Source organism: Siniperca chuatsi, linkage group LG11, assembly GCF_020085105.1.
Source record: "Siniperca chuatsi isolate FFG_IHB_CAS linkage group LG11, ASM2008510v1, whole genome shotgun sequence".
Taxonomy (NCBI): Eukaryota; Metazoa; Chordata; class Actinopteri; order Centrarchiformes; family Sinipercidae; genus Siniperca; species Siniperca chuatsi.
Genome location: NC_058052.1, coordinates 245,068 through 367,123, shown reverse-complemented (window position 1 = coordinate 367,123; position 122,056 = coordinate 245,068). Strand labels below are relative to the sequence as shown.

General features: G+C 43.1%; 3 protein-coding genes across 5 annotated transcripts; 2 read left to right on the top strand and 1 right to left on the bottom strand.

Moving 5' to 3' along the window:
• The first annotated feature begins 6,430 nt into the window (after positions 1 to 6,430).
• Positions 6,431 to 16,012, top strand: aprt (adenine phosphoribosyltransferase). 2 transcript variants are annotated; one of them, XM_044213013.1, is made up of 5 exons: positions 6,431 to 6,663; positions 8,083 to 8,186; positions 12,120 to 12,253; positions 12,882 to 12,960; positions 15,446 to 16,012. In XM_044213013.1, the coding sequence occupies exons 1-5, from the start codon at positions 6,446 to 6,448 to the stop codon at positions 15,583 to 15,585; spliced, it is 675 nt and encodes a 224-aa protein (XP_044068948.1). In that variant the 5' UTR covers positions 6,431 to 6,445; the 3' UTR covers positions 15,586 to 16,012. The 2 variants fall into 2 exon arrangements, with proteins under 2 accessions (XP_044068948.1, XP_044068949.1); XM_044213014.1 differs by lacking the exon at positions 15,446 to 16,012 and adding an exon at positions 13,300 to 14,451.
• Positions 16,013 to 20,445: 4,433 nt separating this feature from the next.
• Positions 20,446 to 26,093, bottom strand: cdt1 (chromatin licensing and DNA replication factor 1). 2 transcript variants are annotated; one of them, XM_044213009.1, is made up of 10 exons: positions 25,310 to 25,955; positions 24,939 to 25,073; positions 23,799 to 24,109; positions 23,475 to 23,669; positions 22,604 to 22,749; positions 22,279 to 22,379; positions 21,917 to 22,105; positions 21,620 to 21,775; positions 21,255 to 21,456; positions 20,446 to 21,090 (listed from the first exon to the last, which is right to left on the bottom strand). In XM_044213009.1, the coding sequence occupies exons 1-10, from the start codon at positions 25,754 to 25,756 to the stop codon at positions 20,927 to 20,929; spliced, it is 2,046 nt and encodes a 681-aa protein (XP_044068944.1). In that variant the 5' UTR covers positions 25,757 to 25,955; the 3' UTR covers positions 20,446 to 20,926. The 2 variants fall into 2 exon arrangements, with proteins under 2 accessions (XP_044068944.1, XP_044068945.1); XM_044213010.1 differs by lacking the exon at positions 24,939 to 25,073 and having other exon boundaries at positions 25,310 to 26,093.
• Positions 26,094 to 27,774: 1,681 nt separating this feature from the next.
• On the top strand, positions 27,775 to 121,820 carry piezo1 (piezo-type mechanosensitive ion channel component 1). Its single transcript, XM_044213011.1, is given in 57 exon segments — positions 27,775 to 27,912; positions 45,175 to 45,270; positions 54,692 to 54,857; positions 55,321 to 55,462; positions 58,122 to 58,350; positions 60,570 to 60,783; positions 67,712 to 67,883; positions 68,574 to 68,644; positions 68,767 to 68,899; positions 70,250 to 70,322; positions 72,635 to 72,738; positions 73,249 to 73,328; positions 73,510 to 73,690; positions 74,490 to 74,595; positions 75,877 to 76,058; positions 76,229 to 76,377; positions 76,818 to 76,976; positions 78,630 to 78,736; positions 79,176 to 79,202; positions 79,346 to 79,512; positions 80,297 to 80,473; positions 82,920 to 83,045; positions 83,380 to 83,580; positions 83,776 to 83,980; positions 85,068 to 85,172; positions 86,271 to 86,427; positions 87,186 to 87,429; positions 91,649 to 91,745; positions 92,083 to 92,248; positions 93,203 to 93,292; positions 94,993 to 95,075; positions 95,969 to 96,037; positions 96,196 to 96,290; positions 96,652 to 96,796; positions 97,381 to 97,452; positions 98,368 to 98,540; positions 98,634 to 98,743; positions 99,229 to 99,405; positions 99,660 to 99,918; positions 101,089 to 101,277; positions 104,283 to 104,420; positions 104,574 to 104,835; positions 106,472 to 106,603; positions 108,668 to 108,675; positions 108,678 to 108,815; positions 109,952 to 110,104; positions 110,534 to 110,595; positions 110,794 to 110,952; positions 111,185 to 111,332; positions 112,794 to 112,982; positions 113,238 to 113,330; positions 114,302 to 114,474; positions 115,352 to 115,474; positions 115,567 to 115,646; positions 116,238 to 116,427; positions 118,705 to 118,846; positions 119,133 to 121,820. Coding segments are annotated over 57 exon segments (7,881 nt in total). The 5' UTR covers positions 27,775 to 27,848; the 3' UTR covers positions 119,262 to 121,820.
• The last annotated feature ends 236 nt before the right edge of the window (positions 121,821 to 122,056 follow it).

Below are 122,056 nucleotides of genomic sequence, written 5' to 3'. Positions count from 1 at the left end.
TGTGTCTTGCGGGGTTGGCCATGCTCAATGCTGCGCCTGGCACCTCGTTGTTGGGCAGTGAAACATAGCGTCTGGCGGTGTCACTGGCCAATGAATGTGTAAGGTTTATATTTGTGTAGCTTTTCACATGGGGGTTTTGTTTTGACACGCACTGTTTAGAGCACTCTGGTGGTGGGGGTGTCTCATTCGAATACCAGGATCAGGGATCTTGGGTAGTACTTGAAGAGCAGCATCTGCTCAGTCTCGAGACAATAGAGAACGTTCGGTTACATTGTAACCTTGGTTCTCTGAGTGAAGAGACTATCTCTCCAGGGCAAGGCCATTCGGGAACCGTTCCAACCAGTGGTAATCAGTACTGTAGATACATGCACACCTGGGCCTTAAGGACCCGCGCATGGGCCACGTACTGGTGTGTCTTAAAGAGGTAGCCACATCAACTGCCCTGATGGGGTCAGTCCCTCATATATATGGAATATGTAACTGTGTAGGGATGGGAATCGAGACCGGTTCGCTTAGTTTCTGGGACGTGCGGTTCAAAAGTTACAGGCCAAAACATAAGCTGTGTTGTTATAGCGCCACCACCTGGCCAAATTCAACACTGCACCCCCACTGCTCCTCAGCGATACACCCCACACGTTGCGATGAGCGGTTGTCGAAAAATCAAAGGGCGTGCGTGCAGAGATTCCTTGCTTTAAGGTTGGAGCTATTATTATTATTAATTAAGTGTTCAGTTCATCCGGGAGAGATGGAGACATGATGCAGGTTTTCCTTCTGTAGTGCCTGACCACGTCCGTCGGACCCCGGTGTGTGGTGCTGGAGCCCCTACCAGTGTCCCCCGGTTTGTTCTACACCTGGACTTCAGTCTGGAGCTGGCAAGTGAACACACTCACCTTCCACTCTGTGGCCACGCTGCTTTGGATGTTGCAGTGAAAGCTATGCCAAAGCCATGCAGCAGGGTAACATTTCTGCATACGCAAAGGTATTTTACTGGTTCAGACGTGTTGGATTTCGAATAGTATGGCAGTAGTAAAATGTCCCATATGAGCTACATTCCCTCTTTATTCAGATTAGAATCAAAAGGAAACTACCTGTTTCCACAGAATAGTTTCATTTCAGTATGACAGGAGACAACTTCAGGGTGTCACTCACACAATAACAGGACACAAAATGAAAGCCCTCTAAAATGTCCTATAAATGCTGGGTTCCCTCTGAATTCAGATGGATATTAAAAGGAAACTTCCCTTTTCTACATACCGAATCCACTTCAGAATGAAAACAGACTACCACAGTTTGTCGCTCAATATCACGATAGTCTGATGTCTGATTTAAGTGGAAGACCTGTTTGCATCCAGAGACAACAGGAGAACGGCCGGTTTCATGGGGACCTTCTGAGTCATTCATGTCGCTGGAAACTCCTTGTGTCATTTTACAGCTTGGATGTGGATGCTGGCAGGCTGGCCTCTTTTGGGGAACGGGGCTGGGTGCCACTACACAACAGACAACATATTTACTGTGTCTCCCAAACTACCAGGAAACTACAGGTCCGCTGGACCGCTGCTATTTTAAATCAAAGCATTTTCTGTTAATGACTCGTTTCTTACACTGCACTGTAACTTTTACTCTCCTGTTTTATCTTGTTTTCATTTCTCTTTAAATCTTTTTAAGTGTATTTAAATGTCTTTTTACATTGCCCTATGTTGCTTTTATGTTTTATGTAAAGCACTTTGAGTTGCCCTGTTGTTGAAATGTGCTATACAAGTAAACTTGCCTTGCTTTGTGTCCCTGTGCCAGCGGGCCCGTCTCGGCCCGGTCAGGCAGATGTCTTATGTCCTCGTCAGCTGGCCTAGCAGGGGACAGGCCATGTGAGCGGCCTCTATCCTTTCACACCCAACCTTTGTGTCTTGCGGGGTTGGCCATGCTCAATGCTGCGCCTGGCACCTCGTTGTTGGGCAGTGAAACATAGCGTCTGGCGGTGTCACTGGCCAATGAATGTGTAAGGTTTATATTTGTGTAGCTTTTCACATGGGGGTTTTGTTTTGACACGCACTGTTTAGAGCACTCTGGTGGTGGGGGTGTCTCATTCGAATACCAGGATCAGGGATCTTGGGTAGTACTTGAAGAGCAGCATCTGCTCAGTCTCGAGACAATAGAGAACGTTTGGTTACATTGTAACCTTGGTTCTCTGAGTGAAGAGACTATCTCTCCAGGGCAAGGCCATTCGGGAACCGTTCCAACCAGTGGTAATCAGTACTGTAGATACATGCACACCTGGGCCTTAAGGACCAGCGCATGGGCCACGTACTGGTGTGTCTTAAAGAGGAAGCCACATCAACTGTCCCGATGGGGTCAGTCCCTCATATATATGGAATATGTAACTGTGTAGGGATGGGAATCGAGACCCGGTTCCAGTTGAGAACTGGTTCCAAATTGTCTGATCCATCGGAATCATATGTCTCTGAGCTGAGCAATTCCTTTAATCGATGCCGGCATGCCGGTTGCGCTACTTTCACTCCTTTCCTCTGCTCTTTGTGTTTCACCGAGGGCAGGGCTGAGCACACACACACACACACACACACACACACACACACACACACACACACAGCGCAGCAGAGCAGAGAAAGGTGAAGTGAACATTACTTGAGTTGAACGATAACTCGTTACATTACATGTTACGTAACGCTGAAATTGAGCTGCAGTGTTCTGTCGGGAGATGCAGTGACTTAAACCAACGTTGAGTAAGGAAAAGTATAAGTACTATTTGTTAAGCCACGACTGGGGGAAAAGTCTGCTAGCTGCTAGGCTGACATCTGCAGTGTAAAATGCACACTACACTGTTCGGACTCAGAGATAATGAAACTGTTGCGTTGATGCTGAAAACCTGTGTAGGCCTACTTTTTTCCTCCACAGAAAATTGATTGGGAATCAATAAGGGAACTGATAAAGAATCGAACCAATAAGCAGAATCGATAAGCATTGGTATCAATGAAATGTTAGCAATTCCCATCCCTTTAACTGTGTGGAGAGATAGTCTCGATATGATAGAGGACACAACGTATACAGTATAAGTTTCATTTTGAAATTGAACATCAGAGTGTCCTGATATTGTCAGAGTGACAGAGTGAGGTGGTCTGCAATCCAGCTAAAGGAAAATATAGAAACGGAATATCAAAAATCAGTAACTTTTCCCGGCTTAGTCCAGAGATGTTCTGTACCAAATTTGGTAATGATTGCTCAAAATTTGTAAGAGGAGTAACGAAAAAACAGATGTGGACAAAATTCATAATGGTGGAAAATCAAGCAAAAAGCAAATGGGCGTGACTTGTGTGGGTAGATGCATCCGGACCAGCAGAATTTAGTTTCTGAGACGTACGGTTCAAAAGTTACAGGCCAAAACATAAACTGTGTTGTTATAGCGCCACCACCTGGCCAAATTCAACACTGCACCCCCACTGCTCCTCAGCGATACACCCCACACGTTGTGATGAACGGTTGTCGAGAAAATCAAAGGACGTACGTACAGAGATTCCTTGCTTTATGGTTAGACTATTATTATTATTAATTAAGTGTTCAGTTCATCCGGGAGAGATGGAGACATGATGCAGGTTTTCCTTCTGTAGTGCCTGACCACGTCCCGTCCGGACCCCGGTGTGTGGTGCTGGAGCCCTACCAGTGTCCCCGGATTGTTCTACACCTGGACTTCAGTCTGGAGCTGGCGTGGTGAACACACTCACCTTCCACTCTGTGGCCACGCTGCTTTGGATGTTGCAGTGAAAGAAATGCCAAAGCCATGCAGCAGGGTAACATTTCACACGCGCAAAGGTATTTTACTGGTTCAGACGTGTTGGATTTCGATATGTCACAATAAGTAAACCTTCTTTTAATGATACGAAGGAATATAGTAGAAGGAACAAGCTGATTTATCTATCATTTTACAACACATGGTTGTACTACGAAATGCTACGCACAGAGCACAGCAGATCGTCTAATTCAGTTTATATTAAAAGAGGGGAACATATCTAACAAAATAAAGTGATATATTCAGCTATTATACACCGGACAATGAGTCTGTGTTTGGTGGAATGTAAACAGCAGACAGAGACAGTCTCCATCTTCACTTAAAAACCTTGACATTGTGAGACAGTGTCTGTCCGCTTTGCCTGCGTTTGAGCACCAGGCATGATCGCTGGAAACACCTCCTCCTCCTCCTCCTCCTCCTCCTCCTCCTGCCGGCGTCCTGCGCTCCTTCAGCTGGGAACACGGGCCGCCCGTCGAGTGCTTGTTCCGGGATGTTGATGGAGCAGGTCTCTGTAAAGATGTGGGCACAACGGTCTCTGATTCCTGTTGTTTGACCAGACTGAGTCCCATTTTCTCCAGACCGGACATTAGCCGGGAGCAGGGCCAGCATGACTCCTGTCCCGGCTCTCTCCCCTCTCCTCCTGGGGGATCACAGCAGCGCTGGGTGGGTCGTCTCAAGGTCCGCCGCTCTTTCATCCAAACCCCGGCTTCCTTTTCCGATGACGACGATGATGTCTATCACGTGTAATACCTGATCCAGCTGTAAAGAAACACAAGAATGTAGTGCGGGGTTGGAGGAGCTGCCGGCCCTGCGTCTACATGCGCAGCCGTTGCCATGTTGAGACAATATTATATGAATATAATAATAATGATAATGTTTAATAAACTTTAATTATAAAAGTTCAACAGTGCTTTACGTGGTTGAACCAGGATTAAAACGTTTCAGGACTGAAATGAAGCAAATAAAATACCCAGCAATAATAGATAACGACAGCAACAATAATAATAAAACGGATACGTGATTTAAAATATATGACTGACTACTATCTATCAGTTAGAAGCTGAAATTGATATTTCTGAAATCAGCTATGTCACTCCAGGTAATATTGTGTTAAGCTGTCCTAAATGAATTAATAATAATATATGATAATAATTAATAATGTGACACACAGTAACTTATGTGAGTTGTGGCTACAAAAGTGACTTAGCCTACTGACCCACTGCAGCTCTGCATCACCCTGCTGATGCTCTGTATATATCATTTTATAAATAATGTGACTCAGAGGTGGGAAGCAAATCTGTCCTCACAGTCCGCTGGCTGTCCTTCAGTGTGTGTGCTGTTTGACCTCAGCACTGGCTCTGGGAATGGGAAACACACAAAGAGCCGAGACCGAGCCTCACAACACTGTTCCAGCCATGATTTCAATTCAGTTCAACTCACTTTTATTTATACAGCCCCAATTCATAACAGACGTTATCTCACTGCACTTTTCCTATAGAGCAGGTCTAGACCGAACTCTTTGTAATATTAATTACAGAGACCCAACAGATCCCACCATGAGCAAGCATTTGGCCACAGCGGCAAGGAAAAACTTCCTTTAAGAGGCAGAAACCTCGAGCAGAACCAGACTCAGTGGGGGCGGATAGTCGGATAATAAGGTATTATGAGATCTTTAAGATATGATGGTGCCTGACCATTAAGAGCTTTGTAGGTGAGGAGAAGGATTTTAAATTCTGTTCTGGATTTTACAGGGAGCCAGTGCAGGGAAGCTAATATTGGAGAAATATGATCTCTTTTCCTAGTTTTTGTCAGTACACGTGCCGCAGCATTCTGGATCAACTGGAGAGTCTTAGGACTTATTCAGCAGCCGGGTTTAAGAATTGACAACCTAGAAGTAACAAATGCATGCACAAATTTTTCAGCATCATTTTGAGACAGGATGTGCCTGATTTTTGCCTGATGTTACGTAGGTGAAAGAAGGCAGTCCTTGAAGTTTGTTTCATGTGGGAGATAAAGGATGAATCCTGATCAAAGAGAGAGCTCCTCTCAGGTGTTTCTGCTGTCAGGAATATGGACATGTTGCTGCAGGATGTAGAGGAGGCAGGAGATGTGGGAAGGATGACTGTAATGTGGAGAAAGAGCAAGCAAAGTGCCTGCACTGTGAGGGAAACCACTATACGGGAGCAGCACAGTGCCCAAAAAGAATTAAGGAAGTAAAAATGAATAAGATCAGAGCAGAAAAGGGATCGTCACACGCTGAAGCTGCTAAGAGAATGGAGAGGAACGGTGAAACGGTGGCAGTGCAACAGGAAAAGGAGCAGAAAGGAAGTGGAGATGATCAGAGCATCAGTATGGACAAGAAACGATTTCTGGCATTTATTGCCATGGTTACAAACTGTGCTGCTGAAATAAAGGGGAAGTGGGAAAGGATTAATATGGTGCTTGCCGCTGCAAGAAGGTTCCTGAATGTTGTGGACACATCTGGAGAAGATCCAGATGTTACTGAAAGAAGGAGAAGCACCAACTCGGACAGCTGGGTCTGGGTTGTAGAGTGGACTGTGGCATGGGAGCACTTTGGGTGCACACTGTAAATACTCTACACTGTGAAGCTGTTACAATCCAGCAGGTGGCGGTAATGCACACTTATGGATGCCAACCGCCATAAAACTCAACAGAAGAAGAAGATGCCGAGCAGCAGCAGAAGCAGAAGCAGAAGAAGAAGTAGCAGAAGAAGAAGCAGAAGAAGAAGAAGAAGCAGAAGTGTTCAGAGGAGTCAGAATGGCAGCAGACCAGGAGTCAAAACTGCAGCTGGTTCACAGACACGTCCGAGCTTTTCCAGACTTCCCGCAGAAAGGCATCCTGTTCAGGTCAGACGCTCACTACTCCCAGTTTAACCGCGCGCCGCCTTCAAGGCTCTTTGTCCAGGTTTAAAGCTTCACCTGCGTGAGGCGACGGCTCACGTGACCGCAGCCGGGGTCTTCCCTCTGTGCGTAAGGCAGCGCGGGAAGAGCTCAGCTCGCGGTCCGCGCGCGTCAGGTGAGGAGGGAGCCTCGAGCGCCGGAACGGATGCAGTCTTGTCGGACGCCGTCGCCCTGGAAACGGCCCACAGACGGTGGTGCGGAATTAAAACACAAAGAAGGACTTTGGTGTTGCCAAAAAGTCAAAGTATTATAAAGTATTACGCTGAGTCTCACAGGAGCACAGTCTGTGATGGCAGCCGAGGCCTGCGGCTAAAAGCTACAGGAAGTTAAAGGCTCAGTTGGGAAATACTGCACTGTGTTCTCACAGCTCAAAGAAATAACAGAAATGTTCCTTTCTACAACCTTTCATACTCAGCCGCCCCCCTTTAGCAGTAGCTCTACTACAGAGACGTGTGTGTGTGTGTGTGTGTGTGTGTGTGTGTGCGTGAGGCAGCCAGGAGTCCGGAATCACCGCGTCCACAGTCCAGCCACAGGTTGTAACGCCTGGACAGCCGGTTAGACTGTGGGCTGCAGCCGAGAGTGGATTAGATTCTACTACTGAAACAAACACGCATGGTAAGCGGTGGCTCAGCCCTTTCAGTCTGGCAGAGCTCCTTCCCACTTGGACTCGGACTTACCGTAACTACTGCGTCGTGTGCAGCGTGGAGCATTATTACTCAACATATTCAAAAAAGGATTACAGTGGCAAGTTTAAGGGAAGTGACATTTCCAGAGCTGGGGGGGCTGTGTTCTGGCCGGACATGCAGGCAGTGGATGTCTGTATATACACGGCTCACAGTCATGTCACTTTCTAGATTAAGGCCTCTGTTTAGTGCTGAAATGATTAGTTCATTAGTTCTTCAATAATCTGTTATAAACTGTTGTTCAAGTCATTCATTGCAGAAAACAGTACCAAGCACTGTGAGGATGTGCTGCTTTTCTCTCTCATATTATTTCATGTCTCTGGGACAGTTGGTCGGACTAAACAGACTTCTGAAGACGTTTTTAGACTAAAGGATTAATTGATTAATTACAGGAAATAATTGCTGGTGAGTCCATTATAAAAACAGTTGCAGCCCCACTTCACTTTATGGTGGACACTGTGAGTGAATCATTACCATGACACATACATGTAATTCATTTCATATTTTAGTGACTAGTGGCTTAATTAGGTGTGCAGGTGGGTAAATACATCAAATATGTACGAAGCAGAAGTTCATTAACAGCTTACATCTCGAGGAAATGTGCTCTCCCAATATAAATGTATTTTAAATGCTATTGATTAAAATGACTAATGGATACTCCTGTGATGCGTGTGTCCTGCAGAGATATCTGTCCCATCCTGAAGGAGCCGGCCGCTCTGACGGCAGTCGTCGACCTGTTTGAAGAACACGTGAGGAAGAATCACCAGCAGGTCGATCTGATCGTAGGTAAGAAAAGCAAAGCAGCTGTTACTGTAAACCAGCATTAGTTCAGGCTGTTTCTTCAGGCGTGCTCAGACCCAGAGCAGGACCAGCGCAGGACCAGCGTACAAACCCACAATCTGCACTGAGACAAAGGCAGACCCACTTTATACAGTATGGAATCATATCCCAAAGGGCCATTGCTCGGTTACAGCTTTATGTAATGACGGCCTCTCAGGTGCTCAGTCTCTCGGGCGCGGTGTGAGGCGGGGCGGCCCTGCGAGTCCTTTGCTGGTCGCCGTGGCAATAGGACCTTTACTGTAGCGTGTGCTATTCTTGCTAAAGAAGACATTGAAGGTTTGCTCCTCTATGGGCACAAATAAAAATTAAATATGAATGCAGATGATATGCTGTTAACCCTCAACAAGCCTGCATCATCTCCACCAGCTGTGTAACTTACACTCGATTCTTTTGGTAAGATATCTGGCTAAGAGATGAGCTGGAGAAAGCGCAAAGCCATACTGGACTATATTCAAATGATAACGTAAACTTGAAAATAGCATTATAATTTTCCACATGTCTATGTATTATTTGAGTAAAAATGAAAATGCAGTAATTCAATTTTCATTTTCATTTCCACATACGTTCTGTGACCATCCCACTTATGTTTCCACCCTCTAGCATCTTTGTGACAATATTATATGATTTATACTGATCGTTACATTTTCCTGCTCCATCGCAAAGAATCCCAAAAGGATTAGGTATTGATCGGTGAACAAACTGATACAAACATTTGGCTGCCTGATTCTTCTTCTTCTTTGAATTCATTTTTAATTGGTGAAACAGAGTGTGACACAAACATAACAGACATAATGGACATACAGACAGTAACCAAGCAGCTGCAATGATTACTTTGCGTAATGTGGGCTCTGTGGACAGTTTTAGATTGTATAAGTTGCAAATTTGTATTAGTGGTCCTGGAGAAGAGGTTTTGGCTGATTTGAACCCAGAAATCAGGGCTGGGACAGAGAGCCAAGTCCTTTTCTCATTTTGTAGTTGGGATTGTTGAATCGGAGATGGGATTGTTGAACGTCGGAGATGGATCTGAGTTTTCATATAATCTCGTCACTTAGCTTGGAAGCTTGTAGTGTGCTGTTGGTTTTGTTGATTTTGGATTGTGTCTGCATGGTGTTAGTGAGGACTTAGAGATTTTATTGGTTTTCCTCCAGGCTGTCAGAGTTGAGGAAATTGTATTATTCTTACAGTAAGTCAGTTTCTTGACTGATAGCGGTAGCAGAGGAAGGTCTGCTAGTGATTTGGTTCTAATTCTAGCCATGGGTTATTGTAGTTATGCTTTTGGGTCCATTTGAATAAATATTGTAGTTGATTTGGCAAGAAGTAGTAGAGAGTGATTTTGCGTTTTGTAATGTTGAAAGGGGGTGGTGGGAATCGTTGAAAACAAATCGCCCAAAGAGAGTTAGTGGAAGCTTTGTCCAGCGTTTGTAGCCATCTTCTGTTGTTTTTAGCAAACGGGTGTGATTGAGGCATCCTTGTCTGGTTCCCTGATGAAGGGTGAAGCTCGGCGAGGTGACCCCCTTTGTGATTGTTGTGGCCCTAGGTGACGTGTAGTGTTCTCAGCCAGGCCTGCGCAGGGCGCTAAATGGGAAGGTCCAGTTTACTTTATCGAATGCTTTTTCAGCACGTAATGACACAGTGATGGTTTTGTTTTTGTTGTGATATATTGGTACGTGGACTGTACTTGTATAGTGCCTGTCTAGTCTTCTGACCACTCAAAGCTTCACACACTACATATTTTGGGGTTCAGTGTCTTGCCCAAGGACACTTGGACATGTGGACTGAGGGAAATATATGTGTATATATTGATTAAGTTAAAAAGCCTACGGATGTTATCTGGAGCATGTGTGTTTTTGATGAAGCCTGTCTCTTCTCTGGTCGCAGGTGTTCTGGTAATCATTTTGAAGTGTGTGTTGATTAGTGAGAGAGGCCGGTAGCTGGAACGGTGGGTTGTGTCTTTATTGGGTTTCAACAGAAGAGTGATCACAGCGGTGTTCATGTGCATGGGTATAGTCGAGGTAGCTTTAGTGTCTGCAGTTACTGTAAGATGGTGGTGATAAAATATCCAGGAAGTGTTTACAGAATTCAGCCGGAAGCCCGTGTGGTCCAGGTGATTTATTATGTGCATTTTATTCAGGGCTGTACTGAGTTCTTCAGAGGTTGGGGTGCATCTAAAGTGTGTGCTTGTTCTGCAGGTACTGTTGGTTAGTCCAGATTGGTTAGAACTGTATCTGTTTCTGATTGGTTGGGTTCGTGATCCGAGGAGTATAGGTTGCTGTAAAATTTGTGAAAAACTTTATTCATATAGATCCTGTAGATTGACTTGATTTATTTCAGTATTGAAAGTTTTCATATTTGATATGGTTTTACCTGTCAGTATTGCTTTGCTTTTAGGATCTCCTAAAAGTGATGCATTGAAGCGCCATCTTGCACGAGGCTTAGCATGTGCTTGGGTGTTGCTGATGGGGGAGCGGGGCGTGATCGCTGGTCATGATTGAATGAAGAGTATTTTCTAGGATGTGTTGGGTGAGTGAGGATTTATGAAGGGAGGAAAAGGGTTTCTCATTGTCCAACTATCGCCAAGTCCACAGTCGTCCAGCTGGTGTTTTATTATGTCAGTGGAGTGCCGGAGGTACTTGAGGTCAGTTGTGGTTGATAACAGCATTGAAGTCTATTATGATATTTGTTGAGTCGCTTAATAAGGAGGAAAGGCTGTGAAATGGATGGCTCATGGTTGGCTCTGTGACTGTTGTGTGGTTAATAGATGCATTAATGATAAACCTGATCAATAATACATGTGATGTGGACAAGTGGAGCGTTTTAATTTACTCAAACTGAAACAGCTCTTTGTTTACTGTTGGATGTTGCTGAAAATATTTGATTGAATTTGAGATATTGTAGTTCTGAGTTTAAGTGTTTCTTGTATGAAACATATCAGCCTTGAATTTGATAAGATGACTGACTGTAATCCTTTTAGAGTGCGGATGCCAAGTACATCCCATGTTGCGTGTTCAGTCTGTCTTATTGTGAGTGGGGGCAAAGGTGAAGTAGATGGGTGTGTGTGTGTGTGTGTGTGTGTGTGTTTGGAGCTGTCCATATTAACTGACTGAGACTGACTAAACATATAACATACACTCCAACGTACATACATGCGGCTGGACATAAAAGTGAGTGGTGAAGACACAGAACAGCAACAAACCATGATGATGCACCCAATGCCTACTGCTCCACCCAGCTTGCATGGGAACGGGATCTGAAGACCTCCTTAAGTAGTACAGACGACAGCCATTAAGTCCTCTAAATGTGTAAGACATAAGGTCAAAGACATGGTTAGAAACCTCATGGAAACACAGTATCATCCCATCAGTTGTTCTGCTTGTCTCACCCTCTCTTCCTTATTGTGTCCTTATCTGTTTGTAGTATTTTGTCTTGTAAGTAAATAAGTAAATGCAGTGAAGTCAATTTTAAGTCAAAAAAGTATTCGTCCCCCTTGTACTTGAACTTTGTTACTGTTTTCTAGAACAGCGAACCACTGATCAACAAAGACAGTAGCGTAATGTCAGTGTAAAAATGTTTTTCCAGACTGAAGTTAGTTAAAACCTTCCCAGTATTATATCCCATGTACGTCCTGTGACACACCTAAATCATCTCTGCTGCAGCCAGCTGAATAGGCTGCATGGACATTACAAATGCACCGGGACCCGGAAGGTCCAACATGTCTCGAGGACAAAGGGACAGGTTAGGTTATGGAAACGTACCAGTTAGGGGAGAGCCTCATGACTGTGCACCTGTACATTCAGTATTTAGACTACTTAACTATATCCTGCCCTAATGTGTCTAACGCATATTTAGCTGGTAGCACCTTTTTCTGTTGTCTGTGTGCAGGTTTAGATGCTCGTGGCTTCCTGTTTGGGCCTCTGCTCGCCCAGCGGCTGGGTGTTGGCTTCGTCCTGGTCAGAAAGAAAGGCAAGCTGCCTGGAACCACTGTGTCTGTGGCTTATGATTTGGAGTATGGGAAGGTAAAGAACACAAACACACAAATGCTAAGGAGTTTGTTTAAAGTAATGCTTTGGACTACTCTGGATTTGTTGGCCTCGCTGTTCTAGTCGTTTACATTGTAGGTAGAAGGGTAACTGGGGAATACAGACATCCACAGATGAAAGTATTAATTGACAAAAATTTTTACACAAAGCCACAATGTCTTGTACTTACATGTTCATCAAACAACATACAGCACCATGCGTTTCACAGTTGTTGGACAGCCTCCTGGCACACAGAAATCGAACTGATTAGATCTTTTTACGGGAAGATGAGCTAAAAGTCCTCTGGCCTGACCAATAAGGAGAGTGTGTGAGGCTGGCTCACACTGGTCACCTTCTGCAGCCTCCACAAGGGCTTTGCAAGTATGACATAACACCAGACTGAACATGTGTACATGTATTCCTTCTGGACAAGCTTCCTCCTATGTGCTGCCCCCCCCCCCCCAGAACAATAAACATGTGCACCACTGAGCCACAAATACAGGATACGACGTTGTTGCTGCTTCAACTCCTCGTCGCTGTGCTGTTGTGGTGTCACCTGAGTCCTGAGCAGTTTCCGTCTCTGCTGCTGAGAAGCATTATGCTGCTTCTGCTTGTCTTCCTCCAGGCAGAGGCAGAGATCCAGGAGGATGCGGTGGCTCCAGGACAGAGGGTTCTGCTCATTGACGACCTTCTGGCTACTGGAGGTGAGAACCCGGTTAGATCTGCTTTGTAACCATCATGTTCACTGGAGTCAGTCTGACTGGGGAACTTCAGGTACATGGTAGATAGGCTGTACTTCACACTACATATTCACACACATTCACACACTGATGGCAGGTGCCAACTGCTCATCAGAACAAAGAAACGAATCATTTACACACACACGCTCACGCACCGAAGGCACCGCCTTCAGTGTCTTGCCCGAGGACACTTGGACATGTGGGCTGGGGGAAGCTGGGATCGAAAACACATAAAAAGGAAACGAAAATGGTAAAAGTATTTCTCCTTACCGACACTTAATCCTTCTGCTTTTATTTCACAAGGAGAGAATCCTGCTGACACTGTGGATTTTCGTTGGCTGTCAGCAGACAACACAGCATCAGTGGCGGAGCCGTGGGGTGACCAGTGGTGGCCATGGCCACCATAGGCTAAAGTCTGGCCACCCCACACAAAACCATATTTTCTTGTGCTGAAGCATTTCCCTGCTGCCACAGCTCCACTGGAGACCCTTCTCAGCAGCGCACCCACCTGGTTGTCCTGCCCCCCCGCCTCCTCTGCGTTCAACTGACTCGCTGCTGTAGTCTGAGGGGAAATCAAACACATGCTGTTGTTGAGTCACTCCTGGCAGTGTAATTACCAGAAAGACATCTTATTGAATTTGACGTTTCTGGTTTCATGAATGGATCTACAGTGAAAGACGGGTTCAAGCTTGCTGGACAAAAAATAGCTATTGGCTTTTCAGATGGCTGGGAGCCCAGCGCTGAGCGAGCTCCGACCCCCTGCTGAGCCTCCTGTGTCTGTTTCTTCTGCCAACACCTCCCCGTGATCAATAAAACCCATGCACCTCCTTGTGTCGGAGTAGTTTCTTTGCCCAGACAATAGCAATTGACACTAATGTTGGTGACAGATTGCATTTCCTGTGGCTGCTTCACAATAAAAGCCACCCGGTGTTTTGCCAGTGGAATGCTTTTAATGTGAAGGAAACGTTTAATGGCGCAGTCAGACTGAAATCCGTCTGGTGAAATGTATTCACGTGGTGTGGCTAAAAGCAGGGGGGACAGGAAACCGCGGGAGTAGGGTTAGAACTGGGGGAGTTAGCATGGCTAGTGTGCTAACAGCAGTCCATAAATGTCGTAATGTAAATTCGCAACAGGAAGCGAATACGTCCCGCCCCGTTCCACTTAGAAATGAATGGGAAGCAGATTTCGGTCTGAAAATCTGTTGGATGAAAGTAAGAACAGGAACAGAGAAACCAAACTCCAAACAGCACAGATTCAGGTACAAGCTACAGAAGTAGTGACAGCTGCTAATCGTAATATTAGTAGATAAATAAAATGGCTGCACTGTTTCGCAGTTACTGCCTGCACAGCCACGAGACTATCAGCGGTCTGTTAGATTTGTTTTAGATTTGTAGATTTACCTTTTGGCCATGAGCAAACATCATAATCTAATCTCTGTACAGCGCCATGCCACTCTGAAAAAACTGAACACGATGCTCCTTTCTGTGCGACCCCAAAGTGAGGACATGGAAAATGTCTGGCTCCACCACTGGGTAGCATTCACCTGTAAAGTCTCTTGAATTGGCCGCACTTTCTGAGTTGCATTCGTTAAAAGCTTCAGGCGAGTTCAGCCTCTGAATTCAGTCTCAGATTCATTCCCCTAAAGTGTGTTGATCGTATGTAGAAATGACAGTACACCTGAATGATCTTAATGGGAACATATAACGCTGTCTACTGTTAAATGGTTGACTCGTGGCACTCGGAAAGGGGTGCATTCACACTGACCTAAACAAAGTGGGATGTGTATAAACGCTGGTACTGCTGTGGAGCCCGGGTCAAGCCACTGGAGCATAGACTTTTTAAAATGTTGAATCAAAAATGAATGAAAACTATTATAAACTGATTAATTAAAAATACATTTAAATGATTCGTTAATAAAGTCTAAACTCTTTTTTACATTTGCAGTTAATGATTCTATTTCCTTATTCTGTCTTTAAATGATGAATTAATAATTCAATTTTGAAATGGATTTGCAAAATGAATTTGCTTATTTGTTATTCCATTTACTAATGTGTCTGCCTGTCAGCTCCATCTCCCAGTTCAGTTTTCGCCTGCTTGAACGTTTCGGAAGCGCTTTTAAATACGCTCTCTTCACCTTCAAGACGTGTAAGCGGTGTAAAATCAAATCCAGCCACAGAGAAGCAGTGGGAGCTCCGATTGGCCAGCTGTAATGTGTTGATGGGGGTCGTGTTGTCTCAGCCAATTTCATTTAGTTACGCTGAAGGTAACGTCAGAATGTTTTTCCCTACCTGTTTCACGCCTTCAGTGAGAGCTGACCAGAGCATCTTCGGGTCATGGAGGCTCTTTGACTTTGTAATGTCAAGCCATTGAGAAAGTGATTCCTTGGGCCACAGTAGGAACCATCTTGTATTTTGAAAGTGACCTTCGGATGTGTGTGTGTTTGTTGCAGGGACATTGCACGCAGCCTGTGAGCTGATGAGGAAGCAGCAGGCCCAGATTCTGGGCTGCATGGTGGTCATCGAGCTCAAAGAGCTGAACGGCATCGACAGACTCAAACCACACAGTGTGTTCTCCCTGGTGCAGTACTGAGGACCGCCGCCGCCACACTGGAAACAAGTCAAACACTGCTTTTACAACCAGTCAGGTGCTTCCCAGTGTCGCCAGCAGCAAACAAGAAACTTCTTCAGCTCACACACACTTTTACGGTGTTTGTCATGTCAGTGGAGGGTGGATGGGCGGAGTGATATTAGTTGGAAACTTTTTCCTGAAAGAATCAGTTTAATTTAAAGAATAGGAATGTGTTTCTGAGACTCGAGGCCTTAAGCCATGCTATGCTATCCATGTGACGCTACAGCTAACGAGCATCTAACTAGCTGTGGCATGTTATGCTGGCTAATAAACACCAAAATGCATGAATATTTAATAAAAATGTTAATTGTAGCTTACTTGTTACTTAGCTTTATATTAACTTTCAATACATTAACAAGCCAAATTAAAGTGAAGTACCTACCTGTGACCACTGTTCTCTTTATTAATGCAGGTTTCCTGTGTTCAGCACTTTACTGCATCATGTATTTGAACCACAAACATGTTAATATAATAAATCTATACAGGAAATTACACTCCCAGACTGATATTGTTGCTGTTACAAAGGCTGTACTCCATATGTCTTTATACATTACAGACCAGACAAATGGATATCAACTACCACAACAATACATCAAGTATTTTGAAAAAAGAAATACCACATTCTTCTTCTTACAAATGAAATGTATTAGCAATTCAATACACTGACCAGAGCAAACTTTAGATTTCCAGCTGTGGCTTAGAGGTAGAGCTGGTCGCCCCGGCTCCCTCCAGCCCGCATGTTGCAACACGGCAGTGGATGGCCGCCCCCCGAGTCTGGTTCTGCTCAAGGTTTCTGCCTCTTAAAGGAAGTTTTTCCTTGCCACTGTGGCCAAGTGCTTGCTCATGGTGGGATCTGTTGGGTCTCTGTAAATACTATTATTAAGAGTTCAGTCTAGACCTGCTCTATAGGAAAAGTGCAATGAGAGAACGTCTGTTATGAATTGGCGCTATATAAATAAAATTGAATTGAATGTTGAAGTGTCCTTGGGCAAGATACTGAACCCCAAATTGTGTGTGTGAGTGTGTGTATGAATCGTTTCTTTGCTCTGATGAGCAGTTGGTGAATGACGTAGTGGAAAGTGCTTTGAGTGGTCGGAAAACTAGAACTATACAAGTTAACCATTGCTGTGTAACTGACATTACTGAGCCAGTCTACTGACTTTGTGAATCATCTCCACTTGTGCTACATGTTACAGCACATTTTAACATTTACATTACATTTATTTAGCTGACACTTCTATCCAAAGCAACTTACAATAAGTGCTACATTTAGAAACAATGAGAAAGAAAGAGTTTGTTTTTGTTGTTATTTATGGGCTGAGTCTTCAGTCTGAACGGTCGAGTCTTCAGTTGTTCAGTCTGAACGGGCGAGTCTTCAGTCTGAACGGGCGAGTCTTCAGTCGTTCAGTCTGAACGGTCGAGTCTGCAGTCTGAACGGGCGAGTCTGCAGTCTGAACGGTCGAGTCTTCAGTCGTTCAGTCTGAACGGGCGAGTCTTCAGTCTGAACGGGCGAGTCTTCAGTCGTTCAGTCTGAACGGTCGAGTCTGCAGTCTGAACGGGCAAGTCTGCAGTCTGAACGGTCGAGTCTTCAGTCGTTCAGTCTGAACGGGCGAGTCTTCAGTCTGAACGGGCGAGTCTGCAGTCTGAACGGGCGAGTCTTCAGTCGTTCAGTCTGAACGGTCGAGTCTGCAGTCTGAACGGGCGAGTCTTCAGTCGTTCAGTCTGAGCGGTCGAGTCTGCAGTCTGAACGGGCGAAGTCTTCAGTCGTTCAGTCTGAACGGGCGCGAGTCTTCAGTCTGAACGGGCGAGTCTTCAGTCGCTCAGTCTGAACGGTCGAGTCTGCAGTCTGAACGGGCGAGTCTGCAGTCTGAGCGGTCGAGTCTTCAGTCGTTCAGTCTGATCGGGCGAAGTCTTCAGTCTGAACGGGCGAGTCTTCAGTCTGAACGGGCGAGTCTTCAGTCTGAACGGGCGAAGTCTTCTTCAGTCTGAACGGGCGAGTCTTCAGTCGTTCAGTCTGAGCGGTCGAGTCTGCAGTCTGAGCGGGCGAGTCTGCAGTCTGAACGGGCGAGTCTTCAGTCGTTCAGTCTGAACGGGCGAGTCTTCAGTCTGAACGGGCGAGTCTGCAGTCTGAACGGGCGAGTCTTCAGTCGTTCAGTCTGAGCGGGCGAGTCTTCAGTCTGAACGGGCGAGTCTTCAGTCGCTTCAGTCTGAACGGGCGAGTCTTCAGTCGTTCAGTCTGAACGGGCGAAGTCTGCAGTCTGAACGGTCGAGTCTTCAGTCTGAACGGGCGAGTCTTCAGTCGTTCAGTCTGAACGGGCGAGTCTTCAGTCTGAACGGGCGAGTCTGCAGTCTGAACGGTCGAGTCTTCAGTCGTTCAGTCTGAACGGGCCAGTCTTCAGTCTGAACGGGCGAGTCTTCAGTCGTTCAGTCTGAACGGGCGAGTCTTCAGTCGTTCAGTCTGAACGGGCGAGTCTGCAGTCTGAACGGGCGAGTCTTCAGTCTGAACGGGCGAGTCTTCAGTCGTTCAGTCTGAACGGGCGAGTCTGCAGTCTGAACGGTCGAGTCTTCAGTCTGAACGGGCGAGTCTTCAGTCGTTCAGTCTGAACGGGCGAGTCTTCAGTCCTGCAGTCTGAACGGGCGAGTCTTCAGTCGTTCAGTCTGAACGGGCGAGTCTGCAGTCTGAACGGGCGAGTCTTCAGTCTGAACGGGCGAGTCTGCAGTCTGAATGGGCGAGTCTTCAGTCGTTCAGTCTGAACGGGTGAGTCTGCAAACTGCGACAGAAGATGTGTAGAGTTTCTGCTGTCCTGATGTCGATGGTGAGCTCTTTCCACCATTGTGGGCTCCACATTCATCTGACTGCTGTAGCTTGTAGTTCTTTTACAGATGAATAGTTTTCTAGCCAGGCTAGTGGCTCTGGAGGAGACCTTGAATATGGTACAGATACAGATGGTGCTAGAGGAAAAGTCAGGGGATCATGAAAGTCATTATCATACATTGTCTGGGGACCATGAATGTCTACAAACTTTCATAACAATCCATCCATCCAACAGTGGTGGAGATATTTCAGTGTGGATCAAAGTGATGGACCAACCCCCCTTTATAAGTTGCCTTTCATATATAACTAATCATGTGGAGTGACCATATCCTTATGTTTTATTGAATGGGTTTATGGTTAGAATAGTGCAACAATTTAGTATTGCACATCCATAAAGTTGGAGAACTTGTGGGAGACAAAAAAAAAAAAAATAGAGTACACACAATCACTGTCAAAGCAGCAGGAATAACCTGACTTTCAGTCTCTAGTGTGGGTCAAGCTACTAAAACACTGAATCCTACATTGCCCATAATGCAACCCAATAGTGTCTTTTCATTAGACCATCCCTGCCTGAGAAACAGCGACATCTTTCGAACTCCACACTTCTAGTTTGTAAAGTCTCCAAGCCCGAGCGGAAATAACCCTGATGACTTCACTATGACATCATCAGGGTTATTTAAATGTATTAATACGTTATAGATAAGCAATAAGCCATTAATAAAAACTAGTATGCTAATATATGCCGTCCTCCAGCAGAACTTACTTCATCCTTTCAGTGAGCTCTGAAGGGACAGTTCACCCCAAAATCAAAACTACATATTCCTCCTCTCACCTGTGGAGCTGTTCATCCATCTGGATAGTTTTGGTGTGAGCTGCTGAGTGCTGGAGATGTCGGCCGTGGAGATGTCTGCATTGTTTGAATATAATGGGACTATATGGTACTCGGCTTCTGGAGCTCAAAGCACCAAAAAACTACATTTGAAAAATGCAACGTCTTTCTAGGTGGATAAAAAGCACTACGGGTAAGAGGAAAAATATGAATTTTTGATTTTGGGGTGAACTGTCCCTTTAAATTCATCAGGAAGACTGCGCCAATGGAAAGCTTCACCACTGACCTCCTGGAAAAGAGCTACGCTACATCCCGACCCAGAATATTATCAACTTCTGAACATGTACAGTGCAGTCTTGATTAAAACAAATGCCCCGAGTAACAACGTACTGCAGTAAACACGCTCGTTGTTAGTGTTTCTCTTTATAATAAGCCATCAGGTGTGTAGTCAGAAATGTTAGTACTAGTTAGTGAGTACTTCCTGTGTCACCTGGTGGTGTACTCTCACCTGTGTTAAAGAACAGGGGTCTGTTTACCTATTAGAGAAATGTTAGATCCACAACCACAAATTAACCTGACAAACTTGTCTGTTTTTTTTAAACTTCCAGCTGAGCTTTGGGGTCCCATGGTGTGCCCCCATCCAGCTGACATGATGTCTGCACAACCAGCAGGACTTGATAATGAAAAAGCATGTGGACAACTAGGGCTGGGTATCTTTATACCAGCGCCAATAACAGAATGTGACATTTGTCAATGCTATGTCTGAAATAATATTAAAGTGAGCAAGGTTTCCTCATTGGATTAAGTAAGGAAATATCTGACTGAGTTAAGACTGAAGAATCTGACCCAGTGCAGTGCCAGCGTTGGCTGTGCGACCTCCACATTGCGGTCAGTGCTCTGGACCGAACAGCCAACCCATGTGCACGTTCCTTTGTCTTGAAAAGGATATTGGTTTGATTGATATGGCATAGAGACACCCTGTTCTGTGGTGGAGGCAGAAACCTCACCACTAAACCTTCCACTAGCGACACATTTTTCCTTACTACCACTTTACCAGACGCCTTCCGTTCTCTTGACAGATGGTTTACCATCACTTTCACATAGTTAATGCAATCACTGATTTACAGATTGTTATATTTAATAAATTGAAGTCACAAAAGAATTGGAGGCAGTGGGGTCTGACAAATGCTTTTTCATTTCTTAAACATTATCAGACAGTGACCTTTAACAATATAAACATTCATCAGTTCTACACTGTAGAAAACTGATCCCTAAAAAGACTGGAGCAGACCTGTACACACCAATATTACACTTTCATGGAGAAAACTAAACACCACAGCATCAGTCACTGTAACAGAAGTGTGATTAAAAACAACCTGTTTACAACACAGGGGGGGTCTCGTCAGTCCCATCTGGCCCCAGGGTTTTGGGACGCTCTGTGACGAATTTCACACCGACAGCGTAGAGCGCAGGGCACACCACAACACACCGGCTCTAAAACGTCAGACTTGTGTCTGTTGCCAACAAACCAGTGAAATTCACTAAAAAAAAAAAAAAAAAAAAGATGGCACTTGAAAGCAGCTAGCCGTCAGTCTGCTAGCTGCTCAGACAGCAAGGACCTGAGAAAGGCCGCCACATCACGCAGTCACTCAAGTCTCTCAGAGTCTCTCCTCCTCTCGGAGTCTGCTGCTCAGTTTGTCCACAACAATGCTGAGCTCCATGTTCTTGTTCAACTTCAGGTAGAAGTCCTTCCTGATTGGATGAATAGTCAGCCAATCAGCAGCCACTTCTGCCAGCAGACGGATGTGTTTCTCCATTTCACCTGTTCGTTAGAGCGGAGGAACAGCCAATCAGATAACAGTTCTTTTCTGAAAGCTATAAGCGGCTAACTAGCTGAATAAATAGCATGGAGGTTGGTTCTCGGCTACTCCCACAACACAACATTCCCACCCAGCTTTGCTGTTATCTCCTGTCGCTGGAACCAACCTGTGCTGAGAGCAGACCTGTAGCTGGCCACCATCCTGTTACAGGCCACTTCCATTGTCAGAGCAGGTTTCTTCTCTGCAACAAAAACGTTGCGGAGAATCCTGGCCAGCTCGGGGAGCCGCGACATCATCAGCAGGCACTCCTCCTGGGTGGGGTTTCGAGTCATGGCTGCCTGGAGCTTCTGGGCCTCCTTTGCCCGAATCTGAAACACCAACAAACCACCAAAACAACACGAGAAATCACAACGTGCTTTTCTGATGGAGCAAAGGCTAATTCAAGCATGCTAATATACCCATGAAGCACAGCCAAGTCCGTACTGCCCACCCCAGCACTAATAAACCGCCCCCGCCTCCTGGTGTACCTACCCTGTCCAGCAGGGACTGGGACACTCCTTTCAGGGCAGTTGGGACCTGAGCTGCAGGGGCAGCTGACGGAGCGGACGCTGGGGGGGCCGTTGGCCCTTTACTCTCCGCAGCTTTATCTTCGGTCTTCAGAGCCAGAGAAACCAGAGCCTTCTCCATCTGACTTAGACAGAACTTATATACTGAATACAGTAGGCATTATAAAAGAAACACGACTTTTCAACTTGTCCGTATTCATCTAAAATACAATAAAATGACGTTGACAGCCAGCATGCGACCACTTTAAAATGAGCACAGTACCTTGGGCGTGATGAGTGAGCGGGCCTTGTCCAGCACCTCCTGAGCTGTGGCCAGTCTCTCAGTATGAGGAGGCTGGGGGAGGGAGCTAGTCTGGACGGCTGGCACAGTGTCCACATTGAAGCGAGGGTGCCAGCGGGTCAGCTTGTCTTCTGGAACAGACACCAGAGGAACCAACGAGGACAGGAAGACCTGCAGACAGAGACGTGGTTTGAAAAGAAAGGAAGACACCAAAACGCAGTAATACTGGAGCAGCCGCTGACCTTTTAATTCAACTTCATTTCTACAGCGCCAGTTCAGAACCGAAGCTCTCAGTGCACCTTTCCTGTAGAGCAGCTCCAGGCCCAACTCTTTATACTCTTTACCTTGTGGTGCTGTTTGACGATGGAGACCAGGTTCAGGTGGAAGACGCGTCTCCTCTCCAGGAGACGAGAGGCTGACAGGACAGGACGAGTTTCATTCTGGTCTGAGGAGGACAACCAGGTAAACACACACACACACACACACACACACACGGGTAAATCAATGAACACATGATAGCAGGACACATTATCATTAGCACCTATACCTGCAATTAGACCCACAGCTTACATTCATCCCTCCCATTTAGAGAGGTGTGGTTGATTAAAGGTCAACTGGTCCAAGCTGTAAGAGACCTTAAAATAAACCCAGAAGAAAGGGAGTTCTAACCAGAGAGGATGACGGGCTCCACGGTGAGCTGGTAGCTGCCCTTCTTAACGCTGCTGTTGAAGGTTGGGATGTTCTTCTCCTGTCTAAATGTGTAGGCTTCAGGAAACACTGTCTTTATCTGCCCCACGTGGCTCTCCTCAAACCGCCTGCAAGAGGGACAAAGAAAAGAGGGTTAACATTAGCTTCTGCAGCCTGACAGCCAGCCCCACCCTCCAGCATGGCGTCTCATCCAGAAACAGCTGGAAAACCAAAGACAAAAAGTGTAGACGGCTGTTCTGTGTGGTGATGAAGTACACTACGGTGCTGAGGGGAGTTTAAACTGACATGACAACAGCAGTTTTTACTGCACATAGATGAGGAACAGCATGTGTTGCAGGTGCTGCCCGAGTATCAAAGAGCCACTGAATGGAAAGAGTTAAGCTAGGAAAAGCTTCCGTCTAACGTGGTCAGCAGAAACATTTAACAGTGTGTTGTTTTCATAGCCACACTTTCTAATCTTTACAAGCAGCTGTGGCTTTAGTAGTAGAGCGGGTCGTCCTCCAATCGGAAGGTCGGCGGTTCGATCCCAGCTTCCCCCGGCCCACAATAAAACCCCAAACTGCTCCCGAGGGCTGTGTGTGTGTGTGTGAATGAGGTAGCTTCTTTACTGATGAGTGCCATCAGTGTGTGAATGTGATTTGTAGTGTGAAGCGCTCTACAAGTCCAGTCCATTTACACAGAAACGTCAGTGAAGTCAACACATTTCTGAAGACACTTCTGCACAACTGAGCTAGGAAGCAATACACCACTGAATGCTTACTGCTCGTGACTTACATGCCAACCCTAAAAGAAACACTCATCCTCATTTAAGTCCAAGCAGCCTTCCACCTACTTGTGCATCATGTCCTGAACTCCCTGTTTGATCTTGGCGAAGGTAGCTGTCTCACAGCGGTTGTACAGCATGGAGACCACAGTGTCCATACTCCTGAACATCTCAGCCAGCACCTTGTACTGGTATGGCAGGGAGAGGCCCGGGGGGGCCGCCTGGGCGAGGGTGTGGTACCGCTGGTATGCTGGTTGCTCAGTACTGAGGGACAAGAGAGGGAAAAACACTTTGGCTTCTGATTTGGACTTAGCAGGACCTACTGTGCCACCGGCACCGTACAGCTTGGTATTGCCTGAAAGCTTTTGGCTCCATGTCTGTGTACAAGCTCACCTGTCCTGGCTTCGTGTCCCACCCTGCTTGCTCTCCTCGGCCTCTCTCTCCTCCTTCCTCCTCTGAGCTTTAGCTGCGAGCTCACTGGCTCGCGCTACAGTGAACCTGAGGGACTTAGCATCAGAGGTGGGGGACGTGGTGGTTTTGGAGACAGGCGGGGTAGTACTGTTAGGTGCTGAACCAGGGGGAGAGGCGAAAGAGGACGACGTGGAAACGGAAGCAGAGGAAGCAGCGCTGGTTATTTCCTCTGCCTGTTTCTTGATCCTCTGAAGGCGAGACTTCAGGGTTGCAATGCCTTCTTTGCACAGAGCCTGAAAAAAATTTAATAAAAAAAAGGAGGATTGCCATGCTGATGAATTCACGACTTTAAAGATGGCAATATTCTAGATTTTGCTTGTCAACTAATCCCATGTGCAGAGCCAAACCATCGTGAACGTTTCTGCTAACAGGTGTGTGTGTGTGTGTGTGTGTGTGTATCACAGCTGATGGATCTTCTTCCTCCACTGTTGTCCAGAAACTGTTAAAACACATCCGCTCTGCTGCACCTTCATCACCATGAACACACACACTGCAGTTTATTCTGCCTCAGCCCCACACACACCGTCCTGCTGCCCCAAACACTCACTACAGCACCACATGTGGATTCATCCCCAATAAATGCACCATTTCCTAAAAACTACCAGCTGTTTCAGAAATAGCTGGGCCTTTTTGAAAAATTAAGCTATATATTTGTGAGCAACAGAGAGTTGGTTTGGGTTTTTCTTGGGATTTGTTAAAGTGAAAAATATAAAACAACACTTGACGTGTCATCTGAATTAAGTCCACTATCCAGAGCCATGTCCCACCGTCTCCTCACACCACTGTCGGCCCACACACACGCTAGTGCAGCACCATCTGGATGGCCCGAGCCACACTGCACCATGAGCACGACAGTGTGTGGACAAACGCATCATTAGTGACCTGATAGACACAGCTACTCTGCGGGAGGCCTCTCCCTTCTCCACACCGGGCTAAGATCTCCAAGCGATGCTTTAACTTCATCACAGTATGGCCAGAAACGTTGAGGCGTTGCAGGTGACAACACCCTACTTTTGCACTTCCAAGTTACACTAGTGAGGCGTGCTGCTCAGTCGGTGTCACCTTGCTGGCCTGTCCTCCAGGGCTCCTGCTGTTGACTTGGTTCTCAGGGCTGAGTGCAGACACGGCGGCTGCTGCAGCTGGGGGCCGCTGGGCCCCCTCCCTGGGCGGGGGCTGGGTCTGGGGCTGGGCTGAAGCCTGGACAGACATAGCAACAGCGTGGAATTAGCTCCACCGTTACACACGTGCACTGTGATATGATTGTATGTAATTATTATTATTGTTGTTGTTGTTAAGTGTCGCAGGCTGGCAAACTGTTTTCTGGTTGCCATCTTTGTTTGGGTCAAAGCATGCAGAGTGTGTGTGGGGGTGATAATAAGACATTTCTCTCCAAGATGGAGGCGTCTGTCAGAACAGAACCAGAACAACTTTACCTGTGGTGTGTCTTGAGGGAGGACCAGTTTCTTCCTGGCCTTCTTCGTCGTTGCTGCCGCTGCAGCGTTAGCGTTAGCGTCTCTAACGGCCTCCACTTGCCGCCTCTTCTTGGCCGTGCTGTGGTCGGCGGTGGCTGAAAACACGGCCGCCCCGAGGTCAAACTCTGTGTCAGCCGAGGTCCGCGTTGGTGTCCGGGGACTGGAGGGGGAATCTTTCGCGGTGCTGCTGATGGCAGACTGTCCATCGTTTAGCCCCACTGCCTCGTCGATAACCCGGACAAACTCTTCATGGACGGAGGAGGAACAAAAGAAAGCGCCTTTGTTTTTAGAGGCTCTTGAGCGCGAGCTGGGAGCCGCAGTGCTGCTGCGCCGCTTGGCTCGTTTCACCGGACCGGCGACGCCTTTCTTTCTCTGGGAGAAGAAATCAGTGACTCGAGCCTGAGACATGTTGCTCCTGCCTGAGGTGGACACGGGGAGCGCACTGTGGGGAAACTGCACGACTCTGCCGTGAAGCTAGTAGAAGCAGAGTCCATCAACAACAGCTCTCCGGAAATAGCCCCGCTTCACAGGAAGAAGAAAAGAACTTTCGCGCGACTCCAGCAAAGCCACGCCCCTGTCACGTCACAGGAAGTGCGTTGCGTCCACACAGAAGAGACTTGTTGCGATCGTTTCTTCGAAAACACGCGTTTGAAGGCGGCTCTTTGTCGTAGAGCAACAAAGCCTACATCCCGGGTCGCGCCGTGCTCTCTGCCAGTCCCCGCAGTCCTCGCTGTGGGGACATACAGAGAGTGGACGCAGCCTGCTGTCGCAGTCACGTGAACGCAGTCACGTGAACGACTCTCTGCAGACTGGCTGCACATTAAAACGTTGACGTCATTATAGTTTAGCATACTCGGAGCTAATGTTAATTTAAAGTATCTCAGAATTCAATCAATCAATCAAACTTTATTTCTACAGCACCTTCCAACAACCGAAGCTGAACCGAAGTGCTGTACAACATTAAAAACAAGATAAAATATAATAATGATAATAATAACAGTACAAACAGGTCAGCAGAGCACGGCACAACATTAAGATACAGAGAAGTGTCGCAGGGCCGCTAAGTGTTAAAGCTCTTCTAAATGAGTGGGGTTTCTGCTGCTGAGTCGGTGTAATAACTAGGCAGTCTAGAAGGACATGCTGACCCTTTGGACAGTCACCACTGCCCTCACACCTCATGATCAATGGCTGCTGCAGTCTCTCCACTGACACACAGCTGATCTCTTCTGATTCTATTTATTTCCCCTCACCACTGCCTTTCTGCTGTGTCCGTGGCTCCGCTCGGCTGGAATGGAGGGCCAGGCTAAAGAAAGCTTATTAAAAGTTGTTATTTTCTCTTTCTTAGCTGATTTTACTTTGATATAGCTGACCTTCGCAGCCCTAGCATTCAGTGGTTTGGTGTAGCAGGCTGATTACCTGGATCCCCCACACCAGTCATTAACACAGCGTGAGCCCTTGCTACTGCAGTAAGGGGGAGTGACAGGGTTGCTCCACACAGGTTGCTGTAGCAGCCTGCTCCACACACCATGGGGCCATCAGAAGGGATTCTTCTGCGTAATTGAGATGGGAGTGGGGCAGTGGTTCCCCTTGAAAAGCTCTGAGGGCTCACCACACGATTAAAGGAATACGAAGGAAACAGACGTATCTCCATATTCTGGGTATTTTCTCTAACTTCTGCCTGTCTTGTAAGGTACTGTGTACTGTCTTCCCCCAGGACCCCCAAAGTCCTTCAGATAAAGCCTCCAGGAGGGACCGTGTGTCTGGTTGGACTGCGCGCTCCTGTCATGGGGGATTTGCTGGGTCTCTGTAAATAACATTAGAAAGAGTAGGGTCCAGACCTGGTCCAGAGGACAAGTGCAACGAGACAGCTTCTGTCATGAGGTGTGTACATTAAGAAAGATCCACGCTAACGGGCTCACAAGTCAGACGAAACGTGGCTCCGTGCGTTCACAGTGCGCGTGTGGACGCTAGGGGGCGCCCCTGCACACCGTGCCCCTTGCTCCGTCTCAGTCGGGGCAGACAGTGTGTTGCGGCTTCAGAGCCCTACTTGCAGCTCTGGGTTGACGTGGTGCCGTCAGAAAGGCCCCTCTGTGAACAGGCACACAGTTTGAAGCCCGTGCCAACACAGCTCCAGTACGGAGCACGTGACTGTTTTTGGATGAGCCGGACTCGGAGGGCCATAATGCGGCGGCTCGTGGAGAATAGCTCCTCTATGAACGCCCTTCACACACACTTGCCTGTGAATCACATTTTCCACCTCCAGCTCTGTAAGTTCGGGCTGCGCCGAGGCCAGGCAGCGCGCTGCTGAGCGCCACACACACAGCTCCGGGAAACTTCACTTCGGCCTGGAAGACTTTCCACGCAAGTTCTTTGGAGTTTCTGGTGGGCGACCAGGAGCGAACACCGGAGGAAGGAATGTTAGATCAGCCGGCCCCGGCGGAGCCGTGTCGGTAGTTACTGATACGCGGCGGCGGCGGGGGGCGAGCCCCGCGGCTCTGACATGGATCTCCAGGTGGTTGTGTGGCTGTTCTACTGCTTTCTGCTGCCCACCGCGCTGTTAACAGGTAGGCTAACTCACTGCTGCACAACAACAGCGAAACGCGTGTCACAACAAAGTTTCACACTCCCAAAGGATCAGCGTCCAGCTGCGCACAAGCAACGCACTGGGGGGCAACTGCTGGGGGGGGGCGACCGTCTGTCCGCCCGCCTCAGCCCTTCTCCAGCCTTCCGCACTACCTGTAGCTAACTCGGTGTTTTCTAATCAAATCTCAGTCCTGTTGGGGAGAGGCCTGGCGTCGCGTCCCGTGGGGAAGCTGCGCGTCTCCGTGCCAAAAGTGACTGTGAAGCCTGTGAGACTGCACGAGGCTTTCGTGTAAAGCCCTGTACCCAGAACAAATGGCCCGGCCGCTGGCCGCCCGGCTGCCCGGCTGCCCGGCCGCTGGCCGCCCGGCTGCCCGGCTGCCCGGCCGCTGCTCTCTGCACTGCAGTCAGTGTTCTCAGCTTGTTGCTTGGAGGGGTTTCATCCTGAACATGGTCATCAGTCAGGGCAACAGGGCTCTGCTGTCTGTGCCCCCCCAGTCACACACACCAGGGTCAGCACTCCATCTATTTATTTATTCATCAGGGCTGTTGGTTACTGGACACTGAGTCCCTCTCTGCTGCACGAGCTTCGAGCTGCTGCACCTTTCTTCAGGTGAAGAAAGCCTCCCTGAAGATCCTCATCACTAGCCGGACAGCACGCGCCCTGTAACCTGGGGAGAGACCATAGGGAAAGGGGGTGTGTGGCCTTTGAGGTGTGGTCTATGCCATCATGAGAAGAATATGTTTGACTCATAATATAAAATGATCAGAACTACATATTGTAAGAAATAAGAGTAATACAATTTAAAACAAAGTATAAATCACGTGCCCCACCAGCTGAGTGGGCATGACGCCACTGCAGGGCAGTAACAAGACCACTTCCTCCATGCTTTGGTCTTGCCCTCCCATATGTGAAGTTGCTGTTTGTAACCTACAGTGATGGCATTGCATGAAGAGGGCCAGAATGTCAGTACGTCTTTTATAAATGATTCCAGTGGTCTACCAGGAAAAGGCTGTCTAGGATGCAGGGAGCGGATGCTTTCAGAAGCACTGAGGGAGAGGGGCAGCGTGGGGCTGCGCTGTGAGGAAAAGGAGCGGCCGGCGGCGATTTGTAAGAACAGCTAACAAAGAACAAGTGATGTAGTCCCAAAGACAAACAAAGACGAAGTGGTGGGTTGTGTAAGTATCGGTCCTTGCTGAAAAGCAGTGAGCACTGACACACCCAGCGGGGGTGGAGGTGGTGCTGAGCAATCCTGTTCACTGGAAGTGAACAGGACACGCTGCAAGTCATTCTCAGTGTGACAGCTTTTGGTTTAGCGCTGTGTTTGGCCACTTTTGAATAACTGCTGGGTATATTGCAGAGGTGTGGACAAATCTGATGACTTGATGATTTTGTAGACTCGACTTGCAACTTGGACTTTAACACCAGTGACTCACGACTTCACTTGGGTTTGAGTCTTCTGAGCCCAAAGATTAAAAGCTATGTTATTTAAAAAGTGTGCCACGAATCAACTTAATACAACAAGACGGGACAGAAACATCCAACAGTGCTTCTGTTGTGCTGCTGGGTAATAGTGTCGTATGCTAGGGAGCGCCTTGGTAGCCCAGGGGTTACAGCGCAGTGCTGCAGGCTTCAGGGCCGCAGGCTGCAGGGCCTCAGGCTGCAGGGCCTCAGGCTTCAGGGCAACAGGCTTCAGGGCCACAGGCTTCAGGGCCTCAGGCTGCAGGGCCTCAGGCTGCAGGGCAACAGGCTTCAGGGCCACAGGCTTCAGGGCCTCAGGCTGCAGGGCCGCAGGCTGCAGGGCAACAGGGCCTCAGGCTGCAGGGCCTCAGGCTGCAGGGCCTCAGGCTGCAGGGCCTCAGGCTTCAGGGCCTCAGGCTGCAGGGCCTCAGGCTGCAGGGCCTCAGGCTGCAGAGCCTCAGGCTTCAGGGCCTCAGGCTGCAGGGCCTCAGGCTGCAGGGCCTCAGGCTTCAGGGCAACAGGCTGCAGGGCAACAGGCTGCAGGGCCTCAGGCTGCAGGGCCTCAGGCTGCAGGGCAACAGGCTTCAGGGCCACAGGCTTCAGGGCCTCAGGCTGCAGGGCCGCAGGCTGCAGGGCAACAGGGCCTCAGGCTGCAGGGCCTCAGGCTGCAGAGCCTCAGGCTGCAGGGCCTCAGGCTGCAGGGCCTCAGGCTTCAGGGCCTCAGGCTTCAGGGCCACAGGCTGCAGGGCCTCAGGCTGCAGGGCCGCAGGCTGCAGGGCTTCAGGGCCACAGGCTGCAGGGCCTCAGGCTGCAGGTCTTCAGGGCCGCAGGGCCACACAGTCACAACCTTTGTTGCATGTCATGCCCCCCCTTTCTCTGTCTGCCTCTTCACAATAAAGGCAAAAGAAAGATAGCGCTGTGTGCTGTGAACGTGCAAATTCAGCACTACTTTTTTATGATTAAATTCAGTCACACTTGTTTCAAATTTTAAAAAGCATGCATGAGTAAATAGTGTAAATTGAATGTAGTTGTACTTTTGTTAGAATGGCATTACATTTGGTGAAGAGCGCGCTCAAACTCGGGATCGTTTCCCAGTGGTCTGACTGGTCAGTAGCCGGGCTGTTTCACGTCTTGGGTCCGGTCCTCGGAGCTGCTCGGAGCAGGTCGGCTGCGATATGCAGCATAGCTTACAGTGGGTAAAAGTAAGCCAGCCCAAACATAGCTGGCTAACCGGCTAATCTCACTCTGATACCAGGCTCAAATCTCATAAATCACACACACACACACACACAGATTTCCATTGAAAATACAGGCAGTTTAAGCTGTTTTGGGTTTGTCTTTATCTCTGTACTCATTTTTGAAAAATCAGTTTTAATATGACATAATCTGTCTGTAGGGAGCATATTGGTGGTGGTTTTTGTAATGAAATGTTCCATATTTTGTGTGTATGTGTGGGTGACAGAGAGAAGGCGAAGAGAGCGAGTGTGTGTGTGTGTGTGTCTCCTGACAGGATGTCACCAGCTAGAACAGTGTTTCTGTCAACAGTTCACATGAGTTTTTACTGAGTCATAGGAAGTGAAACATACCAATAAGGTTGCCAAGACATTGCCCCCCCACACACGCACGCAGTGTCGGTGTGTTGTGTGGATTAAACTGCTGCTCGGGATGCTTTGTCTTTCAGAGACTATTTGTTGCTGTCTGTTGATAAACCTGAATATTCTACTTGAATGAGATGAGACACATTGTGTTGTTGTTGCTTAATGCTTTCTATAAAAGGAGAACATTCTGATTGGCATCGACCCATATTTCTATCTTTCCATCCCTCCATCATCAGTCCATCCACCCATTTTCCATACCTGCTCATCCTGATTGCGGGGCTAAAGCCTATCCCAGCATGCATTTGCATATGTGTCGCTCCATAAACAGCTGTATGCATCAGTGGCTGTGTTTCCACACTTGCTTCGCATGTAACCAGACAGCTGTGAACTCAGCTGATCTGTCGGTGGCTGCCAGGACGACAGGTCCAGCACCAAGCCTGCAGAGTCTCCAGTGGGAACAAGGACTGGATCGGAACAACAGGGAACTCATCCAGATGTTTGCTGTACGGGAGGTGGCACAGTGGCCGTGGGAGACACTGGGTGGAGACACTGGGTGGAGACACTGGGTTGCTTGGGCCCAAGGGCAAAGGTCTGGTCTTAGAAGACCTCAGAAGTTTCTTTTTCCAAAGAAGAAAGAAAAAAGACAGTAGCATTACAGACACTGTGCTCACTGCTGTGCCATTAAGGCACCAACCCAGCACCACCCTGCTGTACTGCTGTACTGCCTAACTGTGACTCCACGGAGGATTCTGTAGGTACACCTTTGTCCCCTCTGTGTGTTGTTTCGGAGAGGAGGTTGCAGTAGTTCTGTCTGCAGATCTTTGCAGGTAGCTGGTTAGATGAGAGTGAGAGGAAACCCCACGTGCCTCCCTTTGTGTTGGACCACGTGTCCCTTATGCAGTGAGTAAGTTCTTCTGACATGTCTGCTTGTGGCGCCACATGTGCTGCTTGGGAACGGTGTAATGTGTAGGACAACACTGACTGCCTGGGAATATCTTTTGAAAGAATGCTGCTGATCCCACAGCCTGTGACTTTAATTGTGTATATAGAGTAGCCAGCGTGCCGGTTGATTTACGTGCTGTACTCTAGTGACGCTGAGTGGGACGGAACTGTTTTGGCTGCCAGTGAAAGCAGAGATGTTCGGACTGACTGACAGATGAAGGCAGCCCGTGTGGTATTTAGCAGTCCCCTTTGTCAGCATGAGGATGCAGATGCGGTGAAATTGATTTCATGAAGCAGAGGCTTGTGGATTTTGGTTTCACTTTTTTTCTCTGCAGAGTTTAGTTGTTTAGTTTTGGAGCAGCTGAATGGAGAGTATAGCCATCAGTTTACACTGTAACCTTTATTTCACTACATCTTCAACATGTTGCAGGTTTTACGGAGTCTCCTGGACATTTCTTACATACATTACAGTGTTAGTGCGTGGCTTTGCAAGTGAGATGCCGCCATAGCAGTGACGCACTGATGTCATATACTGGATTGGTGTCGGTGCTGATGTTGCGCAATGAAACAGATCAGGTATCAGCCAAAGACGACCGGTCCTCGTTATCCTGTTTCTTAGTCAGTGCTGTTATAAAACAGCTTCGTAAGGCTTGTAGAACAACCCAGTTAAAATGTGCACACGCTTCAGAAGAATGTTAGTGTGTGAGCTACTTATAGTTCCGAAGTGCTGCGTAGCTACAGCTACACAGAAGAATGATCCACACAGTGAGCTCTGCAGATGTTAAACTGAAAAAGACCTTACTGGATCTTTAGCCCTCGTATTAAAAACCAAAACGAGCCTGTTTGAGAGAGGTTTGTGGTGTGTGTGTGTGTGTGTGTGTGTGTGTGAGTGTTGCTAAGCCAGTGAGTCAGAGACATTCTACACCAGAGCAGTTTAACAGGACTTCGTGGCTCAGTGAGAAATACTCGGAGTGTGTGTGAGCTGTGGGGAAAGGCAGGGATCTGATCATCTGTGGCAGAGTTTGGGCTTTTGTCTCGCCATCATCAGCACAATGAGCTGCAGCTCCTCTGACTGTATTTCATAATGATGTTAAACTCCACAACCTTTGCTTGACTTTGCACAGCTAAGTCAGATTTTCCTAAGTGCTGGCTTCTTTTTCCTCCTCTGTTTTAATGGTGAAAACGTGCTGTTGCATGTCTGAGCCAACGTGCTGAGAGCGGGGCATGTTTGGAGAGTTCAGAGCCAGGACAGTGTCTGCTCCAAGGCTCTGGCTGGCCTGTCTGTAATGGAGCATTAACTCATGGAATATCTGACCACAAATGTGGCTTTCTGGGAAGTGTAGATGTGATGTAAACATATGTAAACCAGGACAAACGTTGTTTCATTACACAGGGGGCTAGGTGAACAATCATCAGGGATTTCTCTCAGAAGTCATTCAAAATCTCGACATCTGTAGCGAACATAAACTCCTTTGGTAAAGAATGTCATCTATTGTAGTGCGTTCCACATTTCCACCTGATTGGTTGCCAAACACTTTGGCTGCTTGGGCCAGTCTGACAGCTGACAGTTAGCACAGATTCTGAACTGCGTGGATCGGCGTCCTGTTTCAGAATGTCTCTGACGTGTGAAATGCACGGAAAGCTCGGACCCAAGTCAAATGCTAGCGAAAGTATTAGCTTAATGCTGGAGCTTTGTCCCGAAGCAAGTTTTAGCACATTTTATCTGAACATACTACTTACTGGCTTGTAGTTTGACAGTGGTAATGGACTGGCGGTGTGTGCAAAGTCTGCAGTGATGAGACTGAAAAGATGGAGCTGATTAAGAATAAAGAAGGGTGTGGGTTGTCCCTCTCATCACAACAGAACTTCATCTGTAAAATTCACCTGCCTTTAGACGAACAAATCAGATTCAGCTGGCACAACAATCTCCACTCAAGGCTCACTTACTTGCTTCTTGAGCATTCAACCCTATCACATGATCCTTATGAGCACATTGAATTTGCTCAGTTGCCATGGAACTGTATGTGTAATATGGTTGAAAGCTCCAGAACAAGCGAGTGGGTGGACCTTGAGTTCTTCTTTTCTTTAGGGGCTCATTTAGCCGATTCCATTTATGTGTGCATGAAAAAATAACTAAGGTAACATGAAATGTCTTGTTGTATATGCCTGTTATATTTTGGTAACGTGAAAGCAGCAGGAGATGAATGCTGTTATTTAGCAGAACACTGCTAAATGTACGTACACTGTACGTGTTTCTCACACACACACACACACACACACACACACACACACACACACACACCAGCCCGCCCACTAAACTGAAAACCTGTTCCGACTGCAGCTCAGCCCATCAATAACAACACAAAAACCAACTCTTTCTCTTATAGCTTCTAAATGCAGCACTTGAAGCAGTTCAGCACATTTGATGATATTGGACTTGCATGATCATTTTCGGCTTGGATCCACATGGTCGACATGCACTTACTGTAAGTCGCTTTGATTAAGTCATGAAACGTTTCCCATACCAGTGGGGTTGCTAACTAGTATCGGTGAGCCGAGTGGAACCAGATATACAGTGATGGTGGCCGGACTACTGAGCGGCCCGTGGCATTCAGACGAAGTTGCCTATCAAGCCAGTGTGGCCAGCCACAGTAGTTTAACCTGAACAGATCCAGTGTAGAAATGAGGCGGGGTCACGCTGCCGAGCGTCTGCTCTTTGCTTGGCTGAGAGTAGAGTTACAGGCGAGAATGTCAGATTTCTGACGGCACGGCCGGATACCCACTGCAGGGCCTAGTGAAAGGTCAAAACATCATCTATCATGGATAGCAGGCGTCCCTGGGGAAAGCACAACCGCACACAGTAACAGCTAGTTTAACTGCGTGAAGATAAGCTTTAGCCCCCTCCATCCCAGGACCTCCTCCAAAGCAGAGGACTCATGACGTACACTATGTTTCCCACTGACTGTCAGACTGGATGAAGTGTCAGTGAGTTGTGATCTGCAGTAAAGGTCTTCGTGCCTCTAAAACGTTGGACAGAATTTGCCATGGAAAGCCTATCCATAAATGAACTTTTAAAGAAAGAGCAATCTGAAAGGGACTGGAGCACAGTCAGGGTCAGAATGCACATCAGAGGAAAATCAGACCTAATCCAAAATTCAGTGGACCTGAACAGACCCAAACGCAGACTAACAGGCAGGCAGGTTTCCATGACCAGCCATATATTTGGTCCTTTAGTGACAGTTGGCTGCAAATGTACACATTTTCCCTTCAGCGTTTGGAATTTTTAGTTGCTCCAGCAGCTGCTGTCAGATTTCTGTCACTGGCTCCCGTAATCATCACGTACATGTGTGGCGTGTTTGTTTTTACTGTCATGGAAGCCGTGGAAATGAACAGCGGGGCCCGGTGGGAACGCTGCAGCTAGCTCAGTGTTAACATGTACACACAGTGGACCAAAGATTTTAACATCGGCATCAGCGTGTGTGCGTGTGTGTGAGAGAGAGAGAAAGAGTGTAAACTATAAATGTCTGTTTGGCCATTTTCTTTCCACAAAAACAGGAAAGCTGGTCCCCCCCCCCCACACACACACAATGTTCCATTCTAGAAAAGCTGTGTTGGACAGCGCCTTCATCACATGTAGCTTCACTGCTCTCACTTTTGATGAGTTCCACAGCAGACCTTTTGGTTTTTCCTCTGTGAGGTGTGGAATAAAACCCAGATGGGCACGTTGGATATGATCTCTGACACGGCTGCTGTTATTTTACCAGCATGGTTCAGAGTAGATTTCAACATGCCTGGGCACTGTCCCGGGTATTTTCATCAGAAAAGTCAAGGACTAGAGGAATGTGAAATCCACATTTTCCAGCCAGTTCACAGCGTATCATGCTTTCATCTCGTTAAGTCTAATCTTCTCTGCAGGATTTAGGGTAGTTAAGGGCACACCTTCTGCAGCTCAACAACACATGAAGCGCACAGCCCTGAACACAGCCCCACCAGACAGCCTCACCCTCAGGCAGAGAACTTGGAAATGTACTCAACTAAAAGCAGAAATTCACATTTTTTCCAGTTTGCCTGTGTGTGTGTATGTGTGTGTGTGTGTTTGTGTATATATATTTATATATACACATAATATGAACAGGGGGGCTAATTGTAGTGACCAATAATTATATATATACATATATATAAAAATAAATAAATAAATATAATATAATTATTGGTCACTACAATTAGCCCCCCTGTTCCTTGTTTCCTTGTTCAAACGTGTCACTCTCAGCCAGCCAAGCTGAGTGGGAATCTTCGTCCTGGCATCCTGGCAGTCATGGCGGTTTGTTGCTGGGCTTTTGTCCGGGTGTCGTGTTGTGGTCTGTTGTTTCCCCTTGGTTTTGCTTCCTGTAGTGCTGCCCTCTGTGGCTGCGGTCTGAGCTTAATTTAGGTTAACGTTAATGGTTTGGTTAGGGCTCAGGTAGGGTTCAAGTTACAGTAAGGAAACACTGTGGACTTTGTCCCTCATCTTTTACAGTGTAGTCATGCTAGGAAGGTATCTCCACACAGCAGGATGATTACAGTGACTGATAACTCCTTCAGTGTGGCCTTTAACTGTGGCCCTGTTACAATCGCTGACCAACTAGTGTAACAGTCAGTTTACCTGATGTCAGTTAGTTTTAGGTAATGGCAGAAAGCTCCGCTACCTAAAGCAAACCGTTGCCATGGAGTAAAAGGTCTCAGAATCGGAATCAGAAATCCGTTATTGATCCCCGAGGGGAAAGTCTTTGTTACAGCTGCTCGCTGTCACGTCAGTGCACACAGGAAGAGAAGCACTGAGCAAATCTCTTTCTTACTGGTGCATCTTAGTGTTAAATAAGTGGCCATAACTTCTTGATACATGTTGATTCGGAGAACACAGATTAGTGCCATGGCTTATATTTTTGCCTTTGTGCAGTCCTCGTCTTTGCCCATTTTAAATCACTCCTCAAAACACACTTGTACAAAGCTGCTTTTACTTCTAAACGCACTACCCACATTGAAATGAATGGGCGGACTGGCGTTTTGGTGTGGACGTGTAATGGTCGAATAGCCCTGGAACAGTATAAAGCCCAGCACCCGGCAGCTCGACAGGCTGGTGGAGAGGGATGTGACTGCTTCTGCTCCGATTACAGACGGGGAGACGGCAACCACTGACCCACTCTCTCTCTCTCTGTCACACACACACACACACTCACACACACTCACACAGCGTTTCCAGTCTCCATACAGTAGCAGTGACAGTGTTCCAGTGAGGGAAACAAGGAAAGTGGAACGTATGTGGACTAGCAGCTATATAAACCATGTCAGCTGGTCACAAAATAACTCGACTGGACCGGTGCAGAAAACAAGTTCAAACGCAGCGAGCCTGAATGCAGCATGACTTTGGTCTGAGCGTGGTTTGTAAGGCAGGGAGACTTTGAGCTCTCAAGGCTGGTTAAATCTTAACATAGCATCCCTGCTGGGCTGGACTGCACTGACTTTCTATAATAATGTCGCTGGAGCTTCACCTGGTGCACATTTAGAAACTGTCCACCAAAACTGCTAGTTGACGAAGGCCTTTAGTTTGATGGCAGTGCGGCTCAACTTCTTTCACGGGCACAAATGGTTGTTGACAGTGGCATTATGGGTAAATCAGTCTTTAAAGGACTGAGAAGGCAGGGCTTATTAATGATGAGCTGTGTCCAGCAGTTTAAGCTAGACCCGTCATGAGCCTTTATTTCAGCTGAAGATAATGCTGAAGAGAGAGGCGGCAGGGGTTTACTTCAGTTCATCAAAGTTCTCAAAGCTGTTGAGATCCTGGTCAACAGCCTGACGTCGGCAGTCTCATCCACTTTCACAGACAACAATTCCGCCTCCCTGCTGTGATCATCTCATTTGGCACTGGGATTTCTCATCTCCGGTCCTTTCTGGAGGTTCTGGAATCCATCAGAAAGGAAGGCTCCCCCTCTCTTGGTAGAAAATGCCAACAGTTCGTTCATCACATGTCTGGCACACAGAATGAAAAGCTTTTTTGTTCTGTAGTTGAGCTCGTGTCCTCCACCTGGTTGACGTAAACCATGCCAGGTGTCCATCAGCTTGCCCTCTGCCAACCACCGGAATGCCTGGACCGTTGCCAGCTGCACGTTACAGTGGTTGGTGGTGGGGGAGGGAAGGGGGGCTGACCCACAGGTTGTACCTGTTTTTACTCGCGTATTGTTTAGAGCAACAAAACATTTTCCTGCTTTGCATCATGGGGAAGGGGGGCATAGAACCCAGTGCCCCCCAATAGATGGTGCCAGTGGCTGTACCTAAGAACAGCCTCACAGAGCTGCTAGCGTGGCTGAAGCCTCTCCCAGTGCTTTCAGACAGCCAGCGGTAGCTGCATGAAGTGACGGAAACAACACACGGTGTGATTTTACTGGCAGCTGAGCCTGTGAATACATCCCGAGCTGAGCTCCTGGAGTTATACACCTCTTCAGCAGCAGTGCACAAACACATCAGTGAAGAGAAACGGCCTTGGAGCAACATCTCCAAACTTTGATTATCCGGTCTGGATCAACAAACAATGTTTATGATATTTGCCAAACTTGCTATGTTAATCGTGCCATATTGCTCTATTAAGCTCCAACCTTCTGTTTAGCTGTGATGAGATTCTAGTAGGTGGAGAGTGGCATCCTGTGTGGTTACAAACCAGGTATTCTGTCGTTCAGTGTGGAGGGCTTGTTGGGATAAAAGCACAAGGATGCGTGTGCGTGTGTGTGTGTGTGTGTGTGTGTGTTACATGGATGTGATCTGTTCAGATGCTAGCCATCTGTTTGGGAGGAGTGTTGTTCCAGCTGTGTTTTCTTACCGGTGTGTGTGTGTGTGTGTGTGTGTGTGTGTAGGGTTGTATAAAGGGAAATTCGGCTTCCTATTAATAGGTAACTAAATGTAAACACACACATCCAGTGATACCGTGTGTCTGATGCTGAGTGTGGAGTGGACATCTGTTACAGTCTCAGGCTGTAAAGTGACAATGCTTGTGAACTGAAAAGGTATCAACTCAAAAACAGAGAACTCATGAAGTGATTTGATCAAAGTCATGTGAATTGATAGTGACTAGATATTTGCAGTTATGATTTAATTAAACCAAAACCAGTTTCTTTCATCTTTTAAGGTGGATTTAACAAGTGATCACAGTTGAAGTAATGAAAATGAATAAGAGTTAAACCACCAGACTGTCTGAATCAATCAAATCATTCTTCACAGCTTTTAAATCACGTGCAATTTAAATATTTAAGATTCCCATTCACTTTGTGAGTCACTAGAAATGCCATGTTGTCGTAGCACGGCAGAGCGGGAGTTATTCGTGCCATTCTCAGAGAGTTGTAGTCAGTGACAATCACATCAGAGTCTCTTTGTCTTAGTTTGTATAGAACTCCTGGCGTGTTTTTGATCCTCCCTGCTAACACGTCTGCTCCTTTAACTGTGTATTCTTCCTAGAAACTAGACCGAAGCAAACACGTCATCTGACAGTGATTTCAACATCACTTTGTATGACTCTGCTGCCTGTGTGGAAACTTGTTTCATGTGGACCGGGGAGGGAGCAGAGGCCAAGAAAAAAACCGCAAAAGGAGAGCGAACCACATTTATGTCATAGATATTGCAATCTTTGCAACATCAATTCATTGTTGTATGTCGCACAAATGCTATCAGACTGATACGGATCATTTTCTTTTTGTGTTTACTGGTGGCGGTTTCCTTCACTACGTTAGATGATGTTCCTGGGATTTGTCGGAAACACCCTCTAGTCTCATCCCTAAGGGCTCGTACCACCTCTGGGAGCAAGCTTCCCTCTGCGATGGTTGGTTCGATATCTGTCTGGATGTGGAGTCCCGCAGTATCTTAGCCTGATGCGCCATATGGTGACCAGATTGTCTAGTTCTTAGGTTATTTCTCTCAGTGAATGGCGCCTGTCATTTTCCCCAGGTATGAAGTGTCCTTGAACAGTTTGCATGCTGGGTCGCTCTGATGCGACCTCTAAATGTAATCATGTAGTACTGGTATTAGTGCTGGAGTAGTGCTATATACAGTAGAGTAGACCTTTAATGTTCCTCAGGTGTTGGTTAATGGACAGCGGTCAGGGAATCAAACAACAGTAAATACACAGGTTAATAATGAAACTTCACTGTTATCATCACGCAGAAACCAGTGGTCCACCCTGTTACAGGCCAAATGCCATCTAGTTTAAATATACCTCGTATACCTGTAGGGAGGCCAAACCTCCATCGTGAAGGGTGCAGGCTCTCTCTGTGTAAAGGCTGCTGTCCCTCCAGGAAGATGAGCTTAGCTTCCTCTGACTTGATACCATAGCCTGTGTATAAAGATGGCCGACGCGTCTCCTCTTCCTCCCACTGTACTAAATAAAGTGCGCTGGTGACGTCAGTTGGAGCCAGCGTCTGCGCAGTAGTGATCGGGGTTGGAGCCGCGATATCGAGGTCCCGCCCACACACCCGGCCGACCCAATCTCGAGCCGGCCTCAGCTGTCAATCATGACGTGAAACCCCGTTTTTATAGCCTCAAATAACTAATTAGAAAAATTAACTCTCTGGTGAGAGGACGAAAGGATTATGCTTCTGGAGGAAGTTTGATCCGCAAATAACACCAAACAGTGAACAACAAATGTGGGAGGAAATTGTGATGAAAATGTATTCAAGAAGTTAGGTGAAGAGCTCCATCCAAGAGGTCCAAAAAAATACGACACCTTGTCTGTTCTGGCCAATTGATTGCAGATGCCTCATTCATTTTTTTATGTAGAGTAATTGTGCATAAAAATGTCATGTTCAAGTTTGTTCAGTGCGCAGCACGATGTCAGCTCAGGAGACTATTAAGGAGTATTTAGCAGAAAATGACCTCAACAGAGGGAATATGCTGAAAGAAAGAGAAACAGGCAGAGATCTGAGCACTGGAATGGAGTGTCGCAACATCTCTTGCCACAGCCTGCCAGTAAAGAGAGATGTGAAAAAACAAATCAAACCATGGCAGCTGTTGCATCAGACGCTGAACAAAAAGAAATACTCACTGCCAGAATATTAGACATGCAGAGGAAACACAGCAGGACAGACAGAGCGGAGTGCTGCAGAGAGATAGCTGCTGTGGTTACTCAACAGTGTTATCATGTCTGTCCACAGACACCTTTTTGGGTGTGTTCGATGATTAACTGGGCAATTCCTCAACACTCAGCTTGTTCTGTATATGGGGACTGATATTGTAGTTGTGGACAATAATGAGCTGCTCTGACAATCATAGTTTTATTAAGCACCGAGTGTAAATAAGAGCCGTAGCGACGTAACGTTAGCTAAGCTGTGAAAATCAACGTTGGTGCGACATTGAGTGACTAGCTAACGTCGCTAACGGTTATCGAAGACTGAGGTGAATATCAAAATGATAAAAACACTATATACAAAAACTGGTAACAGTAGATACTATGACAATATGTACAAAGCTAAGTGTGAAAAGTGAAGTAAGTAACTTAAGGATGAAAAAGCACTGTGAGGTGATCACTAAGGTTGGAGGCGAAGGTAACGTTACTGTAGAGTTGACAGGAAGTTAACAGACGTCGTAAAACGGATATACGTCACACTACGATGTGCAAGTAGAGAATAATGGATTTACTAAGTGTGAAGAGGAGGAAACTACAGAACAGGGGTTAATATGTGTGGGTTAATAAGTGTCCAACTACTAGTGAATTACCTCACTTTAGAATGGGAACATATTCTGAGTTAGAAAGACTTAATTTAGAGTTATTTGGACACTATTAACACTTGTAGTTTTGTGTTTTGTTACATAAGAATAGACCATATTTATTAAGTGTTATTACCTTAAGGCCCATACTGAGCAAAGCATATTAAGATTGTAAGTCATTTACAACAGCTTCCTTACTTACTATCAATAAGCAGTAATTAGGAGGTTATTAAGGGAAAACTTAAAAGTGAATGGCCTAGTAGTTGTAGAATGTGGTCATGCAGAATAAGGCATTAATATGGGCTTTATAATGGCTAATAAAGAGCTAATATGCATGCTAATATGCATGCTAATAAGCAACTAGTTAATGGTGAATATGTGTACCTTTTTAATATAAAGCGTTACCAAAACTTCTTTTGTTTTAGTACATTTGGTCATTTCTTCAATACATAGAGAGCTAAAGGATGACATCATTGTACAGCGATCTGTTGGGAAAGTCTTGAAGTAATGAATTCCCCACCTGTTGGAGAACAATGGACTGTGTGAGCTACTTGACGGTGGCTGGCTGTGAACTAGCTCACAGGCTACAAACACAGAATGAATGGCCGGAGTGACTTGGCATTTTACCACCATGTCAGATGACCAACCACATGAGTCACATATGGAAGGGAGGAAATGCTTTGTCCCTCTCAAGGCGGACACTGTTCACTGTTGTGTTACAGCTGCAGCGGTTTACAGGCTATCTAATCACTGTGAACATTTTTAAAACATTTCCAACAGGCACTGATATTGATTTACTGACATCCGCTCAGTGTATGTACTATGTATGTACCCCGGATACCTGGCAGAATAAATCAGATTAGTTTAGTTTGAGGGGGAAAGTTTTGCAGAGTTTTGAACTGGTGGAGCCATACGCAGGCTGTGAGGAAGCTAATGTATGCCGGAGGACATCACTTGGAAAGAAAGCCCTCAGCCGTGAATAGATTGATCTGGCTTTGTAATAGCAGTAAAAATGTAGTTGAATTTGCGTGATTGGGTGACTGTGAGGAAGGAAACACTTGAAGAGAGAGACAAAGGGAAAGGGATGTGTCAGAGACATTGGTCCAAGGCCCGGAGCAGGAACAGTACACATGCGAGCCAAGCTGCAGTAGCTGTGGTATCCTTGAGTTTAACCTGTGGGTTTTCAGGGCTGGGTTTGTTTAGTCAGTGTTGTCCTACACATTACACCAGAACAGCCTTTGGCCTTAATAAATGACTTCATCAAAAGACTTGCAGTTAGGTGGACACTTAACAATGCCCCCTTTGTGCCTATTGTGTTTAAAAGTTTCTTACTCTCACAACATTGTGTAGCATTGTAGGAAATGTAATAAAGTTAAATGTATCTGCGGACTCGGATCCCTGTTATATAGTCCTCACCACTAAACAAAACAAACTTATCTCATTGATTTAGAGAGAGAAAGCTAAAGAGGTAAAGAGATGAAGACATTCAAACGCCATCCAGGCAGGGAACAAGACGTTTACAGCCTCCCTCTGGTGTGGTCTAACTCCTGCAGACAGGCAGGAAGACAATATGCTTTATGCTTTAGCAACTGGAGGACGTAACAGAGCGCTGGTGTCTGAGTACCAGTTATTGTACAAGTCATATAATAACTCTACCCAAAGTGATTTTGAGAGAGAAAAAGACAGAGGGAGATAAAAAGATGAGAACAAGCTTGTAACTGATGTTGACTTTCTTTTAAATCTGAACTGAATGATTCAATAGTGAACAAGTGAAACAAATGTAAAAGTGAACGTCTGCAGCCCTGCTGCAGCCTCTAGAGGTTGGCTGCAGTGTTGATTACAGCCCACAATACTAAAGTGTTGGAAAGAACAAATACTTCTCTTTGAGCTTTAGCAGTAGTGGAGCTACAAATGTCCTTTTTGTCCAGAGGATAGGTCGTGGAGTGTTCAACGTGGAAGTGGTTCAACCTCTGGGGAACATAAATGGGTTCATAGATTTACATCCTCTGGGGATCCAGAACAAAATTCCCAAATCTCCAAAAATTCAAGATGTGTTGTCAGAAGGTCAGGGAGTGACCCAAATCAGTGGGAATCATCCTCTGGGGAGCACCACAGTCTGACTAGCAGCTGACCAAATTTCGTCCACCATCAACAGTGCTTGATTATTATTAATTATGTTATTAAATCCATGTTACTTCAGTGAAATAAGCACAGTGGCAATGCTGCTGTCAATCATATTATGCAGTTACACCATGGAGGCCTACGCATCGTATTTAGCATGTTGAAGATGTCCTGTTGTAATATTCACATTCTTACCTGTATGCTTGAGATTCTGTCTGTATGTGTGTGTTTTGACATGTGAAGTCTTTTAACCTGTGCAGATAGGGATAAGCTGTGCAGATACTCTTTGGGTGATGTGCACTTTAAATAAACTGTGTGGTAAACCTCTCACCTTCATGCACAAACTGTGATCAACAGGCTGAGATTAATCCAGACATTAACCCAAAGTGAGCTAATAATTATCACTGCATGTGTTTAAGAGGAGGAACTAGGCCTGCACATTTTCTTTATTTCCAGGTCTAAATATTGGCAGATGGTTTTAATTCCTTCAAGCCAGCAACACCTCATAAAATCCCTCTGGTTGTACTGTACACGCTTGGAGAACTCTGCATCAGTCAGACAGTACAGGGCGTACTCTCTGTGGGCTCTCCCTGAGCTCAAATGATGACAGTGCCGCAATGCGAAACCTACACTGTTTCACCGGCAGCCTCTGGAGTGGCTTCGTGTTGATAACGAAACGAAATCATTGGTTGCAGCTCTAGTCCAGGTGATGAAGACTGCATACATGCAGATTTGCTGTGAAGTGTGTGGAAAGTATGCAAAAGAAGAATAGTGGGGTCATAATGAAGGGAAACTTGGGTTTGAACTTTGAGACAAAGAATCATTGAAAGCTCAATCCACCACTGTGAAGGAGTTGGCAAAAAAAGTGGCTCTCCATTGGATAGCAATGCATTTCCTAGCTGCCAGTGTGCTGGACCAACATGATACACAGTACACATAGCAAGATACTGTCAGACAGTGATTCAACAGTCAGTGCTGTTGGTTTTCTGGTGAGGACGGTGTCGTTCTAACTCGGGTCTGTCTAGAACCCCTACAGACTCGGGGCACTCATTCAGAATTGGGAACAATGTCCATGGGCAAATGCTAATGAATAACGATAATAATGATTTCCAGATTTTGACACATTTGTTTTTAATTCATGTTCTACTTATCTTTTGTAGCTGGTTGGATTTGCATAGTTATATAATTGTGGGCCGTCGGATCATTCAGCATTTTTATAGATTTGTTTTTATAGATTTTTGTTTTCAGACTCAGTCATGTTATATGGTATGATCATGAATGCTTTAAACCACAGTTACATGATCAAGGGTTATGGGTATGCAAGGCAATGCCAACGCGTCATACAAAATGTACATCTGAATGCCTGCCGTTGTTTGACTCTAGCGTTTCTCTCGTTACAGCTTGTCTTTTTCGCTACAACATCCTGTCGCTGGTTTACTTCCTTTACCTGCTGCTGCTGCCATGGTTCCTGTGTCCCAACAAACACACGATCCGAGGTAAGGCCATCTGTGTTTGTATGTAAGATCTCATTTTACACCTAACTGCTTTTCCTCAGACCCCAAGTTTGTCAAATGAAATGGGATTCCAATCACTGTAACTTCAGGAAGCAGTTTCTGTGCTCTGTCCTGTAATCTCCTGGAAATCTCTCGCCCATGATTTGCCTGTGCATGTCATGTTATAAGATGATATGCGTTTAAAGTTGTAAGGAGACTGAGTTGCTGCCTGAGGACTCTGTGCTACAGTTCTGCCTCCCTTTAATACAGCTGAAGGAGAACTGGGTAGTTGGTGAATGACAATGCAAGTTGGCGATTGATGTTTAATCAACCAGCAGGATTTCTCATATATGTTCTCTCTGAGGATTTTCAGTGGGATTCAGTTATTTTTTAAGCAGTATATTTAACAGTGTGTATTCTTTAAACAGTTAATACAGTTCTACAGTTAACGAGCAGTTTGCCTGATTCAGGAGAAACATTAGCAAGAACCGATAATGGGGGTTTAAGTAAAGATTATGACAGCGTGTTACTGCCACCATGACAAAAAGAATTCTGTGTCTTGTTATAACCATTTTCTCGTTGTTAGAAGATCCTTTTCATGTTATAAAAAGATATTCTTCATTTTCCATCTTTACTTCAGTCCTCATTATTCTGTTTTTATAGGAAACCTTTCTTGCTGTAATAATATCACTATATCTTGTTATGTCATGAAACCTTGTCATTATTACACAGAATCAACATATGTCATTAAAACAAACTTTTCTCATTTTAACATGGTAAGTCGGTGTGTTGTAATATCAAGAGATGACATTTTAGCCTACACCGGCTACAAAATGGACAAGGACTGGTTTGCATGGTTTGATTAGGTTTTATTTCATGCTTTGGATGGGACATGGCTTAAGTATCATCCATCCATGATTGGATCTACACCTGCTTGTCCTACAAGACTGGGCTGGACCAGTCCCTCTATCGCAGGACTGTTGCATGTCATATACACACCACTCACACCTACAGACAGTCAGCCACGCTCAGCTGGGAGAGCTTGTCCTGTAGCAGAGGATAGTGGTAGTGTTGAAGGCAGAGCTGAAATCCACAAACAGGATCCTGGTTCCCGAGGAGTCCAGGTACTGGAGGATGAAGTGGAGCGCCATGTTTACGGCAGCGTCTACAGACCTGTTGGCTCTGTAGGATTACCATGAAATTTAGTACGCACTTTCATGTCCTCCTCAAGATGAACTGTAATCACTTTGGTGAACCTTTCACTTATCCTGTGAAATATTTCAACATCTACTAAATAGTTTGGCACAAAAGTTTCTGCAAACATTCGTGATCCCCTCAGGATGAACCCTACTGACTTTGCTGACCCCCTGACTTTTCCAAAATTTTAATTTGTCCTAATTTAGGTTTATGACCAAGTACCTGCAAAACTAATGACATTCCCATCAGTCTCAGCTGTATGTTGTGCTTTTTGCAAATTAGCAAATGTCAGCATGCTTAACATGGTGAACATGATATCTGCTTAACATCAGCATGTTAGCATTGTCATTGTGAACATGTTAGCATAAGCTGCGTTTCGACCGCAGGAGCTTTCCCCAGGGACTAGAACCTTTGTGGGGCGCGGGGTTTAGGGGTGGTGTATAGGTTAGCAGCTGGGTTCTTTCTGTGTGGCATTTACAGGTTCTCCCTGTGTTTGTGTGGGTTCCTGGCTGGTGCACTTCAGAGTCCAGTTCCCTCCCACAGTCTAAAGTCATGCAGATCTGGTTAATTAGAGACTCTAAATTGCCTGCAGGTGTGAATGTGAGTGTGAATGGCTGCCTGTCTCTGTGTCAGCCCTGTGGTAGACTGGTGACTTGTCTAGGGTCCAAGCTCCAGCACCCTGCGACCCTGCAAAGGATCAGCTGGTTGAGATAATGGATGGATGGAGAATGGTTTACCTAGCTCATGGCTAACTACAAATACCACAAGCATTTGCACTGGAAGGACACTAGACAGAAGGAGAAACTCACTCACATAGACACACATACAGTAGAAACATTATCTCAAAGTTTTTTTGCACTGGTGTGAATGAGATCAATTGAACCTAAACATATTTTCAGCAAGAAGTTAGGTCTCAATTGCTATTTTTACTTCTTCAAATGTGTCTCAGTGGAGACTTATTGTTCCGTTAAGGAACAAGGAGAGGAGACGTATGTTTGAACAGTGTCTCCGCTTATGACAGTCAGCTGTGCTGGTTGCCACTTGCTCGTCGCAGCTCAGCTCTATCAGGCTGTGCCCTACCCTAAGATGTTCTGGGTCCACGAACTTACAAGATAAGGACAAGCGGTGATGTCACGGGTGCTACGTCCATGTTTTCCTACAGTCTGTGGTCACACCTGCTGCCCTCTCCTTTCCCCCTCAGGCAGCATCAGCTTTGAGTATCTCCTACCTATAGTCACTGCTGTTTACACCTGAAACAATTAGTCAAAAGACAGAAAATTAATCAGCCACTATATTGAGAATCAATTAATCGTGCCAGTCATTTTCCAAGCAAACATTGCCTGGTTTCAGCCTCTAAATTGTGAGGATTTGCTGTGTGATAGTAAACTGAATATCTTTGGGGTCAGACAAAAGAAGACATTTGAAGACATCTGTGTAGGTGTCCTCCCTATGCTTCGTGTGTGTGTGTGTGTGTGTGTGTTCTGAAAGTGTTTTCTAAGTGACAGCTTGTGGCAGATGTTAATTGTTAAGCCCATTGTGTTTATATCCATACCACAGCGGGCCTGCAACAAATGTTTCAGAATTGACTGGTACGACCTCGCTTATTTCTGAGGCTGCTGAAAGCCTGAAAACCTGGATCTACTGACAGCCTGTCACAGGTTTCATCACGACTTTATTGTGGATCACACTACTCATACACACCTCGCCCTACTAAACCTAACGCTGCATCTCTACGCCGCTGTGTGTATTGTGTGTGTAATGGGTGGAAGTTAGAGACATTAAGAGAGAGAGAGCAAGCTTGACATGACATTTGGCATTCCCAGTTGACTCATTAACGTGTGATTCCTTAAATTAACAAGGCCAGAGGACTGCAGCTGTGACATACTGTAGCTGATGGCTGTAGTGATTCACCAGCAGTGAAGCCACCTGCTGTGCATATAACGTGTTCAAATTTACAGAATTTCCTCTGGCTGCTTCAGATGCTGAGGTTTGGCAGTCTGTCCAATACTCTTCACAACACATCACCACAGCTGCTGGCCAGACTGCCATGGAGTTTGCTGTGGATTGGCATTTCCATCATCAGGCCAAAGTTTCCCTTTGACCAATACCTTGGTTCATGATAGAGTCCTTTGAAAACTAAAATTTCCACCACATTTGCTGTGGATAGCCATCCCCAGATGATGGGGATTTGGTTTTGGTTAGGGCAGGACAATAATATCATTATGATATGATCATATCATGCAGTGGTCCTCAGGAGTGGATGCTTATTATGTTTGCAAAATGCATTGGCATGAATGAATGTATAGCAAACATAACAAAAACATAGAGGTGATATAGAGGAACATAGCACATTGGGCACAATTTTAATGTAATAACGCAAAGTGCAAGCACCTCCAAGCACACCTGCTATTTTGGTTCATGTGTGAAAAGTTTCACAAAGCGCAAAAGAGCTGGGTGGGCTGGAATATAGACCGGAAGATGTGGTGATTAATAAATACACTCTCAGCCAGTCACATCACTTGTCTCATGGCTCTGAAATCATTTATCTATATAGCGCCAATTCATTACAGAAGTTATCTCATTGCACTTTTCCTATAGAGCAGACTAGACTAGGCTAGACCGTACTCTTTACTCTGAAACAGCTGAGCCTATCGCAGTGACGCATGATGACAGTAGCTCAACAAATAAGGAATTGGCTTCTCCAGGAAATCAGGTTTTTGTTCGGATGGTGCAGAGCAGCACGACGTGAACACACAGCACCAAACGTGTTTTTCTAACAGTTAATTAGTACAATGGCGATAGAAATAAATAATGCAAAGATCGTTTGGTGAAGCTGTTTACCTTCTACATGCTACTTCAGTCAAATTCTCACGTTGTCAATGTTCACATCATGTTGCAAACTGACACAGCAGCCTTTGCACCTTAATGCATTTCAAGAATAAAACATGAAATGTTGAAAAAACTGGAGGTGATGACGCACAGGATTAAAGAGCTCTGGTAATCAGATGTAGAATACCGAGTTATAAGAGACCAGTCTAGTGTGTGTGTGTGTGTGTGTGTGTGTGTGTGTAATGAAGGTAAACACAGACGGCTGTGTGTATTGGCACTTCTCAAATCGGACTGGGCTACAACCGCTTCTTGCTAACACCTATAGTAGCTATTGCATACAAATAATAATCAGCTAGCCAAGTCATTTAGAAAAAGCTTCAGCATAATATTTTCATGACCATTTTGGGGAGGTGTAGCCTCTCCTAGCCTTTTAATAACGCCGCTCAGTCACCACCCAGCCTTTTTGTCTAGAACCAGCATCTGGTCAAAATCTCCCCTTGATCATCACTTTTAAAGGATTATTCTGTTGTTCTATATTTGTCTTACTGTCATAAAATCCCATGAAAAGATCAAAACCAACAAGTTGTTGGAGAACTTGTTGACCATGGTGGTAGCTATACAAGTTCTATAACAAAATACATCTTTGTCCATGGCCTCAAGAACGACACATATAAGTGTTTTCTGATCTGACGCCCCCATCAGCAGGATGACAACATCTGTCTGCGCTTTCCAAAATGTTACAAATCATTGTTATATATAATAAATCTGTTTCATGGTGTGGCAACACTTTGGTTAAGGTTTGGTTAGGTTTAGGAAAGCAACAGACAACAACACAATATGACATGGCAAGAGTTTCCATCCCACCTCTCTTCCATTTAGTGAATTTAATAGAATATTCTGCATTCATAGCTCAGATGAGTCTTATAATAAACAGAGTGGTGACATGGTGGACAGAGTTATGGATAGGCAGTATGACGAAGGCTGGATCCAAAATGCTCTAGAGAGATTTAAGAATGTCAGCCAAAGTGAATGTCTCAACAAGAGAAGGATTGATTCAGACAATGGTATTTCCCTCTGTATTATACAATACTCTCCTTTGGGAAAATAATTTCAAAAGATTGTCCAGAAACATTGGCATATTTTGAAATCTGATCCTAGTCTTAAATCAGTCATTCTCTGCGGATTGTTTACAACGTGCTCCAAACATTCCTGATCTCCTAGTCAGAGCTCACTTTTTATCGGCCATTCCAGATGGCAGCTGCAAGTGTGCACAGTGCGCACAATGCAGCTTTACTTTCAAATGTCACACATTTACTCATCCACATTCCAAGGGTCATCAAGGGTATCATTACTTGTAATACAAAACACGTTATCTACATGGTCACATGTCCCTGTGGCTTGGCTCACATCAAAAACAAAACGCTGTTTCCAGACCTGTATTTCAGAGCATAGAAGTAGCATACTCACTGATCTGTGACTGTGCATTTTAACTCATTCAAACACAAGCCATCCACACTGAGATACACTGGGAATATCCACATGAAAACCCCCAGAAGGGGGGCACAAGATTTTGTGGAAAGATTGGTCATGATCCAAAGGACAGCTGACATACACATACACACATAAACACACACCATTTTGCCACGTCCCCTTTCATAACTTGTATAGTGTTTGTGAGGTTGTGTGTGTGTGAATGCGTGAACGTCTGGATGCATGCGCTTACGTGGTTGCAGCTACTGCGAATTTACGCTTGTTTTCCAAGTATGATTAACAGACCCTACTCTACCTTTAATTATATTCAATTCAATTTTATTTATATAGTGCCAATTCATAACAGAAGTTATCTCATTGCACTTTTCCTATAGAGCAGGTCTAGACCGTACTCTTTATAATATTGTTTACAGAGACCCAACAAATCCCACCATGAGCAAGCATTTGGCGACAGTGGCAAGAAAAACTTCCTTTAAGAGGCAGAAACCTCGAGCAGAACCAGATTCAATGGTGGGCGGCCATCCGCCGCTGCCATGTTAGGTTTTGAGAGAGAGAGAGGGAGAGAGAGGAGTTTGGGGGAGAGGGAGGCACAATGCAAAGACCACATAGAATTATTTTTTTTTTTAATAGTATAATGGTAATTGTAGTGTTGATATTAATAAATTAGTAATAATAGGAATGACAGCTATAGGAATAATAATGTCAGTATTAGTAACAGAGCCAATAACAACAACTGTAGTAGCAGTTGTCGAGCAGGAACACGGGGGCAGCAGGTGGCCCACAACCACAGATCCAGACTCTGCAGCTCCGGAGGCAGAAATACCTGCTGAAAGTGACAGAAAGAGAGAGGAACGAGAAAGAAGAAAGCACAGAACTACGGGAGAGAGAAGATGTTGAGTTAGTAACATGCAGTAATGGGATAAAAATGCATACAGACGGAGAGGGAGAGAAAAAGAGAGGAAAGAGGTGCATCATGGGAAGTCTCCCGGCAGTCTAGGCCTATAGCAGCATAACTAAGGGATGGTTCAGGACTCACCCAAGCCAGCTCTGACTATAAGTTTTATCAAAGAGGAAAGTCTTAAGACTACTCTTAAATATGGAGATGGTGTCTGCCTCTCGAACCCAAACTGGGACCTGATTCCACAGGAGAGGAGCTTGATAACTGAAGGATCGGGCTCCCATTCTACTTTTGGAGACTCTAGGAACCACAAGTAACCCTGCATCCTGGGAGCGCAGTGTTCTAGTCGGGTAATAAGGTATTATGAGCTCTTTAAGATACGATGGTGCCAGACCATTAAGAGCTTTGTAGGTGAGGAGAAGTATTTTACATTCTATTCTGGATTTTACAGGGAGCCAGTGCAGGGAAGCTAATATTGGAGAAATATGATCTCTTTTCCTAGTTTTTGTCAGTACACGTGCCGCAGCATTCTGGATCAACTGGAGAGTCTTAAGGGACTTATTCGGGCAGCTGGCCAATAAGGAATTGCAGTAGTCCAACCTAGAAGTAACAAATGCATGCACTAGTTTTCCGGCATCATTTTGAGACAGGATGTGCCTGATTTTTGCAATATTACATAGGTGAAAAAAGTCAGTCCTTGAAATTTGTTTCATGTGGGAGTTAAAGGATGAATCCTGATCAAAGATAACTCCGAGGTTCCTTACAGTGGTGCTGGAGGCCAGGGCAATGCCATCTAGAGTAACTATATCTTTAGATAATATGTCTCGGAGGTGTTTGGGACCAAGTAAAATAACTTCAGTTTTGTCTCAGTTTAACATCAGAAAGTTGCAGGTCCTCCAGGTCTATATGTCCTTAAGGCATGCTTGAAGTTTAGCTAACTGGTTACTTTCATCTGGCTTGATCGATAGATAATTGATTGATAATTGGGTATAATCTGCATAGCAATGAAAGTTTATAGAGTGCCTCCTGATAATACTGCCTAGAGGAAGCATATATAAGGTGAATAGAATCGGTCCAAGCACAGAACCTCGTGGAACTCCGTGACTAACTTTAGCGTGCACAGAGGACTCACTGTTAATGTACAAACTGAGATCGATCTGATAGATAAGATTTAAACCAACTTAGTGCGGAAGCGCTTTGAGTAGTCAGAAAGACTAGAAAGGCGCTATATAAGTACAGTCCATTTACCATTTACCATTCCTTTAATGCCAATTACATGTCTCTCTCAAGAGTCCATATCTGTTGATGAAACTTGCTCTTTTGTTCTCTTCCTTTTGTTTGTGTTGATTTTCATGTTATAGGTATCCAACCCATTCTCATTCCCAGGTCGTCAAATACCGACGTTTTGTCCCACCCCTCGGCGTCTCATACAGACGCACAATGTACCCTTTACTGTCTGTATGAGACTCACACTATATTTTTAAATTTTTTCTATGTATTTATCTTTCTAGTAGTTTCTATGAAAATAGTATTGAAAGTTGAATTTCCCCTACGGGGGATCAATACAGGTACATCTTATATACTAGATGGATTATGTGATTTATTCTATAAATTTGACTCAACTTCTGATGTGTTGGATTTAATATGTGCCTGTATAATATTGATCTTGATGTTTCTATCTGTTTTTGCCCTTTCCACGGAGGCATGCTTTGTTCCTCATGTCCTCCCGTGTCAGTGTTGTCCAGCTCTGCTCTTATGGGTCCAGCTTGCTCTAAATTATGCAGATCACAATCACCTGAGTGATGAATGTGTTTGTGTCTATATGCGTTTGTGTCTCTGTTAGATCAAAATGTTGCTCTATTAAACTGAAATAGCTGGGAGCTTTTAATACAGTGTGCAGATCTTTTGCTCAATCCTCGCCTTCAGTTTGCTTTTTGATTCAGCACCTGTAGAAGGTTTTTGGATGTGCGTAGCTTATACCCTGTTTGTCTTAGGTTTAGGGAACGATCATGGTTTGAATTAAAATAACCACGTGGTTAAGGTTAGGGAATGATTGTGGTCATGGTTAAAAGAAACCAACCTTGACTGGTGGTAGGAAACTCTATAATAACCTGACTCATAACTTCTTAGGCTGCTAGAGGGCTTTGTCACTTGAATGTAAACATATGTCATTCTGGGGGATTTTCTGAAACAATAGATGCTGGTGAAGGCTACTGCCGGAAAATCAGAATCTTATGTTGCTTCTGCATTGCTCCCTTAGACACTAAAAGATAAGGCTGGTGTTATTCTATATTCTTCTTATCTTCAACAAATCCCATGAAAAGACACAAACCAACAATGTGTCAGTCCGCCTCTCAATACTTTCTGACTCCCCTACCCTGTCTGCGGCTCTCAGCTCCGAGCCCATTGGTTCCTGCTGAAGACGTAAATCTTTAAAAACACCTCACAAATATGTTGTTTCATTTTTTAAAAAGGCTCAGTAAATTCCTAAAATATGGAATGCCATTTTAGTCTATATTAAATAAATACATAAATATGCCTATGAAATTAATAAATATGGCTATGAAATAATAGTCAATATAGTTTAATAAATAAGTAATAAAAATATGAATAGGTTTTTATTTAAAAAAATGACGTTTTTCAAAGGACTACATTTATTTATTTCATGGGACTTTTATTTCAGAATCCCACATTTATTTATTTACTTAGTAGGGTACATTCATTGTTGGTTTCTCCTTTAAGTTGTTGTTTAAGTTTCACTTTTGATGGAGCTACGCTAGCAGTTTCCAACTGCTTCCAGTCTTTGTGCTAAGCTAGGCTAAACACATCCCATCTTCTCATCTGACTCTGGGTAAGATGGGTAACAAGAGGATTAAAAAAAAAATTAAAATACTCTCATTTTGTGTATTTTACTCTGTATTTATGTGAAATTGAGTTCTATTTATTATGTTGTATTTGACCGTACATTGAACTCTGTTTCTGTGTCTCTCTCGTCTCTTTGTCTTCCAGGTCACACAGGAAGGTTTATCAGAGCGGTATTCTGTACCAGTCTACTGTTTGTACTGGCTCATATCTGCTTCCAGACAGTACTATACACGTATCCTCCTCTCAACATCGCCATAGGTGATAACTGTTCACAATGGGACACCATAACCAGACATATAGGACTGTCCAGGTATGTATATATGTAGGTATGTAACTAGTGTTTGATTTAGTGCAGCACCAGTTGTCCATGCCACAGTCAATGATGACTGGATGACTGATAAAAATATCCAGCCAGACAATAGTCTGCTATGGTGCAAAGTTGATGTCCATATATTTCAAACATAACATGTATACACACAACAAACATAACATGCACACACACACACACACACACACACAATATAGGATACAGAACATTAACTAAACAGCAGAAATACAGATATAATACAAAAACAGACGTGGGTTATTAACAGTCAACAATCTTAATATAAAGATTGAACGAAAGCACTTGGAAAACAGGAATTCCAGCATTATTATGTGCAAAGTAATAGTCTGTAGAATATTTGAGGAAATATCAGAATATAAGATATAAATTTGTGGGAAATGTTTGACCTCCCTTGACCTTTCCACATATGCATGTGTGTGTCTTGTAGGCTTCCCTTGGATGATCCTTGGAGTGTGTTACGCCTTCTGTGTCCTGACCTCGGTGTGTGTGTGGTTGCCTTGGTAACAGTTGTCCTCTGCAGCAGATTGGTCAGGAACAGAGAAATGGTGGCTGCTGCCAACATTACATTGGTGAGTCATCGTGTGTGTGTGTGTGTGTGTGTGTGTAAACTAAGCTAAGCAGTACCTGGTTTAGTTGCCATAGTAACTAATTAAACAAGCCTGGCCAGGCCTAAATGATACTCACACTTTATTTATTGAGTTGCCTTACGACGAGCTCCATGTTGATGAGTAATTAATAGAACTGATAAGGCAATTGCCTTATCTTTTATTCACTGTATATCAGATTATGTGCTGCCACAGCTGGTAGACTTATGTCTGAGATGTACTGAAAGTTTTGATAAATGGCTCAGCAGTAGGCACATAGCTGTGTTTTGATTTTTTGGTATTTCTGGCATAATTTCTTCTTGACCACGCCTTTGTTTTTGGTGCCATGTGGATTTCTCCCAGATTACAAAAAAACCCTAACCCTAAAAGTAGGCTTTAACAGTCAAGTGTGTGGTTTAACTAAAGACCCATCCCAGCAAGTTTCTTTGTACTTATCTTATACCTGCCTTATAGCGCCGCGGTCAGGTTAATATTGGAGTGAATGGACGGCCGGAGCAGTTCCCAGACATTGGAGTTCCTAAAGATCCATCCCAGCAAGGTTCTTTTGACTTTTTTTTGCCAAGCAGCCTCTCAGGCCTTGTTAATAGCCATGGTCTTGGCCCTTTCAGGATACAATGTGTTTGTATCTCTCATACAGTTCCACTACTGTTGTTCAGCCTGAATAAACATGGCTGCCCTGTCTTTTGTCTCTGCCTCGTTGATGCTGCTGTATGTTAAATCTGTGTGTGTCCACGTAATGTTAATGCAGATCTGGACTGAGCTCACTTCAAAAGGTCACACTAGTTGAGGTGCCTGTTGAAGTTGTTACACTGACGTACCTGAATTATAGCATAATGAGACTGAAACAAGTTTTCAAACCCTTGACTTAATTAAGATTTAGTGGGCTACCACAGTGCAGTTGCAGTAAAAACAAACAAGACATGCTGTCTGTCTGTCTCTTTCTTTCACAATCTCCCTATAGGAAACAGTGTTCAGATGTTACAGCTTCAGTTGTTACCACTCCTCCTTCCTGTTATGGACTATAATTAATCTCCATACTCCATGTCTCTCTGTCTGATCTGTGTGTGTTTTCCACCTCTCTCTCTCTTTACCTTCTCACTTTCATTGTTTTCTGTTTCTGTAATAGACTTGTACGGCTGTGCCATTACTAGCAGACGAGATACAATGTTTAAAGCTGCACTAATCAATAGTTTTATATCAACAATGGATTCCAGTCTAGTCTCTAACTGGGTCACGGTTTCACGCTTGCTTTGGCCAATAAAGCCCACCATTGAAACAGTACAGTGGGGTTATCAGGGCTTTTATACTTAAAGCAGCCGCTTGTAAACGTGAACAGTATTTCTGAAAACCATTATGTGTAATGGGGATCATCAATTCTTAGATGCATTGGGATTCTCTCTTGAATGATTTATCATATTCCATATTTCAGGGGGTTCCCCCATGGAAGTGTATACAGGACTATATTCAAATGAAAATTCAAGTTTTCATTTTCAGATTGTTAGAACATTTCATTTTCACTTTGACTTAAATATTGCTTGCATAAATGGAAATCAGGTTACACTGTTGTTTTTCCATTTTCATGTTAATATGGTCATAGAACGCCCATACAAGTATGTGGAAATGGAAATTGGATTATTGCATTTTACTCAAATAACACATACATATGTGGAAAATTATAATGCTAGTGTGGAATTACATTTCCATTTTCAAGTATTGTCATTTGAATATAGTCCCCTATAGGCTTCCATACTCCCCAAGCCAGCCACTCACCTGTCTGACCGGAGTCTTTTACACACAGCAGTAAGGTCACACAGGAGGAGGGTGAGTTTGTGTGGTCTCAGAATCAGAAATACTTTATTGATCCCCGAGGGGAAACTCTTTATTCCTATTCCTATCTCAGTAATAAGAAACATCCTGTGTGCTCACAGGGATATTAGATTACTCTGTGTAGGTGTTTCTATTTTTATTCTTGGTCAAACCTATTTTGTCATTTTGTGATTCGACCTGATAGCCTGAGTATCGCATCTGTAGTCTTTAACTACATATATTTAGTTATATAGTTATTATATATATATATATATATATATATATATATCAGTAGTAAGTGGTGATCGGACGATGACTGCAGTTATTTGACTCTTCCCTCAGCTGCAGCTGCCTACTCTGGTCTTTCCAGACCAGAACTGTTTCACGGCAGCAGCTATTACCTTCACCTCATCGTTGTCATGATGTCATGGAGTTTGTAAAGTGAATGAAACAATATCATTGTTTTCTCTCTTACATCTATTTTAGTAGTTTTTACCTTTGGAAAATAAATAATGATACAAATCTGTTACACACACTTTTTTATTCATACTTTGTTTCAGTTGATGTCGTTGAATGTCATAATCATTGACCTGGCAGATTTCCATTAATAGTGTGACTCAGTCTCAAGAGTTTTTCCTAGTTCTACCAGTTAGGAGCTACCGTTAGCTCTGAGGTGTTTGAAGAATACATGCCGACCTACATGGAAAACATTCTCATGCACCTGCACTCTGAAACTGAAGGAAACCTACACAATTGTAACTGAATGTGACCATACAGTAGTAACTGTAACTTTCTTTTTGCCCCTCTCCCACCGTAGCTACAAGATGATCCAACAGACAAAACCACAGTTGATGAGGAGGAGGATGAAGAGGAAGAGGCGTCAGGAGATGAAGATGAAGAAGAGAGGTCATTACCTGGTGACCCTGAGGAGGAGGTTTCCACAGCAACCAGAGCCAAACAGCTGGCTGAGCGTATGAAGGCCACAGCCCGGAAAGTTCTGCGGGACCTGGGGAGAGTCTTGGCCATCAGCCTGCTGGCTTTGGCTGGTAGGATCTGTGTAACAACATCACCTTCTCTGGTTTCCACACCATTTGTAAAGTGTGAGCACAGTCCAGATAGTGGTAGTTGGTTCACACTAGGTGCTAATTCAAATGTTTGCTCAGATTTGTTTTGTCAGGCTGTTTACGTTCATCATTTAAAAACTGATTCATAGCCAGAGATAGAGAAATGACAAATATGCATAAACAAGCACTCAGGAAATCCAGTCTGTCAGGGAAGCCACTAACATTGTTGTCATTGTTTAAAGAGCAAAACCTAAACTATTTGTATGCACAAATGAGCAATTCATGTGCATGAATTATTAATTTAAGAGCACAAATTTGTTTTTCTCCATCATACCTGCTGGGCTCCATAAAAGGACATATGTGCCACATATGAGGTTAAAAATCAACTTTAAGACACTCACATGCTCTCATATAAATCTCAAATAATGGTCAGGTAAAAAAAAAGAGGGAACATTTAAAATTGCTGGTCCCTGTACTGTAATGGCTCACATAGTATGTGTCAGCTGTGTCATACTCACCACACTGCTGCTGCCACTTTCTCTTTTTAACAGAAATACTGTTCTCACTCACTCTCCCATGCCCTCCTGGCACTGAGCTATTGTCAGTGAAAATGAACACTTCCAAGATGAAGTTGATATCTGCCTTGGCATTTGAGGAAAGGGTCTATTACACTCAAACACTAAATTCCAAGGATTACACTGGTTTGACAGCAAGCATTTGAAAATCCAGTTGTTAGGGGTCCACTCTATTGTATCTGTTAGGATTCTTCTTCTTCTTGTGCCCTGAAAGTGTCTGGGTCTCAGACACCGTAACAGCTACAGTTCCCAAACTCAGCCGCTAGGTTGGAAATCTCACCCACTACTGCATTTTTTTTACTGATTGGCCAGATGGTGGCGCTATAACAACGAACTTTTGAACCGTAACTTTAGAAACAAAATTCTATGTGTCCAGACTAATCTATGCATATAAGCCACGCCCATTTGCACCTGATATATTTTCCACCATTTTGAATTTTGTCCAAATCAGTTTTTTTGCTGTTACTCCTACAAATGTTGAGCAATCTGCTTCAAAATGTTCACATAGCATACCTGGACCAATCCGGATAAAACTTGATTTTCGGATTTTGATATTCCATACGGTTCGGAAAATATGCATTTTTAAACCTGTCTGTCAATTTTACATAAACGCTCATAAATCAAAATTGGCTTAAGTTATTGTAACCAAACTTGTTGCACGTGTTCAGATGCAAAGTCAGAGCTTTGCTGAGCAGTCCTGGGATATTCTGCCACTAGGGGCGCCACAAATGCGAAAAAATCTTGTAATTGGCTGTAAGGATTCGTACGGCATTCGGTTTGCACGATCTAGGGTCATGACTCAGATGATGACTAAAATTTTGTTAATGATTGATTAAAGTGGGCATGGCTTATTACAAAAAATGTACATTTCTAGACATTTCACATTCCAAAATTCAAAATATCAAATAAAATCACCCGTACGTCCCACAGAGCTGAAATCTTTTCAGCACATCCACTGATGTGTGACAAAAGTTTGCCTCACTGCAACCTATGGTCAATTAAGAAGTCCACCACTCTATATTTTTCAAAATATGCAAAAATCAATTAACATCTATATCTCCACAAGTCTTCATTCAAATGCTACCAAAACTGACACAGACATTCTCTAGATGGGAGTCATCAAGTGTTTCAATCTGTGTTCATATTGGTCAAACGGTGAGTCCGTGGTGATAATCAATATCTTGCTGTAACAACATTCTCTTTTTTGCATCAAACGTCAACAAAATATTCTACAATACACCAGAAACCAGCAGTACATTTTTTAAATTTTCATCACCAACGTTTTGACTATTTTGCATTCTAAGTTTAAACAGACAAAAATTCCCCAGTGTGACACATGTGATGTCATTACCTCAACTCCCCAGTGGTGCAGTCAGGAAGTCACCTTCTCTGGGGGTCCAAAGGTCCAGGGTCCAAATCCCCAGGTGGCCAAGTCCTACTAGCCAACAATACATCAATTAGTGCATGTGGTGTGTTTTCAAGTGTTTCTTGTCAATAAAATAAGAAACAAGCATCCAAATGCTCGCAGTCTGCTTGGACCCCGTCAATGCCGCTTGTGGCTTTTATAGGAGTGTCTGTCTGTGTGTTGAATGTTAGTCTCTGACCTCTCCTCCTTTTTCTTCCCAGGCATCACACTGCCCTCTGCCTTCTCAGCCATCTACTTCCTGCTTTTCATTGGCGTGTGCACATGGTGGGCGTGCCACCTTCCCATCAGCCACCTGGGTTTCAATGCACTGTGTGTGATGGTGGGCTTCTTCACCTCTGGTCACATGGTCTGTCTGTACTTGTACCAGAGTCTGCTGGCCCAGGCCCTGTTTCCCCCACACAGTCTGTGGGCCAGGTAAGACTGTAGATGCACAATGTACATGAAACCATGAAACGTTTCAGTTCAAATGATTTCATTAATGTTTTAGTCCCAGGACAACCTTATTACAAGGTGAGAAGACACATAATGTTACAGTATGTTAATTAGTTAAATAAGAGCTTTCTTAAAGTTAGAATGCAGAATTTTCATTAATTTGCATAAAACAATGTTACCATAAAGCAACACATATTCTTATAAAAAACATCCTTGTCACCATACATGTCACCATAAATTTGAAAACTATGTCACAATGAATTTACATAAAACACTAAGGCCTCTATTTTACTGAAACAGGACTAGAGAACAGACTGGAAGATACTTTATTAATGAATCATTAGATTATGATTAGTTCATGTGTATCTTTGAAGCGACTTACTGACCACTTTCTTTCCTGATTGACTATGAATCAGCCAATAAGAGGCACAAAACTAGTAACGACTCATTATTTACTAATTACTTAATCATTACTTACCCTTGCTTAGCCATTTCTATGTTAACTGGTGGACTCAATCAAACTCAAGTCAAGCACAAAGTGTAGTATTATATTTAACTTTTGTCCCAACTATATGGGGTTAAATTGCACAAAATGGCCAAAATGACTTACACTGGTACATGCTCAGTTTATTACAGTTGTCTTTAAGGTGTTGGCATCACTAATGCTACACTATATGACATGGAAGAGAATATTATACAAACACATTTGTTTGGTGCATAAAATAGACTTGCACCAGAGGAAAACTGCGTTTAAGTTCACTTGCACTGCCGAGGTGCCCTCGAAAACTAACTGCTCGGGCGCTGTGCAGAGCATGTGCCAGTTCACCTCCTGGGCACATGCCTAGAAATGGCTCCCTCCACCATGTTTCTTGCTGCAACACACCATTGACCCCAGATAACTTCTTAGGCAGAGGATTCAAAGCTCATGTTCCTTATGGAATGAAATGGACTGAAAGAAACAGCAGTGAGTTTAGAGAGAGAAAGTGAATGTGTGAGTTAGAGCAGAGGAATGTGAGGAGAGTGTGATTTCTGGACTGGTATGTGTGGAATGACTAGCTAGCAGCTGAGAGCATTCCACTGTGACGTGTGATCTCTGTGCCTCTCTGTTTCTCTCTCCTCTATAATCATCAGGGTTCTTGCCAGGTCTCTGTGTCAGTATCACTTAACCAGCTGTTCATCAATCAGCCAAGTCTGACCTTTACCTAAGGAGAATACCCAGCCGTCAGCACACTGTGTGTGGGTGTGTGTCTGCCTGTTTTTATTTCTATACTTAGGATGACTCCTTACATAGTGATCATGATAAGTAATATAGGTCTGGACAACTAAATTGAGTTTGTAGTATTTGTCAGGTTTTTGAGTATTAGGCATTGTGTAGGCTGTGCCATAATATTTACTTGAAGACTACATACTGTATAGCTGATGACTTATGACATTGTGTAGTGTTTCATTGTATTTGCTGTTATAATTGTGTAAAAATGTACTCTTATAAAAGTAAAAAGTAGGTCAGTTAAAATGTAATATTAAAACTTTACTGCGTTACATTTAAAAAATGATGATGATAATGTTATATGATAGAAGTATTCAATTAAAGAACACCTACAGGCTACAAAATAAAGTGTATTAACATTCCAACATATACATTAGCTGAACATCACGCCATCCCCGGGTGTGAACCGCACCACAGAACCCAATGTTAGCGCCAATTCATAACAGAAGTTATCTCATTGCACAGAACCAGACTCAATGGTGGGCGGCCGTCCGCCGCTGCCGAGTTAGAGGATGAGAACTGGCAACGTCGCCAAACAGCAGACAGAAAGTGTGAATAGCTGCACCAGGCTGTCGAAGATGCTGCTAACACAGACAAACGATAAGAACCTGAGGCTCACTGGTCTGAAGGAGAGGCTAGATAATGGAAAAGACAGATCATCTCCAGCACACTAACACAACACATTGATCTTCCATGCTTGACAAGGCAACTGTTTGATGGATTGGCATGTGCTTTGAACACAGTGGTAATGATTAGGACATGATCTGCACTGATGACTTTTTGGACTTGGTTTTGAGTATCTGAACCACAGTAAGTAGGACTGTGATTAAGCAAAGTGACATCAGCAGCAGAGACGGGGAAAGAGGCGATGTGGCAGGGTAACGATTTTACTGTATTCTGATTTCAAGGTGATTAGAGTAATATGGTGCCACACCAAGCTAATGTAGCCTAAATTAGGCCTAGTCGTATTGGAGGAGTAAGGAATCGGGACTGATCTTTTTGTTTTAATTTGTATTATATCCCAGAGAAATAACATTATACAATCTTTGAAATATTGAGGAATGCTTTCTATTGGCCAGTATATTTACAAAATGTAAAAAAAGTAGCTATCAATACGGAACTTTGGGAGGGGTTGTAGGAGGTTTCTGATGGCGACCATGTTCACGGGAAGTCCCTCATGAGAGAAAGAAGGGCATGGGGCAGGCAGGGATTCGCTGTTTGAGGGTTTGTTCCAGTTCTGTTCTTATTGTTCAATGAAAGAATTGTTGTGTCATCGGTTACTTGGTTTTTGACAGGCAGTTTCTTTTTCCTTTTCTTACATTATATCTCTTTCTCTCCGATGGTTGTCATTTTAATATTACTCATATTTAAAAATATATAGGAAAAGTTATGGCTAGCTGTATAAGGAGAGTATCCAGGAATGGATAAGAGCTACAAAATCCCATAAAGAGAAATAAGTGTTTATCATATCTCAAAGCCCACTTAGTCTTTATACAAGAGATCCAGCTGATTAATTCGGAGGCTGCTAAACTGAAAAGAGGCTGGGTTGGTTAGATACATCGTAGTTCATATTCTTGTTAAAAACACAGAGAGTGGTAATTCTGGTGTGGTGGTGTCAGAAGTTGAACTTTGTCACTATAAAAGACCAAAATGATGAGGAGGGAAGAATGACATGTTTGGAAGTCAAAATCACTGGAATGAAAGAAGATTTATGTAATATCTATGCTCCAACTACAGAGGATGCAGACTTCCTTTTCAGAAATCAGTGGGGCACTTAGTTGAAGGGCATACAATTACTGCAGATGATTTGAATCAAGTTTTAAATGGGGCTCTAGATATAACTACTTGATCTAATACTGTACCAAAAGACAGAATGGCAAACTACATATGATGGATATTTTGGATTGATAGATATATGAAAGCTTGTCAGCATGAGAGAGAAAGAATATACATTCTATTCTCACTGTGTTTCAGGACCCAGAATTTAGTTTGGTAGAAGAGGAACTAAATAAATAGTGGATCAATAGATAAGGTTGGGACAGTCTGGAAAGCGTCTAAGGGTTTAGCCCTTTTATAAATTATAGCCTATTCAAATTGGAAAAAGAGAGCAAATACAAAAAGAAAAGAATCATGAATCTCACTTAAAGAATTAGAGAAAAAAATATCAGAGCCACACACTGACTTATTACTAAAACAAATGTGCAAGCAGTGCTGACTATTAGTATTATCATTTTTACAAGAGTGGAGAAATCAGGGAAACAATTGGCTAGACTGTTATGGCAAGTTGTGCCTCCCTCCCCACCCCCTCCCTCTCTCTCTCTCTCTCTCTCTCTCTCTCTCTCTCTCTCTCTCTCTCTCTCTCTCTCTCTCTCTCTCTCTCTCTCTCTCTCTCTCAAAACCTAACACGGCAGCAGCAGATGGCCGCCCACCATTGAGTCTGATTCTGCTCGAGGTTTCTGCCTCTTAAAGGAAGTTTTTTCTTGCCACTGTCGCCAAATGCTCGCTCATGGTGGGATCTGTTGGGTCTCTGTAAATAATATTATAAAGAGTTCGGTCTAGACCTGCTCTATAGGAAAAGTGCAATGAGATAACTTCTGTTATGAATTGGTGCTATATAAATAAAATTTAATTGAATTGAAAAGGAGACCAGTTGTGCAATACCGGCTATTAAAAATAATAAAAGGGAATTGGCAACTAGCACAAGAGACCTTAAGAAGGTGTTTAAATTTTTTTATAACTATGTAAAGCAGAGGTTAACCCAGAGGTAGCCAAGCCTGAGACATTCTTTTCAAAAATGAACTTGCCAGACATGTCGATGGATCAGAAAGAATAATCTAGACAGTTCCATAACAGTAGAATAGGTCAGGAGAGCTATTTCATTAGTGAAGGCTGGAATGTTAACAAATTGCATGCTATATAACAACTGTTTATGAGGAATCACTTTTGCAGAAACATTTAATGATATATTGGTTTCTTCAATTATAAAAAACACAAGATCCCACTGACCCAGGAAGCTTTAGACCTGGTAGTCTGATTAATGTCAGTGGCAGGATTGTAACAAATGTTGCTATGAATCTGGTAAAGATTCTGCCACACACAATACACTCAGATCACGTGGGACTGATAAAGGGAAGGTCATCTTTTACACCTCACGTGGCTTTATCGTGATAAAAGCATCCCAATAGCTGTCAAGTGGGGTTTTCTATGGTATACTCCTAAAATATTTGGGTTTGGGGAGGGATTAATGAAATAGGTGAATGTAATTTATTCAGACCCAAGTGTGGCAGTAATAATGAAGAGTGATATCACCCTTCTTTAATCTAACACACGGGACCAAACAAGGAGATACTCTCTTTTACTCTAAATTATTCTTGGAGCCCCTGGCTACTGCAATCAGGCCCGAAATTAGCATTTAAAGGGTACGAGGAACACAAAATGTTACTGTACGCAGATGACATTTTATTACTTATCAAAGACCCTATTTCCTTAATCCTCAATGTTCTATCTATGAGAAATATCAAGCTATAAAAGAAGTTGGCTGGAAGCATCAGAAGCTATGCTGATATCAAGAGGATGCTTTCCATCAACAATCACCCCATTCCAGTTTCAGTGGATTCCAGGTGCAATTAAATATTTAGGTAGCAGGTTGTGTTCAGACATATAATTTCAGTTAATATGGTGCCACTAATTAAAAAAATTAAAAGGCAAATGTGGATAAGTGGAAATTGATAAACCTCACCTTTTGGGAGAAAATGAATACTACTAAGATGGTTGCCGCTCCACAAGTTAATTACATCTATATGATGAGTATCTTTACCCCTTGAGACATTTCTACTTACCAATTCTCTACCTTTTTTCATTGCATACACTTTCCAATGAATGGCCACACACTTTCATCATAGGCTTAAGTGGATCAGGACAGCAAGGGTAGAACATCAACAAAAACTTAGTAGTAGTGGGTAACCAGGGACTGAAGACACAAGAGGACTGTTACATTGAGTTGTTGGGATTAGGACAGTACAGTAAAACTAAGCCTCCGGAGCAGACAGGAGTCAGGATTTATGTCTGTTACCTTCCACCAGTCGTTTGTGTGCTGTACCCTTACTATAAATTCAGAAAATCAGCTCTTTTCTTCACAAATTGGAGCCAGATCAGTACAGGTGTGGGAGGTCCAATGCAGAAACCATATCACTTTAATATTTTATGTTAAATTTTATGTTTATGTCATATCATGTTTGACCTACTCTGGTTCTTTGGGTATAAGCTTTGTAAAAGCTACATTAGAAATGGTATCAAAACAGGATGGGAGTAGAAGTTGTGGGCTCAGGACAGGACTGGACTGGCAACAACAAAAGTAACAGGTGGGAACAGGAAGAAACAAATCAGGACTGTGGGAGAAGGGAAGAATATTTTACTCCTGTCATCCTCTACTGAAACAATGTTCAAGGTAAAGCTAGGATCAGGGTTAAATATTTTCCTTATATCGTAATATATTATTGCATTCACTTAAATATATTCATTAATCAAGGTGCAATGTTTTCAATAAGCTGTAACATTACGCAACTTAATTCAACGTGTGTCACATCATTTGCTGTAGTCCTCCAAGAACCCTGAACTTATCCATCCTCACTTGACCTGCACATACTGTATTTGAGCTTCGTAGTGTCTCATGAGTGTCTCTTTACGCTAAATCCATTTTTAGATGTACCTCTCATATACTGCTGCTAATTTGTCCTGTCAGATGGGTCACTATCTTGTTACAGTGCCTTTTCAGACTTGGACTTTGGGCTCTGTGGTTTCTTATTAGTGAAATAAAAGTGTGAAATATGTAATGATAATTGTGAAATTAACTATACATTCTGGGGGTTTGAGGTGCGCAGAAGCCACATTTGAAGCAAATTGTCAACTGGGTTTCCTATAAATTTAAAGGCAACTGGGTTTCTTCAGTATTGAAATAGATGTTTCTATACATATCACTATCAATCAAAAAGGTGATCAACTAACAGGTATCCCAAATGAGTTATTATAACTTACCTGTTGTAAAATATTTATCTGCCTCATCTCAATAGAATATTTACAATAAAAAATCAGTTAAAACACTACACTCTTCAAAGCTCAAACTCAATACAACATGTGGTTTTCTCTAAATTTGATGAATTCCTATTATTGTTAGAAGTAATACTTTTCTCCAATGTTTTTGCCAATAACTGCATGTGGACATGTTAGGTCCTTGTTCTTGTTTGAGAACATTCTGAACTTGGCCAATAAGACAGACTCTCATTGTGATAACTGGGTGAAAAAGATGGTGACTGGTCTTTCAGTAGCTCCACTTGGCTGCTAACTTAAAAAACTGACAGTATATTAGGGGTATCAGGGCTTGTGACTGTGCCATCCCAGACTCTCCCCCCAGATCATTGCTCTGGAATGTAGATTAGATTTGGCTGCCCATTACTGATTCTACCTTTTCACACTTCTGTTAATCCCTCCTAATGCTAATGTTCCAACTGCCCCACATGCCTCTGGTCACAACAATATTAATAAACATTTGTTCAACATGCCATTCATTAACCACCTCCTGTTGTCTTTATCCCCAACCCCGCTCTCTCTTTCTCTGTTTATATCTTCGTCTCTGTTCCTCTATAGACTTTTTGGTCTGAAGGACATCATCATACCAGGAAACTGCTCCTTGCCCTATGACCTCAACCTTAATGCAGATCATGATTGGCCAGTTTATGTCAACCCAGGAATACTGTTCCTCCTCTACATTACCATAGCAACTGTTCTCAAGACAGGATGTCATGGAACACCTAACCAGGTATCTGCTACGTATTCTTTATTGGTACGGACTGAAATGTGTCCATAGCGGAGAGTATCATAACACATAAAAAATAAAAAATTGGCATTGAATGTTTGGATAGATTTGTAATTGCAAGATGGTGCCAATGTATGGCAACATTGCTGCGAGCCACTTTCTTCTGGATGTTTGCTGCTAATTGTGAATCAGTGTGTCTCAGCGAGAAACGACCAGCATCACTTGTTTACTATTACAGTCAAAAAGTCCATGTTTGGCTGCTTGTGTTTAGACAACATTTTACAGTTGAAAACTTTGCCTTTGGTTTTGTAGAAAAACATTCTCAAATTTCTCAAAGTCAGGTATTGAAAGAAGTACCGTTTTGGTCTTGGTACCATAACTTCAAACGATACTTTGTTACTTCACATCGACCCCCTGGCCGAATTCCTGTAGATCTACAGAGAACATGAGGTTATTTTTTTATTACATTACTGAAAATCTTCCTGGTAATAAAGTTTTTTTGTTTTTTTTTACATCTCTGACACTGCCTGCCCTCAGCTGCTGGTGGGCAGGTACACTGTTCACTGTTGCTGCTATTTATCAGTGATACAGATCAGTGCAGGAGCTACATCTGATCAGGTGTTGTAAAATAAAATGCTGCAAATGACATTTATTTACAATGAATATCTAACATGGCCTGCCGACTCTGGCCAGCTCGGCAGTTTCTCACACAGTTGGTCATTGGCAGGGCATGGAGGCACAAGAGGATTTGAAATGGAACACAGGTGCATTTAATAGCTGCGGTGCCAGTGGAAAAACATGACTGCAACCAATCAAAACTTTTGCATGATTGTAGCATTTTTTTCATTTACAAAAGCTGTCAGTTTGGAGATGTGTTTCCTCTCAGATGCTGTATTTGTGTTCAGCAGGATGAGGAGGAGGAGCAGCAGCAGCAGGAGAAAAGGGAAGAATTGAAGGAGGAGATGGTGGAGTTAAGGTCATGGAATCAACAGAAAGATAACTCTGTAGATGACACACAGGTAAATACTCATATCTCTGTCAGCTACTCATTGGGGTTCAATCTATATGGACTTTCACAGTCAAGTGCCCAAGTCCACCTCCATGAACAGGTGAAACACAATGACGTCACAATTAAAGACATTTACCAATGTTTGAGGAAAGCACGTGGGGCCCCTAATCTGCCAGGGAAGGTTCTGTCTACATATCCAAACTGGTAAATGTTGGACCATTTACACAGCCAAGTGTCCAGAGAATACAGGCGGCTGAAAAACTCTGAAGCACGGCGGCAGAGATACGGTATGGGACCAGAGAAAACAACATTTCGTTTCAGCGACGCGAGTGACTGAGCAGTTGAGTTGAAGTGCTCCTTCACTAACTCAGTTCCTATCAGGCTGAAGCATTGTTGATGCCAGCATGAACCACAACAGTACTCACAGTGGGATATTTTTTGATGAGAGCTGGTAGTTTCCCATCGACGTCAGCCAGGCGGGTTCCAGATGTTGCACCAAATTCTGTGACCCATCAGATTCTGTGTCTAAACCCAAACCATGATATCTTTTCCTAAACCTAACCAAGTGGTTTTGGTGCCTAAACCTAACCAAACTGCGACAGTTTCACAACGTTAACCACGTGCTAGAAAGCCTTTCTGGCAAAAAGTCCTGAGGGCTTTAACTTCCCATTTGGGTCACCTGGAAGCACTCGACAGCCTGGAGAGGACCGACACGCCTCACCATGGAGTCCCCTCCTGCTCCAGTGGGCTCCTCCAGACGGCGGACATCAGACATGTTTAGCCAGGGGATGGTGGAATCATAGGCAGCTACATCTTCTCTGGAGAGGAACTTTCAGCGCGTCCAGCTCGGATCGTAGAGTGGCCACCTGCCCAGCGAGCACCCGGCAGTCCTTGCAGGTGGCTAAGAACCAAGGCCAGGTTGAGAGTAACCAGATCAGTCCGTTTTTGGTGCAACGGAAGTCAGAAGTGTGAAAATGCCACCTGGACACCTGTGAAGGACACGCCTTTGCAAAGCAGGCACTCCACCACTGAGTAGAACCTGTGAAGTTTGTGGTTTATGGAAGGGGCCAGGCATGGCTCCAAAGGGGGCGGGGCTGTTGATTGAAGCGGGGATGGGGCGTGTGCCTACCACAAGGGGCGGGGCCTCTTGTTGTGCTGGGTCACTACAATGAAAGTAGAAACTACAATGAAAGTAGAATCTAATTGCATCATATTCATCATATTAAGTGTTACTGTATATCAAGTGGAATGAAATCATGACACCAAGTCGATTTTTTAATAAAACTGTATTCACGTATCCACTGTATATGTACAGTTGAATGTTGAAGTGTTTGCGTGTGTGTGTGCTCTTCTGTTTCAGCTCATGCTCCAGTCTATGGGAACAGAAAGCAGCAGAGGAGAAACTGTGGCTGGAGAGAGTCAGCCAGATCTGGGTATCAAATAATTTATGTAACTAAAACAGTATGTGTATAAGTCATTTCGAAAAAATATTGAAAAGACAAACATTACAACAACGGAAAATATGTTCAGGATTTAAGTGTTTACAAATAAATTTGTCATTTGTGACACAGAAGGTCAGAATGACTATGGTTACAAGCGACCCATTCAGTCAAGATCACCACTTGTTGTTTTGATATAATGTGATAACTGTTATATCAAAATAATAACAACAACTCTATTTGTATAGCACCTTTCATACAAAGTGCTTTATAGTATGGCATTAAAAACAAAACCTAATAGATCCAATAAAAGTAGTGAAAATGACAGTGGGAGGAGCTACAAACGTACTACGTTAACTAAATGCCTGAATGTTTTTTCAAAATGTCAACAGAGCTTGCATATCTAAAGTAACTGTGCAGCGTGTCCACAGTCCTGGAGCGCAGCAGCTAAAAGCAGCTCGCCCGCTCGTTCTGTGGGTGACTTTAGAAACAGCTCAAATACCAGCATCAGAGGACCTGAGAGCGCTCGTTGGTTGATACGGAGTTAAAAAGTCTGAAATCTAAAACAGGAGTAATGTGCTCTCTTTTCCTAGTCTTTGTTGGCGGCAGAGTTCTGAACTTTTTTGGTAGGCCAGCGAAGAGTGCATTACAAAAATCCCGCCTGCTGGTACTGAAGGCATGAATCGACTTCCCGGCATCTTGCTTTGTTAAGAACGGCCTTACTCAAAAAGCTTAAATCCGGGTCCACACCAAGACTTTTAACTTCTGGTTGGTCTGGTGAGCCATGTTCCCAAGTCTGTTAAAAATAACTAATTCTCGCCGCTCAAAGTGCAAAAGGGCTGGGTGAAGTGGATTATAGATCAGAGGGTGTGCTGAGAAATAAATCAATTTTCAGCCAATCACATCACTGCTCTCGTGGCTCTGCAACAGCTGAGCCAATCACAGCGAGCTTGACGGCAACGGCTGAACAAATGGAAAGAGCTTCTCCAGGAAATCAAATTGTTGCCTGGATGGCGATCAGGAGGTGAGCGGATCTGCTGCCAAAGGCAGATGCTGTGGGTTGTTGTTGGTTTGTACAGTGATGCTAGAAAGAGTCATAGCTGATCAGTCTGACGTGAGGAGAGGTGTGTGGTTCTTTGCACATGATTTAATGAAGGTCAACCCAGTGGACGGCCGTGCGTTCTGACGCAGCGCCTCTCACACCAGAGGCTGCAGCTCTCTCAACATATGTGTGCTGCTGCCTCCGGACGGCTGCAGGATGTAATGAACTGAAGGAGACACAGCAGAAACAGTCACACTTGTGAGGTGTCTTTTCTCAGCTCAACGTCTAAAACCAAGTGTCCAAAAAATCCCAACAACTCTCTTTGCGCTGCCTCATTTAAATAGACCTCCCACCTGTTGGCTCCTCTCTTCCCGCCTGTGCACCATGCGCTCTGCGCTCGGCACCAAAGCCAAGCTGGTTTCAAGGTCCGGAACATACCGAGCGGTCGGAGGCTGCTTGCGAACTGAAAGACAACTCTGCAGTAAATGAAACATTATTAAATGTGGCATGGACTGATGCTATGTACTTGTTTCTATTAAAATAATCTTTGTATAATAAATAAATAAATAAAATTAGCAATAGCAGCCCTCTAAAGAGAGTTCACACTATTGACAGGGGCCTATAATTCGTTATTTTGGTAGTTTTGCCTTCCATCCTGATAAGGCTTTGTTGACTCAAGTTAACTGCTGAGATGTGGGAAGACGGTGACATCGCTAAAGAAGTCTGACCGGTGAAGAAAGGAGAGCAGTCAGTCAGCGTCCAGCGTCTTCAGAGGAGAAAAGGAGCGCACAGCGCATATAACGTCGTCATCAGGGAACGCAGTAACGTTTACTCAGAGTACATTGTAACTGACCTACTTTTTAATTTTATCGAAGTCAGTGAACTTGAATAAATGTCTTTAAAGTAACAGTACTTTTACTTGAGAACGATCTTCCATCCCTGCTTTCAGTTTGACCTCCAAATGAAGATGATATTAGATAGATAATCTGGATAACCTGTGGGCTTGTTTCCAGCCTGTCTGAAGTCTGACTGCTCCTGTTTCCTGAGCCGTCTGACTCCGGTGTCGTGATGTCATCGTGTTCCCAACTTTGGGAGCAGAATGATCATCATAACGGATAGAAACTATAATAAGAAGAGCCGAGCCGTAATAAACTGGAATTCTCCTTTAAAGATCATTTGATATGATATCTCTTAATGATCTTCCTCAGTTGCTTTGTCCTTGTTCTAATGTTCTGCGCACTGAGATGATTGTTACTTTCGGCAGGTGTTTGTGGCGCTCCCAGGGGCCAACAGAGCGAAAGTCCGTTTTTCCTGCTGGGAAAGGTGGTCATGCAGCAGAGCTATGTCTGCGCTCTCATAGCCATGATGGTAACTATGGACTGAGGTGGCCGTTCACATATGAAACATTTAGATTAGTTAGATCTTTATCAGGATAAAATGTAGTTATGTAGCAGTTCTTTTCAGTGTGCACTTCATCTGTCAAAATCTGTTATTTGAAAGAATGCTTTTGTTCGTTTGTTGTTTTGTTTTGTTTGGGCTTTTTTGTATATGTATTACCGGAAGACGTATGTCTTGTAATCTGGTGTCTGGTGTGGGATGGGCCAGATGTTTGGCATGACACAGAAATAAAACTAAACTAAAAACTATTAGAATAAACCATGATGTTATACATTTACAAAATGACTTAAGACCAATACAGTACACTTTGCTATTTCAGCCTACTCTCATTCAACACAACTGAACTTAATTAGTTATTTGCTTCTTCGTGTTGATAGTTCCTGTGAACCTATAGTGACAGCATACCAAAACAGTGTCACAATATGGATCTTACAGACCGGACTTGTTCCTGTTGTCACGTGCTGTTTCCATGTCGCTCAGGTTTGGAGCATCACGTACCACAGCTGGCTGACCTTTGTGCTGCTGCTGTGGGCTTGTCTCATCTGGATCCTGCGTGCCAGGTACTGCTGACCCCTGTAGCGCTGACGGAACAAATCAGAAATCTGATAAACTACCTGACGAGCTGTAAATTGATGCTTGCTGAATGTATTCATTCATTCCTACAGATATTGCTTGTGTTGTGTCGGTGCCACATTGTGACTGGGTTTAGACCTGACTTCAGTTCGCTGTCTCTTTTTGCAGAAGGCATGCAGCCACACTGTGCTCTCCATTCATCCTGCTCTATGGCCTGGCTCTGTGCTGTCTGCAGTACGTCTGGGCCATGGAGCTTCAGCCTGAACTGCCCACCACTGTGGGAACCATGAGCCTCAGACAACTGGGGCTGGACAGAGCCCAGTACCCCTGTCTAAGACTGGGAGCTATGGTAAGACGAGAGCATAGATACTGGGTGACTTGATGAAGATGAAGTTGAACCTGTGACGATGACTCCTAGCTGTGGAAGCTGGAGCTTGTCCATGAAGTTGAGTGAGACAAACCAGATATAGTAGGGCTCATTCCGCCACACAGCACTATGAGGCATGAGCTCAGTTAGTACGGCCTGTTGCTTGTTGACAAAATATCACGAGTTCAACTCCTGGCTGTGCCAGATTACATGCGGTAATCCAGCACTGGAGCCAGACTCCTGGGTAGAGAGAAACTCTCTCCTTTTCTAGAGGAAAAAGTCACAACCTATAATCTCACAAAAAGGATGTTAATGTTTAAAATGAGTTCAGTCACTGGTCTTTTGTTGCGCTGACATTTGCCTATTTCACTAATATTTTCTCACATGTATCATGCATCCTTGCAGAGCAAGTGCAGTTCCAAAAGTGTGCTCACTTTAAAAGATATTCCAAGTTCAGCAGCAGAAATCCCTTCTGCGCTCTATTCCTGTCCAGACATGCACAAAGCATGGACCCAGCATCGCACCGCTGTGACGGGCTCTTTCAGTAAATTACAGCAGTGCAAAGTTTTGCTCCCTCTAATGGTAATTTGCTGTAGGTTTGATAAATATAGAAATATGCCCTTAAACGTTCTATTGATTTGAACAGCAGAGTAAAGGTCATTTTGCTGGTTGGAGACGTCTTTCTCAGCTTTTCAGAAAGCCAGTGAGCTCTCGCTCTCGCTCTCCATGTTTTTCTGTGTGTTTTTCCATCTCTCTCTTTTTTATCTCTCTTTCTCTCCAGCTTCTGTTCACTTTAACCTTCTGGCTGTTGGTACGTCAGTCAGTGAAGGAAAACTTCAGCAAGAAGAGGAAAATGACCACACCACTACAGGAAGTCACTACAGGAGGTCTTTCACACACACATTTTGACACTTAACTAACACTAACATAACAAACAGAAAAGGAATATTGAACGACACTAACTGCTGCTGGAGCCCTGCTCCATCATGATAAAACACATGCACAGCATGTATACACACTTTTTTAGGTGTTTATACAATTGTCAAATTAGTCAATAAAGTTTCAACTTTGGGCTTTTGGTTTATGGATTATTTTGGATATTTGTGACAGGCAAGAGTTACAGGCCGCTGCTCACTACAAGAGGCGGGGCCAATGGTCTGGGCCGTTTTTAAGAAACTACAATGACAGTAGAATCAAATAGTGTCATATCCATCTTATCAAGAGTCGTATTAAGTGGACCAAAATGGCGAAATACCATTCTTTAAAGTATCATTTTCAACATTGTGTTAAATGAATGAATGAATTTCCTGGTAACAAGATAAAAAGCTTTACATTTTTAGTTAGCATACGTGGCAGCCATGTGTTTTCATAGAAGAATGTAAAGGAGTCACACATTGCAATAGAACCCAGTATAGGTATTTATTCATTTGGAGGTCTAGCACATAGAGAGCACACTTGGCAAGTTTCTCTGATTACACAATCTCAAAACCTGACAAATAAAACAAAAACTATTTGCATGGAGAGATACATGGGGAAAAAGTTTTATCCTAATTTGGGCGAACTGATTCTGAAATAAAATGTGAAAATGTAATTAAAATATAACAAAATATCATCAATATTTAGTCTTCACGTTCCTGAGTAAAGATTAAATTCCAAACTGAGTAAAATCTTGTGGTGAAGTCCTTCAGCAGGTCATGGTTCAGCCTCCTCAGACCAGGTCCTGGCACAAGCCTTCTTTGTTATTGTCTAAAAAGTGAAATTCCTCCTCAGAGGATGAATCTTTTCAGTTTTTAAAACTCTGTAGACTTTTTTTCTGGTGCCACCATCAGGTTAAAGTGCCAGCTTTGTACACAAACACAAACTTTCTTCACAAGTGATGGAGGAAATCTGTTGGATACAGATATAGTTTCTATTTAATTCTATTCTTATTTTTATTTAATCTAGTTTTAATTATTATTATTTTAAGTTTCTCTATTTATATGTACTTATTTTTGTCCTTGTGTTGCTGTAACAAATTTCCCCTCGGGGGAGCGATAGAGGATTGTTAGCTTTTACAGTCTTTCTTTCTTACCATGCACAGTATCTTCCTGATTCCTCCTTCTGTTGCATTTTACCATCGTCGTCTAACCCCCCTGCTTCTCCTCCCTCTCTAACCTTATCCTTGTCAGAAGAGGGGGCAGCTAATGAATCGGTGCTGAAGGTTCTGGGAGGCATGGTGATGAGCTGTTATGCCAAATACTGGATCTATGTGTGTGGAGGGATGTTCATCATGGTCTCCTTTGCTGGAAAACTTGTTGGATACAAGATCATCTACATGCTGCTGTTCCTGCTCTGCCTCTGTCTCTATCAGGTAGGAACAGGCCTACACAACAGTCTTTTGTTTTTCTCTTTGTGTCACTTGGGTTTGTTTTAAACACTCAGGCACCTCTTCAGATTGTTGTAGTTATTTGCACATATGTTTCAAATTAAATGTTAATTCCAAAAATCTCTTGTAATGAGTAACTTGTTCATATTTCCCAGGTGTACTATTCTCTGTGGAGGCGTCTGCTGAAGCTCTTCTGGTGGCTTGTTGTGGCCTACACCATGCTGGTGCTGATCTCCATCTACACTTACCAGTTTGAAGACTTCCCTGGATACTGGAGAAACTTTACTGGTTTCACAGAAGAACAGTGCGTTCTTTTACAAAAGCTTGAGACTACCCTGCTGATACTTGCCTGTCTCTGTCAGCTGGTTCTTCTGTCATAAGTATTCATTTGTACTTTGATTTTGTTTTTAATATTACTAGAAAGTTTTATAATATTTAAACATTACCCTTGCCTAAAGGACTTTTAGCTGCTCATGGCCTACGTAGCCCAAAACATCCCAAGCATCACTACACAGCCTGTTTTAGGCAAGTGTGGTAATTAGGCCTGTAGATACAGGGTCAGGGCAACAATAAACTGTTGGCACTTTTTTAACCCTGTGTTCCTTCCACTCTGAGTAATGTGTACAGTTTCACTACCTGGGTCCAGATTGCCGTGTGGTAATTAATCATGTTATTTAGGAGTAAGAAAGGTAAGTTTAAAACTGAAATAATGAAGGTGTAATGGTGCCCCCCTGTCGTCCTCAGGCTGGCAGCCATTGGTCTGGAGATGTTTGCTCTGTCCGAACTCTTCACCAGTATTCTGATCCCTGGCTTCTTCCTGCTGGCCTGTATTCTGCAGCTGCACTACTTCCACAAGCCCTTCATGAGAATCACTGACCTGGAGCATGTTGCACCTATACACAAGTAAAACAACTTACACTCCGACTACTCAGGGGGGGATTTAAAGTCACATCTGCAGAGAGATCCGCATTGTTAGATGAGGACAAAGGAGAAATGAATACATTAGACCTCAACCTCAACCACGTTCTTTAGAAATGTACACAAAGTTTTTGCCAACTAATTTCCAAACACGCCTCCTCCTGTGATATCACTCTGCTAGCCACTACAACCCTCAAGCTAACATGTAAGTTTGGTTGTATAACATGTGCGGGGTTAACTAGTCATGCCATCATATTGACTGGACAAATGTATGCCCTTGAGTTCAAGATGATTCATCAAAACTATGTTTTACAGGAAGAGAAAAGAGGGATTTTGGTCCAAAAATACTATTAAGAATTTTTTTAGAACTAGATTAGGCATATAACAAGAGATAAATTAAGACAGTGCCGAGACACAGGATTAGGGCTTGGAAATGGGTTTATTTCACTGTTTTTAAAGAACACAAGGTCCTCTGGTGGTGAAGATAGTACTCGTTCTATGGAAAGTGAATAGAAAAATGCAGAGATGTCATAAGAACAGCTGATTAAGATGTAGATCAGACAGTCTCTAAGTCATTAAAAAACATTTAAAAAATATGGAACTAGTTTCCCTAGAAACATGTTTACAGCTATTTTTCATTCTAATACAACAAGTTGACATAACTGAAGCAATATGGAGTGCAGTAGATAAAGAAATTATGTTTCATTTTAGGTTCAAGAAAAGTTATGTCCTAAACAGGCACTGCATTTACCTAATTGTAAAATTAACTTGGCAGACAGAGGTCACATGATACATTCCATCCATTTATCTTGAAATTTGGAAAATGTTGGAATTTTGTACGGATTTTAATAGAAATAAATTAACAGTTATTATTCGAGAGAACATTTCCAAGCACAAAGATTTTAAAGAAAACATACCTTATCATGAATAAAAGTCTAGCAAATGAAATAGAATGGTCCAGTCTGTCACGTTTGCCAGGCAGGGAAACAGGGAACACGAGGGATTGGACCCAACTGTAGACACTGGAGGCAGAGCAGGTGCAGTTCAATGATTTAATAACAAAGTCAGCAGATACAAAAGGCTTACAGTATGGTGAGGCAGGCAGGCAGAGATCAAAACAAGTGAAGTAGTCCAAACGAAGGCAAACAAATCCAACAGAGCAGGCAAGAATCAAAATCCAGAAAACAGGCAAGGTCCACGAAAACACAGAAAGTCCAAAAACACTGGGAGAGTAACACTAGGAAAGCGACTGGACCGCTTGGCACAGAGTGACGAAGATGAACTGACATAGAACAGAGGAAGCACACAGACTAAATACACTCAGGTGAGGGCAAACAATCAAAAATGGTGGGAAAAGCAAACAAAGACAGGAAGTAAAACTACATAACAGGAAATAACAAAACTCAAGACCCAAAACCATGACACAGTCTCATTCAAAATGCTGACTCGTAACAATGAAACTTATCTCACTTTTTTCCTGGAATGTGCTCACCATGTCTCTGCTTACAACCACAAATTAATATTTATATTCAAACCTTTGTGCTTTGTGTGTTGGTGTTTCCCATCATCATGTATTACCTAATTACTGAATTCTATAGTTTTCCTTTTGCAAGAACTAATAGGACTATCTGCCTCCAGGAAGAAGAGCAGTGAGAGGGCTGAGCAGACTGGCTCCGGGAATGTGGGGGTGAACTTTGAAGAGGAAGACCTGGTGACTAACATCGATGAGGAATCTGAAGACGAAGGTAAAAACCAACAGTGGCAGTTATTAACTCACAAATGAGTAATTGTATTGTTCCATTATTTATGATTACAAACTACTTAGTGACACCATTCTGAATTATTGTGTTCTGCAAAGTGGGAAAATAATCACATTTTATTAACCAGGTGTGGATTCAGGTGATCATCAAGTACAACTGTACTATACTGTACTAAAACCTTGTTACTTTATAATGTATAATTATTTATTATTATAATTATGTATGAACAGACATCTAACTGAGCAAAGAATTGATACGTAGAAACAACAGCTGATTCTGAGAACAGTGATGGCTGTAATGGAGTCGGTGTGGATGGAGCACTTCAGCTGAAGTGTTGCTTCCGATGTGAATTTTGAGTAAGAAGTGAAGCTTCCATGAGTGTTTTTTTTTCATGTAAAAATGTTTTCTCTTTATCTGACTTTTGGTGGTCTTGAGCCTCGGATGTTTCTATGTAAGTACACTCAAGATTGCAAATATTTCTTAAACTCTCATAGACTGATCTCTTCTCAATTAGTTTCTGTTTTGTGTCTCTCCCATCTACCCCTTATCCTCTCACCCTCTTTATTCATCCATCCTCTGTCTTCCCTCACTCAGTGGAGTTGATGCCCAGTAAGTGGGGTCTGGTGATGGACAGGTTACTGGTTCTGTCCAGAAGGTTCTCTGACATTCTCACCAAAGTTCAAGTGTTTCTCTGGAGGCTTCTGGAGCTCCACATCCTCAAGATGGTGGCCTTCTTCTCTGTGTGGGTTGCACTTGAAGAGGTAAAGGCAGGGGGAAAGCGTGTGTGTGTGTGTGTGTGTGTGTGTGTGTGTGTGTGTGTGTAAAAGGAGTGAGACAAAGAATTAATGAAACACTGCTCAGCAAATCAGATACCTCTATTTCTTATTGACAACCAGCATTTTGAATCTGTGTCTTTTTCTATAAGTAATGTCCCAGTCAATTATGCTACAACTTAAAGGCGATTTACTGATAGTCATATTGAATGAGACTGTCCTCTATATAGATCTTTTCTCTGATTTACAGAATTTTAAAGAAGCACTTAAGTATAACTATAAAACCCATCAGTGCACATCAATAATAAACATCTATCCATCCATCTCTTTATTAGTGCAGCTAAACTATACTATATACTACTATACTTCTGAACTATAGCATCTTAGCAGTGGACTGACCAGTAAACACAAATGACTTATTTAAAGCTGCTGCACTTGACGAGGCTACATTTATAACACAACCACTGAGGCAGCCATAGGCCTGAGAGGGGCCACCCACAGAAGGATTCTGATGTGTTGTAGGCCCAAAACTGCGGAGGACTGAGGAGGACTTTTTGGCAAATGTGCTGGATAAGCAACCTGAATGGAAATGAATGGGGCACCAGTTTGGAACACTGGATCCAGTGATACACCCATGTTCAGAACAGCTTGTCTTGGAGTTAACCTGAGAGATGAATGGTCTGCACATACGTGAGACATAAAGCTCTTAAACATGTTCATTTTGTACGGGTGCATTATGACCTCAATGTCCTGTTTCTGTGTTTGTCCGTAGCCGTCTGTGATGAACCTGGTCCTGGTGGTGTTGTGGTCTCTGGCGATGCCTTATGGTCGCTTCAGGCCCATGGCTTCCTGTCTGTCTACAGTCTGGGTGTGTGTCATCATCGTGTGTAAGATGCTGTACCAGCTCAGTGTTGTCAACCCTGTTGAGTACTCCAGTAACTGTAGCCTGGTAAGACACACATGCACACACACTCTGCATCAACAACATCTGTTACAACAGGCTTGATGTTATACTTCAGTTAGTCATTGATACCAACAAAGTAAGGAAAAGTCATGTATTCACTTTTTAGTGTCCCTTGGGGGAACTTCTGTTTGGTAGCTCACTGCCGTTGGCTTCTGTGCGGCTTGCAGAGTTTCAGTATTTGCTTGTGTTTTCTCACTTTGCAGGGTTCTTTTCTAAAACGCCTCATATATTTTTTATGTAAAATCTTAAAAATTTAAACCGTAAATAAATAATTCATAGTGGAGTAGAAGTAGAAAATAGCAGAAAATTGAAATACCAAAGTAAAGTACCTGAAATTGTTCTTAAGTACAGTACTAAGTTACTCTCTAACAGCATGTAGTGTAATATACAATTAGCAGTGATATAGAGTGGTGATTACACTGTAGACCATAGCTTTGTTTAAAATGTCCCCATCTCTGTGACTCGGACATATAATTTTAGTGCTGCCCACCAAGGCTCTGAATGGCTTGGTTGTTTCCAGCGCTTCATTTGTAAATCAGGAGGTCCTGGAACACAGAGGGGGCTGTTCCGGCGGGTCAGGGGGAGAGAAAAGGTCACAGACCGCACCAGAAATCCACAGAGCCTGGAGCACGCTGGACAACGCCTAGCTGCTAGCTAGCTGTTAAACTAAACAAAGCTGTCATCACACACACAAGTATTATTCATTTACAAAATCAGCAGGGGAGCAGCTGTTTGTGGTCTCTCGCTCTCTCTCTCTGACTGACCTACTGGTTTAAAGAAATTAAGGGTATCCTAATTCAGACTGCAGTAACATTAGCTCAGGTGATGTGCACAAAACTCACACGCGTCACTGCGACCTGACCTCTCGCTCTTTTAAAAGAAAATCAGATTTAAAATGCTCCCAAAATAGGCAAACAAGTGATTCGCGAGTAACTTCAATGGGAAATAAAAGAATGACTGAACAGATAATATTAAATATTACACAAAATGTATTTACAGCTTTTGATAGTGACAAAGGAGGTGCTGGTCCCAGTCTGGGAGGTCCTGGATCCTGTGCACAAATGAAGCCCTGGTTGTTTGTTGTGTCAGCTGCGGAGCCCCATTCACCAGAGCAGCAGACCCTTTTGACTCACTGATGGATTCAGAGACGTGGGCAGTAACTCAGGGGTTTGGAACCAGGCTGGGGTCACAAGACATAGGGCAACCTTATTCCTTTAATGGGCGACCAGGGTCAAGAGCTCAGTGGAACATGAGTCGAAGTGTATCTGTCTCACTCACACCACATCAAAGGCAAAAGCTGAGTTTGAAAGAGGCCTTAGTAGCTTCTGTGGTGAAACTAATAGCTCTTAAATACACACACATGCAAGCTGAGGAGCTTGGCTAGCTCTTGTTTTATTGCAGTGGTACAGAGTAATCTTTTGAATCTCACCATTCTGTGTCTGCAATTAAAGTTGTTTACAAGGCAACAGGCTGAGTTTTTCCATGCTCATGCTGAACCAGTTTTAGACTCATAGAGGAACATTTCACTTAAAAATGGAAATTCTGATGTCCCACTCAGTAATGGATATCGGAAAATCATGAGGAAAACCGTTATTTTCCTCTCTCACTGATAGTGTGCTTTATTAAACAGTCTAACAAGTCTAAGTCTTGCTGTACATATTTTTGTGAGGTCCTGAGACATGATATATATGTGGATTGTCTATGTGCATTTGATCCACGGTAAGATATCTGAAGAGCTACAGGCCTGGTTTGGCAGGACAGGAGGGAGAATGAATGGAATAGGAGACAAAAAGGACGAGAGAAGCAATTGAGCTCAAACAGAAAAGTACAAGGTTCAACATGACCAAAAGTCTTCTGCCATGAAAAGAAAAACCTCTAGAAGCTTCAGATAGTTTCATTTTTTAAAAAGACTCAGTAATTTCCAAAAACAGCTGCAGTTTTAATACTGTACTTTTTAACAAAGGTTACTGAAACAGCAGGAAATAGTGCATTCGTTGGGGACTATTTCCAGCAGCGGATGAATCCACATGTGGTGCTGTAGTGAGTGTTTGGGGCAGCAGGACGGTGTGTGTGGGGCTGAGTCAGAATAAACTCCAGTGTGTGTGTTCATGGTGATGAAGGTGCAGCAGAGCGGCTCGCTGATGTGTTTTAACGGTTTCTGGACAACAGTGGAGGAAGGAGATCCATCAGCTGTGACTCACACACAAGGAGTGTTTGTCATTGGTACTGATCAATACCCAGCCATGAGCTATCTATCAGCCTCATACAGATATATTATCATCCTTTTTTGTCATAACAAAATAATTACAGTCACCCCTCACAGTCATGTCTGAAGAACGGACAGGCATTGTCACGACTGTAGCATTGCTCAGCTTTTCAAAGGCAGTGAATCCCAAGGGTGTAAGTTGTTTATTTCCTCTTCTCCTCACAGCCCCTAGCAAATGAAACCAACATGTTACCAGAGGAGATGATGAACTCCTCTCTGTATATGGAGCCAGTGGATCCAGCCAAATGGTTTGGCATCAGGAAAGATGCCACCGTACTGGGATACAGCAAGGTATATTTAACATGTGTATCCTAGTCGGGGAAAACATGATTGACTGGCGTTCCAGTATGAATGCTACTGTATTAGGTTTATGAAGGTATGGAATTAATGTACAATGTTGAATATAATTCTTAATACCTATGATACCAAACTGAACCTTTCTTTTGACACCATGTATAAATGTTATATATATATGTGTGTGTATATATAGATATAATACTAAAAAAGTAATCTGAGCTATAATTAAGTTCACCAGTGCTACAGACACAGTTCAGTCAGTCAGATGTTCTGCTGAGTCCGCTGCTCCAGTCAAGTGCTTTGTGCTTTGCTGACTGTTCTTTTTCAGAACCATTTGATAGTGCTGATGTTGTTGGTGTTCGAGGCGACAGTGTACCGTCACCAGGCCCACCACTACCGTCAGCTCCAACGATCTCCGCCCTCCATCCCCACTCTGTTCCCCACCGCCACCAGGGACACTCTAGACCAGGGCCTCCTACCCTGCTTCAAGTACCTGCTCAACTACACCTTCTACAAGTTTGGACTAGAGGTAGCTGGGAGAGATCACTTCATTGCTGAGCCGGGGCTTTTCGGACCAGAAAATAATAATAAAGATAGTAAATGAAGGAAAAAGTATTTAACGAGAGAACTGAGGAAAAAATAGTTTTTACATGTTATTTAAAAGAAGATGACTCGTTAATGTGAGTTCCTCTTGTAGACTTTTTGTTTTACCCTCTTTTTAAAGATTTGCTTCCTGATGACGGTGAATGTGATTGGCCAGCGGATGAACTTCATGGTGATAATCCATGGCTGTTGGTTGGTAGCCATGTTGGTGAGGCGGCGGAGGGCAGCTATTGCCAGGATCTGGCCCAGATATTGTCTCTTCCTGTCCATCTTCATGATCTACCAGTATCTACTGTGTGTAGGCATACCGCCTGCTCTCTGTATAGGTGAGTCCTGAGATGAAGCTAAGTGCAACTAGATGGCGTACAGGTAGAACCCCTGTAATCTGAATAGCACCAATATTGTTTATGGACTTATCGTTTGTATCATAATATGCCAAATATCCTGCACACAGTATGCACTAAGTTCCCAGTGTTTTAGATATACCAGTGCAATGGCATCCAGTACAGTAGCCATGCAAAAATCCAATCTTTGCAAACTTTTTTGAGCTTGTGGGTTAATCTCTAGGTGTCTTTCATCTGTCTTTCTGAACAGCTGAAATATCATACGTCCCAGACTATGTTTCTTGTCTGTCCCTTTTGTAGATAAAAATATTTTTAAGCCACCCACCCCCACAATCTCCCAACATACACCCACATAAACTCACCCACATAGGCTCTATAATGTTCAGTTATTGTTGAGTCAGGTGGAGAGGAGGAGCCGATTCAACTCTGTGGTCATTTTTGAGGCCATAGTTAGTGGTGGTGTTGTATTGGACTGTATTAAAATGTTTTGTCCACCCCGTTTATACACGATGGGTACAGAATAATAGACTCGCCTCACCTCATTGTCTTCAGTACCATTCTTTGCACACTTTGGGATTTGGAGCCTTTGAAAAGCTGAGCAGCTCTACAGTCCTGGTGATGCCAGTGTGTTAATCACACTTTTAGCCAATTCTTGATTTTTCATTCACATTCATGTGGGTATGGTTTATGTATTTTTCACACGTGAAAATATCAGAGAACGGCCTTCTGTTCTACACAGTCATTGTTTCAGTTTCTGGTCACAGAGTGCGTGTGTTTATAGCATAGACTACTGCATATAAAGATGGCCGACGCGTCTCCTCTTCCTCCCACTGTACTAAATGAAGCCAAAACGTCCCGGATACGGGAGCTGCCATCTTGCGCTGGTGACGTCATTTGGAGCCGTTTGGAGCCATTTAGTTTGGCTATTATCCCATCTGCTAACATGGAGGGGGCGGGGTTTATGACCAATACTGCAACCAGCCACCAGGGGCCGATCGAGATGTTTACTACTTCTCCTACAACTACTACTACACCTATCTGTATTTCCTGTGTGTCTGCTGTCCTGTAGACTACCCATGGCGGTGGAACACTCCAGTGTTGATGAACTCGGCTCTCATTAAATGGATCTATCTGCCTGACTTCTACACTGTGCCTAACTCCAAAAACCTCATAGGTCAGTTTGTGTGCATATGTCTCTGTGTCTGTGTGTGCATCTGTGTGTCTTTGTCAGTCAATTAACTAATTAATTTATCTGTAGGAAACGTGCTGATTAATGTTGGCTGGATTACTGATCCTGAAGATATCTAAATTGACACCTTCAGACTTGGGTTAGAAAGCAAGAATCACAGTTTTTTCATCTTAGAATGTACTCTTTCCTCCGAGCAGAGTTTATTCTTGTCTGGCAAGAATCTAAATTGACACCTTTGTGTGTTTGAGAGGGGAGAAGTCATTTGCAGATCCAGAGATCTGAGCAGAGTTTATTCAGACAAAAGGTTCAAAAGATTGCTTGTTTTGTGAATGTGGGGAGACATTCACCCCTGTTGCTGAGAAAGAGAAACTCTTTCTAGTACTTTTGAAAAGAATGGAAGGTTATAGACTAGTCATACATTATTTAGAGACCCTGGATCAAGGTGCGGTTTCTTAAGTAGAGGTTTAACCACAGTAGTCTTAAAGCTAATGGGGACAGTTGTAAGTGATACATTAACAGTATTCAACGTTGGAGGTCCCAGAAATGTTTCGAGAGAGAGAGCCTCAAAATAAGAGCAGAGACTAACTGGGATTCAGTTCAATTTTATTTATATAGCGCCAATTCATAACAGAAGTTATTTTATTGCACTTTTCCTATAGAGCAGGTCTAGACCGAACTCTTTATAATATTATTTACAGAGACCCAACAAATCCCACCATGACTTGGCCACAGTGGCAAGGAAAAACTTCCTTTAAGAGGCAGAAACCTCGAGCAGAACCAGACTCAATGGTGGGCGGCCATCTGCTGCTGAATGTCGCACTGTCGATTTTACAGAAGTAGCAGGAGACGAGGAGCTACTTTCGTATCTAATGTCATCTATTTCTCTGCAGAAAAAATCCAAAAAGCGAAATCTAGGATTGTGTTTGTTGTCACAGATTAGGGGAGAGAAATAGACTGCTTTGGCTTAGACCTGCTTAAGAGCATGTGTTTCCTCGTTAAACCAGGATGAGGACAAGACCTCTTTGACTGTCTTGTTTTAGTAGAAAAAATCCAACTGAATCCAGGAGTTGTGTGTGTCCACAGCGGACTTTGTGTTGCTGATGTGTGCATCCCAGCAGTGGAAGGTGTTTGAGTGTGAGCACACGGAGGAGTGGATGGTTCTGGCAGGAGAGAACACAGACGACCCTGAACCAATGGAAGAGCGACTGTTTAACCCTGCACCCAACTTCATCAACTGCAGGTCAATACAGCACGTGTCTGTCTGTCTTACTATCACTTAGCCTGCTGTGCTCCTGTCACGTTTGCTATGAGCTGTAGTTCCTCTACTTCAGAGAGACAGACCATTTGACTATACTCACTGTTCAGGAATGGAAAAATTTGGTAAGGATATATCCACCGATATTCTGTTTTTAAAATATACATCTAACACTAACAAACCTCTTAGATAAAGATCTCTTAAATTCAGTTATTAAAATGACCAAGATATTTAACAAGCGGGACATTTTACAGTTAAAAAATAAACTTTTCAAACATATGCAACAGTAAACCTCACAACTATAGACAACAACACAAATACAACAAACATATATATTCAAGTTAGGATTAGACAAATAAGATTTAAATATATGAAAATGCAGCCTATAAAACAAAAAATGTTAAATGTAATTATTACTATAATAACTATAATAAACATTGTGAAAATTAAATGATTTTTAGCTCTCTGGTAGACAAACTATGTAATGGAGATATGTATGTCATATGCATTTCTGTAATGCAGTTTCTTATTTCTTATCAACCGACATACATGGCAGAAGCTAAAATCAGATGATAATATCGGCCAGGCTGATGTATGGTTTGTATGCTTTCATCATCTAGTTGGCTGAATCACTTTTAATAAAAACTTGACTCTCCCTCTCCTGCTCACTCTTCACAGTGAAAGCTTCTTCGTCGATCAAATCTGGAATGTTTGGACATATTTTTCCCCTTGTCCTCCTCTAGGAGTTACCTGGACATGGCTAAAGTTTTGGTGTTTCGTCACCTCTTCTGGTTTGTGCTGTCGGTGGTCTTCATCACCGGGGCTACCAGGATCTCTGTGTTTGGATTGGGCTACCTGCTCGCCTGCTTCTTTTTCCTCCTGTTTGGGACCCAGCTATTGGTCAAACCATCCAGGACCCGCCTCGCCCTGTGGGACTGTCTCATCATCTATAACGTGGCAGTCATTATATCTAAAAATATGTTATCAGTAAGTATAAAGCTCATCCTATGGTGCTAGTTTGCAGCTTTTAGGGGCTTCTGAGTTCCTCTGAATTTTTGTCTTGGTAAATAGTAAAACATATTACTAAATAAATTAGTAACATACGGTGGCAGCTATAGGAAACTACAACATCAGCTATCAGCATGTGTTCTAACAAATTAGATATTGGGAGGTGATGAAATTTAGAGCTCTATTTTAATTGTGCAAGCGCAACAACAAGCACAAAGCGGGGGGCACATGGACTGTGTGGGCGTCTACAAGCGCACCTGCTATTTTGGATAAACCTCCATGCCTAGATAAATGATGTGCCTTGTTAACAGCAGATACAGTCAGCTGCACAGATGAGTCGCACACACAGTTATTTTTTTAATGTATATCATTCATTTCCCACCCGTGTTGCTTTCATTTTCCATGCAGTTCTGTTGAATAACGCATCACTTGGCGCTTTCATGGCATAATCAATAACTAGAGACGTGTCTCTTTCAGCCTTCTCGTTTGCTCGCTAAATCTGAACAATAAACTATATTTTATGTTAGCTAATGCATAAAAACAATCTGTATCAGTGTTTTACAAAAAGCTTCAGCATAAAACGTTCATCACCTTATGATATAATAAGCAAGCACTTCACTAAAAATATGCTCTGTGTGGGAAGCACACTCCCTCATACACATCAAATATGATAAGAACAGCTGATTTCAGGCGCACTGGGTCATGTCTAGCTGCTGGCCAGCTGCAATGGAAAAACATGAAGCAGAATGGACACACTACAGCAGACACACATGGACACACTACAGCAGTCTGATGGCAGTACACCGTTTCAGCTTCCATAATCACTGGTGGGTAGATAAAGCATTACAACTGGTTTCCAAATAAGGCGCTTAGGGGCATTACAAGGCAGCGCTGCATTCACTACGTCATCAAGGTACGTGACGAAATGAACCGGGAAACCCTCGCCCCCCCTGTTTAAAAAAAAAAAATAAATAATAATCAAATCGCCCACTCCTCATATCACAAAGAGAGTGAAATAATGTAAACACAGTTAATATGGCGAATAGAATCACAGCACGATACCGCCTGGTCATGTGTTGCAGTGATGCTGTCAACAGTTGAAATCTGACGGTGAACTTTAAATCAGAACCTATTTACGCTGTAGGTATAAGTATAATCTACGTAGAAGGTACAAGTATAAACCAGCTTTACTGATGTTGAATTTTAATAAACCTTGTATTCTTTAAAATCTCAGCAACCAATCAGGTATCAGATGAGTGACTGGTATTGATCAGCAACACCGCCTCTGGTAAATTATGATTATTTTGTGCAAAGAGCCAATAAAATGACACAGATTACAGCTTTAAATCTCAGAACTAAGTGACATAGACATGCAATGTTAACATCATTCAATGAATTTGTAGAATTTGGGCTGCTGGGGCTGTGTTCAGTGTCTTACATTTAGTTCCAAGCAAAGAGATTCCTTTTGACAAAGCTGAGAGAATCGTTGACCCTGCAGAATCGACCCACTCACTATGTTTACATTCAATTCAATTGCATTCAATTAAAATAAATGTAATAAAAAATAAATTAAAATACATTTTAAAATGAAGATTAAATTAAATCAAATGAATGTATGAATTAGATAAAAATTATTTTAGATTAAATTAAAGTGGCTATACTTAGTATTTTTTATAATAACAATGTATCAATTGAAATGTGACAAGGGTCGCTCGTAGTGATGAACCTCCGGAGAATTATCAGCTGACTGTGCAGCTCCCCTAGTCCTTACAGAGCTTTATAGTGAGTTTCAGCTCGTTGTTTATCCGTCCACCCACAGCTTCACAGTTCTGGTTCCCTCTCAGCTCTCAGAGCGTCATTTTCAGAGAAAAAGCTGTAAAAAGCCTCTGAACACGAGCCGCTCAGCAGCAAACAGCAGACAGTTAAATTTACATTTACATTTATTTCTAATTAAAGAGAATTTTCAGTCTAATTTCATATATGAAACCAAGTAAACTATTGATATTCATCCTTTGATGTAGTAATTCTACATTTAGAGATTATTCTACAGGTCATCTGTTGATGGCCATGAAATCAGCCTTACTTATTTATTTCACTTGGTGACTATTTAATGTTCACGTAATGAACTGTCAAACAAATGTGGATCTGAGGAGCGGGGAATCATTCTCACAGCTGAGATATGTCAAGTCCATCAGCACCGTCCGAGTAGCAGAGAGTTGTGCAAACTATCATCTCCAGTGTTATTGGATTGTTTCGATTTGTTGGTGAGCTGATTTTATTTGTATTAACTCACCTGTCATCAAAATATTTTTTTAAAAGGTCATTATTGTTGTATTTTTGGAAAGCACTGACGCGATCAGGCACATTAGGTACAGCATTTGACTGATTGTGAGTAGGTCACCACTAACTTCTCTCAGACTTAGGACCTGTTTTTCTGGTACAAAATAACTGTAGTACCATTACTGCTGCTGATAATATCAAGGGGCATTCTATTCTCTAGGATTATGGAAGGCCATTGTTATGGAGTTTGAAGAGAAATCTGTAAAAACACTGACCTGGAAAACACTGAATTGTGTATTTCTGTGTCAAGTCAAGTCAGTTTTATTTATATAGCCTATATCACAAATCACAAATTTGCCTCAAGGGGCATTACAATCTGTACAGCATACTGTTGTAGCTAGTCAAGCCGGGAAACAGGGAATGCCAGGGAACAGGACCCAAACGCAGACGAGCAAGCAAAGCTGGTGATGATCAATATTTATTAACCAAGAAGGGCTTACACAGGAGTAGGCAGTCAAAACTGAAAAAACAAGTCCAATGGTCAGCAGGAGAATCCAAAATCCACAGACAAGCAAGGTACCAAGGTGTAACTAATTAGGGCGGGGCAAACAATCAAAACTGGAGGGAAAAGCAACCAAAGACAGGAAGTAAAACAACAAGACACACAAGGAGAGGAGAACACTTCAAAATAAAACAGGAAATAACAGGACAGAACCCCCAAACCATGACAGACACCCTCTGTCCTTAGACCCTCAATTCAGATAATGGGGAGAAAATGGAAGTAACCTGAAGAAGAGCAACAGAGGAGGGATCCCTCTCACAGGACAGACAGACAGGAAACAGATGTGTGTACAGAATAGACCAACATTGTAAAATGATAGCATGGACAATGAGGATGACCAAATTATAGATAGACTGTAAACATATAAAGAATATAATCCAGGAGGACGTTGAGCAACTTCAGGTGTGGCCGAACTGACCTGAGCCACATGACCTCCTCTCCACCACGGAGACCTGGAAGAGGACAGACTACACAAAGAGAGGAGAAAGGAACAGACACACACAGGGAGAGGGAGACAAGGGCAACATGCGAGACATGAGAGACCCAGACATACAGCTTTTAGGCTCATGTGCTTGTGGGACACAAACAAACAGAGGGTCAGAGAGATGCAGTGGTTTTCAGAAGGTTTACACTATTCGGCAGGACAAACGTGGACTCTAAGTACTCAGTTTAATGATTTATTGAGACTGAGACCGACGTGCTGGAAGGGTAATGGTAACAGGTACAAGGTTATCAAAAATAAGCAACTAGCTGAAAGTTAAGGCAAAAAGATGAGTTCTAAGTTTGGATTTAAAGCCTCAGCAGAGTCACACTGTCTGATATCAACAGGGAGGTCATTCCAGAAGAAGGGGGCACAATAGGGAAAGTCCCTGCAGCCATCTGACAGACAGGAGCCCTGTATTCTGAGAGCAGAGAGCACAGGATGGGATATAAGGTTTAAGGAGGTCAGACAGGTATGAAGGTGCAGGCCCATTTACAGTTTTAAAAGTCATCAGAAGCACCTTAAAATCTGGTCTGACATGGATAGGGAACCAATGAAGGGAAACTAATTTGGTGTAATTTGGTCAAATGTTCTAGTTTTAGTTAAGATTCTAGCACTATTTTAGCTCTAACCTTTTTTCTGAACCATCTGAAGACTTTTAGTTCAGGCACGGGGCAGGCCTGACAACAGTACATTACAATAATCAAGTCTGGATAAAACAAAGGCATGAATTAGGATCTGTGCATCAGCCAAGGACAGACAAGACCTCATTTGATCTGTGTTGCGTAAGTGGAAAAAGGCTGTCTTGGTGATTTTTTAAAGTGCTGATCAAAAGAGAGGGTAGGATCAAACCAAGATTCTTGTCTGTGTTTCAGATCCTGGCGTGTGTGTTTGTGTTTGAGATGCAGAAAGGCTTCTGTTGGGTGATTCAACTCTTCAGCCTGGTTTGCACAGTCAAAGGATACTATGACCGTAAGTGCTTTAATAATAATAATACACCACAAAACTAACCTGTATACATTAGGAATAGTATCTATATAACTTAAGCAAAAATGATTTATTATTGCATTGTGTTTCCTACTGTACATCTTGGGACATTTGGTTTATGAAGGACAAGCGATTTGGTATTAAACAGTGCAAGAAATCCTTTTTAAAAATCCCCTTTTTCTGTTGAGTCTGGATCTGGAGCTTTCAATATTAGAAGGCTGTGAAATAGCAGCACTGCATTCACATGCTATTTTCTGAAAAAAGCAGAAGCAGTCACATTTTATCTTGGTATGTGTCATTGTGCGTTTTTTTTCCCTGACAGCGAAAGTAGTGAGTGGCAAGACCTGCAGCCTCCCAGTAGAAGAGGCCGGGATCATCTGGGACAGTATCTGTTTCCTCTGCCTGTTACTGCAGCGGAGGGTCTTCCTGAGTTTCTACTTCCTGCATGTGGCGGCAGAGCTGCAGGCTTCTGCCAAACAGGCCTCGAGGTAAAACCCAACGTACAGATTACTGACTGACTGAAGGAGCGAATGCAGTGCTTCCAATGCTAGGAGAAAAAATATATCTCTGTTACACATAATTATGTTTAATTAAATATACTTCAAATCAAACTAATCTGAGAAAGAAAAATCCATCTTTGGTTGCAACTCATGTTCACACTAAACCCCGAAACTGTGATGAGGTGTGAGAAATAGACATGATTTAATTTAAATGGCTCACAAGCCAAAAAGTTTAGGATGAATGTTTATTCTTGAACTTTGGGGACAGTATATGTAACAAAATAATCTAAGCTCAAAGGTCCCACTGACTTTTCAAGGCTTTCAACCACATGTCACTGTCTTCTTCAGTGGATGGAGTTATGTCAGGTTTGACTTGTGTGTCAGTTTAACAGGATAAAGTGACATTTATTATACTGTACGTACAGCACCTATAAAAAGCATTCACATGGAAGTTTTCATGTTTTATCGTTTAACAACACTGATAGTGTTCATTTAATGTGGCTTTATGACACTGATCACCAGAAAAAGATCATTTAATGTCAAAGGGAAAACAGATCTCTACCATGTGATCTTAATTAATTACAAATATTCAATACAACATACATGTTTGCATACGTCACACCCTTAAAAAGGACACACCTAAATCATCACTGGTAAAGTTGTAGAAGTCACATAATTGGTTAAATGTTACATCTACTTTAATTTAATGTTGTAAGACAACAAAACACGAAAATGTAATCCCTTCATGCTACACACACAAATAAACAAAAACAGAAAACTCTGGGGTGGATGGCAGAAGATCCCAAATGTGGAGACTAGAATTAATTTGACACATTTTCTTTGTTAATTGAAATAAAGCTGCAGTGGATATTGGCTCCCCAGTTACTTGCTAAAGGCAGTTACTTTCTGACAAATGCAATGACAGCTGTTTCTTCCTTCCAGGGGCTTTGAGCTCTTCAGAGCCAGTATCGTGAAGAACATTAAGTTCCACCAACAAGCTGAGAGGAAATCTCTGTCTCAGCTCAAGAGATCGTAAGTGTTCGCAGTACAGTAAGTGCAGCTGATGAAATTTGCTCTTGTGAGTAGCATTATAATGGTGCATCAAAGTAGAATTGCAGGATGATGAAATCCTTAAAAATGGAGTGTTGAACCTTGAGGTGAAGGCTCTAGGGAAGGCAATGTCGGTCTGTCAGTCAGTCCACCACTTTGTAATTCATTTGTTTTACTTTTTGTAATTTTGTGCTTGTACCGACTTTGCTGACCCCCTGATGTTTCCTCTAGCGCCACCATGAGGTTGACAGTTTTGGTATTTAGTGAAAGTCCCCAACAATTATTGGATGTTTTGCCATGAAATTGGGCACAGATATCCACGTTGCCTACACCACAAAGTTTACACTTACCTAGTGAAATATCTTTACATACTTGATTGGCACAAACATTTGTACAGACATTCATGGTTCCCAGACAATAAATCATCCCATGACCTTTCATCTAGCACCGTTATCGGGAGAGAGTTTCCACTGCTGTAGTTTCCGACGAGATACCTGCAAAACTAATGACATTTCTCAGCTGTACTTTGTGTTCAGTGCTAATTAGCAAATGTTAGCATGCTAAGACTAAGATGGTGAACATGGTAAACATTACACCTGCTTAACATTAGCATGTCAGCATTTTGATGGTTGATGCTGACATTAGCATTCAGCTCAAAGCACTGCTGTGTCTAAGTAGCGTGGCTGTTGACTCTGGAGGCCTTTACACACCGGGGCGTTTTATTCGTCACGCTCCCGTGTGTAAAGGCCTTTAGTCTTGTTGAACTGGAGTCTGACTGATATATTGTCAGGCCAATATTATTGGCTGATATTTGCTTATCACAAATACACTACATGGCCAATAGTAAATGGACACCTGAACATTCTCCCCATATGTGAAAGATGTGATTTCGACACCATGGTCATTAATGTGCCGCTGTAACAGCCTCAACTCTTCAGGTTTCAAGCTCTCCAGCAGATGTTGAACCTGCTGCAGGGATTTGCTCCCATTCAGCCCCTGGAGCATTAGTGAGGTCCAACACTGATGTTCAGTCCCAAAGCTGTTGGATGGGGTTGAGGTCAGGGCTCTGTGCAGGCCAGTCAAGTTCGTCTACACCAAAATGGGAAAAGCTTTTCTTTATGGAGCTGCTTTGTGAATGGGGCATTGTCATGTTGAAACAGGAAAGGGACAAATCCAAACTGTTGACAGAAGTTGGAAGACAACTCTAAAATATCATTGTATGCTGCAGTATTAAGATTTGCACTCACTGCAAGGGGCCCAAGCCAGGAAAAACAGACCCAGACCAAAAGTACACTTGGGTTTGTGGACATACTTTTGGCCATATAGTGTATTTCACAATAAACATAAATGCTTGCAAATATGCAAAAAGAAGTTGCATCACAAAAAGGATAGGTTGCATTTTTATGTATTTTCAGCCCTTATTCGTCTAAAGTCACAACTATAATCTTGTGTAATTAACAAATTCCACAAGATTGAAGTTAATCTTCAAACATAATGTAAATGTGGCTCATAACTCTGTGCCCACCTGACCTAAATATAGCTTAGACAAAAATCCAACAGGTAGCTACAGAGTACAAAGAGTTACATTAGCCCACAGCAAATATTAAGAACTAGCTCCAAAAGAGAATCAAAGTTCAACTCTTCTGTCTCCTCTCCTTCCTTTTCCTGTCCTCTTCTCTCAGGATGCAGAGAATTCGCTCCAAGCAGCAGAAGTACAGAGATGGACACAAAACAAGTGACGATTCCAACAAGAGTCAGACTGCTGGTATGACTCACTGGTTTACTGGTTGATTGGAAAAATATTGGTCAAGCTGTTAGAAAGATGCAGCGCCCCTCAGGGTTTAATCAGTGTAACTCAGCAGCGAAGTGCATCAGTCGGCAAGTTTCATTTCATTGTGCGTCTTCTTTGATGGTCCACTGACTGTGGGCTGTAAAAAATGGTGATGTCAGTCAGTTGGTCTGCCCAGAGGCTTTCAGAGGGAATATTGTAATTTTTTATATGGCTGTTGTTACTGAATAATATTTTACACTCAACATAAGCTCATAAAATAACATTGGTGTCTTTCCTTCTTTCCTTTCTTCCCCCCTTCCTACTTTCTTTCATTCCCTGCGTACTGTCTGCCTTCTGTCTGTCCTTCATCTCATATTTTTTTCCTTCATTCTTTCTTCAACTGATCTGAAAACTGGAGATACAAGAATTGCATGTGACAATGAACTAAACTGTGCTGTTCTTCACAAAGAGTACCACTGATGGTTAGCTGAGTACATTTTACTGCGAATACATGTTTGCTTTCACTTAAAGCTGCGTGAATCAGTGTTTGACCACTAGGGGCAGAATAACTCCGAAACAAGCTGAGAGACTCACAACCCTGACATATTACGTTTTTTTTTGTAAAGTATTGTTTTTGAAAGATAAATAAATGAAGTTATTTTAGTATTACCATATTAAGTTGTTCTTGCTAATCTTCTGGGCAATATGCCATGAAATCTGTTGAGCACATTCATGTTTCCATAAAGATGAACCCCTTTAATTTGAATGACCCCATGACCTCTACTCTAGCGCCACCCTCAGGTCGCATTTATGTTTTTAATTCAACCATTAGTAAAACCATTCATATGTTTGTCCTCAAATCTAAATCTTCTCTTGTTTCCTTCCAGAGACCCAGACAGACAAGAAAAGGTCCAGGAAGAAAAAGTGGCACCAGCCGTGGTTGGACCATGCTACAGGTATGGCAAACACACGTTTTATCTGGGATTACCACAAGGACACGCCACTGATAGGTGAAAAGTATACTCTAAGAGTGAAGTAGTCCCTCTGATCTAACTTTAGATAATCGCCGTATAGTAAGGTAGAGGAGGCTGTAATGTGTTTCTTCTACACACAGTTCTCCACTCAGGAGAGTACTACCTGTTTGAATCAGACAGTGAGGATGAAGAGGAGCTGCAGTCTGAAGAACAGAAGCCTCAGACTGCCTGTCAGGTCACTATATCCATATACCATTTTTTTATGGGAGTCTTATGTTGCTATATTTGTCATCACGCATGCCAAGTTACAGTTTACTCACCAGCCGTGCTGTAGAGTTTGTGGACAAACACAGCAGTGGGGCTGCAGCAAGACCAGAGACAGTCCACTACCAGGTCTAATGCTGCAGTAGACAGTTGTAAAGCTGCGTCCAGTGGAGTCACATGTCCACATGAAATGATTTTAAACAATTGACTGATATTGTAAACTGCATATAGTTGCAGTTGTTATATCAAAATGTTTGCTATGGTTAACATGCAGTGTTTAAACTCTAATTTGCATGTTTTTTGTGTTGTTAATTCTCACTCTTTCCTCTCAGTTGGCATACCAAGCGTGGGTGAGCAGCGTGAAAACAGCTTTGAGAGAACGACAGAGACACCAGAGACAGCTGAGGAGGATTGAGAGAAAAGAGAAAGAGAGAGAAGGAAGAATGGGTTCACAGCAGGAGGCTTTCTCTGTGATGGGTTAGATATTCTTACATCCTTTTTTACTGTCAGGGATGCCAGAGCAGATGTGAGACACAGTAACGGAGCAAACTCTGTTGTAATGTAATGTTCAGTGTTGTGGTCAGGAGGAGAGCATGTGATCTCTCTCTCAACATGACTGAGTGGCCTCAGTAAAGTCCACATTTCTGTCTAACTTGTGAGGCAATGCGTTGTAAAATATGAAGGAAGAAGAGTAGTCCCTCACAGGCTGCATCAGTAATCAATTTCAAATGTATTTTGCAGTTGAAGCCGTAATTAATGAGCACAGTGAGTGTGAAGGACCATTTCTCAATAGTCTAACCTTTTCTGTAAATCCCCTGCTCTCTTCAGTTTCATCATTTATTATAGGAATCGGCTGCCTATTTTGTACAAGGTGGGACTCACATGCTGCATGTAAAGTATTTTGCTGGATATTATAGTGGCTGAGTCCGGGAGCTTCACCATACCATACACTAAAAAGGAAAAGAGAAAAATAAAAAGATGTCAGGTGTACGGCTCTTGTAGGGTGATCTAGACTCAAGATGAGTTGTAAACTGTGTGTGTGTGTGTGTGTGTGTGTGTAGGTTGTGGGGACGATGTGTTTGAGGAGCCTGTCATTCAGGAAGAGGTGGAGGAGCCAGAGGAACAGGAATCTGGTAGGTTCACATTCAAGGTCTTTGCTTACTCCACCTTTCCCCATCACAACATGCTGCTGTGTCCACTCCATAGTGTGTTATGTATGTGTCCAGTCTACAGTGCGCAGTGAATGAATGGCTTCCTCTTGTGTTTGTAGTTAGTTATTGGCATCATGAGAGTAACTAATAAATACTTTCAGTTTATTGGTTGTGTGTTCAGAAAATGGGGCACTTAATAAGAGCCTAAACAGCTAAATAGAGTATAATTCAGTTAAGTATCATGAAGCCAGTGCAATCAGTCTTAAGACTGAATTGATTGGTTCAGATTCTCAACTTTATTAGGTTAGGATAGGTAAGGGTTAACGTACAGCGAGCCGGTCATTATTGCGAAATGAAACCCGACAGGGTGATGCGGGCCTAGAATCACCCTCGCTGTATGTTATCTGTACATTATCCCACTTATTACTCAGATATTTACTAAAGAAATCAATAATTTGACACCAGATATTGATTTAAAAAGGACTTCTTTCTGCGGATTAATATGATTGGACTCCGGAGTCTATGATCAGAACTGCGTCCATAGCAGCGGTCTGCTCTTCAGGAATAACTGACCGTAGAATGCCGTAATTGACCAATCAGCATCGAGTATTCAACAGAGCTGTGTAACAATCCTGTTTATTAGACAGTACAAAGATAACAGTACACACATGCAAGAGTAGCCCTATTTTACTGCTGCCATTATACAACAAGATTTACAAGACCGAACTAGTACAAATGTGAGAATGTGCTCTCCTTGTCATTTCCACACATACATTTAAAATGTATCCACAATCTTTTCAAAGTATGGAAAAAGTTCTTCTCAGGACCCTGCTGAATCTACCGCCAGTCCCAGTTTGCTTCCTTTACTGTATCATCGTCTCTGTGTGTGTGCTGCAGGTCATGGCGAGATGGTTCAGAGGATCTTGGATATCCTGCGTTTCTTATGGGCCATAGTTCTGGCCATGTTGGACGGACTGACTCAGTGGTTCAACCTGCTAACGAAACAGTACAGAGAGACATCTACTGTTCTGTGCAATGAACGTTACTTCATTATACACAAGATACAGCAGGTACAGAGATTTTTGCTAAGCAAAACCTGATCACTCACAGACAAACACACACACACACACACGTATCCTCTAATTTGTGTCCATCTCCCTCAGCATCATACAACAGCAGACTCCACAGATGACCAGGTATCTCAGGGCAGTGAGAGTCCCACACTGGAGACCTGTTTGGATGAGACTGATGCAGAAAACTCCACCAGATACAGGTCAGTGTAGAAAGAGTGTGGCTGAGAGGCACCGCTCCTAGAACACACCGTGCTGTTAATGTGGCTCCACACCCTGGCAAACGTACACAGGTTGAGGCGGAATTTTCAGGAGTCCTTCTGTGTGCTGTAATGAGCGCGTGTCCTTATTCAAACATGGATGCTCTTGGGCTGGATGTGATAAGTACCATGGAACCTCCTGAGCATGTTCATTCAGGATGAATCCTCTCTGTTTTGGGCACCTCATTACCTTTTCCTCTAGCAATACCCTCAGGACAAAATGGACATGTCAGGGTCACTACTGGTTAGACTATCTAAGGACAGTTAATAGTGTGTTTGTTTTGCCCACCTGTTTCATAGGGTGGCAGCTAGAGGGGCTTTAGATATGAAGTCTTGTTCTGAAGAATACATTTGTTTACAATAATCCACTTGTCACTTTTTGTGTATTTGCATTTTTACGTGTATGTGTGTTTGAATCGCTCTCTCAGCTGCCTGGAGGTGGAGAGCGGGGGGTTGACAGGCCGGTCTACCCCCAGGCCAAGGCTCAACAGCACTGGGAACCTCTTGAGTCCAGAACCCCCATCCAGCAGCATGGAACTGGTACCAGTGCCATCCAAACAACAACACAGACACTCCCGAACAGCCAGCGAGCTGCTGGGAGACAGGTAGATACTGTGATCCACAGTGACAGCGGCTACTGGTTTCATTTGACCACCTTGGTTTCACAGAGTGCTTTATGTGTAGCAGCAGTAATACCACGATGTTTGGGTCATAAATGTGTTCAAGGGAAACTATAGTTTATTACAACTTGCTTTTTGTTTCACAGCTCTGGTCATTGGTTCTATGAGTTGTTGAAATACTGGTGATGAATACAATGATAAATTAATACAAGTTCATAGCTGTGACCTTCTCTCTGCAGGCAGTTCTTCATTGAGGAGCTAGAACAGAGCAGAGAGTTCTATAACAACCAGAACCGTCTGCTGAAGTTGCTGTTTGCCATGTACAACCTGCTGGCTGCCAACTCAGAGCTAGTCTGCTATTTCATCATAGTGTTGAACAACGTGGTCAGTGCCTCTGTGATATCACTGGTCCTGCCCATACTGGTGTTCCTATGGGCTATGTTAGCTGTTCCAAGACCAACCAAGAGGTTTTGGATGACTGCTATAGTCTACACAGAGGTATGAACACTGAGAGACAACTTCAGAAACTTTAGTAACTTCTTTGCCAGAAGCCATCAATATTGTTTATATTGTTTCACTGCAAAAATACCAAAGCATCAGTGGCTCTGAGGTGCAAAACAGGACAATATTTCAAAAAACGAGCATGTATTACTCTCTGTGACACTATGATTTTGGGAATTACCAAAGTCACAAATTCTACACATTGGGCCTTTAAAGATCCACCAATCAGTATTCTTTATATTATGACAAAATCACAATGGATCATCACCAACTCTGCAGCTCTACGGAGCTTTGTAGCCTCTTTCAGCTCAGTGTTTTGGTTTTACGGCCTGCAACTCTACTGTTTTGGTTCAGTCTCAGCGCTCTCATCGTTTCCAGCAGCTCTGATAAACCCACTGTAGACTCCCTGCTGAGCACCAAACAGCAGACAGAGAAACTTAATGACTAGCTGGTGAACATAGTGGAGCATTTAGCAGCTAAACAGCCAGATATTTTCTCAGAAGTTGGTGGAGACCAAATCAGGGCTAAAAGGAGAGTGAAGATTGGACTTTCATTTAACAGGTGACACAAACACCGCTCCAAATGAATGCTAACACATCAACTTTAATAAGGTGATCAAATGTCAAATGTTGTGTTTACAGCTTGTTCTCCTGCACCCAAGTGGCCAAAAAAACAAGTTAAAACAGCTTCCAAGAAATAACTGATTTAAGCTGATTTTAACATTGTTTTAATGTGAGGGTGTTCCTAAATTTTATTCACGCTACCTCTAAGCCACAGCCGCCCCAATCTAGGCAGGTTTCTTTTGCAGCACTGGCAATAAAATAATTACAGAAAATTGTATTCAGGGAGGGCTGATATGGCATGATGAAGGCAGACTTCCACTCAGACTCAGCCATACCCTTGTGATCTCATTATCTTAACCTTCAGAGCATCTCTTCTAATTGTTTGTTCATCATACAGTATATGATATCTCAATTACTGATTATTAGAGATCTCTCACCACTGTAATCCAATTACTGAATTACAGTAATGAGTCCAAGAGAAGTGCTATATACAGGTCACAACAAGCTTACATATGTTGCTGACTGGTCTGATGAGGTACAGCATGTGTACTGTTGCCTTCTCTGTGCCCCTTTCTGGTTTGACTGCTGGTCTTCCTCTTTCCAGGTGATGGTGGTGGTGAAATACCTTTTCCAGTTTGGATTCTTTCCCTGGAACAGTGTTTATGAGATGACTCTAAATGAAGACAAACCTTTCTTCCCACCTCGCATCCTGGGCCTGGATAAGACTGACAACTACATCAAATATGATCTTCTTCAGCTGCTGGCTCTGTTCTTCCACAGATCCCTGCTCATGGTCAGTTAGCATTTACAGTGATTACATTGATGGTTACACTCAACAACTCGTAAGCAAGGACATGTTAAAGTTGTGATACAGCGTGAAAGCAACAAGAGCATAATTGGCCACCTTCCACTTTTCCAAATAAAATAATTGCAAATTTTACAGTTAGATTTAGTGCTGAAAAGTGCCCTCTTGCTACCCAAACATTACAATCTGGGTAACAGAATGCACTGACTTTAGATACAGCCAGTGGACATTGGACCATTTCAGTAGGACCTGTCAAGCTTTGAATTCCAGTATGAAGTTTACAATGATAATATCATATTCCGTTCCTTGCTTTTAGACAGAATTAAGAAAAGCAGGTTTTTCATTTCATTTTATGTTTCATATATTATCTGCTGTACCTAATTAAATTGCCTCTTAAAGGAAGTTTTTCCTTGCCACTGTCGCCAAATGCTTGCTCATGGTGGGATTTGTTGGGTAAATAATAATATAAAGAGTTCGGTCTAGACCTGCTCTATAGGAAAAGTGCAATGAGATAACTTCTGTTATGAATTGGTGCTATATAAATAAAATAAATTGAATTGAAAAATTGAAAATTGGAACATTGCAAAAGGGCCGTGGATATGCATTTGATGGCTACATACACAATATCAGGAAAACTCAGTACTGTACTGTAGTGGTGAAAAAGACTAAGGCCTCTGGTTTCACAGCAGTAAACTAGCAGCAATAGTCACCAACGCTGTGCTGGTCCACACTGCTGCTCTGGGTGTTTGAACCTGATGTGGGTGTGTTCTGAATGTTTTCCGCGTACTCTGTTCAGCTTTGACCAGCAATAGCACCTGTGACAGACAACTAGCAGACAAATCTAGACAAATCTCCCCTTTTTTGGAGAACCTCTGGACATTACATACACAGTGTCCCTATAATATTATAGTGATATCATATGAGAAAAAATATCAAACTCACTGTCGGTACTGTATTCCTTGTTGTCCATGTTGTAACAATCCCCTGATTTGTCGTCTCGGTGACAAGGCGCAGCTACCGAATGCAGTTTGAGGGCTTTTTTTCAGCGACTACTCGACTAATGAAAACTTGGTCGACTAAGACTCTTCTCATGGACTAACCGTTTAGTCGACTATTAGGGGGCAACCCTAGAATGGACATTCTTGTACAATTCAGGATTTAAAAAAATTATATATCAATCAAAGGAAATATAAAAAAGTAAAAAAATTAAATGAAATCTAAAAAAAAATTAAGTGTCTAAACATAATAAAAGCACAATAAATAGTAAAATAATAATAAAAGTCAATATACCTTCATCAGGGGTCAAAAAAAATAATTCTTTAAAATGTAACAGTGTGCGTTCACTTTTTTTGTTTGTCATAAGGGTTAATAGTCTGGCATCGGCAGGCTAATTCACAAATGCGTATTAGTCTGGAACCTCAACGGGCGCAGACCAAACTGCCTCTGGACGCAATTGGAAAGACCTACAACCAATCAGAGCAACGAAAGGTGCTGAGCGACACATGCAAGTGGGGGCGCTGCTCGGTCCGTTTTCAAGCAGGAAAAAAAATGGCGGCCTGGTCACAAACTTTCTCAAACGACAGCCAAACAGTACACTAAACTGTGTGGGAAATAGGCAACGCAGTAACAGAACCTGGATTCAGATCCGATCAGCGCTGCCTAGTTTGACAGTTTGAGTCTCGGGAGCCTGGTGCGTTGCGCTGGACAGACCTGCAGACTGGACGCAGACCAGGACCTACAACCAATCAGAGCAGCGAAACGTGTGACATGTGACTTTCAAATCTGGACCGGTGACGCTCCTCTGTCAGTCATCGTATCAAACGTGCCCCATGTTAGATAAACGGCTGCGATTGGCCCAAACAGATCCAGGACGGCAGAAATCTGTCTGAAATGGAAAGGGGGGCCAGACGTATCTGCCAGACCAAATGAAACATGAGCTCGGCAGATTCGTCCGGTTCCCAGGCTAACGGGTTAATGTATCTACGTACAAATTGAATTCAACCAGAAAAATATTAAGGCTTGGGAAGGACTTAGAGAATCTTGCCTTATGTATGTGAAATTTACCAACCACAAGTATAAGATATGTCATGTAAGTCAAAGGTTTATTATTACGTTCGAGTTTAGTAAGAATGTTTTAGAATTGTTATAGAATGTCCAGTCTTGTTATAAACAAACTTCTCTATGTCCCTCCAAAACACAGATGAGGAGGGGCGGTGACAAAATAAATGCACACCTGCTTCTGGCTCAGCACCACAAAAGGTGCATTTAATATCTACAGTATGTCACTAAATTTGGAAATGCTGTGGTGAAACTACAATGCTCCGAGGATGGACATGTCGGTCACGTTGATCGTTTGTTTCTGTAAAAGACCGAATGGTGCGTCGCTTTAAATGTTGCTGCCGCAAGGAATTGTGGGATGGCAATATTTCCTTTCCTTTCGTAAAGAACGGTCCAGTGTATCCTGTATCCTGCTAAAGGAGAGGAAGCATTGAAGCTCCTTAGCATTTAGAGAACTCGAACAGCTCTTATCATGGCTGCCACTGAGATACTTCCGGGTCATTTCACTCAGTTAGGAACCTTCCTAAAGAAAAAAGATTGGGTACATCCCAAAGCTCTGTTATTTGTCATTTCCTCGCTCCTCTACCCTCACTTGAACCGGAAGTCGTTCTGACCTTCGTCATTTATTCGAAAGACTAAATGCATCACCGGTGGGCTATAAATACAGAAAGCAGATGTGCAGGTGTATGTTCAAGAGGTAACAGGCTGCAGAGAGAAAGCACTGCTGCTCTGGCAGATCACTGTGTACCTTTTAGTATTAGCACAGTGCACATGTGTGCAGTGAATGGGTTTGGTGATGTAGGAAAGTGGCTGGAGGGAGGGACAGAGAGGCACAATGTGACAACTTCCCCAAATCCAATAAAGAGCAAGATAGAGCCAACTTAACTTCAGCCTTTGTATTTTTCTGTGTGTGTGTGTGTGTGTGTGTGGCACAGCGTTATGGCCTGTGGGACCATGAGGGCCCCCTGGAGGAGCAGAGCCCCTCACCAGAAAGTTGTAAGGATGAAGGAAAAACTAGAGATGAAGGTGGAAGCAGGAAGGAGGAGGAGGAGGAACTGGACCAACTTGAAAAGGTTGGTTGCTATTATTATCAATAACCACTTTTAAAGAATGTGTTCTTGGCCATTGACCAAAGCAGTGATATCATGTAATAGTATCAGCAGACTTATTTTTAAAGATATTAGACCACTTTCCTAGTTTTTAAAGTCTATTGTTTATCAATGCAGGATAATGTGGACTATGTTGAACCGAGTACCAGCTCTGCTGCTGCTACCCCACAACCTCCTGCAGCTGAACCAGCACCCACTGGGTCAAAACACGGACAGGAAACTTCGTCTGGGCTGAAGAACACGTTGAATCCTCCCAGCAGTCAGAGGGAGGATAAGATGGAGGGAGACCATGAGCAGGTGATAGAGGAAGTCCCTAAGAAAAGCAGCAGTATCCGCTTCCGCAAGAAACCTAAACAACCCAAACAACAGTGCAGCAAAGGTTTGTGGCTTCATTATGTGTAGACTGTGATGGTAGAGGTGTTAGTCATAACATTACCTCTGGCTGCATTCCATTAAGGTATCACATCCACGGACCTGGTATTGTGCAAGCTTCCTCACTTAGCTTTTTTTCCTATCTACTATGACAAGTCAACATTTCTGCAGTGATTAAAGTCCATTCTCACCATCCTCTGTAGACACTCTGTAGACATCATGATGGGTGCACAAACCATTTCAAATGGCAACTTGCAGTGCTGAGGACTCAAAACCTTCTTTCCTATGTTGGAACTGCCGGGGGGGCTGTGTATCACTGCCACTGTATACAGTGATTGGTCGGGTTTGTAGAGGTGTGAAAGTAGGCAGGGTTCAAACTTCTGTCTTTTAAGCTCTTTTTTCATTGTTCACACACCTACTAACAATTGTGTGCATTCATCATGTCTGGCCCTGTCTGCGATGCCAGGCTTTTCACCTCGTCTAGTGCCGCTCTTTCTAGACTGTCGCTGGGACGGAGGTGCTTGTTCAGTAAAATACCTGAAGTAAGCTAATATCCTCTCATTAGGATAAATAACAGCAATAGTCCCAAACTATTTAAACATATGCCACATCGCATGCTCTGGGTGTACACGAGGGCTGTCAAAAATGAACGTATTATTTTTGGAATGAATTTTTACTGATTAACACTTTAATCAGACAATGAGACAGCAGAGTTCCCTTGCATATGACCATCTATGGTGCATCATAAAGGCTGAAAATTGAAGCAGGAAATTCTGTATTTCAGACAGACAGACACGCTCTGACCTGCAATAGTGTTGCCCTGTTTGGTCTTCTATAAGTCTCAACCATACCATGCCATTGCGCTAAACTGATTTGCTCAATATCTGGTTTTGCGATAGAGAACGTGCTAAGTCTTGCTATGTTCATCTGTCAGTACTTAGATAACTCCTGTGTCAGTAGTAGAGTGTCTGTAGATTTGTTTTCCACTCCTATGTTCCTGTTTTTCTTCCACCTAACAGTCAGCAGCCTCACACTTTTCTGATCCGCTCTCCTACAGCTGTACTGGGACTGTGTTTTCAGATACTGCTAATGCAAACTGAGCATTTCCTGCTATTGCTTTCACATTAAATATGGCGTGGGAGGAATGGTAACAGAACCCGCAGCCACAGTTAGCTGATAAAGAGCAGGTGCTTTCTGCATTTTCTACAAACCTCCATCATCCTGTACAGTCCCGGGTCTGCGGGAATCACAACCTCTGATCATGGTCGTTCACAGCATTGTTCAAAGTGGGTATCCCATCTGTATGCAAAAGACTAATAGGAGGACTGAGACAGGAATGAGGCAGCTGTCTCAAGTATTAGCTGTTGTTGGCAGGCATGATTCCTGGAGCTAACAATGACAACATACATGCTGGCATTGTTGGCTGCAGGAATCTTCACAAATGAAGACTGCTGTTCCAAATACCAATGTTATTGTGGGAAGCTTGAAATGCTGCTTGAACTGAGGTAAATTTGACTGTTTCTTGGACCAAAAGACACTGACATAGCATGTGTAACAAAGAGAAAATATGTCTTTACTTTTTATTTATCTGTGGTGCTAATTCTGTTTGAATCCCTCCTTGGTTGTGGCTCTGACTGTTCCAGTGGAGCCCACAGCTGAGAGTGCAGATCCCTGTGAAGAGCCAGTGAAGAAGAAGCAGAAAGGCAGGAGGAGAGAGGAAGCCGGTCAGAGATTGCTGGCTGTGGGACACAAAATAAAAATGTCTTCATCTCTGGGTGAGTGGGGTATACAGGCTATGATGTCACCATATGCGGAAGTCACCACAGTCAACCTCTAAGAACATTTATATATATATTTATATCAATATATTTCACATGTTAAAGGTGTACTGTGTGGAGTTTTTTTTACATGTATTAGTCGCTTTTTATTGCCAATGTGTGAACGGATTGTAACGCAGACCTTCCCCGACTTTCTCGGTTGCCTATAACAGCCTGTGGACTGATTTCTATGTAACGGACTCTGGACGGTTTTCTCGCGAAAATCCAAACGATGTGATTATTTATGTGCGTTTCCGACTCGAGTGCCTTGCCTCTCTTCAGCTCCCCTACAGCGGCAACAGTGTGCAACAATAGCTAACGTTAGCTTAGAAATGGGGTCAGCTAACGTCAACAAACGACTGGCGCCCACCCATGACAGCTACAGTAGTTCGGAAAAAAGCGATACGGGGCACTGAATTTGATGAATTTACTGTTTATCAGACCACAAATGAGACAATAATTAAGTTGGAAAAAACGATAGACGCCACCAGGCCTCACTGATTACTGTACAAAAACACAACTTTATAACTTTATTCACTGATTTTTCTGAAACTGGATCATATTATGGAGGAAATATTTTCTGGTTTTCCCTCTGATGTCCTCCGGCTGCTCTGCCTCAACTCTGTGATTTACAGAGTTTCCTGATGCACAGATAGCTTTACCTGTTGCTAAAGTAACAGCTAATTGTTGCTAACTCCGTTAGCTAGTTAGCGCAGTTAGCCGTGCAGCTAGCGGTCATATTAGCTGACTCTGCCCGGGCTGGGAGCTCATAGCACCAGGGGAGTGTTGGTGTTTAAAACGCTAGCACAGGATCTTTGGACCGACGGAGGCCAGTTTGACGACAGGTGGTTTTCTTGCCAGGTTTGGCTCCTGGGACCCCGGGGCTGACCCTGCCGTAACCCCCGCCCAGGCCTCCAGAGGTGGGTTCTGACTGATGCCCGACCTCCCTTTTTAGGGCAGGACAATTAATTAAATTTTATTTTCAATTCCGACTTTGGCTTCCAACGATTATGAAAACGAGATAATCAAGATAAAACAATTATTGAGCCGCATTCCGTTTCGCAGTGATGCTCTCGTTTTGTCTTGTGTTATAAATCCAGTGCACCCCTTTCTTTCACAGCGGTGCGCTCTCACCCCTCCCTAAAAGCCCAAACTTACGCTCAGCCAGGCTGTGGCATTTTAAGTTAAGCTTGAGCCAAGATGACAGGGGGTTAAAACTACTATAACTTGCTAGTCACCAGTATTAGCTTAAGCCTATGGTCTTTTACGCTGCATAAATTAGGCTAGCGGACTTTTCCTCTACTCATAGCTTAACAAATTACACATTATTTATACTTTTCTTACTTACTGTTGGTTTAAGTCACTGCATGTCCCGACAGAACGCCACGGTTGAAGTTCAGCGTTATGTCTCAACTCCAGTAGTTCACCTGTCTCTCCTCGCCTGAGTGTGTGCTAACGGCGTCCCATCCACTCCCCAAGGCCGTCGACCCAGGGACACACTGCGCTGCTGTCTCCTATTGGCTCTAAGATGCCGTTTAAAGTTTGATTACTGTCGGTTACCGTGGCAACGGTAGAAGCCTCCTTCGAACCATTCGGGTCAGCCCTAAAACGACAAGTTTTTAAAACAAATGTAATAAATGCATAATGTTTCCTAAGTCAGTGAGCAATCGTGTTAAATAATTGTGATTATGATTTTTGCCATAATCAAACAGCCCTACTCCCTTTAGCTCCTCTCCCGCTTCACGCCTCTCCTGTCCCCGCCTGAACCCGCCGTGTCTTCGTCGTCTAACGTCAGTGACACTCATCAGTGTCATAAATAACAAGGATTTTCTGAAAACTCTACACAGTACCTTTAATGACTAAATAATCAATCATTTATTAAAAAAAGTTTTAGATTAATACAAATTATTTAGTTGCAATCATAGGAGGAATTAAAAAACAGTGTAATGTATTACTCAAATGTCATTACTTTTTCCACTAATGCAGGGGTTTTAATGCACGCCATTTTGTTTTCCTCTGCAGTATTCAGAGTGTTTACAGGCCAGCTCAGGGTTTCTTCATGGGTATTCTTCATGCTGAGTATCGGGCCGCCACTGATGTCTATGCCCTCATGTTCTTGACTGATGTCATCGACTTCATCATCATCGTCTTTGGGTTTTGGGCTTTTGGGGTGAGAGATGGATGGAAGTTGTCATTTTGTAATTATTTGCCAATTATCAACCATTTACATTAATTAAATCAGAAACTACAGTGAGAAAATCTAATTTTGGGATTAAAATAAAAATGAAATTGAAATGTATTTTCAAAATTTAAACTGAAAATGAGGTCATCTACAAAAACCTGAAATGCTGTTAGAATTGAGTAGGCCTACTCAGCCAGCTTGCTTGAGTTTGCTAGGCCTGTCTGTCTTACTTTACATGCAGAGTAAGGTATTGGGATCGGACAATATTCATTACAAACATCTCAACCAGTGATCTTACAATTCAACAATTAGTAAAACCAATGATATGATGCTATGATAGGTGACAATGGATTCCTGCTCTTCAATAAACAGGCATAGCATCTAAGCAGTTTATGTTCCTGTCTAAGCCCAGACAGACTCCAGATTGTGCTTTGATTATTTGAAAATGCATAATTTATTGTGCTGTGGTTTGATACAGCAGGTTTTGTGACATGACATTTTTTTTATTATTGTTTCTATTTAGTATTTCCTTTTTTATTGTGCTTTTTGTATTCTACATCAGGCAGAAACTGTGTAAATACTTAAGATATAGATCACTTGTTGCAAAATAGCATTGCACAACATTATGGACAGAAAACATGACATTACAAGACTTGTTAGTATGTCCTGAAACATGAATTTAACTTTGTCAGACTGTGTGTGGATTTGCATCTTAGCACTCAGTGATATTTTCCTTCTTGTCGAAGCCGTCTCTCATTATGTGCCACTGTAATTTAAAGGTATGAGATGAGTACGGTGACCTGCGTGAGAGGGTATTGATTAATCTTATTTATATTCCACATCACAATTCTCCCGACTCTTAGCACTGCTGCACCTCCATTAACAAAAACAGCAGGTGCACTTGGAAATATTGTCACAGTGATATGGTGGAAATGCATTTACAATCTCTTTGATTGCAAAGTGGAAGGCATGACAAGTACATTCATTTTAAAGTTATTTTCATTATCATCACGTTTAATCATAAAGTAAATAAATCAAATGTTATTAGATATTCAACATTTTAAAGACAACATTTTAATCAGTTAAAAGAGAAAACCCTCATGGCCTGCGTCTCTCTCCTTCAGAAACACAGTGCAGCAGCTGATATAGCCTCCACCCTGTCAGAGGACCAGGTTCCTGAGGCCTTTCTGGTGATGCTGCTCATCCAGTTCAGCACCATGATCATCGACAGAGCGTTGTACCTGCGCAAGGCCGTCTTGGGAAAACTCATCTTCCAGGTTAGCATTCGTGTATCTATCTGTCTGCTTCCATGTTTTTGCCTTTAAAGAAGTCCGGAGGTGGAGGACTGTGGCTCTCTGTCAGTTGTTTATTCCCTCATTCACATATTATATCGGACACCAATGAGTACCTTCATGCCTGTGCTGAGCATTCTTTGCAATTTACTTCATCATGTAACTTTATAAGTGCCTAGATGGGGAACTACATGTTACTACATCAACTACTATGTTACAGGTGAAAACTAGGTGACTTTTGGAAAGGCCCAGAGTGGCCTGCAATATTTGTTAGGGTGACATGTTTAGAGTTTCCTTGCTCTTCATTTTTAGAATGTCTCTACTAATGTGCTTTTCTGCATTCTAAGTATTTGATCACTTTGGGGTTTTTTTTCTTCCTCTTCCTATCCTCCCCCTGTTGTTCTTTCCCTTCAGGTGATCCTTGTGTTTGGGATCCACCTGTGGATGTTTTTCATCCTGCCTGCTGTCACTGAAAGGTGAAGTCAAACTAAATTATTACTTCACCAATGGACTAAATCACAGAGAGTGACTTGCAATTTTGTCTGTCTTGGTGAAATGTTAGAACAAAAATGCATCACTCTGATAGTACACTGCCATATATATGAGTTGAGTCTTCAGAAGATTGCTGCAAATTAAATTAAACAAGCTTTAATCTTCCTCGTCTCTCTGTTTAGGATGTTCAGTCAGAACTTTGTGGCCCAGCTCTGGTATTTCGTCAAGTGTATTTACTTCGGCCTGTCAGCCTATCAGATCCGCTGTGGATACCCCACTCGTATCCTCGGCAACTTCCTCACCAAGAAATACAACCACCTCAACCTGTTTCTCTTCCAAGGGTACGGACACACAGCAAGTGTCTCAGTTTGCAATTTATATACAAATTATTTAGTCTTCTTTCAAAGATGAGATCCACAATCCGGTGGATACAATATGTGTATCTATGATGACAGAGACTAGGTGAACCTTTGTCATTATTATAGGAAACTGAGTTTCTGTGTTAAATGAGTCAAAAATCAGCATATGGTATATTGACAGTACGATATGGATGCTGTGCGTATGTGTGTGTAGGTTTCGTCTGGTGCCGTTCCTGGTGGAGCTGCGAGCAGTGATGGACTGGGTTTGGACTGACACCACTCTGTCTCTGTCAAACTGGATGTGTGTGGAGGACATTTATGCCAACATCTTCATCATTAAATGCAGCCGTGAGACAGAGAAGGTATGAACTGTATGAGTACAGTGATGTGACTGCAGACCAATTAAGGTTAGAGAAGGGAGCTTGTGACCGGAAGGTTGTCAGTTCAACGCCCTGGACCAGCAGGATAAGTGCCCTTAAACCCAACTGTTAAAATTGTGCTTTTTAATATTAATATTACCACTACCATTAAATTATTATTATTATTTTAAAATTCTATGTGGACTTTGCATTGTGCTACTGTATGCTCTCTTTCCTCCTGCTCTCTCGAGCAGTTGAAAAACATCCCTCTCCCAAGCAACATCTTCCAGCTCCTCCTGGGGGATCCCGAGGCATTCTCAAGCCAGCACAATGCAAAATCCACATAGAATTTTAATGGGATAAAAATGCATACAGATGGAGAGGGAGAGAAGGAATGAGGTGCATCATGGGAAGTCTCCTGGCAGTCTAGGCCTATAGCAGCATAATTAAGGGATGGTTCAGGACTCACCTGAGCCAGCCCTAACTATAAGCTTTATCAAAGAGGAAAGTCTTAAGCCCACTCCTAAATGTGGAGATGGTGCCTGCCTCCTGAACCCAAACTGGGACCTGATTCCACAGGAGAGGAGCTTGATAACTGAAGGCTCTGGCTCCCGGTCTACTTTTGGAGACTCTAGGAACCACAAGTAACCCTGCATCCTGGGAGTACAGTCAGGTAATAAGGTACATGGCACATGTACCATTATCACTAAAAGAGGCAGAGGAATAGCTAAACATTTGACACACCGAGCAGGAGAGTAGGAGAGTAAGAGGGAGAGAGAGAAGCCATTGCTAGCTGCTAAGCTAAAGAACGGTAGCTAGCAAACTGAATACCGTGTAAACTGTGGGATTATACCGCATCAATCCGCCTGTCGATCTCAAGCTCCTTTTTTTGGGGCAGCAACTCATTCCCAACCAAGACGGAGCAACCCGCCATTTTCCGAATAGCCAGGGGCTCGTGAGCATCCCCACACCCGTCCGGACCCCCCTCGCCCCGGGCAACTCCAGAACAGGAGAGAGTCCAGCTCCTCTCCAGGAGTTTGGTTCCAGACCCAGTGCTGTGCGTGGAGGTGAGCCCAACTATATTCCAACTGGGCCCCATGAGTCAAGGCCCGGCCAACAGATGCTCGTCAGCGAGCTCCCCTCCCAGGTCCAGCTCCAGGAGAGGTGCTGCAGCTCTGACATTGCCAATTCATCCAGGGTCTGTGAATAGTCTAGCCCCTCACCTGGGACCAGTTATCCTTGGGAGTCCCTACCAGGAGCTGTTGCCCCCGACAACACAGCTCCCAGGCTCACAGAGCTACACAAACCTTAAATACACAAAGCCACTTTCCTCTAAATTATGGTTAACATTACATGTAAAGAAAATACTGAACTTTTGCAAAAGTTTAAAAAACAATTTATTATGTATTGCATCATATTTAAAAAATATTTATTATTTCTAAATAAAATATTTTCTGCCCTCAGAAATACCCACAGCCTAAAGGGCAGAAGAAGAAGAAGATAGTGAAATATGGCATGGGTGGACTCATCATCTTCTTTTTGATCTGCATCATCTGGTTTCCCCTGCTCTTCATTTCATTGGTCAGATCAGTGGTGGGTGTGGTCAACCACCCTATCGATGTCACAGTGACTGTTAAGCTGGGAGGATATGAGGTAATCAACATTTCATACAGCAGTCTGTTCTACTGTCTCTTAAAAACATCCAAAACTGCTTTCTGGGAATTGTGAAGTCACTTCCACTAAGCACATCCCAGATTTCAGTATGCAAAGATTAATTTTATTCACAGATGGTATACAGTACAGCCAAATGGAATATAGGTACAAAATAAAACACAAACAACACAGCATGACATAGTATATCAAATGTGCATAATTCACTAGTGTTTTTTTTTCTGTGGGTATGTCCAGCCCCTGTTCACCATGAGTGTGCAGCAGCAGTCCATCAAGCCCTTCACAGAGACTGAATATGACCAACTTACCAAAATGTTTGGAGACAATGCGGTGCGTAGTGTTTTTAGTTAGATTTATGTGATTTATGTACTGCTACTTTGTCTTTCCTGCTGTACTAAGTATAAACAAGTATCAGGCTGGTCCTTTATAGTTTTGGCAGGCTCGGTGTGCCATTCTCAAGTGTATTTAAACAGTCCTGTCATCCTGTAAGACAGCAGAATGACAGAGCTGTGATGTCATTCAACATGTGTCTAAATCCTGTCCCTCTTTAGAGTAGCTCAGAACATGGAGCTGCAGGTTCTTAAAGTATTTTTCACAAAAGTTATATTTATATTTGGGGCTTTGAACAAAAGCATCTGCAAATGAATACATTCAAATGTAAATGTCTGGTTCCAGCTGGAGTGTTTCTTTGAATAGCTCCTCAAAGAAGCAGGACAAAAAACGTAGACGTAAACTTTTCTTTTTTTGTCAGTCAAGCCAAACACATTATTTTCCACTGTTTCCTTTCCAGACGCTTTGCCTTTTCTCTCTCTCAGTTCATCATTCTCTTAGTGGAGTAACCTATTTGCTGCCTCTAGTCAAGGGTGTAATTTCCACTGGAGATGGAAGGGAACTTTCCCCCCTCACTTTTAAAATCCTGTTTTCTTTTTAGTAATTGTTTAAAAATTGAAGTGAAAGTGAATTAAAGGCGGTTCTTGCTGACTCTCCTCTTTACCTTATGTCATTGCTGTCACCTGTTCAACAAAACAGACACTTCTCTAAATGTATTTTTAACTTCATTGGCAGCATAACCAGGCATAACCTGATCCTCAAAAATATTTGTTTAAATCACATTTCCTCATGACTATATGGCACTAAATAATTTGTTTTATGTTCTATGTTTGGTGTAAACATCTTATAACATTTTCTAGCATGGTGCTGGTCATTATTGTGACTGAGTGTGTGTGTGTGTGTGTGTGTGTGTGTCCTACTTGAGTTGCTGCCTATTTTTCATGCGTAATTTTGTGTGTATGTGAATCTAGGTAGCCATGCAGTTCATCACTCTCTACAGTTACGAGGACATAGTGACGGCCATGATCGAAGGTAGTTCAGGATCGGTATGGAGGATCAGCCCCCCCAGCAGACAGGAAGTCATTAAAGAACTACTTGGAAGTCCTGTTGACCTAACACTACGTCTGGCCTGGAATTTCCAGAGGTAAAACCTTTGCTCTCCTTATTACAAAATGGCATGATACTATTATGCATTATGCATAATTACCACCAAACTAACTGGGTAATTATCAACATTAGCATGCTAAAGCTGGCAAACAACAGCTGAGGCTGTACATTGGTGGTGTGGCGTGCTTTTGTAAACCATGCCACCCCTTCACAGGATTTTTTTTTGTTTGATGCAGGTAAAGAGAATGCAACCCACGGGTCAAGTCCTTGTCTTATTTTTCATTTATACCAGGAATGTGAAAGCAAGGTCACACAGATATGATGTCGGGAACAGCAATACCACACTGAATGCGCAATTACCCAATAATGTATATCCATCTCCCAAAATCTGTAAAGCTGTAAGTCTACTAGATTTCACTGTACAGTCTGATTTCAGTTCTTTTGGCCGGCAGGTTCGGTCATCCCAGATGGTATCAGCATTTTGAAAAACTCTACTTTACAGTGACAAATCTTTCCATTGCTCATTCTGTAAGCTGCTATTCTGACTGCTGCACACCTGGAAAACTGACCAAAATGCATCCGCCGTTAACCTGCCATCCCCCTCTCCATCCCCTAGTAGCAGAGAGTGTGATTGCGACTTTTTTTCTGCGTCCCGCCCTACTGTCAGTTTCGTCTTGAATATATAATACTCTAAACTATATAGCTACGGGAAGTCGGTTCGCTAGTTGCGGGTTAACTAAACGAATGAGATAATACAAGACACATTATATGGATAGCTGTTACGATAACCTTTACATTTAAATATTTGTTTTCCACACTGTAACACAGTTCTTCTGCTATATCAGTGATATTACTGGGTATATGTGATGCATCTTTGAATGTTTTTATTTCTAAAAGCTATTTTTGTCTGACAGGGACCTGGGTAAAGGAGGGACAGTGGAACACACCTTTGACAAACACTCTATAGACCTGGAACCTGGAAACCCAGTCAGAGCAGATCTGGCCTCACTGCTGATTGGCAATCGCACTGAGCCTGTGTAGGTTTGCTTTCTGGAAGGACGTTTATGTGTTTTATTTAATACATATACTGTAGTTGTATCTTACAGATGGTGTCTTGTCTCTTTCCCAGGCATGTTCCTAATATGTTCCCTAACTACATCCGTGCCCCTAATGGAGCTGAGGCCAAACCAGTCAGTCAACTAGAAAAAGGTTAGAGTTCATTAAGATACTGTTAAAATGTATACAATAGAAGTGTTTTGGGGGGGAAATCTTTTTAAAATCATTTAAAGATCAGACTAGATAGTCATGGAAGAGGCAACCAAAACACCCAAATGAATTAATGGCTGCTTTCTATTCTAAGTACAGTACAGAGTAACAGTTCTACCAGTATCAAGTCCAAAGTAACAAACAAGATTTCCATGAGGAAACATTAATACAAGTTAACACAATAAAATCAGACTCAGGTTTATTACCAAGTAGGTTTTCACATATAGGAAATTATAATGGAAATGCCATAATATCATTGACAAATGTTGCCTGGTCCTTGCAGTGCCTTTGTAACATTTGAGTCTCTCCTCTTCCTGAATTAATTTGACCAACTTGGTGTCACAATAACACCACAATGTTGGTAAAGTGCCTGTTTGGGTGTTTGCAGAAGGATAACCACTAAATGGCAGCGCAGTGACCCAACAGCCTAATTACCATTACAGCGACATAGTCTCAGACTAGATACCAGCTTTGATATTTGTTATTCACACCTCAGAGTGTCTGCTTTAACACAGCTGATTGGTTGTTTTGTAGGTAATGAAGATGGTTACCGGAATATAACCCTGTCCCTGATGAGTGACAGGTCACTGAATGGCAGTGGGAATCAGGAGTGGTGGGACATTGCCATCGCAGGCTGTGCCCCCTCCTCATGTGGGGTTCTACCCATGGTCATATTCAATGACAAAGTCAGTCCACCCAGTCTGGGCTTCCTGGCTGGATATGGGTAAGGAACGCACACTCACAAACAACATGTACATGGGTTGGATATATAATATTTAATACTCACAAAAATCCAGAAATAATTTCAAGAGCAGTTTAAAAGAAGTTAAAGATGTTCCAAAGTCCATGACCAGGACCAGTCGGCGTAGGTTTCCAGCTGAGATCTAGTAATAACCACTGGAGCCCAGTCCACTGCACGGGCATATAAGGAGTCAACAAATCAGTGATACATTTTGTCATAAGGCTATTTAACACCTTGAAAGTCAGCAGTAAAACTGTCAAATCAGTGCCTAACCTGTAAGCTAGAGCAGCAGCGCTCTACACAAGTTGGAGCTGGTGAAGAAGCTCTGTCTGACACAGAGTAAAATACATTAAGTAAATAAGCAGGAGACAAAAATGACAAATGACTGATTTTCTTTAGCTGAAGAAAAAAAGAAAATGTGACTGGAAAATATTCTTCACTCTGTCCTTAAAACAAAGATCTGCATCTACAATAACACCAAGACTTCAGACTTTTGATATATTTTGACAGACCAGCTTGTTAAAATAGCTGGTAGACTTTGATGGTTTGCATAACCTGTTTTTAGCTTCTCACCCAGGAAGCAGTGACTTTGGACACGGGTGATTATAAGGGGCAGCCCTGCTATAAATAGGTTCAGAGCAGGTTTTGTTGAGAATCTGTTAGTTTTGACGTTTTAAGCAAGTAAGCTGTCCTATTTCAATCCATCCATCACTGATTTCACAGTTCTGCAAAGTGCCAGTTCAATTCAATTCAATTTTATTTATATAGCGCCAATTCATAACAGAAGTTATCTCATTGCACTTTTCCTATAGAGCAGGTCTAGACCGAACTATTTGTAATATTATTTACAGAGACCCAACAAATCCCACCATGAGCAAGCATTTGGCGACAGTGGCAAGGAAAAACTTCCTTTAACAGGCAGAAACCTCGAGCAGAACCAGACTCAGGGGGGGCGGACATCTGCTGCTGCCGTGTTAGGTTTTGAGAGAGAGAGGGGAGAGGAGAAACGAGAAAGCACAGAACTACGGCAGAGAGAAGATGTTGAGTTGGTAACATGCAGTAATGGGATAAAAATGCATACAGATGGAGAGGAGAGAGGAGGAAAGAAGTGCATCATGGGAAGTCTCCCGGCAGTCTAGGCCTATAGCAGCAAAACTAAGGGATGGTTCAGGACTCACCTGAGCCAGCCCTAACTATAAGCTTTATCAAAGAGGAAAGTCTTAAGCCTACTCTTAAATGTGGAGATGGTGTCTGCCTCCCGAACCCAAATTGGGACCTGGTTCCACAGGAGAGGAGCTTGATAACTGAAGGCTCTGGCTCCCGGTCTACTTTTGGAGACTCTAGGAACCACAAGTAACCCTGCATCCTGGGAGTACAGGGTTCTAGTCGGGTAATAAGGTGTTATGAGATCTTTAAGATACGATGGTGCCTGACCATTAAGAGCTTTGTAGGTGAGGAGAAGGATTTTAAATTCTATTCTGGATTTTACAGGGAGCCAGTGCAGAGAAGCTAATATTGTAGAGATATGATCTCTTTTCCTAGTTCTTGTCAGTACACGTGCCGCAGCATTCTGGATCAACTGGAGAGTCTTAAGGGACTTATTCAGGCAGCCTGATAATAAGGAATTGCAGTAGTCCAGCCTAGAAACAAATGCATGCACTAGTTTTCCGGCATCATTTTGAGACAGGATGTGCCTGATTTTTGTAATATTACATAGGTGAAAGAAGTCAGTCCTTGAAATTTGTTTCATGTGGGAGTTAAAGGATAAATCCTGATCACAGATAACTCTGAAGGTTCCTTACGATGGTGCTGGAGGCCAGGGCAATGCCATCTAGAGTAACTATATCTTTAGATAATGTGTCTCGGAGGTGTTTGGGAACAAGTACAATAACTTCAGTTTTGTCTCAGTTTAACATCAGAAAGTTGCAGGTCATCCAGGTCTATATGTCCTTAAGGCATGCTTGAAGTTTAGCTAACTGGTTAGTTTCATCTGGCTTGATCGATAGATATAAATATTTACATTCCATGACAGTGCTGTGACGTTCACATATTTTTCAAATATGCATGGCAACTACAGTATCATTAAGTTATGTTGCATTCAGGCAACTAAAACGTTTTGTTTATGGCTGGTGAAATTGGTTAAGATTAGCTTTTGATGTTTTCCATACCGTTCTACTTGACACATTAAATATTCTTTAAACATAACGCTTTTTTTAAATGTAAAAAGTCCTTTTCTTTTTTCCTAATCTCTCTTTCCAGGATCATGGGTCTGTATGTGTCTGTGGTCTTAGTCATTGGGAAGTTTGTGCGTGGCTTCTTCAGTGAGATCTCCCACTCCATCATGTTTGAGGAGCTGCCCTGTGTGGACCGCATCCTCAAGCTCTGCACAGACATCTTCCTGGTTAGTGTGCAGTGTGTGCATATTAATAACACGTTCTGTACATGCATTTGCTGTACTCGTGCGTACACACATATCAGAGATTGAGTAAAAAATAAATTTTCCAAATTTGAATAACCTGTTCTTGAACCAAGAAATATGGACTATTCTCTTGGTTTAATCATTAGCATAGACTTGCTGTCTCTTTTAAATAATGCGTCCACAAAAAAAACTTTCCATGTTGGAAGTGTCCTGGAAAATCATTTATTTGTAATCCTCTTCCACAAACTAAAGTTTCTGTATGTTTTAGGTGCGTGAGACAGGAGAGCTGGAGCTGGAAGAGGAACTTTACTCCAAATTGATCTTCCTCTATCGATCTCCAGAGACTATGATCAAATGGACCAGGGACATCCACAGCCGAGACCAGGACAGATACTGACTGGTTGGCTGATTACGTTTGGTTGCAATAGAACACAGTGATTTCTGAAGCTGTAACTTGGAAGGCTTCTTGAGAACACTCCTTACCAGAGTGGACATTGACTTACAGCCAAGGGGACACATGAGAGGAGACATACTGTATGAAACATCTCCTGTTGCTGGACACTTGTTGCTGTTGCTTGTTCACAGCTGCCTCAGCACTTTCATCAAACCACCTTACACTACAGACTATTTCAGTGTGGTGACATCGATGGCAGCGGGATTGGACATATCGCCCATAGAAGGCAAAATCAGGGGTCAAATTGAGCTGTGTTTGTTAATGGTCAGTCAAAGGTCAAAGGTCAAACACAAGAGACACTTCATTCACTGTGTGGCTGAAACCTGAAACTAACTGTAGGTTGAACCATCTGCAGTTACTGCATCAGTATGGTGATTGATTTGAAAACATGCCATGCTGTCTATCAAACTTAGAAATGTTTTTAAAATCCTTCGTTCTTGTAAATGTGTGCAGCAGCCATGGGCGACTGATCAGGAACCGAGGTTTGACAAAACAGGTCAGATTTAAAGGGCCATTTTAGGTTACATTTACCTAGTCAGAAGAAGGCAAACTCTGAGTTTGGACTCGTAATCAAAAGCAGCTCTGTCAGTTCCAGGCCACCACAGGTCCCAGGTTCAGGGACAATGGAAAAGAGAGCTGTGGATCAGGCTTCTGGGAGACAAGTTTGCTGATGCAGTTCCTACTGGTTTTCTTTAGTTGACACTTTAAAGTTAAATTCAATTCACTTCAATTAAAAAGACCTTTTTTTTAATTAAAAAGTATATACAGCAGAGCACACAATTATATAAAAAAAAGATATATAAATATACTGGTTGCACCTTTGATCATAGTTCACGACACCCTCAGACAAATGTTGGATCTGAATGTGCCCAAGTAAAATGAAGGAAAATTGGAATGTCATATTGAATCATAAAAAAACATTTTGGGTGTAAGTCAAGTCAAATTGATTGATATAGCACATTTCATACAATGTAAGCTCAATGTCAAAATGTATATGGTGCATATTCCTAAATACATTTCTATTCAACCAAATTACACCATAAACGGGTTATCAATAGGGGCCCACTGCTTATTCTGGTCCGCAGGCCCCCAGCGGGTTAATCCAGCCGTGCTCTTCAGCTGCTTCATCACTACCCATAACACCTGCACGGTTGATCTCAGACTACCATATCAGAAACTTGAGCTTGTCTTTTTGGGGGAAAACACTTGCTCCATAAAAACATTTTTAATCTTACATAAAGACAGACATTTGTATCATAATTGGTGTTTCCTGGTACTTCCTTCAGCAGTACTTCAACAGCTGCAGGACTCCCATGGTAACCACCAGACATTAAAACTGATCTTGAATCTGGAGGCTAATAATTCCTGAGTGGTGATGGAAAATGGAATGGAAATATACATGGCACGCACACTAAACTTCCAAGTTATAAAACATGTCATTATTTACTGCGTTGGCTCACAGACCTGGGGATCTGTTCCAGACAGCACACTGCAGTTTCATTGTCTACCTGAAAGTACAGACATTCTTTTTGTCAATCTACACACTCTGATTTAGACATTAAAAATACATGTTCCTACTGTATAAGAAAAAGATCTTGGTTTTACACCACCACAAATGACTGGAAGATAAGGGAGAGGAGATACAGTTAAACCAGCCACGGTATTGTGAAAGCCATAGAATGACCTACACCTTTCATTGGCTGATACCAGCCACTGAAGAAGTCCACTGTGACAGCTTTCCCGGCTCACTAAGCTGTGGAGGAACTGCAGCTAATAAAGCACATCTGTCTGTTGTAATTGGACTGTCGTTTGTCAATCAAAATGTTTATAGGAAAGTGCAATGACAAAGAGTTCTACAAGTTTCTACCGATGATTCTTAATGGGACATTTCCACCAACTTTTAACCACTGTGCATTTTCCTGGTGTTAGTACCCAGAGCGGACCTGCAGACAGGAGATGGTGGTGGAAAGCAGTGTGTGGGTGGGTGTGCCAGCTTACCAGGGTGGTGACGACACTGCTTCCACGGCGAGCCTTCTCATTTTTCCTCAGATCCACAGGTCTTTTCTGTTCTGCTAATTCTCCCGGTCAGAAACACAGAAGTGCACCATCAGTGTCTTCGGCAGGTTGAGCTTCTTCAGCTGCCGCAGGAGGTTCATCCTCTGCCGGGCTTTGTTGGTGAGGGAGCTGATGTTCAGCTCTGAAGGTTTCTTTTCTTTACAAAATGCTGAATTGGATTTGGGTGGAGGAGCTTTGTGGCTGTTGGCTCGTGGTCTGACCCTTTAATAATTTCTTGTGATCGCCATTCACTCGCAGATATTTCCCAGACTGGTTGGATGCTTCAGCTCACTGTGTCGTTTCAAAAATCTGTGACCCAAAACACCGGCACGCCCAGTGCTGCCAAACACAGTGCATTAGTTGCAAATGCGTTCAGTTCAGCATGAGAGTGTTCAATGAGCAGCGTTCTTTTAATCATGCAAGTTAATAAACACACTTTTGCTGAAATGTGTTGTTGTTGTTGTTAGCTGCTATGATTGATTTCCTCTGCCTCAGGATTGCAAGTGTCCAGGGTCAGGAGAGGGTGTGAGAGGGAAACTCACTGCTGCAACTTGACTGTGGTTTGTCCTCATGGATGAGCTGCTGGGACAGAGGCATTCCACCACCCCCCGTCCTAATGCCTCCACCCCTGAGGACACAGCAGGGCCAAGTACAGCAGTGGAGGAGGAGGAGAAGGGCCTGCC

Excerpts from the sequence above, each read along its gene's own strand:
- cdt1 (XM_044213009.1), bottom strand. The coding sequence starts at position 25,756 with ATGTCTCAGGCTCGAGTCACTGATTTCTTCTCCCAGAGAAAGAAAGGC. Across the intron at positions 24,110-24,938 it reads CTGGAGGACAGGCCAGCAAG|GCTCTGTGCAAAGAAGGCAT; the intron begins GTGACACCGACT and ends AATTTTTTTCAG. Across the intron at positions 22,750-23,474 it reads GTTCAGGACATGATGCACAA|GCGGTTTGAGGAGAGCCACG; the intron begins GTAGGTGGAAGG and ends TCCCTCTTGCAG.
- aprt (XM_044213013.1), top strand. The coding sequence starts at position 6,446 with ATGCCAACCGCCATAAAACTCAACAGAAGAAGAAGATGCCGAGCAGCA. Across the intron at positions 6,664-8,082 it reads CAGAAAGGCATCCTGTTCAG|AGATATCTGTCCCATCCTGA; the intron begins GTCAGACGCTCA and ends TGTGTCCTGCAG. Across the intron at positions 12,254-12,881 it reads ATGATTTGGAGTATGGGAAG|GCAGAGGCAGAGATCCAGGA; the intron begins GTAAAGAACACA and ends GTCTTCCTCCAG.